At 38.5% G+C, this 144,179-nt stretch overlaps 1 protein-coding gene across 5 annotated transcripts; it reads left to right on the top strand.

The window, feature by feature from the left end:
- Window positions 1-19,256: 19,256 nt before the first annotated feature.
- HIPK3 (homeodomain interacting protein kinase 3) lies at window positions 19,257-111,782 on the top strand. 5 transcript variants are annotated; one of them, XM_030333092.2, is made up of 17 exons: window positions 19,257-19,767; window positions 49,393-50,491; window positions 86,904-87,027; window positions 94,213-94,332; window positions 94,962-95,048; window positions 95,550-95,734; window positions 97,418-97,577; window positions 97,967-98,090; window positions 102,325-102,446; window positions 102,700-102,827; window positions 102,919-103,080; window positions 103,237-103,299; window positions 103,585-103,881; window positions 104,169-104,309; window positions 106,038-106,273; window positions 106,822-106,949; window positions 107,802-111,782. In XM_030333092.2, exons 2-17 carry the CDS (start codon window positions 49,395-49,397, stop codon window positions 108,276-108,278), a joined length of 3,651 nt encoding a protein of 1,216 aa, XP_030188952.1. In that variant the 5' UTR covers window positions 19,257-19,767; window positions 49,393-49,394; the 3' UTR covers window positions 108,279-111,782. The 5 variants fall into 5 exon arrangements, with proteins under 5 accessions (XP_030188952.1, XP_030188953.1, XP_030188951.1 ...); XM_030333093.1 differs by lacking the exon at window positions 19,257-19,767 and adding an exon at window positions 20,254-20,537; XM_030333091.2 differs by lacking the exon at window positions 19,257-19,767 and adding an exon at window positions 20,255-20,537 and having other exon boundaries at window positions 102,703-102,827.
- Window positions 111,783-144,179: the final 32,397 nt, after the last annotated feature.

Genomic DNA, 144,179 nt, shown 5'->3' on the forward strand with positions numbered 1-144,179 from the left:
GGGGCAGAGAGAGAGGGAGACACAGAATCGGAAGCAGGCTCCAGGCTCTGAGCCATCAGCCCAGAGCCTGACGCGGGGCTCGAACTCACGGACCGCGAGATCGTAACCTGGCTGAAGTCGGACGCTTAACCGACTGCGCCACCCAGGCGCCCCAGATTTCTATTTTTAACATTCATCAAAATGACTTCGTTGTTCTTTTGATTGACTTGATAAAAGTAAATATAAATGAGAAGAACTTATAAAATAGATGTATGTCAAAATTAAATGTATTCTGCATACAATGGTGACTTAAAATGGATTTTACAATTTTTAAATTTGGAGAACCCCTCTTTTACACTATAGATTAAAGGAATTCATTTCTTGGGATGTGATAGAAGGTAGGAGCTTCTTTAGGAAATAAAAAATACTGAAAAATAAAATTCCGCAAATGTGAAATGTAAACTGACCGGTTTCTTGAAGACTTACCTGGTTATGTTCAAGCCGTCAGCTGCTGCCACACTCCATCTTTGTAACTCAGTGGAATTGGAATGTTCATGTGAGTGAGAACTGTGGTTGGCAGTCCCACAATCCTCAAATCAATGCCACCAAACCTTTGGGAAATCAAAGACATATCCTTCTTAGCAATTGCTTCAGAAGATGGAAAAGAATATACAGCGAAAAGTAGGTTTCCCTTCTTCCCCTAGTCCCTACTTACCCAGGTCGTTTCCTGGAGACAGCACAGTTATTAGTTGCTTGTTTATTCTTTCAGAGAGATTCTATGTATTTGCATATATGCATTTATCCATAAAGCTTTATGTGCCACACTAATGGGAGCATGTTTTCCACAGTGTTCTAGGCCTAGCTTTTATCACAATATAGCTTAGTGGTTGTTCCATATCAGCACATAGAAATCTGCTTCATTTTAATTTTTATTTATTTTTAAGTTTATTTGTTTTTGAGGGAGAGAGAGAGAGAGCACAAGCAGGGGAGGGGCAGGGAAGGAGAGGAAGAGAATCGCCAGCAGGCTCCTTGCTGTCATCACAGAGCCAGACACAGGGCTCTATCTCAGGAATCCTGAGATCATGACCTGAGCTGAAACCAAGAGTCAAGCTTAACTGACTGAGTGTCCCTGCTTCATTTTAATTTTAATAGCTGCACAGTATTCCATTGTATGGATATGCCATAATTTACCTAACTGGGTTCCTATTGATGAGCATTTGGATTGTTCCTAATCTTTTGCTACTATAAACAATGGTGCAAAGAATGTATTTATATATACAGCATTTCACAAATGTATGACCATATCTATAGGATAAATACCTTTGTCTTTTTTGTACCAAATTGGTCTTTTTCTTAATGATTTTTAAAGCTGTATATTCATATAAAGGGAAGTTAACCTTTGGCATATAAGTCCCTAATTTTTAAAATTTATGTTAAACGTGGGTTAGAATCTTTCTATATTAAGTTTTCAATTTCTTAGGAATGTACATAACACAAGGGACAGAGGGATCGTGGAGATCTCAGGTGAGGATTGTCCATCGAAGTTTCCTTATTTAATAGGATATTTTACTTTACACTAATGTAAATTATTATCTGTAAGGACACGTTAAATTTTTTATGGTAATTATCCTATGAAATAATTAGTCCATCACACCAGCAAACTTCTTTTCTACTTTGTCACTTTTGTCATTTTTTTTACTTTGTCATTTTTTCTGAATGCCAGTCTTAACAGCCTGTTACGGTATGAACTTGAAGACCTATCAAGAAAGTGAAACCTAAGCAAAGTTGGGCTTTTTGTAACATAATTCCTAGAGACAGATGCAAAGCTGTATTACAACCTAGTATTTCAGGAGTAAATAGAACTATTCTGTAACATTTGATAAGAAGTTAAGGCTTACTGTGCTGTAGATACTTTTGTTGGCATTCAGCGGTTATGATCTGCAAAATCTTACAGCCAACTTTTGTTGTGCCCAACTAGTTTTGTTGTATCAAACTAAATAACATCTAAGGAGTATATTTATTTTTAGTTTTAGTTTTTGAGTTCATTTATTTTTGATCTTGTGACTCAGGATTGAAAAAAAAATTAAACCCTTCTACACTCAGTGTTCACAAATGAATTTCTTTTACTTTTCAGAATATTTTTCATTTTGACAAGAAAGGAATGGCATATTAAATGGTCCTATCTTCCTATGATGCCAGTTTGGGAGAATTCTTTAAAGAACCTTTAGAAAGACGTGTATCTACTTGCAAGGAACATAACCCCCAAGAGATTTTCTGGACTCTTCCCTAATTTTGGGGATGTTTGTCAAATTGCCTGCTTATGCTCATGCACTCACACTTAATTAGACATAATTCTTCTTTAGAAGAGTTTCATTTTAAAGAGAATCACAACTGTGATATCTTTGGAACTTATAAATATCTAGTCAAGGATTTCCTTGAGCTTGTCATCTGTTTCCTTACTTCAAAAGTTAAAACAGTGTTAGGCTCCATTTTTAAAATGTTGGGTTTGTTTTGCCAATACAGGAAAAGCAACACTTCCTAATTTCCTTAGATTGGCGCCCACATAATTTGAAATTATATCAGCTCCAGATAAGTACTATTGTAATAAGAGGAATTAACAGGTTGAATGTGTGTGTATACACGTGGATGTCTATGTGTGTCTGTGGTGTGAATGTATATAAGGAATGTGATAGAAGATTTTAGGAATTCAGTAGGAAAATCAATAAATTTTTAAAAAGATTTTTAAATTATTTTTAGAAGTAATCTCTACATCCAACATGGGGCTCAAATATACAATATGCTTTACTGACTAAGCCAGCCAGGTGCCCCTGAATGTCAATTCATTTTTTAAACATGTGTGACCAACAGGAAGACTGAACTAAAGTGAACACCCCTGGTTCTACTAAGACATTTCCTCTCTTTCATTAATTATTTCTCTGCATAAGTATTTTTCTAACCTTTAAATCCTTGAGTTAGGATTCATTAGTAAGTATATTTTTTATAGGAGCATAGTATTTCCTAAAATGGTGGGTTTAAAAAAATGTTTTTTTGCTGTTTATTTATGTTTGAGAGAGAGAGACAGAGTGTGAGCAGGGGAGGGGCAAAGAGAGAGGGAGACAGAATCTGAAGCAGTCTCCTGGCTCTGAGCTGTCAGCACAGAGCCTGACGTGGGGCTTGAACTCATGGACCATGAGATCATGACCTGAGCTGAAGTCGGATACTTAACCAACTGAGACACCCAGGTGCCCCTCCTAAAGTGGTGTTTTAAGATGCGTTAGACATTAGTACAGTCTTTTAGATACTAATAGTTGCCTATCAACATTTATATAACTGTACTAAAAATAATTGTATAGATCTAGTTCAAAATTCTATTCTGTGTGGAAATTTCCCTTATAATATCTGTGATAAATGGTTAATCAGCTTTTTTTGTTGTTGTTTTTGGTTAAAAGGATGTATGGGAAGCATCTAGAATTGTTCCTGGTACAATTCACTTTTGTGCTTACAAACATTTTTTATTAATTTTTTCATTTTTATTTTTAATTTTATTTTTCTAATGTTTTATTTATTTTTGACAGAGAGAGAGACAGAGCATGAGTGGGGGAGGAACAGAGAGAGAGGGAGACAAAGAATCAGAAGCAGGCTCCAGGCTCTGAGCTGTCAGCACAGAGCCCCACATGGGGCTCGAACTCACAGACCGCGAGATCGTGATCTGAGCCAAAGTCAGATGTTCAACCGACTGAGCCACCCAGGTGCCCCACAAACATTTTTTAAATGGAGAAATTTTGCCAGTTGGTAATCATTAACTTCATTCAAAGATTTACCATAAGGTTCTTTTTCTCCTGGTTGTTTATATATTTTACTGATTATGTGAATAAAACATGTTCCTTTTTATGTATCCAAACAAAACAAAGTTAAAGTGAACTATAATCTTACCTCTCAGAAATAGACACTATTAACAGTTAGGTATGTGGGGGTGTATATATATTATAATTAAGTATATATGTATATTTGAGCATATATAAACATTAATATATTTTTATTCCACAGAAATACATCATGTAACTTACATTTTTAAACAATGTATCTTAGATATCTTTGTAAATAAAAATAGATTTGGGGTGAAATAGGTAAAGGGAATTAAGAATATACTTATTATGATGCACACTGAGTAATATACTTATCATGATGCACACTGAGAATTGTTGAATCACTGCATTGTGCTCCTGAAACTAAAGTAACACTGTATGTTAACTACACTCGAATTAAAAAAAAAATAGGTTTCAGGCTTTTTTTTTTTTTTTTTTAGATTGTATACTTTTTAATCCTGCAGTGTACGCCAATGTATGGCTGTACCCATGGTGACTTATCCAAACTCCCTGTGAGAGTTGTGAGAGTATGTCAAACTGTAATTTTGTTGCCAATGTGTTCAAGGAAAACACTCCTTTCATCCATTCAACAAAGTTTTATGAGAGCACTGCTTCAGTGGAGTTTACACTCTAATAGGAAGAGACAAAATAAACAAGCATGTAAACAAATGAACAAGATTTTTTTTAGGGGATGATAAATGCTAGCCAAAGGCCAGCGTAATTGATGGAAGTCAGGTATGCCTGCTGGTCCAGGCGAAGAATCATGAGTGTCGTTTACATTTCCATGATTGGCTTTGGGAGGGTTCAGGCTGGGAAAGCTTCAGGGTATCCCTGGTTTCTCATCTGCCTTCTCATCCCACTCTTTCCCTGGTCCCTCCTCCCTAGTCACACTGGACTTCTGACTCTTCCTGGAATATGCCAGGCTCTTTTCTGCTTTTGGGTCTTTACATTTCTTATTTGATCAGCCTAGAAAAACAACAACAACAACAACAACAACAACAACAACAACAACAAACCAAACTGCTATTCCTTCACATAATGAAGGAATTCATACCACTTAGGTCTCTGCTTAAAGCTATCTCCTTGTACATCCTATCTAATATTGCTTCACCCCCACCCCCACTCCCACCATGATGTCTCCATTCAAATCCCTGGGCACTCTCTACATCTTTCTCTTGCTTAATTTTTCTTTGGTGCATTTACTGCTACCTGACCTTAATTCTTTACTTGTTTAAATTCTGTCAGCTCTACTAAAATGTAAAAGCCACATAAGGGCATGGATTCTGTCTGCTCTGCATATCATTGTGTCCCCAGTGTCTGGAACATTGTCTGGCACATAGTGGGTGATATTATTAGTTATCTATTCTGTGGAACATATTACACAAAACTTAGTGGTTTAAAACAATAAGCAGTTATCTCACAGTTTCTATGGATCAGGAGCTGGGCTAAGCGGGGCGGTTGTGACTCAGGGTCTTAAGGGGTTGTGTCAGTGTTGGCCCAGGCTGTAGTCATCTAAAAGCTGACTGAGGCTGGAGGGTCTGCTTCTAAGGTCCTTCATATGGTTGTTGGCCAGAGGCCTCAGTTCCTTGGTTTTTCCATGGGGCTGCTCTCAACATAGCCAGTTAGAAAGTGACGACAGAGAGAGAGAGAAAGAGCGTGCAATTGATCAAGGTGAAAGCCACAGTCCATTATTATGACCTAGTGTCTGAAGTTGTACACTATCCTTTCATTCTATTTGCTAAAACCAAGTCCCTAAGCAGCCCACACTCAAAGGGAGGGGAACTAAAGCCCATTTCTTAATGAAATGACTATTACGGAATTTGTGGACATATTTTAAAAACTATCACAGGGATGTGTAAGTTGGGTTATATCTTTAAACAATCACGTTGGCTGCTATGTGGAGAAAGGCTTACGGGTGGAGGGGGGTGCAAAACAGAAACAATGAGACTGACGAGGAAGAGGATGATGGCAGCCAACACATTTATTAATTCATTTTCTGTGCCAGGAACTGGTCAACGCACTTGACGGCTATTAACTCACTTAATCCTCAAAACAACCTTATGAAGTATGCATCATTTTACTGTCTGCATTTTGTAGACAAGGAAATTGAGGCACAGAGACATTAAAAAACCAGGAGTATAGGTGAAAGATGATCTGATACAACTCCAACCGGGAATATTTCAAATGCCTTTATGTTCTTTAATTTATAATCCCAATTCATCAAACCCCTTAGCACAAAGTATTACAGGAATCTCTAAATTAATTGAAGATAATACTAAAACTATGCAAGATAATATACTCATAAATATGTACCATAGATTTTAAATTTCTGCCAGTGATTCCAGGGTAGTCCATGGTCTCTTTTTTTCAGTAATAGAAGTACATAGTTAAAGATAAAACTGTGGGGTTTAAAATTTTTATTTTATATGTTTCTGGGGCAATAAATAACAAATTTACAAACACAATGACGGTCATGAGTTTATTTATCCTTTTGCAGATTTTATAAAACAAATTTATTTTGTGTTTTCAAATATTTGAATAAGTATATCTTCAGCCTCAGAACTTAATCTGTAATTGTCACACAACAGAATTGTTTTTTCTGAATCTAGATGGTGTACATAAGAAATACTATTATATCAATTATATAATACCCACATTAATATACCATTATTTTAGTTCATTGTATAATTTATATTTTATTTTATTTTATTTTTTTTAATTTTTTTTTCAACGTTTGTTTATTTTTGGGACAGAGAGAGACAGAGCATGAACGGGGGAGGGGCAGAGAGAGAGGGAGACACAGAATCGGAAACGGGCTCCAGGCTCTGAGCCATCAGCCCAGAGCCTGACGTGGGGCTCCAACTCACGGACCGCGAGATCGTGACCTGGCTGAAGTCGGACGCTTAACCGACTGCGCCACCCAGGCGCCCCTATATTTTAAATAAAATAAGTGGGGCGCCTGGGTCGCTCAGTCTGGTAAGTGTCCAACTTTGGCTCAGGTCACGATCTCACAGTTTGTGGGTTCAAGCCCTGTGTTGGGCTCTGTGCTGACAGCTCAGTGCCTGGAGCCTGCTTCAGATTCAGTGTCTCCCTCTCTCTCTCTCTGTCCCTCCCCCACTTCTGCTCCCTCTCTCTCAAAAATAAATAAACATAAAAAAAATTACAAAAACTATATATAAACAAATTAGATTTACCTTACACAGTTTTTAAATATTCTATTGCTTGTCATGCAGAGAATGAATGGTCTTCCTCATTTTAAATGAAATTCTGTAGTCTGCAGATCAGACATGACCTTTACATTGCAATCCTCAGTGTGTTGATTAAAGAAAATGTTTAGATTTTGTCGCACATTTCGGGGCATCATGTATCTTAGTCGGTTAAGCGACTTCTGCTCAGGCCATGATGTATGGTTCGTGAGTTCAAGTATCACATGGGCTCTGTGCTGGTGGTGTGGAGCCTGCTTGGGATTCTCTTTCTCTCCCTCTCTCTGCCCCTTCCCCAGGTGTGCTTTCTCTCTCTCAAAATAAATAAATCAACTTAAAGAAAAAAGATTTTGTTGCACATTTCATTTAAAAAATTTTTTTAAATCTTTTTAATTATTTTTGAGAGAAAGAGAGAGCATGAGTGGAGGAGGGACAGAGAGAGAGGGAGACACACAGTCCAAAGCAGGCTCCGAGCACAGAACCCGATGCGGGGCTCGAACCCACGAATTGTGAGATAGGACCTAAGTTGAAGTGCGACGCTTATCTGACTAAGCCACCCAGCAGACCTTGCACGTTTCATTTTATTTTACTGCAATGTGAACTAATTATACTGTACACAGGAAAATATGTCACTTTTATTTTTGCTTTCATATTTGATTACTTCTCCCATAATCTCATAGGCTCTTTAATGATACCCCTTCATCCTTTTTTTCCTTTGCATTTTTTCCTGAAAATATGCTTTTTCCCTACTAGAAAAGAAAATGTATTGCTGCATTAATCCCAATAGCAATTTGATGAATAATGTTTCCCCTGTTATTTCAAAGGTGTGAGCAGGTTTCCATGCTCTCCAAGAAATAAACTGTGAAGACTGACAATGCTTGAACAGGGTTCAGTGTTTTAAGAAACAAACAAGATGCACCACAGCATTAATCTCACGCATAGCTAATAACATACATAATTATCATGCTCCATAGTAATTTAGATGTATGGGTAACAAGCAGGTGACTCAGATAGCTATACTTCTATTTATTGAAGGCAAATCAGGCATTTTGGGGGGTCAGTTGGGGATAGGGGAAATAGTCTGAGAAGAAATTTCAGTAGATAATTGGTTATTAACTGACAGGACTCCAGACAGTTGGGACTCTAAATTTTCTGGTTGGGGCATAGCCACAGGATAGACATTGGAATTTATGGCAGGACGATTAATTCTCTTCTCTCGAGGGAAATTGCCCCTTTCAAAGTGCACCAAAAGCTAAAAAGGTGGTCCAGACACAAAGCTGAATGTAGTAAAGGTAAGAAGAGAGGTTTAAGCTTGAGAGTGACTGATTCTTCCTTTAAGGGGAAGAGAAGAGAAGGAAGAACAGAGAAGGGAAATCCTGAGGAAAGTCAAATGTTTCCTTTTGTAGCTTAAACTTTCTTCTCTCTCTGACTTCTGAGGCTGATCTCAAAAGGGACATGGACTCCTCAAAGGGGTGACCCTGAATATCTTCTCCAATAAGCCTGAAATTTTACTAATTAGACTTATTAAACATTTCGATTCAGTTAACCTTTACAGTGAGCCTACATATATCAGGTTGGCATAAGTGGTCTCACTTAATCCTCAGCTTCTTTGCAAGATAGGCATTCAAGGAATTCAAAGATAAGAAAAACGACTAAGGAAGGTATGAAATGTGCTCGAAGTCACACATTGAAGAGTCTCCTGATTCTTCTTTGTCCAGTCTCCTTCCACCACTTCCTGGCAGGGTCAAAGGACAAAAAAGGAAGTTTGTATCAGCAGGGCTGTTGTGATGCGCGGGGGATGGGAGGGTGAGATTCACACTGCAGACATCACAGTTTTGTGTTTTTATTATGACACTTTTCGGACATATGGCAGAAAAGTGTGTTGCCTTCACAAAATTGATACATTAGGACAATTCTATGACAGATGGAAGCAAAACATCATGAAAAATGCCTTTTCCAATCCCAACGAAGTGTTTGGGCTATTGGCTGCTTTGGCTATTCTTAAACATAAAATTTTTAAAGTATGTTTTAAATAGCACACAATAGTCCTCCCTTATCCGCAAGGCTACATTCCAAGACTCCCGGTGGATGCCTGAAATGGCAGATAGTACTGAACCCCATATACATTATGTTTTTTCTTTTTTTTAAAAAAAATTGTTTTTAACGTTTATTTATTTTTGAGAGACAGAGCACAAGCAAAGGAGGGGCAGAGAGAGACACAGAATTTGAAGCAGGCTCCAGGCTCTGAGCTGTCAGCACAGACCCTGATGCGGGGCTTGAACCCACGAACTGAGAGATCATGACTTGAGCCGAAGTCGGCCACTTAACCAACTGAGCCACCTGAGTGCCTCCATTATGTTTTTTTCCTATATACACACACCCCTTGATCAAGTTTAATTTATAAGTTAAGCACAGTAAAAAGATTAATGACAATAACTATTAATAAAGTAAAAGATTATAACAACACACTATAATAAAAAGTTATATGAATATGGCCTCTCAAAATATTTTAGTGCACTGTACTCACCCTTCTTCTTCCTGTGATGATGTGAGATGGTAAAAATACTTACCTGAAGGGATGAAGTGAGATGAGTGATGTAAGCATGATGTAAGTGTGATGTGGCACCGGGCTACCCCTGACCTTCTGAGAATACCTCAGAAGGAAGACCATCTCCTTCCAGATCACAGTTGACTGGGTAACAGAAACCATGGAAAGCAAGATGGTGGATGAGGGGGGATTACTGCACCGTTCCTAATATTAAAGTTGAATTTACTTGAGGAATCGTATTTTGATCAAAGAAAGAAGTAATTTTGGTGCTAAGGATATCTGGATGCAAGGTGGGGATAGGAGTGTCGCGGGGGGGGGGTGCACTTTGGGCTTCCAGAACATAATCTGAAGCAGTTGGAAGAGAGTGTCTTTGATCAGAGGAGGGAGAAAACCATGTATGTAGGGGGAATGTAATACAAGGAGCATCAGAAGCAAATAGGACAAAAGCACCAGGAAAGAGAAAGGAGATTACCAATCTAAATCTCACAACTTTACCTAGGCCCACTCATTGTGTGTTCCGAAAGTCTTAAAGACATACTTAGCCTCAGGTTGTTCCCCCGCCTCACCCACACTAGCAAATCTGGGAGCAGCTCCCTATGTCCTGTCCTCCAGAAGAACAGGTGTGACACAGATGCAGAGTAGGTTGTGGTGATATGAGGACAGGCCCTCATATTACAGAGAATTTCTCCTTAAATGCCTGATGTTTCACTAACCCAGGGGACTGTATTAGTAGGCAGAATTTTTGTTGTAGTTATAACTTGTCATAGTTCTTGCAATGCATGGCTGAACACCCCACTTTTGTTAGGCGGGCACAGTTTTTTCTGGATGATCCTTGCATACTTCCTCATATATTCCACTATTGGTACATGACCTCAGAAAAGAGGGAAGGGCAATATATTGCCTGGAGTCAAGCAGTCAATGTTGAACATGGAAGGGACTGGCTGTTTCCCTAGTTCAGGTACAAAGTGAGGGAGGAAGGAATTTGGGGACAAATCAGGGAGTTCCAATTTTGGGACATTCTGATGAATCAGGTGGGATGACTGAGGCAGGAGGACTGGGTGTGTATGGTCTTGGGTAAAGAATGAGACCTGCCTGAGTCTCTGTTCTCACTTACTGGAATTTCTGATTCCTCATCTGTAAAAGGGAAAGGTGGGACCAGACGAGCTTGGTTGACTTTTCTCCATGTACCATTTTAGACGACTGTAAACATCTACTTTCCTTTTAGAGCCTAATGTTTGTTATATCCATGATTTTGTGCTAAGAACGGTCAGGGACACGATCTTTTTTTTTTTTTTTTTTTTTTTTTTTTTTTTTTTTTTAAGTAGGCTCCCTGCACAACATGAGGCTTGAACTCAAGACCCCAAGATCAAGAGTCACATGGTCTACTGACTGAGCCAGCCAGGAGCTATAGGAACACATTCTTTTTTTTTTTTTTAATGTTTATTTATTTTGAGAGAGAAAAGAGAGACTACGAATGCATGTGAGTAGGTGAGGGGTAGAGAGAGGGAAGGAGAGAATCCCAAGCAGGCTCTGAGCTTTCAGCATGGAGCCTGACTCAGGGCTCTATCTCACAAATCATGAGATCATGACCTGAGCGGAAACCAAGTCTGACGCTTAACCAGCTGAGCTACCCGGGTGCCCCAGGAATACATTCTTTAATTTAAACTCTTCCCAAGGGGAATTATAATCTCTTTTATGACTACATGTTTTACAAAAACATTTTAAAGGATGCTTTTAGTGAATATCTTTGATTTGGGGTAGATGCTTAAGGCCACACAACTTGGGCACAAATCCAGCTCCATCATTTACTACGTAACCTTGGACAAGTTTCTTAATCTCTGTGCTTCAATTCCCTCATCTATAAAATGAAAATAGTAATAGATACCCTTGAGTTACTAAACAAAAACTTTCATAACGGTGCCTGGCATATGGTAGGACCTACAAAGTATTTGTGCGATGCAAGAATATCACTTAGGAGTGGTCTGCTCACTCAAAGCTTTTCAGAGGAGGGACGCCTGGGTGGCTTGGTAGGTTAAGCGTCTGACTTCCACTCAGGTCATGATCTCACGGTCCGTGAGTTCGAGCCCTGCGTCGGGCTCTGTGCTGAAGTGCAGAGCCTGGAGCCTGTTTCAGATTCTGTGTCTCCCTCTCTCTCTGACCCTCCCCCATTCATGCTCTGTCTCTCTCTGTCTCAAAAATAAATAAATGTTAAAAAAATTAAAAAAAAAAAGCTTTTTAGAGGAGTGAACATTTGACTTGACTTTGAAGGACAGGTGGGATTTCAACGACAGAGGGCAATATTGATGACAGAAATGTCATGTGCATGGAGAAATAAAAAGTGTCATTGGGAAGAGAGAAAAGCAAACTTCTGTGCAGTCATAGAGCCTATAGAAAAATGGCTATAAAGGTTTCATAGAGTCCAACTGTAATGTGCCTCAATAGCCAAACTAAGAAATATGAACATTTTTAGTAGCTGAAACAGTATGAATGTTTGTGAGCAGGGAAATGTAAAGATCAAAACAACATGGATGGACTAAGACACCAGGATACAATGTGTAGCACAGGGAATATAGTTAATAATGGAGTAACAACTTTATATGGTGACAGATGGTAGCTAGATTTATCACTTAGCAATGTCTATAAATGTTGAATCATTACATGTTACACCTGACACTAATATAATACTGTATATCAACTACACTTCAATTTAAAAAAAGTTAAGGAAAAGAGAAGAGAAAAACAAGGTGTATGATTTATTTTATTTGCCCATTTTCAATTTCCTTGGTTGTAACATTTTTTTTTCTAATATAGAACCTATACTAGTCTATTATATTGCATTATAAGTACGTTTAACTTCCAAGAATGAAAGTCCAGAAGCTCTGGAGAGAGAGAACAAGGTAAACAGTGTGGTGTGGGCAGACCTTTTCACTCCATGAGCTGGTGTCTGTTAGACAATGGATTCAATCAGTCCTGAAAAAAAGTCTTACATTTGGGTAAACCCTATAGAAACAATGTGCCAAGAATTATAAGGATTCTCCAACCATGGAGACATCATTTAGGTTGCAGACGAGTGGGTGTGTTAGTGTTTTCACTCTTGGAGAAAGAAATTAAAGATTCAACTGAAGGCTTTAGAAAAACTCTACTAAAGGGAGTGATTGGTAGATTCTATTTTTTTTTAATGTTTATATTTTTATTTTTGAGGGAGAGAAAGAATACAAGTGCGGAAGGGGCAGAGAGAGAGAGAGTGAGAAAGAGAATCCAAAGCAGGGTTTGTGCTGTCAGCAGAGAACCTGACTCAGGGCTTGAACCACGAACTGTGAGATTATGACCTGAGCCAAAGTCAGACACTTAACTGACTGAGCCACCCAGGCACCCCTATAGATTCTATCTTAAGACGAGGTTGAAGCTCGAAAAGCCAACAAGTTACAATCTTCATAAAATTTTTGAAGTGCTCTAAGAAGTGGAACATGTGGAAAATAGACTTTGTAACTAATTACAAGTAGCAGACCATTTAGAGGTACATAATATTTGTACAAGGTTATGTACACAAAACAATGTATACTGCACTTTATGGGCAATTTGGATACTTTACAAGGATGAATTTTACTATATGAGATTTTTACTTTCTGCTGACTGTAACATGGAACCCTCAGATTCAGATAAGATTTGTGAGCTTCCAGATTAAGATGAGATTTCTTTCTTTCTTTCTTTCTTTCTTTCTTTCTTTCTTTCTTTCTTTCTTTCTTCTTTCTTTCTTTCTTTCTTTCTTTCTCTTTCTCTCTTTCTCTCTTTCTTTCTTTCTTTCTTTCTTTCTTTCTTTCTTTCTTTCTCTCTTCTTCTTCTTTTTCTTCTTCTTCTTCTTCTTCTTCTTAGAGAAACAGGTCTTTGGGCTGCAAAGAGTTACTTGTGTGGGCCAGTCAGCTATGCAAATGTAGGTAGGAGTGAGACACTCCTGAACGTTTTTTCCATTCCAGCTGCCCCTCCCTGAGGCCCAGGTATATACAAAACTGATCTCTAGCAGGAGGTAAATTATTTGCATAAGGAGGCCAGGACCTTTGGGAGAGAGGAAACCCTAGAAGCCCCCTGCTGAAACTCTCCTGCCTCAGACCTGTAGTTAGGGAGCTCTTTTTGGTTGACTAGGTCCTCCTCACAGCCTTCCAAACCCCCAGTGGCAGGAAAGGATACCTAGGGTCTGGAGAAAAACAAACAAACCAATAAACCCCTAACTTCCTGAGGAAGGAGAGTGCATGTGGATGACCCAGGCTCTGTGACAAATCCCAAGATTTTTCTTTGCAGAAGTATCCCCATCCTCTGCTTAGGCTGTGGAAAGGCCATTTCTCTATAGTGACATCTACATGTGGTACAGTGAGGAACAAGGGCAGTGATGAACACAAGGTAAGTGGAAGGAGGACTGGTCTTCTTTGGAAGGAGTAATTGTTGGGTTTGGGGGTTGGGGAAAGACCTGAAAGAGAGAGAAAGAGGTCTTAGCTTTCATGTCTGGATGATCTCACGCGATTGTGACTGCACTATGAGTTTGCAGAGTTTCATACTGCTTACACAGAAAATTTGTTCTTTTATTTTACAAATACAAGTTGATCCTTGAAGAATATGGGTTTCAACTGCACAAGTCTATTTATATGTAGATTTTTTCCCCAGTAAATACAGTGCAATACTGTAAATGTGTTTCTCTTGTTTGGATTTTCTATTTATTTATTTTAAAATTTTTAAAAAATTCTATTTATTTAAAGTAATCTCTACACCCAATGTGGGGTTTGAACTCATGACCCTGAGATCAAGAGTCACATGCTTTACTGATTGAGCCGGTCAAGCACCCCTGTGATTTTCTTTTGTTCTTTTTTTTAATTAAAAAAAATTTTTTTTAATATTTATTTTTGAGAGAGAGAAAGAGACAGAATGTGAGCAGGGGAGGGGCAGAGAGAGAGAGGGAGACACAGAATCTGAAACAGGCTCCAGGCTCTGAGCTGTCAGCACAGAGCCCGACATGGGGCTCCAACCCATTGACTGGGAAGTCATGACCTGAACTGAAGTCAGACACTTAACCGACTGAGCTACCCAGGCACCCGAAGCACCCCTGTGATTTTCTTAACAGCATTTTCTTTTTTTTTTTTTTTAATGTTTTTATTTATTTTTGAGACAGAGCACTAGCGGGGGAGGGGCAGAGAGAGAGGGAGACACAGAATCTGAAGGCTCCAGGCTCCAGGCTCCAAGCTGTCAGCACAGAGCCCGACATGGGGCTCCAACTCATGGAGTGTGAGATCATGACCTGAGCTGAAGTCGGCCGCTCAACCTACTGAGCCACCCAGGCGCCCCATCTTAATAGCATTTTCTTTTCTCTAGCTTACTTTATTGTAGGAACATACTATGCAATATGTATAACATACAAAATATGTGTTAATTGAGGGTGTTATCAGTAAGGCTTCTGGTCAACAGTAGGCTGTTAGTAATTAAGTTTTGGGTGAGTCAAAAATTATATGCAGATTTTTGATTGCACGGATTGGGGGTTCAGCACCCCTAACCTCTGAGTTGTTCAAGGTATTTATTGAGTTCCTTTGTACACCAGGCAATGAGTGATCCACCCTCTGGGTATGGAGCAGCCAACAAAATAGACCAAAAATTCTGCTGCCAGGGAGCTTACCTTTGAGGAAGAAATGGTGAGAAGGGGACAGAAAAATCTACACCATGGATGGTGGTAAGTCCTAAGGATAAAAATAAAAACAGGGAGTTTGGGGCACCTGGCTGGTTCAGTCAGAAGAGCATGTGACTCTTGATCTCAGGGTTGTGAGTTTGAGCCTCACATTGGGTGTAGAGATTACTAAAAAAACAAATTAAAAAACTTAAAGAAACAAAGTAACCCAGGGAGTTTGTATATGTATAGGTGGTTATCACCAAGGAAGTCTTCGCTGACAAGGTAACATTTGAGTAAGGTCCTGAGGAAGAAAAATGACTGGAGTCTTTGAAGAAGAATGTACAGTAAGGACACAAAAAGTAGAAGGCCTTTTGTGGACCAGGTCTACCTAGGGTCTTAGAGACCATTTTAGGTCTGTTGTCAGGTTTTTAGCTTTTACTCTGAATGAAACTGGAAGTTACTAGAAGGAAAAATTTAAAAATACAGAAAAGTGCAAAGAAGAAAAATAGATGGTTCCCACACCTGAAGCCAATAGCTGTTTTTTCGGTTTGTTTGTTTGTTTTTTGTATCATGTTGTGGCCCTCCTTAGAATAAGGTCCTCTTATTCTTTTTATTCTTATTTTTTATTTGTATTCTTATTTATTCCTTTTATTCTTATTCATTGCAGGTAGAATAGGTTTCTTTCTTCCTCTACCCTCATCTGCTTGGATTTATCCTCTCACTCTCACTAAAAACGGTTTCTCAAAATTTCCACTCTCTATTGCCTTTTTCTATATGACTTTTGCATATGTCTTTTCTCTGGTCTTAAGTGTGTCCTGGGCTACTTTCACCACATCCGTCAGATCTCTACTTTCATTCACTCATTCATCTCGAGTAGTTGCACACAGCCCAGTGTTTCAGGGGTCTCCACGATGGGTTCAATGCTCTGCTCTTACCATCTTGAAATCCTTCATGATTTTGAACAAGGTGCCCCAGCTTTTCCTTTTGCAGCCCTGAATCTAGCTGGTCCTGTGGACCATCTGCTGTGCACCACTGTGTTGGAGCTGGGAAAAAATGGTGTACAAAAAATGGGCTTTCTACTTTTGCAGAGCTTTCAGATTGGCGGAAGAGGTAGACATCAATCAAACAAACAGAAAATAAACATAAAATGGCAACTGAGAAAAATGCTACACTTGAAGGATGTATCAGGATTTGGCTTAGAGAGAGGAGATTCTTCCTCAGGAAGTAAGTGTTTAGTAGGAGAAAGAGAAACGAATGAAGTTTTTTTTTATGGCTTCCCTACCCTCTCAGGTGTCTAGAGGCACCTGGGTGGCTCAGTGGGTTAAGCGTCTGACTTTGGCTCAGGTCATGATCTCACAGTTTGTGAGTTCAAGCCCCAAGTCGAGCTCTGTGCTGATGCTCAGAGCCTGGAGCCTGTTTCGGATTCTGTGTCTCCCTCTCTCTCTGCCCCTCCCTTGCCCATGCTCTGTCTCTCTCTCTCTCAAAAATAAACATTAAAAAAAAATTGATTAGGGTCTATCCTCTCATTGCAGGATGTATACTTTTTTTTAAATAATGCTTATTAATATTAAATTAGTTATTTGTATAATAGCCAACTTTCTAGAGAGAGTATAAACTCACAGGGTGTCTACCTTTTCATTGTATCCTCAGATGATAGCACAGTGCCCAGTACATAGTATTCAAGTAGTATTTCTGAATGCAAATATTATTGAATTATTTGGTACCATCTTTTTACACACAATTAAGTTTTTCACATGTAATTTAGTAGTCTGCGTTTTTTTAAAAAGTATATTTATTTTGAGAGAGAGAGAGAGCACAAGCTAGGCAGGGGAAGAGAGAGAGAGAGAGTGAGAGAGACAATCCAAGAAGGCTCTCCATTGTCAGTGCAGAGCCCAATGTGGGGTGGGGCTCAAACCCACGAACTATGAGATCATGACCTGAACAAAGTCAGACCACTTCCCACTGAACTACCCAGGTGCCCCAGTAGTCTTCATTTTTGAAAAGAACACTGGAAATTTTCCATTTTTTTCTTACAAACTTCATAAAGTGGCTAAGTCAGGGGCTTTGAAAAATTATCTAGATGGTGTTCAGAATGGATTGGAGAGGGAAGAGATTGCAAGTAAAGAGATTAAGTTAGGAGACAATAGGTATAAAGCGGAGGAGTACTTGAATGAACAGTGTTCATTGACTTATTTAGCAGCCTAAAGACAACTATAAATCAGGCATTGTAAGTACTGGCAATGCAATTGTTAAAAAAGAAAAAATAGAATTCTCTCCTGGAACTTGCAGTGTGGTGAATACCAATGTCAGGGAGAGAAAGGGGAAAAAAAGCCCAAACAAAATCCTCCTTTTTTCCCCGCTTGTCCATAAATGTAGTAATGCCACAAGTAGGGAGAATTGAAACCTCCTATTAGAAGTGATCCAGAGAAATGTTTTGCAAAAATTCTGGAAATTTGAAGTTCTAGTGGAATAGTTCCCTTCTTTCACTGAGATTTTTATGATTGTAACTTTCTCCTGAGAGCAGTGTTTTTATCCTTTTTTGGTTCTTTTAACTATTGCTTTTTTTTTTTAAAAGTCAAAAGTAACTAAATACTAAGTAAAAAGGAATGGCTAATATGTTGCTATCTCTCTGAGAGACAGTCATTGTTTTGTTTTTCTGTTTTGGAAGCCTCACTGGTTATCCTCCCTAACTTGAAGAAAACAACCCTCATTTGAAAATAACTTCCAACTGCCTCAGGCATACTATCCTTTTCTCTTTTTAAAAGGAATCCTCAAAAATACTCCTCTCCCAGTTTGAAAAGCAGCAGGGGATAAATGTGTAGTATTAAATATGCAGCAATTTGCCACTCCCTTTGCCCTGTCCCAGTTACTGCAATAGAAAATGTCTGGGTAAAAATACATGCACGGTAGAGTCAAACCTCCTAGTGAGGGACTTACGAAAGGAACAAAGGACACTTTCTTGGAGAAAGGTGTTCAGTTTCCAAAAAAATAAAAAATTAAGAACAAAAGGAAAGAAGTATTAAGCAGAATTAACTCTGAATGATAGGTACTAGAAAGTCAGTTGTTCCTTCGCGAAAAGAAGGGGAGACACGGCGCGCAGACCGAGGCTCTGCTGCATAACCTTGGGCAGGTCTCTTCAGCTTCTTTGAAGCCCTGTCCTAGCTTAAGCTGAGTTTGGACCAAGGATCTCTAAGTTCCTTTCATCTCTAAAATTCTATGATTACGTTGCTTGAGATGGGCCATTCTGTTGATTTCCTAGTCTCCAGGAGGGAGGTAACTAGTCTCTGGGAGAGGAACTAACTTGATGGAGTTATCAACACAGAGGTGGGTATACTTCACAATGACAGCGGTTGGGGCCTTAGAGATGCTCTTGGAACATTTGCAGGAAGGCCTTTACTTCAATCCGACTTTACAATTCTCTTGACTCTTTGGGATGGGGGAGACGGAGGGACCTGTTTTAGATTGGGACTGTTCACTCGATCAAGGATTTCCCCTTTTCTTATTTTTGGAACCCTTAAGAACAAACAAACAAACAAACAAACAAACAAAAAACAAGCCACCAAGAAACAGATCCTAAAGCGGTGGAAGGGGAAACTGTGATTACGGCATCTCGAAAGGCCTGTAAAATCCTGCTTCCTCATTTTAATCCTTTCTTCGGGTGGGTGGGTGGGGGTTAGGCTCTTTTTTTAACTGTGTATTTTTGTCAAAGCGGGCCTAGTGCGAGGCTCTCAGAACGGCAGAGGGGGCGCTGACGGATGCTGCTGCGGCGGCGGGCGGGCCGGCGGGAGGGAGCTCCGGGTCCGGTCCACGCCGGCCGCCAGGCGGGCTCGGAGCTACAAGGGCGCGGCTGCGGGCGGGCCCCGGGGAGGGGCTTCGCGGAGGCGCCGCGGCCGGAGGCTAGCGGGGCCGCCCGGGCTCGGCGCGCAGCGCGGCCCGGCGGGCGGTGGCGCTGCGGAGGCGGCGGCCGAGGCCGGCGGGCGCGGAGGAGGGGCCCGAGACTGGGGCGGCCAGCGGCAGCTGCCTCCGTGACGACTGTCGGCAGCGCGGCGGCCTGAGGAGACCGCGCCGCGGGCCCCGGCGTCGCCGCGTCTCCTGGCTGTCTCCTTCTCCTCCTCTCGCGGCAGGGGCGTCAGGAATGGGCCCGAGCCGCCGCGGGCCCCGCACCCCGCGCCGCCCGTAGGCCCCAGCAGTCGGAGGCCGGCCGGCCGGCCTCTCGCCACCCCTCGCCCCAGCCCTGCCGTCCCCACCCCAAATCCCCGGGAAGGAAGATGAGGGAGACGCGCCCGGCGCTGAGCAGTCAGAGCAGCAGTAGCAGCAGCAGCGGTCGGGGGAGGGTGTTTCGCCGTTTCCTCTCAGCCGCCAGGACAAGATGGCAGCGGCCGCGGAGAGGGGCTGAGCCCGGGCTGGGTGGTGCCGCCTGCTGAAGCGCCTGGCTCCCTGTCCCCGGCACGGCCCCGCACCCCACCCCGGACATGCTCAGGGCTGCGGCCGCCCGAAGAGGGGAGAGCGCAGGCCTCTAGGAAGGTAAGGGAATAGGGCGAGGGGCGCCCCCACCCCAGGGTGGGGGGAGTAGCTCCTCTCGCGGGGCCTCCGGCCGGGCCCTACACCGCTGGAGAGGCCCGCAGCCGTCGCGCGTCCTGCATCCCCGACCGCCTCCCCTGCGCTCCGGCGCTCTGCGTTCCCGCCCCGGCCCCCGCCGAGCGGCGAGTCCGGGGGCCGCCTGGGGCTCGAGGCCGCCGGACGCGGGGGCCGCGCGTGCCTGGTGCGCGCGGTGGCGCAGCCTCCGGGAAGCCGCGCTGGGGCCGGGCTGGGCGGCCCCGGCCTTTCCTCTGCCAGGGTTGCGCAACCGCTCTTCCCAGCAACCGAAGTTTTGTTTAGTCCCACAGGGGGCCTCTTTCCCCACCGCAACCCTAGGCCGTAACTACGGAGACCTCTTGTCTTTCATTAAGGGGAACAAACACAAACACGCGCACGCACGCACGCAACTTGAGCGCCCCAGCCGATGGCTGCGTCCCTGGCTTTGTGGCCCAGTCACCAGCGTCGCCGAGCGGCCGGTTTAGAGGGTGTCAACTCAGGAGACGTGAGTGCGTGTGATTGTTGGGGAGGAGAAATGTGACCCGCCGCTCCGCGTCCCCTGCCGCGGCCGGAGGAAGGCGTGGCGGCCGCGCGACGGGGCTGTTGCCGGCTTCTCTCGTTACGGTGGCGGCCGCCCGCTTCCCTTCGCGAACTCGCGGAAAGACTTCGGATGGGAATGTCTGTTTTCCTGTCGGAAGAGAGACGGCTGTTTTAAAATGGTATGTGGCTCTCAGCTAAGCCTGTTGCCCAATCTTATCTCGGCTTGAGGAATTGCGCGAAAGGGTGTGTGCGTAAATTACCTTGGACCTGTTACAGAGTAGTCATGACACGTTCAGTCCTTGAACTGTGTTTTCACAACCTCTTGCTGCCCTGTTAGAATTGATTTTTCCACCTGTCAGGTCGCTGCTTCGAATTATAAGGAGCTTCTATTAGCAACAGTGAAGTTTTTCAGATTATCGGTCCAGTTTACAGGGAAAACTCATGGTCGGTTCTATTGTCGACTTTGTTAGATTGTCTCCCTGGTACTGGGCCGGGAAAGTTAGCTGGTGCACCAGCCTGGGGTTGCTTGTGCTTCTGTGTACCTTCTAGTAGTTTGGAGATCGGTTGATTCTCCCCCGCCTCCCCCGTCCCTCCCGTTTTAGGTATTTGCTTGGAAGTACTTCTGTGGCGTGGAATTACTTAATGTTCACATCATTTCACTTTATTTCAAAGTTTTAATTTCTTGGTGCCTTAATTTTTAAGAGGTACCCCTTTTGATAAAATTTTTGATGAAAACTTTTGAGCTGGATCGGTGGGCTTTGTTACCCAACTAAAACATTTTAATCCTACATTCTCATTTAATTTTTCAGAAGCTGGGCAGGCCTCACCATATGTTTGATAAGTCTAGATTCTGCTTATGTTTGCAAGTGCAGTGCTAATTTTATACAGTGAGCCATGATAAGGTTTTGATAGGTCATGATTAAACTTAGTATTTAAGTAAACAAAATAAGACTGACCTTTAAAAAGTAGTTTTTATAGTTTTATTGGTTACATGCCACTGAACAGTAATTGAAGTGTAACCAACCAAATAAAGTACTTTTTGAAATAAGGTTTTCTTGGTATATTTATGGGCCCATTCATAAAGTGTAGACAACTCTTATTTACAAAATATAATGCTCAACCTGTTTGAGGTTTATTTTTCTTTTATTTTTGAGACGACTTGCTTTTAATTTGTGTTGAGGTGGAGGGGTGCTGAAATATTTTAGAATTTGGACATTTCATTGCGGGTTTTTTTTGCACTTATCATAAAATTAAATAATTTAATTTGGACCTGAATTTTTTTTTTTCTACTTTAGGGAATATATTTTCTAAAAAAGACTTTTTTTTTTTTTTTTGTGGAGAGCCTTAGATTAAAACTATGTTTTAAAAAGGTAAGATGAGCTTGAAATCTAGAACAGAACCAGTCATTAAATGTTTCAAATTTATATTTGGACATTGCTGACTACAGTAGCTAAACACATATTAGGCAAGCAGATCATAACATGGTGAGCCAATCTTAGTTTATTGTCATAATACCTTTTCCATTGAACTAGTCATTATCTTGCTTATAAACCAGTCATTGGCTTCTGGGCATGGAGTTTTAGAGTCACATAAAAGTGGACAGTTTTTATGAGATAATTCTTCTTGTAAACATGCTTGAAAAGAAGCTTCAGATCATACTGTTTTAATTTTTTGGATGTCCTGTCATGGAGCACCATAAAATAAGGTGCAAATTACAGAGGTTGGGCTGCTGTAGCCAGTATGGCAGGGCACTTAAGTATTTGTTTATTGCAAAATTTTGAAAGCCTTTTTTTCCCCCCTTGCAACTTAAGATAGCAACAGCTGTCAAATGAGCTTTTTGATTGAGCTTTTGTTTTAAATATTTGATAAATGAACACTGAAGTTATGTATAGGTAGGGGAAAAATATAAATTTCAGAATGCTGAAAAACTGTTTCCTAAACCTGTTTCACGTGCATTGAGAATGGAATACTGGGGCGCCTGGGTGGCGCAGTCGGTTAAGCGTCCGACTTCAGCCAGGTCACGATCTCGCGGTCCGTGAGTTCGAGCCCCGCGTCGGGCTCTGGGCTGATAGCTCAGAGCCTGGAGCCTGTTTCCGATTCTGTGTCTCCCTCTCTCTCTGCCCCTCCCCCGTTCATGCTCTGTCTCTCTCTGTCCCAAAAATAAATAAACGTTGAAAAAAAAAATTTAAAAAAAAAAAAAAAAAAAAAAAAAAGAGAATGGAATACTGGGTTGCATGTTATTTTCCATTTGAGTGTTAGAATGACTTATTTTGGTAACTTGAAGTTAGATTTCTATGTTCTCTGCGGCAGTTCGCCGAAGGTGGTCGTATGGTACGTTAGAATTGTGTCATTGGTAGTTAAAAGGCATGAATAATGTAGTTTCCATTGCATTCCATTTATGTTTGAGTTTAGAGATAAAGGTGTCTTGGCAATATTTGGATTCAAGTGTGTTCTAAGGAACTTTAAAGTTTTCGGTATTTAAAATATCCCTCCAGAGTTATTCTTGTCTCCCAACTATTAGAGGACACAGAGTAACTTGCTATATGATTATATTGTTGCTGCCAAAAGAAATGTTCATGTAAAAATTTCTGGGTTTGCTGCTGTCCTAATTTTCTAATGTCTGAAGTTGAGACTTAAAGTGTGGTATATTTAACTTGGAAGTTATTTGTGAGACAAACTACTAGAATTTCGTTAACGTGGAGGAGTCTGTCAGTATGTTTTATTACTTTTTAAAGGTGTCCCTGACCCACACCCCGCTCAGACAACTTGCTGAAAACTTTGTTTAGGTAGTCCTTTCTATATAATACAAATGTAAGTCTAAAGGAATTATTTTAAATGTCGTTACTAGTCTGGGTCCAGCTGCTTAAAAAACAACTTGATTAGTATCTTCAAGCACTTAACAGAAGTTGAATAGTGATACATGTTTGGAGTGGAAGTTTTGAATCCGTGTCGATTTTCAGGGTAGCCAGAGGATTTATGTGGCTGACCTAAGGAAATACAGCCTACTTTTTTTGGTTGAATTAAGAGTGATTTGGGGAAGGAAAAAAAAAGTGATTTAGAGAGAAACAATATTAGTATGCTGCTTGTGTAGCTTTGTCATAACTGTTTTTTTGGATCTTATCTTAATCACTGTTAGGACCAAGCTAGAATAGATATTTGGAAGGTATATGTTACAAATTTTACCTAAATGTTTGTCATATTAGACCTTGACCTATTTGGCAGATCAGGCTGCTCTCCTCTGTCGATACTTGGGCCATATGTCATTACACAAAAGGCAACATATTGTCTGGATTCTGAGCACACATTGTTATGCTGGGGACCTGGAGGCTCTTAGGACTTGGGTTTGTGTGGAAATTAAAAAAAAACAACAACTGGTCGAGTATTGGAAATACTGTATTTTTAGGGTGGTATTTGTGGTTTGATGACAGTTAAGTCAGTAAACTGATTTATTTTTTGTATTTTGTATTGAATGCCAAGTTTGTACTTTAGAAAGCTATCTTTTTCCAACAGAAAATCTTTGAACTGAAACAAGCCAAGGACACTGTTTTTTACCTTCAGTGTATTTTGTTACTTTGACCCAAACAATATCTTCAGTTTTCTAAGACAGAATCTTTCCTTGCTGGGGAAGAGTGAATGGGAGGGAAGGTAGTGGGCAGGTAAGGTAGGGGAAGCTGGGCCCTAGTTGGAGGAAGAGGCTCATTTAATTAAATTTTGGAAACTTAGAAATCTGTTTTGACTTAAATGTTCAAGTTGCTAGAGATCAGAGTTCCCTTAGTTATGAAATCAGTGAAATATGGGGTAGCTTGGGGGAAAGATTTGGAATATGCGGTGGCACCTGTTAAAAGATCGGATTTATGAAATAATACCTGTTTATCATCCTTGACCGGTTTTTAAAACCCACTCCCTGCCCTTACCTTCCTTTCTTTTTGTTTTTTGTCTTTTCAATCCAAAGGACTTTGCTTAATGTAGAATTTAGGAAAGATAAACGTTCCGTACAGTTACAAAAATTTTACATTATATGCCTAATTTGAAACCAGAAGTGTGAAGAGCATAGAACATATTAATTGCTATTAAAATGAGTTTGATTTATAGGAATAACCTTTTTTTTTTTTTTTTTTAGTTTTTAGAGATACTTGAAAATAAAACTAAGGTGCATATAATAAATGAATGGAGGTTTCTCAAGTTGAATTAAAACCCGACTTCTCTGCTGTCACTCAGTCCATGTTTACTTTCTGAGATTAACATCTCTTCTTTTAAAGATTAGATTTCCAGATGTACTTTTCATTTTTTTTTTTTTGTTGCAGTGTCTTTTTTTTCCCTTAAAAAGATCGTACCTAAAAGAAACGGAGATTTAGAGAAGAATAATGAAGAGAAATACAGTAGTTTGTACCTTTGAGCTGTACTTTAGGTAAGGATCGAAATTGTGAAAGGCTAATTCTTGGTCACATTGTAAATAAAGGATTGTCAGAGGTAGTCATAATTTTTTTATTTTTTTTATTTTACGTAATCGTTCATGCTGGACGATTTGAAAAATTGTTTAGATTTGATAGATTTTTGAAGTAATTAGATGAACAGAATGAGTCATTACCTCCACCTTTAGAATTGTGTAGTTTTTATAAATTACATTTGATTGCATATGGCTTACCAAGAACGTTGCCTTTAAAATTTGATAGAAACTATAAAACTTGGCTGCAAATGACTAGCCAGTTACTGTTTACCATGGTTTGACTTATGATTTCTTGACTTTACTATGGTGTAAACACATGTGTATACACATTTGTGTACTTGGAATTTTGAATTTTGATCTTTTTCCAAGCTAGCAACATGGGGTCTGATACTCTTTCTGTAATGCTGGGCAGAGGCAGTCGCAGCTCCCAGACAGCTGACGATCATGAGGGTCAACAGTGATATACTTAAAACCATTCTGTACCACGACAACTATTCTGTTTTTCACTTTCACTATTCAGTACATTACTTGAGATATTCACCACTTTATTATAAAATAGGCTTTGTGTTAGATGATTTTGCCCAAGTGTAGGCTAATGTGTTTGAGCATGTTTAAGGTGGACGAGGCTAAGCTGTGATGTTTGGTAGGTTAGGTGTATTAAATGCATTTTCTACTTGGTATTTTCAGTTTATGATGGGTTTATCGGGATGTGATCCCGTTTTAAGTTGGAGATCTGTATTCCATTTTAGAAATTGAAAAATAAAAGCATATGACTTACTAAAAATGTTTATGTTAATGTCAGTTCTTTAGCTTCCCTCTACTTTGTTGTGTATCATTCATAAATACAGTATCTTAGCATTTTTTAAAAATATGAAATAGTAAGCTTTGAAACATTTGCAGAAAAAACTTGGTTAGAAAATGTTTCATACCCTGTAAAGTGGTTATTTAAAGGGCTTAAAGATATCATTTGCGGATATTTTGACTGAGTGCTCTCTGTTTAATAATACAACAAGAGCCTTGTAGGTTTGGTAAACTATACGACTTTAGATATATAATGTACAGTTTTAAATAGTTAATAAGTTAGATAGAGTGATAACATATTGAAAATTGAACCTGACTTTCTAGAGACATTTCTTCTAAGGTATGATTTAAATTAATACTTTGGAGGGCTTTAAATATGTAATTTGTGATAACTTATATTAAGATTAAATAGCATAAAGTGGCAAAATCATAATGAAAACTGCTGGTTATGTGCTATGTAGTTTATAGCTGTGATGTTACATTTCACTACCTTCTCAAATCCATGTTTTGGACCAATTCGTAATCAGTTTCAGTGGAGGCAGTACAAGTATCTCTGCAGTATATTAATTGCAGTTTTGTGTTTTAAGTTAGATAAGAATAGTATTGGGTTCAAAAATATTAGGTTTTAATCTGGTTACTATGCTTAAAATGTTTTTTTGTAGCTGGACCACAGATACCACAAATAAATGAAATTTTATTGTGTCAGGTAAAACAATGATAAAATATGTGAGTGAAAACTGTTTTATCTGGTATATATTTGGGTGTCCACTAAGTGCAGGATACTGTGCTATGAATGAAGAGAGGAAGACATGGTTCCTGCTTTGAGCAAATAGTAGGTGAAATTAGCCTACTACTGTACATGTTCTTTTATATTTGTGCGTATGTATGTGAGCTGGAGAACACTGCCTGAGAAAAATGATACACGTATAGCATGTTCAAGTTTTTGTTTTTTTTTAAGACTGTTTATTTAATAAATAAATGATATTTAAAATTATCAGGAATGGTTTAGCTTCTGAAAGTTGTATATTAATACTTGCCATCCTTGTGGTGTTGAAAGCTGAAAAAGTCACTTGAACATATGAAAAAGATTCTATGAATTTAATTTTTGTTACAAGCTTTTCTGTCAAGTCTAACAAGTTTAGTAGTCTCACGGTTTTATAGAAATAGGTTGTATGTTAATTTAAATCAAGTGGAAATTCATATTTCTTAGATATGGTTAATCCAGTTCTCTTATTCTCATGGTTTTTCCTTTTGGACATGCACAGTTCTTGCATTGCTTCAGAAAATTCTAATAGGTTTGCTTTGCTAACTGTATTATTACCTTCTAAATTTGGAATGCAGAGCTCTCCAAACCTCATTCCTATGCCAATTGGAAAGAAAATAGAAGGTGAAAACCAGGGTATAGATAGAATTCCATTTTAAGGTACTTTTAAGAATATTGAAATTGCTAGTTGTAACTTATTTGAAGTCACTATGCAGAAGGGCTATTGCTTGTTCTTAATTTATGTAAATCAAAAGTATATATAACTTGGGGTCCTTGAAGCCAAGTCATGCAAAAAGGATAAGTATTTTATTACATTGCCCCATTATAATTGTATATGATATAGTCTTAATGAAATTTGACAGTTTTGTGCGATCTTGATATTTTATACCTGTGAATTTAAAATTGAACTCTGTGTGGAAACTCACTTAGGTTGTTAGGGACTATAACATAATTGGTTTGCCAATACTTTTGAGTAGAAAACAGTTGGAATGTTTGCCTTGTGAGTTGCCCTAAGCCCAGTGTGGCATTTCTGAAAGTATATCCAGTTGCTACTCTGTTACTTGTGAAATCTCTCTTAAGTTTCTCACATCTGAGGGTATATCTAGCTTGAAATTGTTTCTCATAATCTGCCTGGAAGAAAATGCCTCAATTTATAACTTAGGAGGTAACCTAATACATTACATCTTGGGAAATTTTTACATTTCAAAATGTGAAATAGTATCTGAACTGTTTCTTCAGGTCAGAGACCATGTCTTAAAAGTTTTTATATCCCTTAAACTGCATAATAGACATTGGGGAATCAAACATATAATTATTATAAAAGTAATCAAATACAGGCATGTGCTGCTTTACCTATATCCTTTAATCAAGGTAGCATCTTTACTGAACAGCTTTACAGGTACCTGCCCACACACTTTGCTTCTTAAAACCCTACTCTACCCCTCACTTCTTTTTTTTTTTTTTTTAATTTTAAAAAATATTTATTTTTGAGACACACACACACACACACACACACACACACACACACAGAGTGAGCAGGGGAGGGGCAGAGAGAGAGGGAGACACAGAATCTGAAGCCAGCTCCAGGCTCCGAGCTGACGGCACAGAGCCTGACATGGGGCTCCAACCCACAAACCTCCAAATCATGACCTGAGCTGAAGTTGGATGCTTAACTGACTGAGCCACCCAGGTGCCCCAACCCCTCACTTCTTTAATTCTAGCAGATGAGTCTATTTCCTGCATAGAGGTCAATAGGTATGAACTTCCTCCAGATTTCCAACTTCTACTAGTACACCCTGTATATTTTCACCACTCTCTGAAGGACTGAAACATCTGCTTCCCTCCAAGATTCCTGCCTGTTGTCTATTGTGGATTTCATCTGGAAATGTTTTTTTTCAGCATCTTGAGCCTGTCCAATAACTTCAAGCCTCCCCTTCCCCCCTTTCTTGGGCCTTTTTTCTTCAGCCTTTAAAAATGTTCAGATATCTGAGATCTTTTTTTTTTAATGTTTATTTATTTATTTTGGGGAGGGGGGCAGAGAAAGAGGGAGAGAGAGAATCCCAAGCAGCCTCTGAGCTGTCAATGCAGAGCCCGACGTGAGGGCTTGATTTCATGAACTGGGAGATCAAGACCTGAGCTGATATTAAGAGCTGGATGCTCAGCCGACTGGGCCACCCAGGCATCTCTCAGATACCTGAGATCTAAAGCAGCCATCTTTTATTTTGCACTTTTTTTTTTTAAGTTTACTTTTATTTATTTTGAAAGAAAGAACGGGTGGGAGAGTGGCATAGAGAGAGGGAGGACAGAGGATCAGAAGCGGTTTCTGCACTGACAGCAGATAGCCCGATGAGGGGCTCAAACTCATGAACTGCAAGATCACGACTTGACCCCAAGTCAGACACTTAACCAACTGAGCCACCCAGGTGCCCCATAAAGCAGCCATCTTTCAATTGTGCCTCCTCAGATGTGGACCTGGCTTCCTTTTTATTTCTTCCAAACTTCTTTTTTTTTTTTTTTTTTAACGTTTATTTATTTTTGAGACAGAGAGAGACAGAGCATGAACGGGGGAGGGTCAGAGAGAGGGAGACACAGAATCAGAAACAGGCTCCAGGCTCTGAGCTGTCAGCACAGAGCCCGACGCGGGGCTCGAACTCATGAACTGTGAGATCGTGACCTGAGCCGAAGTCGGATGCTTAACCGACTGAGCCACCCAGGCGCCCCTCTTCCAAACTTCTTAAATGTGTACTTTACCCTCTGTTTGCTTTTGTATTCACTTCTTAGCCCTGGGCAGTATAGTTCTGTCCATGCCACTCTAGTGAAATTACTTCTGCTAAGCTCTCCACTAGTTTCTTTTATTCACAATCTATGTATTCCTCCAGGTGATTGCATCCATAGTATACCCTACTTAATTCCGAGCTTTCAGCTCATCTTTAGAACTAGTGAGGTCCATATTTCCCCCCACAGCTAGCTCAGATTGAATTATCTTATTTCAAAATTTGTTTCTTTTTCTGTATTTCCTCTTTGTTATCTTCACTCATTTCTGTTGCAGTTTATGTTGAAACTTTAAATCTTAAAATATTTATTTCTGGTGGATACATTAAAAAAACCCAACAAAATCTGCACGTTGTAAAACAAAATTTAGTAGTAGTTATCAAGTTTCCTTTTTGGAAATCCATACTAAGAAAATTGGGAATGTAAAAAAACTATTTATATGAAAATATTCATCACAACTTTATATAATATAGTGAACAAATTGGGAGGAAAAGCAGTTCAACAAATTATAGCATGCACACATGGTAGAATATTATGCTGCTATTCAAAATATCCTAGATAGAACAAATTGGCATACCAAGTTATACATGTACCATGATTGGAAACATATGATAAAACATACCCTGGAATGACTAGAAGGAAATAGGTTCGTTTTACTGAATATTTTGTAATTTGTAGTGACTGAATAATTTAAAAATGATTTTTATACAGAAATTTCACCTCTTCCTGGAGTGAACAGTGTGTATGCTTTCATGAGTTTAAGGCAAAATATGTTAAATTTCATGTATTAGTCTTGTCTACCCATATTCTAGCAGTCTCATTCCAGGTAATGGTAATGGTAATGGTGTAGTGATCATTTTTACCCTTTCAATTTGCAGGGTCTCTATGAACAAATAACATTTTTTAGATGTTTTTTTGTTTACTTTGAGAGAGAGAGAGAGCGCTTGCACAGGTGTGTGCATACATGGGCTGGGGAGGGGCAGAGAGAGGGAGAGAGAGAACCCCAAGCAAGCTCAGCGCTATCAGCACAGAAAGGCAGAGCCTGACGTGGGGCTCCATTTCATGGCTGTGAGATCATGACCTGAGCCAAATCAAGAGTCGGTCGCTTAACCGACGGAGCCACTCTTGGCACCCCTTAAGTTTTAACATTGTTATAAAATAACTGTTGTGGCAGATTCATCATGTATAGTTGATATGTGATCATTACCTTTATGTTTGAGATTCTATCTAACTTCTTATTGCAAAAGCCTGAAAAATGATACAAAGTCACTTTTGGCCAGTAAGAGATTTATAGTTATTATCTAAAAATAAATTTCTCATCGTAAACTGTTAACTGTTTTGTGGCCATTTTCAGTCATGATTTAACATACTTTTTCTTTATTTTATCCCATGATATCAATAGTTGGCCTTAATTTTGAACGTAAAATGTGTTAGCTGCCACTTACTTAGGCATCTTCAAATGGAATTAAAGTTTTGTAATCACCTTTTTTATCTTTCTAATATGTTGATGGCATTTAAAAAGTTTCTTAAGCTAGATCTGAATATATTTTTCTTACATTTGTAATTCTGATACATAAACTTTATAGTATCATGTATGGTAGTGTGGCTTTTTACACTAATGTGAAAATTTTTTTTTTCAGTGTTTATGTGGGGCTTGTAGTAGACAAATATTTTTGTCACCCTTGTTAATTCCATATAAATCTACAGTTTTAGTGCAAGGCTTATTACAAGCAACCTGATAATGTGTCATTTTATTTATTTTTAGTTTATTTTTAACTTTTTAAATGTTTTTATTTATTTTTGAGAGAGAGAAAGAGAGAGACAGAGTAAGTGTGGGGGAGGGGCAGAGAGAGAGGGAGACACAGAATCCCAAGCAGGCTCCAGGCTCTGAGCTGTCAGCACAGAGCCTGACGTAGGGCTCGAACCCATGAACTATGAGATCATGACCTGAGCTGAAGTCGGATGCTTAACCGAGCCACCCAGGTGCCCCTATTTTTTATTTTTTTTGATTGCGCACGTGTTCGAGCAGAGAGTGGGGAGGAAGAGAGAGAGGGGAGAGAGGATCCCAAGCAGGCTCTGTAGTATCAGCAGAGTCTGATGTGGGGCTTGAAACTGTGAACCATGAGATCATGACCTTAGCTGGAGTTGGATACTTACCCAACTGAGCTCCCTAGCCCGTACCCCCCACCCCCTGCCAATTTTATTTTTAGGAATCTCTGTGCTCAATATAGGGCTCGAACTTACAACCCTGAGATCAGGAGTCACATGTTTTACCAACTGAGACAGCCACGTGCCCCAGCAGTGTGTGTGTCATTTAAAAAAGTTAATGATTAGAGTTAGAACCAAACATAAGCAGTTCTAAAAGATTTCTAAGAATTCAGTGTCCTTTCTTTGAGAGTACTCTTTTGAGCAGCATGTTGTTTTCTTTCCTCCTTAGGTCTTTATGAATTTACATTGTTCTTTAGTTTCTTTCTGAGGTTCTTGGGGAGACTTGTTATAAATCTCTGCCTTGTCCCCTTCCTCACATTTGTCATGAGAATGAAGAGGTATTTATTTTTCTTAACATATTTTCATTTCTGTTCCTTCTATTGTTTCTGATGAGATACCATAGTTTCCTGAAGCACAGGATTTCCTGAAGCCATTGTGAGACACCCCAGTTCACGAGATATATATGACAGTTAAAATTTGAAACTTAAAAAATAGTGTTTCCATATTAGAAAGGTTTTGAAGGTACTTCACAAAATTTCTAAAAAAGGACATATAAAGTGGCATATTGGGCCACTAAAATATGAGTATGGAGGGAACATAATTGTAGGGAAAAAAACCTAACAATTTTGAATTTAGGAGTGTAGGTCACCTTAGGGCCATGTAGGATCTTAAAGGAATATGGAAAGAATAAGTAGTTGACTTTTTTGTTCCAGTTTATTGTTTCAAGCCCTAAAACGTTCATAAATATTTTTCAAAACTAAAAGTACTATAATCAAGCTTATGCTGCTGTAAATATTTGTCTTTTCAGCTTTTACAAATACAAAACTGTTATTTGTGTGGGTGGCGGGGGGAGCAGCTACAATTCTCACTTCACGGATGTTTAGATTTTAATTCTTGTGATGTATGTTACTCTGGAGTGATAGTTCTCTTTCAGTTATGAGTACAAAATGAAAATGTCAAAGTTGTTTATTTAGGATAGCCTGTAATTTTGAGAAGTTTTGTAGAACAGGTCCTCTGATTCTATAAATGTTCATTTAGAACTTTGAATCATCATTTCTTACAAAAATTTTATCACCTGAATTTTTCCTTTATGATGCTTTGTCAGCAATGGACATTTGATCAAATTATTAATCTAGGATTCAGCTTCCTCTGTTGATTTGAGTTGTTTTAGAGATACATTAGGTTAGGAGGTATTCTGGTAAGGATCATTGGACTTTTGGTTTTTTTGGTCTTTAATATTTCATACTCCTCTTTGCCTAAAAGTTAGTTACATAGATTTTTTTCTTTTTTATACAAAACATAAAATTTTGTGGTAGTTATTTTGGACAGGTTTCCTATAAAATATAAAGGGGGCACTTGGGTGGTTCAGTCAGTTAAGCATCTGACTTCAGCTCAGGTCTCATGGTCTCATGGTTCGTGGGTTCAAGCCCTGTGTCGGGTGCTGTGCTGACAGCCGGGAGCCTTGAGCCTGCTTCAGATTCTGTGTCTCCCTCTTTGTCTGTCCCTCCCCCGCTCGTGTTCTATCTCTCTTTCTCAAAATGAATAAACATTAAAAAAAATAATTCATTTGGCTTTCTATTGAGGGAATTGTTCATAACCCAAAGTTATAGAGCTGTTTACTTTTTCTAGCAATCCATCATGCAGGTATTGATACATATTGAATGACCAATTTGAATAAAAGTTTTCAGGGTGCCTGGGTGGCTCAGTTGATTGAGTGTCAGCCTTTGGCTCAGGTCAGGGTCTCCCAGTTCGTGGGTTTGAGCCCTGCATCAGGGTGTGTGCTGACAGTGCAGAGCCTGCTTTGGATTCTCTCCCTCTCTTTCTGCCCCTCCTCTGTTCACATCCTCTCAGTTAAAGAAAAAAAAAAAAAAAAAAAAGAAAGAAATATTAAAATAAAAATTTTCTTTGTACTAAAGTTTTATAAACTAGATTTGCATTGTTAGTCTTAAAGTTTTCTTCAAGGAAGGGAGTGCTTCAGGTGAACTTTTTATCTTTGGTCAATTTTTCTTTCTTTTTTTTTTTTTTTGAAAAAAATTTTAAATGTTTATTTATTATTGAGAGACAGAGACAGAGCATGAGCATGGGAGGCACAGAGAGAGAGGAGGAGACACAGAATCCGAAGCAGGATCTAGGCTCTGAGCTGTCAGCACAGAGCCCGACACGGGGCTTGAACTCATAAACCGTGAGATCATGACCTGAGCCAAAGTCCGACGCTTAACCGACTGAGCCACACAGGCGCCCCACTTTGGTCCATTTTACTGTCAGTATTTCATTTCTGTGTTTTTATGTTGTTTTATTTCTTAAAATTTAACTTAAAAAGTTTTTTTAAAGTAAGTTTTATACCTAACGTGGGGCTTGAACTCAAGACCGTGAGATCAAGAGTCCCGTGCTCTGCTGACTGAACCAGCCAAGCACCCCCAGGGTCTGATTTTAGATAGCTTAAAAAAATCTAGAGAATTATATGCTTTAGTAAGCATAGTCCTTAAGTATTCTTTTAATTAACTCTTTTTCAGCTTTTCTAAAGTAAAGGTTGGGGGGGTGGGCGTGTATTGCAGGGTGATTTCTAGCAGCTTTGAAATGTCCAACAGGTCATTTTCTGTTCCAAAAGTTGGAATGTTTTGCTAAGTCAGATGAAGCTTGTTATTTAACATGCTGATTTGTGTTATAGTCAACACATTCTCTAGATGCTTTGTTCACAATACTGCTGGAAAATACCCAAGACTTTAGTGTTTTCAGATAAATGTTTTGTAGGCACCTCAGATAGCAAGTTTATTTTATGAAGCTTTACATTAGGGGAAGTTCATTTATGTGAACATGTTTCTTATGTGAAATGTTTTAGCGTAAGTAATTTCCTGGGCAGAATACTGGTAAAATAACCTGTTAATGATACAGGTATTTAAAATACTGATATTTAAATGACCAATGAAGAGAGTTAAACTCATTCACTATTCACATTGAACACTTAATTTCTGGTGTATTTATCTATTGTTTTCTAATTGGACATGTTATTTTGTCTTTTATAAATACACTCTTTAAACAGTAATTGAGAAATGAAACCGTGTGACTAGAAACTACTTTTTATTGTCTGAATATTGCTAGTTAATGTGGTTCTATTTTCTAATTCCTATTGTAGAGCCTTGTATAGACTAGTACTAGGATTCTCTGTCTTTTCAAGAATAAGAAGCCCTTTTTGTCAAATTAATTGGAGCACATAGTGAAATTCTACTTTTAGTCTCCATTGAAGAAATTACATAATGACCAAGAGCTCCAGAAACTACTGTGAATTAAGTAATACTTTTAAATGAAAAGATTTCTTCTCATTGCTTATGAATACTTTTTTTTTTTTTTTTAATGTTGGCAGATGATCCCGGGGACTCATTGTGTATCTGAGGATTCTAGATTTTAGGTGATCTGGGTCATGTCTAAAATACTCAAAAGTACATTCCCAAATGAGTAACCCTTGAAGAGCAGCCTTGTGCAAGAAAAACATTTATTTTATGCCTGTCATTCATATTCTTTTTTTTCTGTTTAACTTACCACTTAACAAAAATTCAGACCTACAAAAAAATTACGATAGTACAAAGAATTCTTATGTATCTTTCACCTAGATTCTTCAGATATTAATATTTTATTCCATTTGTATTTACCTTTTTTCTCTCTATATGTTATCTGTATTTTTTCCTGAACTTTGTGAGTTGTAGTCATGATATCTCGTTACCCCTAATATATGTATATTTTTCGCCCCTAATGTTTTTCCTAAAAGCAAAGACTATTCATTTTTTTTTTTAATGTTTATTTATTTTTTCAGAGAGTAGGGGAGGGACAAAGAGAGAGGGGGACATAGAATCCAAAGCTGGCTCCAGGTTCTGAGCTGTCAGCACAGAACCGGAAGCAGGGCTCAAACTCACAAGCTGTGAGATCATGACCTAAGCCAAAGTCAACCAACTGAGCCACCCAGGTGCCCCGACTATTCAGTTTTTATGTCTCTGAAAAGTTTCTTAGTCTTCATGTTATTTTCCGACATCGACATTTTTGTAGAATGCTGCCATTTTGAAGAATGGCCCTGTTTGGATTTGTTTTCTTGTGCTTAGAAATATCATAGTAAAATGTATTCCTCTTAGAACATTCATATCAGGAGGAACATGATAGGTGCCATTACTACAGATTTTAACATTGATCACTTAATTGAGGTGGCACCTACTGATTTCTTTCCTTTGATTAGTATGTATGCCATCGAAGCTTTCCTTTGATTATTAGTATGCCATGGAAGCTGGCAGAAGATAGACTGTTTGGTCAGAGATAAAGGACCTTCTTACTCATAGCAGTAGCAATAGTCACTGTGTCAGTATTTGCCCTGCTTCCTCAACTGAATTCTCTACAGGGTGATGTGAACAGGGCAGCCAGGTAACTCCTGCACAAAAGCAGTTGCATTACAGGAGAGGAACTCTGGGCTTAGGAAACTTGAATCTTTCATAAGGGGCAGGAAGTCTGCCTGACGTTTGACCAAGAGGGTGTCATTATCTTTATTATACTGAACATTAAGCAACCTGCCCTTTGCCCTGGAGGAAGACACTATACTATCTCTACCTTCCAGGGATGTTCAGGGATATAGAAATATCCTTTGAAAAGATACTCTGGAACATAGGCAGTGATGTTGCTTGCAAGACCAGGAGAAACATGAGAGACCACAGTGAATTGTCTCCCAACAGTAATATTCTGTTATCTTTAAAGCCTTCTCCCACTAGTTTTTGCGTCTGTTGCATCTGTTGTTTCAATCAGTAATTATGATTGTTGCCAAATGGTGAATTTTATGAATTACTTTCCTCTCTTCCCTGACTTATTCCTGGGTTCTTCACTCCTGCCTCCTGGGGTGGGAACTTCCCAAGTAAACTACCTACTTGCAGGCCTTTCTTTAAGAATATACATTTAGGGGAATTGGGCTACATCACAAGGCACCCCAAAATCATCATGTCTAAAATCCAACTTTTTCTCTCAATTTTCTTGGGTTTTTTTTTTTTAATATTTTCTGTTATCACTTGGCTATCTTTTTTTTTTTTTTAAATAAGTTTGTTTTATTTATTTGAGAGAGACAGAGACAGTGTGCGTGGGGGAGGGGCAGAGAGAGGGAGAGAGAAAATCCCAAGCAGGCTCTGTGCTGCTGGTGGAGGCTGATGGGGGTCTCGAACTCATGAAACCATGAGATCATGACCTGAGCCCAAATCAAGAGTGGGATGCTTAACCGTCTGAGCCAACCAGGCACCCCGGCTATCAGTTTTTCAAGCCAGAAACATGGTTGTGTTTCTCCCCACTCCTCACTGAGCTTTGTGGTTCTTCCTCCTGGCTACCTATTGGTAATCCATACTCCGTTTCATTCCTTGGTACTGTCTTTGCTGGGACTCTGATCAGCTGTTATCTGGACTAACTATTAAGTAGTCTTTCAACTGTTGTTTCCGTTGTTTGTTTCTGTCCACTTCATCCTTTAGAACTTTGCCTGAGTGATCTTTCTAAAATACAAATGTGATTATGTCGGTTTTCTATTTAAAACCCTTGAGAGGCATCCCATCCCCTATAGCTCCTTAACAAGGAACACAAGGTTCTTCATGATCGGTGCTCTTTTTTTTTACAGTTGTCTTTCTTCTCAAGGATCATTGTTTTCTCCAGCAGCCTACTCCCCTGGCAAGTTATGTTCTAGTGTGGAGGTTAGTGAACTTTTTTATAGGGCTAGATGGCAAATAGTTTAGTTTTGCAAGCCGTGTATGGTCTCTGTTACAAATTTTTTTTTTTTTTTCAAACAACCTTTAAAAAGTAAAAACCATTCTTACTACGTGGACCATACAAAACAGGCTGGGTTGGATTTGGCCAACCATAATTTGTGGTCCTTTTCTCTAGCCAAGCAAAGCTAATATGTCATATTTTCATTAGTCTCTGACTTGGTATATGCTATTGATTTCTATCTCATGGAATATTCTTTTCTACATAGGAGACTTCTTCCCATGATACTTCAAATTTTAGCTAATGCGGGAGTGGGGGGCGCCTGGGTGGCTCAGTTGATTAAGCATCCAACTCTTGATTTCTGCTCAGGTCATGAGATCACGGTTTGTGAGATCTGAGATTGAGCCCTGTGTCTGGCTCAGTGCTTACAGCCAGGAGCCTGCTTGGGATTCTTTCCCCCCAGCCCCCCACCTCTGTTCCTCCCCTGTTCTTGCTCTCACAATGTGTTTTCTCTTTCTCTCAAAATAAATAAATAAACTTAAAAAAATTAGTTCATAGGTTAATTTAGTGAATCCTTTTGTGCTCTTTCAGGGCATTCTTCAATCATTTCTATTTTCTTTGCTACCTGCATATCTTGTACATCTTAGGTCACTGCCCTTGTTAGTGACGTAGTTATGTGGATACATGTGTTTCCCTTTTGCTAGAAGAAGCTCATCAATGAGAAAACATATTTCATTGCTATGTCTTTCTGCTCCTAAATGGCTTTACTTGATTTGAATTGAAAGAAAATTTGAAAAAAAAAAAAAAAAAAAAAAAAAAAAAAGGACTGAAATAGGATATGGCTATTGAATATGCTAATACAATATATCTAAAATGGTTATTTATATTTTTTCTTTAAAAAATACATTCAGTTGAAGAGATTATTCTATTCTCTGGTAGATTTTTTTCCCTCTTCATTTAAACATTAATGTAAATTTAGGCTGTGAAAGTATAGGGAGTAATATAATCAACTCTATACAGTTGCCATCCTGGGTGCAAAATAAAAGTCACATAGTTGAAGTCTGTCGTTTTTCCTTTCTTCCTGGCACGTTTATCATTTCCGTGGGTGTTTTTATACTTTGACCACATAATTAATATATCTAAAGATTTATTTATTTTTGAGAGAGAGTGTCAGTGGGGAAGGGGCAGAGAGAGAGAGGGAGACAAAAGATCTGAAGCAGGCTCTGTGCTGACAGCAGCGAGCTTGATGCAGGGCTTGAACTCATGAGCCGTGAGATCATGACCTGAGCCGAAATCACTCAACCGACTAAGCCACCCAAGTGTCCCACGAAATTAATATATCTAAATACAGTATAGATTTGTCTGTTATTAGTTTTTTCACATATGATAGTGTACTTCTGCAACTTGTTTTTTGTTGAGATTTATCCATGTTCATATATGTATTTTCAGTGAATTCATTTTGCTGCACATCATTAATTCTAACATACACGATTTCTCCCATATTTTAACATCTTCGAAATTGTGATACATCTTAAAATCAGTGATGTCACATCCTTATAATTGTTGTTTTCTCTTTATTTGTGGTATATAAATATATGATTATTGTGGTATAGGCCACCATTATATTGTGTGCATTTTATGAAAAAGCCACACTTTATTCTTTTCTGACAATCGGGTTTTTTCAAAATTTTGCTATAAATATACAGAACAGCAGTGAACATTGATTTACCTGTGGGTTTTTAAAAATCTTTTAAATTTTAAATTTTTAATTTTTTTGTACCTATGTGAATTTCTGTAGGCAGGATGTATATCTGGAAGAATTGCTAGATTATGGACTATGTTCATTTTCAGCTTTGCTCCCTAAAGTGATTGTACTTCTTTACCTTCTGTGGACCTACAACTTTTTAACATTGGGTATTGTCCTCCTTTTTGTCAGTCTGATGGGTATAAAATGGCATCTTACTGTAGTTTTATTTTATTTTATTTTATTTTATTTAAAAAAAATTTTTTTTAACGTTTATTTATTTTTGAGACAGAGAGAGACAGAGCATGAATGGGGGAGGGTCAGAGAGAGGGAGACACAGAATCCGAAATAGGCTCCAGGCTCTGAGCTGTCAGCACAGAGCCCGACGCGGGGCTCGAACTCACGGACTGCGAGATCGTGACCTGAGCCAAAGTCGGCCGCTTAACCGACTGAGCCACCCAGGCGCCCCTCTTACTGTAGTTTTAATGAGTGTTTTCCTTATTACTAATGGGGCTGACGATTTTTTTTAATAAGTCATTTGTCATGCATTTCCTTACCTGTGAATTGCTTGTATATATTTTTTTATCCACTTTTCTACTGAATTTTGCCAAACACAATATGATTTCTTCAGATCTTTTGTTAGTTATATGTGTTGCCAGTATCTTCGTTTCTATGGCTTATCTTTGTTTGTGTTATCATTGAATAAATACATACAAATTTTAAATTTTAGTAAAGTCAGCTTTTCCCATCTTTTCCTCGTTGTGCCTTTTCTTTGTTTTAAAAAAAAAATCTTTTCAGAGGTTTGTGATTTGTTAAAAACATAACATTAATTTTAAACTGAAAGGTATAAAAATACAAACCTCTAGGCTGACCCTGGTGTATTTTGTGTTGTAAGACATTTATAGATGCAGAGGTTTGTTTTTTTTTTCTTCCCCCTTTAATGTTCTTTAGAATTGAAAGGTAGAAATATCTATAGTTGGTGAAGGTTTTCCCCCTCTTTACATTTATCCTCTTGAAAATTCTAGCACTTCAGTTGGAGAATAGTTAGAGCATGTGGGTGTGAAACTGTTTAAATGTAATGAGGGACAAACACAGCAATGTAAAATTCTCATAATAAGTTCACAGGGGTCATTATATGTTAAAAACTTGGAAAATAACTAACTGGAGGGTTTTTTGTTTTTTAAATAATAAAGCATTTTTTTTTTTTTTAAATAATAAAGTTTTTGGATGGGGTAGGGTGAGGTGGGTAGCCATTCCAAAATGAAGCATATGGGTTACCTATTCAGTCCATACAAAATATAAAAGAGTTTATAAACTCTTTTACCTTTGAAGTTTGTACATATTAAAGAAAAAAAGGCCGGAGTGTGGGGCGCCTGGCTTGCTCAGTCAGTGGAGTATGTGGCTCTTGATCTTGGGTTTGTGAGTTCAAGCCCTACTTTGGGTGTAGAGACATTACTTAAAGAAAAAAATCTTTAAAAAAGGCAAGAGTGATTAAATTCAGGGAAATTAACTTAATTAAAAAAAATAGCACCCAAAATTTGAACTTACAAGTGCAAATAATTTATAAAAGAGTTTTCTGTTGGATTAAATTAGTAGTTTTTTTCTTTTTCTTCCACAAAATATGATGTATTTCTTTGAAGTTGTCCTAAAAAACACTGATAGATTCATCTATATTTTATTGTCACAAACTAAAGTTTAGGTACTAATGAAGGAAGCTAAACTTTTTTTCTTTTGCTTCAAGTAATTGAATCTTTAAACTTCAAACTTGTAACTGAGAATAGGCTAATTGTAGTAAGATATAAGTATGGTAAAGGTAGAATTAAAATAATATTAAAACATCATTTGATAGTATTCACAGTGGGTTTAGTTGTAAGATGTTTAAAAAGTGAATTTGATACAACTTTCATAGATTACTAACTCATTTATCATTTGAAAAATAAGTTGAAATTAGGCCAATTAGTAGAAATTTAAACTTCAGCTCAAATTGTACAGCTTTTATGTAAAGGTTTTCATTCGTGGTATCACCATAAGTATTTCATGGGCTGTTACATGATTTTTTGAGAGGACATACAACAAATTCATGTTAATATAATAAAATATTGTGGTTATGAGAGGTTTCAAAATTGGTCAAAATACCATTGCAGTAACAAATTGTTTAATTCCTGGCTTTAATCAATCACTGTGTCATTAAAATAGTGTAATACTTGTTTTTAGTATTCTTCTCTGTATTTAATACCTTATCTTTCAGTTTTAAAGCTCTTAAGAAAAATGTCCCTTAATCCCCTCTATGAAATGTTGACAGATTTTCAGTTGAAGCATATTTTCTAGGTATACCTATTTTCTAGGTATATTCATGAAAGCAAAATTTTTCTGGGTAAATCAAGTTGGAATAATCTATTATTTACATGAAACTAGATTATAGACAATATTGCTACTTGAAGACTTCATTCTATCTCCTTTGATCTCTTTGTCAGACTTTGTGAACTCAAGGCACGGACATTTGTACAAAACTTTGAGTTATAATACAACTTATGTTTGCTGTATCTTAGAAAAAAGTAAGTTTGAAAAGATGTGTGGCGCTAACACAGCTTTAGGTTTTATTCATTTAACTCTTTTCTAGACTTTGTGAGGAATGCAAAAGTCGTTTACGAACAGCGTAATTCCTCTTTGGCCCACTAGCTGAGTGAATTAGGTTGACCCTGTTATTTTCAAAAAGACATTCTGCAGGGTTGAAAGTCATTATATTGATGCACAAAGCTCCTTTCTTGGAATGGCTTACTTTCTGATTTGCATATAAAAATGTTTCGGTAAAGACCACCTTCCCTAAAGTGCTTTTACTTCTCTGAAAAAGTTTTGCTTTTGAATACTACCTCCTCTAAAGTGTTTCACTTCTTCTAACTTCATCATACCTGAAGTGTGTCAGGAAAAGGATTGAGAGCCACTATTCAGATTTAGAATTTTGGATTCTTTTACTGCTAAGCATCTTTAAAAATGCCTTTTGTGTTACATAAGAGAAGTGTTAATTTTGAATGTATTGCACTAGAAGGAGAGGAACTAGAATTTAGCAGAGGATATTGGGAATTTGTGTGGTGGGAGATAGATAATCAGAAAGAGATGGTAGGTCAGAGGAAGAGATCGGTAATATTTTGAGGACAGAATGTGAAGTGCTGTTTTGACGTACCCAGGTCAGATCTTGAGGTTTAATTGAGATGAGAGAAAGAGGGCTAGAAGAAACGTTTGGATCCCAGTAAAGACCAGAATAGGCTGGCGATCTGGTGTAGTAGGGACTGCTTGTGTGGGGTGGGGGGATGGTGGTAGTGGTGGTGTTTTCTTTGGTTTTTAGCATGCGCAATGATTTTTACATAGCGCTTTTCAGTCTTTTTGCCTCTGGTGCTGATCATAGCTGCTGGAAGGCAGTTATAATCTGTAATGTATGTTTGGTAATTTGACTGAAGACATCATTCTCTTAGTGAACTAGGTACTACTCTAACAGTGTAGAACATACCATTACTGTTTTCACGTAGGATAATCCTCCCGACTCTGTTAGCTTTGATGCCATTAGGTTAAAGGTGCTTTGGTACATTTTACTGACAAAACAGTCTTAACTGTATTTTTCATTTCCTGTTCCATTTGTCTCCTTTTAAAGAGTTTGGTAATAAGTTCATTTTTGAAAGTGAACTTCACTTGTATCTACCTTATTTTAATACATATCCTGGAAACAGTTGATAGGTATGTGCAGAAAAGAACTCCGAAAGCAGGGTTTTTATGTAAACAGAATCAAAGGTTTACTTTGATCTAGTGTAGCTATTTGCTTATTTCTAGTTCAGTGAAAATATTCCCTAAGGTAACTTGCATTGAGGTGACTTCTTTTTTGTTGGTTGTTGTATTTTTTTTTTTTTTTTTGATTGTGGAATAGTAGCTACAAATTTAATGCTTTGGTCTCTTATCCCTGTTTATTATGAGATAATTTTTTAGTGCCCTGAGCTTCTCTTTAAGTAAAAAAAAAAAAAAAAAAACTTCTTAAAAGACTTTCATTTTATTTGTTATTTTCATTTATTGTTGTTCATCTTTAGAAATACTGTTCTTTTTCATATTTATGTTTTAAATTGAAACCTGATGCTTTTAGTAATGTAATAATTTCTGTACTTTCCACTGATGGTCTGAAAGACCTGGGGATTATTCAGTAGTCATTTGGGAATGCCCAGCTAATAATGTGGGTTTCTATAGAGTTTTAAGTGTAATGTTTAATATTTGTCAAGAACTCAAATGAAAAAATAGAAAGCTCATTTGTTATAGCTATGGATGACATCAAGCTCTAGGTGTTAGTACAGCTAGGCCTGATGAATTAGATTTAAAAATAGAGATTTGAAAACCACAATGAAATACCACTTCACACCCATTAAGATGGCTATTATAAAAAAGAAGAAAAAAAATAGGTGTTGTTGAGGATATAGAGAAGTTGGAACCTTTGTGCACTACTGGTTGGAGTTTGAATGGTACAGCTGCTCTGGAAAATATAGTGATTCCTCAAATTAAAAATAGAATTATTATATAATCAGGAATTCCACTTGTGGGTATATACACAAAAGATTTGAAAGTACAGTCTTGAAATTTGTACATCCGTGTTCATAGTAGCATTATTCATGATAGTCAAAAGGCGGAAGCAACCCAAATATCTTTTTTTTTTTAAGATTTTATTTTTAAGTAATCTCTACACCCAATGTGGGACTTGAACTCACAACCCCAAGATCAAGTGTTGCATGCTCCACTGGCTGAGCCAGGCAGGCACCCACCCCCCAATATCTTTCGATGGCTGAATGAATAAACAAAATATGACATATACATACAATGGAATATTACTTAGTCTTAAAAAGGAGGGGAATTCTGACACTGCTATGTGGATGAACCTTGAATACATTATGCTAAGTGAAGTAAGTCAATCGTAAGAGCAAATACTGTACAATTTCATATATGTGGTACCTAGAGTAGTTAAATTCATACAGAGCATAGAATGGTGGTTGCCAGGGGCTGGGGCAGGGGACATTGGACAGTTGTTTAATGGGTAGAGTTTCAGTTTTGGAAGAGGAGAAAAGTTCTGGAGATGGATGCTAATGATTGTTGCACAACAGTGTGAATATATTTGATACCATTGAACTGCACACTTAAAAATGATAAATTTTGTGTTTTGCATATTTTATCATAATTTTTTTAAAAAGTACATTTAAAAATTGAGATTTGCACAAGTAAGAGAAAGTTGAGTGAAGAGAATGCAAAGGCATCATTGCGTTTACTCAAATCTATTTGTGCTGTCACGTACATTTTGAAGAAGAACCCAGTTACCTATGGGCTTGTATAAGTTTGGCAGAATTGTTCAGAATTTTAATATTGGCTAATAAATTGAATGTAAGATAGTAAAGTATTTCTGTTTTTGCTTCCTCCCTTTTCAGAAAGCCTGAAAAGGGAAAAAAGTAGAAAACCTGGTTAGTGGTGGTCAGACAGACTCAGGTTTGTGGGTGTCAATGTTGGTTACATTGCTGTTTTGGTAATTGTAAAAGGATGTGAAAAATTTGGATACAATTCAGATGGGTCTTAAAGTCTTTTAGAGGGTTGGAAAAATAAGGCCCTATTAAAGTACCTGAGATTATTAAGCTTGAGGAATGGAAGCTTAATGGTTGCTCTCACAGGAGTCTTCACCGTCCTCTGAGTGATATATTATAGGCAGCCCCAGCTCACAAAGGGGTAGTGTTTCAAAACTTCATTTCTTAGTCAGTTGATAAGAACAAATGACAAAGTCATAAATAATAAAGCTACAGAGGTATAATGTAATTTGAATTGCAGTGAAAATAATAGGTGATAATAGTATTGTACTGAGTCTGTGTTTTAGACTCCATGGACTTAAGCAGCTCCTGTACTCTCCTTACTTACTGTACTGTATAAAATCCATTAACTTCAAGTATAAGATACTCTTATCAGACCATGAGTTTTATCTGATGGAGGATTGGGAGAAGAAAAGACTTAATACCTGGATATGGCAGGGAGTCACAGTGGCCAAGTTAGTTAGTAATTTAGAGTTCTTTGCTTGTGGTCCTTTATGATAGCTGTCTCCAGCACCACCCTCACCCTTTCTTATGTGTTATGTATATGATGGGACATTCCTATCTGTGTTTATTTTCTAAAGTCTCCTTTGAGATTGGCTCTGCCCAGCACAGTGCTTGGTGAGGGGTAATTTTCTGAGTTTCCTTTAGTTAACCTTGGTTGGGGCTCTTGGCTTGTTTGCCTTCTAGCTCGGCATGTTGGGGAAGAAAAGGTAGGAACAGCAGAGTTCAGAAAAAAAATTTCTTTTAATATATTTTGTTTAACATTTATTTATTTTTGAGAAACAGAGAGTGAATGGGGGAGGGGCAGAGAGAGAGGGAGACGGAAATCCCAAGCAGGCTCCAGGCTCTGAGTGGTCAGCACAGAGCCTGACGTGGGGCTTGAACCCACGGACTGCAAGATCAAGACCTGAGCCGAAGTCAGAAGTTCAACCGACTGAGCCACCCAGGCGCCCCCAGAGTTCAGAAATTGTAGTAGTTTCTTAAATATCAGTATGTCAGTTACCTGGATCTCAGCTGTTGTTCATATAACACCTCGCTTTCAAATGGCATGGGATTGGCATAGGGTGCCTGAGTGGCTCAGTTGGTTAAGCGTCTGACTTCAGCTCAGGTCATGATATCACGCTTCGTGAGTTTGGGCCCTGCCTTGGGCCCTGTGCTGACAGCTCCCTCTCTCTGTGCCCCTCCCCCACTCATGCTCTGTCTCTCAAAGATGAATAAATGTTAAAAAAAATTTTTTTAATGGCATGGATTGGCCAAGAGTGGTATGCATTCTATTCCCTAGGATTTCATCCTCGTCTTTTGAGACTTGAGCACCTTGAATAGGTAGGGCTTAAATTTGCTACTGTTTTTGTATAAACTAGATCATTTTTTCTCAGATGTTAGTGTGAATCTAAATGGCCTTGGGAGCTTGTACACATGCAGATGCCTGGACCTCACTACAGACCTACTGAATCAGGATCTTTCTGGGTGGAGTTTTAAATATTTTCACTTAACTCTTTATTAAGGAAAAGTGTAAACATTCAAAAGTAGAAACGCTTTTTACTTGATCATCAAGATCCTATGAAGTATAGTATATGGCTAATTTCATTTTATTCATATCCTCATCTGTTTTCTCTATTATTTTGAAGCAAATCCCAGTATATTATTTCATCTCTAAATATGAAATCTATATATTTTATAATTTTTTTTTAATGTTTATTTTTTTTTTCCACATTTTTTATTTATTTTTGGGACAGAGAGAGACAGAGCATGAACGGGGTAGGGGCACAGAGAGAGGGAGACACAGAATCGGAAACAGGCTTCAGGCTCTGAGCCATCAGCCCAGAGCCTGATGCGGGGCTCGAACTCACGGACCGCGAGATCGTGACCTGGCTGAAGTCGGACGCTTAACCGACTGCGCCACCCAGGCGCCCTTTAATGTTTATTTTTGAAGGCGAGAGAGCATGAGCAGGAAGGGGCAGAGAGAGAGAGAGGGAGACACAGAATCCGAAGCAGGCTCCAGGCTCCGAGCTGTCAGCACAGAGCCTGACACGGGGCTCGAACTCACAAGTCATGAGATCATAACCTAAGCTGAAGTCAGATGCCCAACTGACTGAGCAATATACATACATAGTGAAAATTAAAGTGGTAAAAAGGATATACAATGAAAAGTAAATCTTTGTCATTTGCCTCCAGAATTCTTGTTACTCTCCTCTGAGGCAAAGAAACCCACACTTTATATGTATACAGATATTCAGTGTATATGCAAATATATACATATGTAATTCTTTTTTTTTTTTAAGTGTATTGATTTTGAGAGACAGAGAGAGTGAGTAGGGGAGGAGCAGAGAAAGAGGGGGGCAGAGGATCCAAAGTGGCTTCCATGCTGACAGCAGAGAGGCCGATGCCGGGCTTGAACTCCTGAGCTGTGAGATCATGACCTAAGCTGAAGTTGGACATTGAACCAACTGAGCCACTCAGGCACCCTAATAATTCTATTGTAAAGTACACATTTTTCTGAATCTTGCTTTTTTCATACAACAATATGGGAATCAGTCCATAACAGGGTAGATTATTTTCATTCTTTTTTTTTTTTAACTTTATTTTTTATTTTTTAAAATTTGCAGCCAAATTAGCCCATAGTGAAGCAATGATTTCAGGAGTAGATTCCTTAATGCCACTTACCCATTTAGCCCATCCCCCTCCCACAACCCCTCCAGCAACCCTCAGTTTGTTCTCCGTATTAATGAGTCTCTTCTGTTTTGTCCCATTCCCTGTTTTTATATTATTTTTGTTTCTCTTCCCTTATGAGTGAAGTCATGATTTTTGTCTTTCTCTGACTGACTAATTTCATTTAGCATAATACCCTCCAGTTCCATCCACGTAGTTGCAAATGGCAAGATTGTAGTTGGTCTTGTATTTACCCAGTGTTTTTTGAATGAGTGTTTAGGTTATACTGCATGAATATTCTTTTACTATATCTGAGGTGCCTGATTCTATGTCAGTTTTGTTAGATATTGTCAAATTACTTTTCCTTTGTATGATAATACATGGTTTTCTAGGCTCACCGGTTCCCTTTTAAAGATGCTTTTCATGTCTCTCCTATTTATGTTCATGCATTTCTTTAAATCCACAAGTATATTTATAATAGATGTTTTAGAAATTTTTTTGTGTCAGTTTCATCATCTGTTTCTCTCAGTCTATTTCTGTGGGTGTCGATCACAGAAGTGGTTTGAAATGGGAATCACGGTAATGCTAAATTGTTGAAGATAAGGTTGGCGGCCCTCACAAACATTAAGTGAATTAGATGATGGGTTCAATATGTTTAGAAGGAGTTTTCCCTGTGGCTTCACCTCATTAAAAGGAGAAAAATTGGTGGAATTTTGAAACTTCTTCTGATGCTGGATGAAATGGTTTGGAACCCAGAATTTCAATTTACAATTTTTTCTTACACATTGAACATCAAATCTTAATTTGTCTAATAAGGTTTTATTGCTCATTTCTTACTAGATCCAGGTCAGTTTAGGAATGTGGTAGGTAGTTATTAAGAAGTGTTTATTTATTTTGAGAGAGAGCAGGAGCAGGGGAGGGGCAGAGAGAGAGGAAGAGAAAATCCCAAGCAGGCTCTGCACTGTCAGTGCAGACCCCAGTGTGGGGCTCAAACAGTCGAACCAGGAGATCATGACCTGAGCTGAAACCAAGAGTTGGATGCTTAACCAACTGAGCCACCCAGGTGCCCCAGAAATAAAATCTTAAAAAAAAAAAAAAAATTTAGGAAGTTGAAGGAGGCATAAATTTATGCCCCAAGAGGGCAATGTATTTTCCTGTTCTTTTACTACACCCTAGCTATGTGACCTTGGCCAATTACCTAATTCCTCTTGAGTTTTAGTTTTCTTAACAGCAAATTGGGAAGATATTAATATGGTTAAATAAAATATTGCAAATAAAGCATTTATTAAACTTCTGCATAGTAATTCCTTCCATAGGTGGTAACTCTTAATATTTTAAATATTTTACATATATTACATACTGTGATGGCAATCTGTTGTTTTTGAATTAAGGAATTGATGTTTGATTTGTTAAAACAGTATGAGACGGCCTGGTTAATACAATATAGATTTTTAAATTGTGGGGAGTGGAAATATTTTAAAATTAATTTGACCAACTCATATTTATTGAGCACCAACTCTATATCCTGGGCACCTTGTTTCAGATCTAGTGTGAAAGACTGATGGATACACTCACAATTGGAGTGTAATGTAATATCATGTCATGAATGCTAATTAGAAGAACATAGAAGCTTTTATTGAGCACTGAATGCCCAACTGTGGCCTAGAGAGTGAGTGGCGAGTGTGTGTTCCAAGTAAATCTTCAGCAAGAAGGTATTGCATCACTTTGATCTGAATGTAAAGAAGTCCACTTAAGTGTACAAGGGTGGATGTGGAAAAAGATGTTAAGTAAGGAGAACATCATGCAAAAGACCTATGTCTTATTTACAATTTTTACAATTGATTATTTTTTCTGGGGCATTTCTTGAACTTTAGCTATAAGGAATGTGACTCTCTTTATGCAGTGTATGTTTTCTTTCCTTGTCATTGGTTCATAAATGATAATTTGGTGATAGAATGCTTTACCTTTGCCAAATGTGTATAGTTAAGGGATCTGTATTTTTCCCTTTTGGGAGAAAAATGGTTGGCATAGTTGCTAGGGTATATCTTGGCCATTACAGCTGCTTGGTAGATATTTTTTGGTTAACTAAATGCACTCAGTTTTTTATTCCCAGGCTTATATGCAATACTCAAAATAGCTGAAGGTTTAATTAGCTAAGATGGAGATACTAAAATGCTTATCTTCTCTAAGGGAAAAAAATCTTAATGGAGTTTAATTATTTTTATAAATTATGGACTTGACCCTTGAAAGTTTTCTTTGAGATTTAAAATTAAAAACAATTTTTTTTTTGTAGTTAATAATGTCTTTTTCTTTCCTCCCTCTCCCCCCCGCCCCCCACCAGGTATGGCCTCACAAGTCTTGGTCTACCCACCGTATGTTTATCAAACTCAGTCAAGTGCCTTTTGTAGTGTGAAGAAACTCAAAGTAGAGCCAAGCAGTTGTGTATTCCAGGAAAGAAACTATCCACGGACCTATGTGAATGGTAAAAATATTGGAAATTCTCATCCTCCCACGAAGGGTAGTGTTTTTCAGACAAAGATACCATTTAACAGACCTCGAGGACACAACTTTTCGTTGCAGACAAGTGCTGTTGTTTTAAAAAACACTGCGGGTGCTACAAAGGTCATAGCAGCTCAGGCACAGCAAGCTCAAGTGGAGGCACCTCAGATTGGGGCGTGGCGACACAGGTTCAATTTCCTAGAAGGCCCCCAGCGATGTGGATTGAAGCGCAAGAGTGAGGAGTTGGATAATCATAGCAGCGCAATGCAGATTGTTGATGAATTGTCCATACTTCCTGCAATGTTGCAAACCAACATGGGAAATCCAGTGACAGTTGTGACAACTACCACAGGAACAAAACAGAATTGTACCACTGGAGAAGGTGACTATCAGTTAGTACAGCATGAAGTCTTATGCTCCATGAAAAATACTTATGAAGTCCTTGATTTTCTTGGTCGAGGCACTTTTGGCCAGGTAGTCAAATGCTGGAAAAGAGGGACAAATGAAATTGTAGCAATCAAAATTTTGAAGAATCACCCTTCTTATGCACGTCAAGGTCAAATAGAAGTGAGCATATTAGCAAGACTCAGTACTGAAAATGCTGATGAATATAACTTTGTACGAGCTTATGAATGCTTTCAGCACCGTAACCATACTTGTTTAGTTTTTGAGATGCTGGAACAAAACTTGTATGACTTTTTGAAACAAAATAAGTTCAGCCCCCTGCCACTAAAAGTAATTCGACCCATTCTTCAACAAGTGGCCACTGCACTGAAAAAATTGAAAAGTCTTGGTTTAATTCATGCTGACCTCAAACCAGAAAATATTATGCTGGTGGATCCTGTTCGGCAGCCATACAGGGTTAAGGTGATAGACTTCGGGTCGGCCAGTCATGTATCAAAGACTGTTTGTTCAACATATCTACAATCTCGGTACTACAGGTAGGTGACAACTACCTTTTGGCTCTTTAATAAATGTTGAATTTTGGCTAAATGAAATAATTTTGTGTGTGTACATGGTAAAAAAGATGGCTTGGGTAAATAAATAAATCCAGACAAGATTGGTTTAGGTTTGAGGTGTTAAGAAGATTTTTAAGATTTAGGCATAAAATCTGCCTAAACAGAGTAGAAATCTCCCCAGCAGCTCCATGCCAAAGTTCCATGACCTGAAGGAATGATAGGTTATTAATGATGATCAAACAGAAGTCTTCAAATGTTGGGAAAGGGTTCATAGTAATTTTTGTATATATCTTTGAGTATTTTGGCACTTAAGAGAACTAGTTTATTAAAGGTAATTAGATGTGACTGAATACTTAGATACGAATTCAGAAAGTTATTTTGATTAGTGATACTGAATTTCAGACACACTTCATGGCTGCCTTGAATGTTTAGGCGACTTTTCCATAACAGGTTTGATTATGCTTCCATCTATGTGTTATGGGTAATGTTATTTTGGTGTTGGTGCTGTGGGTGGAATTTAAAAAAGAAAATAATTTCCATGTAAATACTGATAAAGTGCTATAGTGTCATGATTAATACAATGCTAGCTTGGAGTGTCAATATGTAGTCTTACGGGCTAATGATTACCAGGATTCAAAATATCTTCTTGAGTATGTAAAATGGTTTTGGATTCATGGTTCTATAATTTTGAGATACTGTTTTCATTTCAGCTAGAATGAAATATACTCTAGAGCCCCAAAACAGTGGGCAAATACAGGAGCTTGCCAATATTGGCCGTTTTGTGAGTTAGTGAATAGACAGATACATGCAGTTTGTTGTTTAAGATTGTTAGAACATGAGGATTATAAATTTAGGCCCAGCAAGGGTTGTTTATTTTTCTGGTTTTGTATCTACCTTTTTACTATACCTCTCATTCTGATTAGTGTCTTACAAATACATACTTTAGTACCCAGGACACTATATAGGATAAGTTAATTAGCTACTACAAAAAATGAACTCCAGATATATGCCCTACCATCAGTAGGTTATTAGAAGGAGTCCCATATATATCACTTAGTGACAGTTTATTAAAATATATATTAGAAATTAGGAATATAGTCTAATTATTCTTTAGTATATTCCTGGTTGTAAGATTTTTGGTATTAGAGTGCTAGATACTATTCTTAAAACCTTTTACATGATTTAAAAGCTTTGTAGTTGTATTACAGTATTAAGTCTTATTTAATATATAATTACATTTATTTGATCCTCTGTATTTCTGACAGATTTTTTTTTAATGTAATGGAATACAGGATTAGTTTTTAGTTCATTTTTTTTGCTGGAATAAGTATTTTAAAATCTTATTTAACAGCATGAGAAGAGTAGTGTTTTTTTTCCCTTCCCTTTGTACTCTATGGGTTCTGTCTTAAGAGCTTTTAGTTGTCAGCTAGCATATTATATAAACTCTAGGCTCCAGCTGCTTGGGCTCTATATTTAGTTCACTTGTTAGTAAATGACTTCATTTTATTTGGGTCCTGCATTATACTGCATATCAGATTTAGCTCCGTGTGATACCTATACTCCTTTTCTTTATTGAAATCTTTTGGATGAGAGTAAAAAAAAAAAAAAAAAAAAAAAAAAAGCTTTATTTTTTACACTTGAGACATTTATTAAACATTTATTAAATATTTCAAGGGAGTAAAAGAAATCCTTTAAAAAGCAATCTGAAATGCTAAATATTTTATGATGTTGATTTCTAGCATTGGGCCTTTGCACAAATATTAGCTTCTGTTGAGAATGAGAAAAAAAAAAGCTATGAATAATTGCTAAGTACAATTACTAAGTTTTGAATTTGTTTTTATATATAAATTTCAAGTAGATAATTTACCTGAGTTTTAGAAGGTATACATACAGTTGCTAAATTGCAGATTCTTTGTTTAGAGTTAAAAAAAAAAATGAGGTTCTAATTTGTAAACAAGGACTCTGCTAGTAGCATTTTGATTTATGTTGCTTGGACAAAAACCTTTTAAAAGGACTTTATGCTAATTAGATCCAAGAGTTAGAAGAGTTAATACTAAGGTAGACTGGTGAAAGTGTCACATAGTCCTTAATCATGTGCTGTTTTAATATCTAGTGTAATTTTGCATGAAAATAGCAGGTAAACCATTAATCTTTTTCAATATTTGTTCACCAATTTTGGCTTAGTTTTTTACCAAGTTTACTTATAAATTTGAGTAGACAGTAAGCAAAAGTGTCTTATACTTGATTTTTAACTTTTTGTTAAAAATATGTTGTATTTAAAAAATGAAAGCAGGAAGTGGAAACTTACCAAATTAAATATTTTTGAGCTAATCACACTATGAACACACATACCCCAAGTTCCAAGGTAAACGATTTGTGTTTAAACATAGGTTCATGTCTTATTCTGTTTCTTTGAACTGGGCAACACAGAAATGTGTTGGGATATCTTAAAATAGCCAGGGGACAGTGGCCAGAAATTGTTGACTACTATAGATGGTGAGGCTGTCTACCTCTTGCAGTGATATAAGCCAGAAGTACATGCTAAGGGCATTGATTTGCTCAAGGTCAGCATGTTCTAAATTCAGCTGCATGAGTATGGTTTCTGTCAAGAACACACAGGGCTCTTGAACGCATAAAAGGTTTTAGCAGCAGAAGGTGCTGTGTTTCTGAGGTGCGGTGGCAGCATTCGGGTCATGAATCTTTTTCTCTTAAATATAGAATTCTAGCCTGTGGTTTGAGTCACTTCAGAACATACAGACCGGAAAGTGTGCTTGCTGTAAAGTAACCTGAAAAGCAGTTGTATACTGAGTTGTATACAACTCAGTTGTAGTTTACTGAGTAATTTAGCATTCATTCATTGTTGTTGTGGTACAGAATGCTTTCTGTTTTGCCTGTAATAGTTGACAGAATGGTATGTAATGAATGAGAAACAATTAATTTAGGCTTATCAGTTTTTGTTTAGGGTATCCCCATCCCCTTATGCCTTTTTAGACCCAGAAGTATCAAAGACAAAGTTCCTATAACAAAATTAAGTACAGAGAATGACTAATACTTGATGTAGGTTGCTCCTATGATAATAGAAGACTGTGTATGTATACTACATTTTTTTCAGGTGCTTTTATTTGTATTTCCTAGTTTGTTTCTTATGTCTCATCCCTATGAGTTAGGTAAGACAACTGGTAGAATTCCTATTTGAATAGGTAAAAACTGAGGCTCATAGAAGTCAAACAGGTCCAAATTCACACTCCAAGTTTAACTCAATTTTTGTTGAGTCCTTTTTATGTGCTGGCACTGTGCTAGGAATACAGATGTGATTAAACATGATTTCATAATTTGATAGAGGAGAAAAATAGTTTGTCTCAAGAAGTCCTAAGGTACAGGGGTGTACAGGGAGCTGTGGGAGTACAGAGGAGAGCACTTAACCTAATTTGAGCATTCAAAGAGGCTTCCAGGGAGAAATGACCCCTGTGTGAGCTTTGAGAGTAGAGAAGGAGTTAGGTTGACTAGCATTAAAGTGTTCTCTTTCACTAAACCACCCTTACCTAAAAAAACTCAGTATTGGCTAAAATTCCTGGCAATTTCTTCTCTGTATCATGAAACAGTTATTTTTATTTAGAAATCTGAATAAAAGGTTGTCAGTGGGTTTTCATTTTAACAGAAGTTTTAATTGAAATTTCCAAAAGTCTATAATGAAGTAGTTTTCAGTGCCATACATGGTGGTCATAGACATAAATTTCTCTCTCTTTCTCTCTCTCTCTCTCTCTCTCTCTCTCTCTCTCTCTCTCCAAATAAAAATTTTGGTAGGGCTCTTTTTTTTTTTTTTAATGTTTATTTATTCTGAGAGAGAAAACATAAGGGGAGGGGCAGAGAGAGAAGGAGAGAGAGAATCTGAAGCAAGCTCCACACTGTTAGCGCAGAGCCCAACATGGAGCTTGATCCCGTGAGTCATGGGATCATGACCTGAACTGAAATCAAGAGTCAGGCACTTAACCGACTGAGCCATCCAGGCGCCCCAGAAATTTTGGTAGGACTCTTAAAGTTGTTTTTCTTTAAACAACTTTATTGAGATATATTTCATGTACCATGAACTTTACCCATTTGAAGTGTACAATTCAGTGGTTTTTAGTATATTTGTGGTTGTGCATCATCATAATCAATTTTAGAATATTGTCTTTACCCCCAGCAGAACTCCCTTTCCCATACCCCCTAGCCATCTTTCCCCAATCTCCCTATTCTCTAAGCCCTAGGTAACAAAAAAATCTACTTTTTAAAAAAATTTATTTTGAGAGACAGAGCGTGCATGTGCAGGGTAGGGGCAGAGAGAAGGAGAGAGAGAATCCTAAGTAGGCTCCACGCTGTCAGCACAGATCCCTATGCAGGGCTGGATCTCAACGAACTGAGAGATCATGATCTGAGTTGAAATCAAGAGTTGAATGCTTAACTGACTGAGCCATCCAGGTGCCCCAAATCTACTTTCTGTCTCTGTAGATCTGGACATTCTTAGCATTTTATATGAATGTATTTATGTGGTCCTTTTTGACTTTTTTTTTTCACTTAGCATAACATTTTCAAGGTTCATCCATGCTGTGGCATGTTATTAGTAATTCATTTCTTTTTGTTGTTACATAATATTCCATTGTATAGATACACTACATTTTTTTTAATGTTTATTTTTGAGAGAGAAAGAGAGAGAGAGAGAGAGAGAGAGAGAGAGAATGAGCAGGGGAGGGGCAGAGAGAGAGGGAGACACAGAATGGGAAGCAGGCTCCAGGCTCCGAGCTGTAACACGGGGCTTGAACTCACAGACTGCGAGATCATGACCTGAGCTGAAGTCAGACGCCCAACTGACTGAGCCACCCAGGTGCCCCAAGATACCCTACGTTTTATGTCCATCATTTGATTGAGACCTCTTAAAATGTTATCAGCAGAAAGATTCATGAGTAGAAAACTGTAAAATGGCACACAGTTAAGTCTTTAATCCAAGATAATTAGGGCATATGATGTGTAAATTATTGTGCTCGGTGCTGGTTATTCATTTAGGAGCAGAAATGTAGACCTAACCATTATGGTGCATATAATCTAATGGGTAGAGAACCAAAAAGGTAAAGTAGTACTCTCTTATGGAAAGGAACAGGGACAGAGAATACCAGGATGGAGTTACTTTTTTTGTTTTTGTTTTTTAACTTTTTGCTTGGAAATAATTTTAGACATATAAAAAAGTTGCAAAAATAATACAAAGTATTCCTGTATACCTTTCACTTGGATTCTCTAAGTGTTTCAAATTTAAAAATTTTACCACTGTAGTTTTATCACTCATTCTTGGTTCTATGTACACACACATGTTTTTTTCTTGCATTGTTTTTGAGAGTAAGTTTCAGACAATGGGCCCCTTTACCTCTAAATACTTCCATGTGTGTTTCCTAAACATAAGGATATTCTCTTACATAACCCCAGTATGATGATTAAAATCATCATCAGTTAACATCAATTCAGTATTCTTGATTTGATGAACTATTTGAACCACTCAAAATACTATTTGATTTGAGGAAATTAAAATCCATTTAATACTAGTATAGCTTAGTTATAGACTTTATTCAGGTTTTACCAATTTTCTCACTTACGACCTTTTTCCTGCCCAGAATTCAATACAAGATCACACAATGCATCATTTGCCATGTATGCCCCTTTAATGTTCTCTCATCTGGAGTAGTTCCTTCGTTTTTTCTTTGCCTTTCATAACCCTGACACTTAAAAAAAATTTTTTTTAATGTTTATTTAAAAAAATTCTTTTTAAATTTAATTTAGTTTTTCCCCCTTAATCTAATTTATTGTCAAATTGGTGTCCATATAACGTCCAGTGCTCATCCCAACAAGTGCCCTCTTTCCTGCCTTTTATTTTATTTTTGAGAGAGACAGAGTATGAGTTGGGGAGGGGCAGAAGGAGAGGGAGACAGAATCTGAAGCAGGCTTCAGGCTACCAGCTGTTAGCACAAAGCCTGATGCAGGGCTCGAACTCAGAAACCGCGAGATCATGACCTGAGCCGAAGTCGGACATTTAACCAGCTGAGCCACCCAGTCGCCCTATAACCCTGAGCACTGGATAGTTATTTTGTAGAATGCTCCTTAATTTTGGTTTGTCTGATGTTTTCAATTTATGCATTTTTAGACTACACAGAAGTGATGTTGTGATCTCACATATTGGGAGGCATATGATGTCATTTTGTCTCAACTGGTTAACTATGATTACTTTGTTGAGGTGGTGACTGCCAGATTTTTCCACTATAAGGTGTTTTTTCTTTGTAATTAATAAGTATCTTGGGGAGAGATACTTTAAAACTATACTGTTTTCTCATCTAATTTTCACGAACCAGTTTTAGCATCCATCCATTGGTGAATTTGGCCTTAAATATTTTTAAGTATGGGGCTGTGAGATGATGATTTTCTAATTCTGTCCTTCCTTTGTAAGGAATTCTTTTATAAGGAAGAGCTTTACTTGTTTTTAAATTTGTTTCTGCATGGATTCATGGATTCATATTCAAAGGGTTATAATCTGTTACTTATTGTTATTTTTTTAGTGAATAATTGTCCTAAACTGTCCAGCAGGGGCCACTTTAAGTTTGCTTCTGTGTCTCTTTGCCATGGCCCCATTTGAGTGCTTGCTTTCCGGTACCACAAGATGATCCATACTGACTTTGTATCTTTCCTTCCCCAACCCTGGTATTGGCCATTTCTCTAAGGAGCTTTGGTTATTGGAGAATGGTGTTTAAAAACCAAAATCTGGATGCTAGTGTCAGATGTGTTCATTAGTGCTAATAAGGTGTTCTTGCTTTTAGACCCTTTGAGTGGCGAAGCTAGAAAATGTGTGTGTGTGTGTGTGTGTGTTAGTGTAATTGTGTGTCTGTCTATATATTAAAACCATGAATTCATACTGATATGTCCAGTTCTAATACCTCCAGAGTTCATTCTATCCTTCTTCCTTTATTTATAATCCCTTTTATAATTCCAGGAAATTTGGATCTCATTATCCACAATATGTTACTTATTAGTTCAGTTCTAGAATACACTTAACATAGTTTTGGTATTGCTACCCCTACCATTGCTAATTTACTAACCAGAGTACAACATTTATTTACAGTTCTTTTATTCTTTAGCCACAGACTTGGAGCATGTAGTCAAAATAGTGTGTTTTAAGTTACTTAGGTTCTTCTTCAAACCTCTGCTTTCAGTGTGTGATTATTGTTTACTTGAAATATATTTAAGTTCATTTCTTTGTATTTCATTTTGGATCCACCCATGTCCTTTTTTGTTTATTTGACTATGTGAAACATTAATTAATGTTCTAAAACTCAGAACCATGCTAAAACCATCAGAAGTGTCACTCCGTCTTTTCTGTCCTTCCCACCTCATTCCTACCTAACCCCTTTTGGTAACCATTATCATTAGTTTTCAATTTATTCTTTGCATGTGGGTTTGTGTGTTTGTGTTTGGCAGGGGGTTATGTGAGCAGATAAATGTCTATTTTTTTGTTTCCTTTGTTACAGGAAAGGTAACATACTATAGCTACCTGTTTGCACTTGGTTGTTTTCCCTTAACAGTATTTCCTGGAAATCACTTCATGTCAGTTCATAGAGATCTTTCTATTTTATTGTGGATTACCATAGTTTATTCAGACACTTTCCTAGTTATTGACATAGTGTTTCCCAATTACAATTACAAAGAATAGCTTTGTGCATATATAATTTTGTATTGTTCAAGTTGTATCTTCAAGGTAAATTTTCAGAAGTGGGATTATTTAATCAAAAGGTAAATGCATATATAGTTTTGTTAAATATTGCCAAATTTCTGTCAGTAAGAACTGTACCAGTTTGCATTCCCATCAGCAATATATGATAGTAGTGCCTGTTTCTCTACAGCATTGCCAGCAGAATATGCTATTTAACAATTTTGCGAATCTAATGGTAGATCTATGTAGTTTTAATTTTCATTTCTCATTATGAGTGAGACATAATGAGTGTTTAAGGGTCATTTTAAAATTGTGTGAGTGTGGATTTTCTGTTCATGTCTATTGCCCATTTTTGTATTAAGAGTTGACCATGGCCCTTTGTCTACCAGTTTTAAAGATCTCTTACATATATGGAATATTAGTCCTTTATTTGTCATATATGTTGCATTTTTTTTTTATTTTGACTTTTTGATGTCTTTTTGTTTATTTGTTTGCCTTGTAAAATTTTTTTGTGTGTGGTCAATTTTATCTTCCCTTTTATTGCTTGTGGATTTTAAGTCGTGGTTAGAAAACCTTTTCCCATGCTAATTCAGGGAGGCATTTACCGGGGTGCCTGGGTGGCTCAGTTAGTTAAGCGTCTGACTTCAGCTCAGGTCATGATGTCATGGTTTGTGGGTTTGAGCCCTTAGTCAGGCTCTGTGCTGACAGCTCAGAGCCTGGAGCCTGCTTCAGGTTCCGTGTGTGTGTGTGTGTGTGTGTGTGTGTGTGTGTGTGTGTGTGTCTGTCTACCCTTCCCCCACTCATGCTCTGTCTGTCTGTCTCTCTCTCTCTCTCTGTCTCTCTCTCTCTCAAAATTAAATAAACATTAAAAAAAAACCAGACATTTGCCCTATTCTAGTACTTACTGAATTACATTTTAAGTATTTAGATCTCTAATCTATTATAAGTTTATTCTTATAATTTGTTGAGGTATAGATCTAATGTTTTTTGTTTTTTGTTTCAGACAGCTAGTTAGTTGTAAGGACTTTAAATTGGGTGGACAGGGTAAATTTCTAAGGACATGGTATATTCAACTGAGGCCTGAAGGGAGACCACCAACCAGAGTGAGTGGAATTGAGAGCCTTGGGCAAAGAAAGAGCTGTGTGAAGCTCTTGAGATTGGTAAGAGTTTGATAAAGTAGAGAATCTGAAAGCTTGCCAGTGAGACTTAAGTGTAGTAGAGTGGATAAAGTAGGGGTGATTTGAAGATGTAGGGTAGCCACTATGGTTTATGTTTTAATCACTTTAATTGCTATTTGGAGGAGGAGGATGAGGACCAGAATGAGAGTAGGAGTAGGAAAACCATTAGGAAAGAGGCATTAAAGTAATCCATAGAGAGGATGTGGTGGCAGTGCAAAGAAATGGATAGATTTAAGATACCTTTTGGTATTAGTGTGGTTATTTTGGCTTTAGTAGGATACTCCCCATACCTACCGGGGGAAAAATGCTTTGGTATGGTTGATGATATTTGTTGACTGAACTTGTGTGTGAATTTAGACATGCACCTGACTCCTGTGGATTTCTATATATATAAGTGTATATTTAACACCATGTGTTAAACCTCGTCATTAAAAACGAGTAAAAACAAATAAGGAAAACAAAGTAACCTGGAAAACTCTCCATTAGCAGTATTTTAGACATGACTACCTGAATCTCAGGAAGTGAAATACAATGTTTGAAATTTTTTTTTTTTTTTTTTTTTTTTTTTTTCAACGTTTATTTATTTTTGGGACAGAGAGAGACAGAGCATGAACGGGGGAGGGGCAGAGAGAGAGGGAGACACAGAACCGGAAACAGGCTCCAGGCTCTGAGCCATCAGCCCAGAGCCCGACGCGGGGCTCGAACTCACGGACCGCAAGATCGTGACCTGGCTGAAGTCGGACGCTTAACCGACTGCGCCACCCAGGCGCCCCAAGTTTGAAATTTTCTTAAGCTAAATCACATTTTGTTTTTAAAGTTGAATGATTTCAGGGATGCCTCGGTGGCTCAGTCAGTTAAGTGTCCAACTCTTCATTTTGACTTAGGCCATGATCCCAGGGTTGTGGGATTGAGCCCCACGTCAGGCTCTGTGCTAAGTGTGGAGATTGTGATTCTTTCTCCCCTGCTTGTGCATGTGTGCTCTCTCTTTAAAAAAAAAAAAAAAAAAAAAAGTGGTTTATTTCAGGCTGATTTGTTTTATAATAACCCCAAATCATGGCTAGTATGACTACTAAAATGACTACATTTTGTTATCATGTATTAAGATAAACATTTTTATAAAAATAGACTTGCAGATTACATTGTTTTGCAGTTTGCTTTTGTTTAACTTAATACTTTGGTCCCCCCCCCCCCCCCAGTGTATGTTTCCCTAGATTATTCTATGAAACTGTTAAATAGAATCTTCATGTGTGAACTCATTTAGATATTAATTGAACAGATTAACTGTGAAAGAGACAGTTATAAGGCAATAGAGAAAATTTGGATGTCAGATGATATAGGAAATTACTGATTTTTTTTATGTGTGATAATAGCATTGTGGTTATTATTTTTAAGTATCCCTTAGAGTTATATGTTGAAGTATTTATAAGTGAAATTATATATCTAGGGTTTGCTTACTACCACCTAGTGGATAACCATTAATTATAATTTTAGACAGTCTTTGTTGATGCATTGGTAATTTTTGAAGCTAGGTTATTGGTAGATGGTGGTTCACACATCAGCTGTATTTGATGTTTTCTGTAGTAAAAGTAAATAAATACAGTTAAGTCTTAAATACTTTAAAACTAGATGCCAAAGGGTGGGTGGGAGGGGGATGGGTGGAATATGTGAAAAAGATTAAGAGTACTTACTGTGATGAGTGCTGACAAAAACAAACAAAAAAACACTAAATGCCCAAAATAGTTATAGTTCTTAATATTTTACGAATCAGAAAATCCAAGGAATATGCTGGTAGTTTTCTAGAGTGCTTTTATCAAAAGCAGGAGGTTTTTGGTGTGTAACTCTCAAAGTGTAAGATTCAAAATATTTAAGTAAGTAGAATTGAAATTTTATCTTGTATGTACTAAGCTTTCATGAAGCCTTTTGATACTAATATATCTACTTGCAGCCGTGACTAACTTCCTTTAGTTTCATGGATTGAGTGGTATAAGTCACTCAAATACTTTCAGATCAAGGTGTCTAGCTTAAAGGCTTTCCAAATTTTAATTAACTCCTCTTTTGTTTTTTACTTAGTTTTAGGGAATCTTTTATTTCTGATAGGTGAAAAATGGAAATCCTGATAATGAGAATCAAGAAAAATATTTTGTTTTGAAAGTATTTCATCAAATTATAATTTTAGATATGTTACTATTTTGTTAATATTTAGAAAGGAATATTGCCTTTCTAAAAATTGCTGTATAATATTAGAATGTTTTTATACTTAGGTAATCCCTTCCTTTACATATTTCACTCTGAAACATTTGTCCATATAGCTCCCTATATTAAAAAAAACAAATTTAACTAATTTGTAAACTGTACTGTCATCTTGGCCTAACAGTTTGGTGGCCAAAATTATTTTTAAAATGGAAATTTTTTCATTTTTTTATTGTGAAAAACACATAAAGTAATATTTGTCATCTTAAGCATTTTTTTCATCTTGAACATTTTTAAGCAGGTAGTTCATTAATATTAAGTATGTTCACATTGTTGTAAAACAGAGCTCTAGAACTTCATCTTGTACATTTTGAAGATCTATACCCACTAAATACCTCCCTTTTTCCCCCCTCTCCTCAGCCCCTGGTCACCACCATTCTACTTTTTGTTTTTATGAATTTGACTACTTTTAATTATCTCCTAGAAGGAGAATCATATAGTCCTTGCCTTTTTGTGACTAGTATATCTCACTTAGCGTAATGTCCTCAGTGTTCATCCATGTGGTAGCATGTGTCAGGATTTCCTTTCTTTCTAAGGCTGAAAAATTCTATTGTATGTATATTCCACATTTTGTTCATCCATTCTTTTATCACTGGACATTTGGGTTGCTTCCACCTCTTGGCTATCTTGAAAAGAGCTGCTATCAACACGAGTGTACAAATAGCTCTTCAAGACCCAACTTTCAGTTCTTTTCTCTATGGACCCAGGGGTGGGGTGGCTGCATCATGTGGTAGTTATATTTTTGTGATTTTTTTTTTTTTATGTTGAAAAGCCTTTAATTTCAGAGGTTATCAGCTCCCCCCCACCTTGTGCTGTATAGCTTTGTGTTAAAGGTACACATTGTCTGTCTGATGAATGTACTGTAATAGAGTGTAATGTAATGGTATCAGTCCCAACCTCACACACACCTCAGGATGTGTGTGCTTGTTTGTTTCGGAGTCTTCAGCATTTTCCTGTGAATGGAATTCATCACCGTGGATATTATTAACAGAGTACCTGCTGCCACAGAAGAGTACAAGTTTAGTGGCCAGTGAATAATTTAGGTATCAGCTGGTGTGGTGAGATTGTATTACTTAGGAGAGAGATCTAATGAGTTAAACTTTGACATTAAAAAGAACAAACGTTTCTTTTGTGAGAAAACACTGAATTATAAAAAATTTTGAATATACTGATCTAAAAGCCAGTGTACTAAATTAAAAATTATTTGATTTAATTTTTAATTACAAAGTAATTGATGCTTACTATCGGAAAAAAATTCCATAATCGAGAAGGCTGTGAAGCAAAGCAGGAGCATTCCCCCCCCTTAGTGTTGTGTTTCTGTATTATAATTTTTATAATGTATTGTATCCTTCAAGCAGTTCTCTCTGATGTCATTTTGTTTTCTGATAGTGCCACAGGGATCTTTCTTGTATGTCCTGGGACACTTGTTAGGTACATTTCCACAACATTTCTAGAAGATTTGTTGGGTCAAAAAGGTTATGTTACATTTTACTGGTGGGCGCTGCCATAGTTTCTTCCAGAAACATACTACTTGAGTTTATAATCTCACCCAGTAGTGTGTGAAAAATGCCCCACCCCCCTTTTTTCAAATTCTTGTCATTATAAGGATATTTCTGGTCTTTCAAATTGTTGGCTTAAATAGGCAAAACCAAAATCAAGTTTTAATTTTTTTATCACCTGCACTACATGAAAAAAAAAAGTTTTCTGTCTTAATATTACACTGGTAGACACTCTTTTCTATGGGCAATGAAAATGTAAAGATAAACAGGTTTCGTATAATAATAACCACATTTATTGGCTGCTTAGTACCAGCCACTGTGCTAGAAACTTTTCTTAACTACCCCTTACCCATACAACAACCATGACAAATGGTAATACTTACATTTTACAAAGAGGGAATTTGAGATTCAGATATGGTAAGCAACTTGCTTAACACAGCTAATGAGTGGCAGAGCTGTGATTTGAACTCAGTCCTGCCTCTCCACTTTTCCATGCTCTTTCTCCAGGGATTTTCCCTCATATTCCTGAAACTCCTCTCTTGAAGGACACTGGTGACTTATTTGTTAATCACCAAATTTGATTTTTTTTTTTTTTTAAGTCCACATCTGGCTGGACCTCTGTCATTCAGTGCTGTTAGTCCTTTTTTTTACTGAAACTTTCTTTGTTGGTTCCTAAACACTGTACCCTCAGATTGTTCTTTCACTTCTCTGACAAACTATCTTGTTCTTTTCTTTTTTTTTTTTTTTTAACCTCTTAATACATTCTATTGGGTTCAGTCCTGTACTCTCTTCTCATTCAATATATTCCCCTCTTGGAGATCTTAACTCTCCTCCATGACTTCAGTTTGTTTAATATGGTAAGCATTCAGATACCTTCCTGAAGGTAGGAGGTAGATACCTACCTTTCAGGTCAGTTAGGTACCTGGCCCCCCTTTGAACACCTAATTTCTGTTTTTAGTTATTTCCTTGGACAGTCTCTGGATGTTTCTAACTCATGTTCAAAGATTCATCTTTCTCCCAGAGTCTTCTCATCTTCTCATATTACCATAACAAGATTATTAAAGAATCATTTTCCCTGCTCCTCATTGTTGGACACTTTGGGTTTTTTGGTTTGTTTTGGTTTCCTGCTCAATGTCTAGTCACTGTGTGACCAAATCCTATTGATTTTACTTTTGAAATGTCCTCACATGTCAATTTGCCACACTTCATGTGCCTTGTTCTGGTCTGGACTTCTGTGCTAGATTAGAAAGTAATTTTTTGACCTATAGTCTCTGCCTTTTGCGGTTTATCCTGCATTGTTGGACATGTGTTACAGGTTGGTTTAAGAGATGACAGAAGTGCACACAGATGTGTACTTGGAAGATTTTTTTTTTTTTTTTTTTTTTACTACTTTGCTCTTTCTTACCCCCTAGTTCCTAATATGAGGGTGTACTTACCAGCAAATGTCACAAACTAACGACCTCTTGGAAACCTAATGGCAGTGGTATCGAGATTATGGTGTGCCTTTGGCCTTGAAATAGCCCTGTACAACTGGAAAAAGCTGACAGAGTAATCAAAAAAGTGACCCAAATACTTTAAAAATGTATGCTTAGGAAGCATTTGGTAACTTTTCAGTAGATTTTCTAGTACGCACCTTGATAACACAAGCCCTGTATCTCTTTTCCTGTATCAGGAGTCTCTGTCCACTCTCTTCTGTGGTGTGGAGCCATTTCATATTGTAGCAGAATGCTCCCCGGCATTGTAAATGTGTATTTTTTCCCTCTTTCCTTCCTAAAGACTAAACTAATGATCAACAGTTCTAAAAATAAAATAGTTGTATTAAAGTTATTGTGATGTGGAAGCAAATAATTTTATTAAGAAAATTTTTTTTAATGTTTATTATTAAGAGACAGAGATGGAGCATGAGCATGGGAGGGGCAGAGAGAGGAGGAGACACAGAATCCAAAGCAGGCTCCAGGCTTTGAGCTGTTAGCACAGAGCCCAACATGGGGCTCGCACTCACAGACTTCGAGATCATGACCTGAGCCCAAGTCGGACGCTTAACCAACTGAGCCACCCAGGTGCCCCAGAAGCAAATAATTTTAGAGCTGGAAACATTTACATAGACATTTAGTCTAACTTATTATAGAAGAGGCAACTGAAATCCAGTATACCTAAATGAGAATTGGTATATCAGCGTTTATAAGTAACTCTTAATTTTTACATGTATTAATATGGGTATATTTGATTTTTAGTAATAGCAAAGTAATAATAAAATTATTCTTTGGAGTGCTTGGGTGGTTTAGTTAGTTGAGTGACCAGCTCTTAGTTTGGGCTCAGGTCATGATCCCAGGGTCATGGGATCAAGCCACATATTGGGCTCCGCACTGAGTGTGGAGCCTGTTTGAAATTCCTTCCCCCTCTCCCCTGCTCGCTTCTTTAAATCTAAGGATATAGCTTCTTTATAAGTGATAAAATGTAATTGTAGAATTTGGCATTTGGTCGGTGAAATCAGTCAATTGGTGAAAGTCATCTGAAAACAGGAAAACCTTTTAAAAACAAAATACTTATAGAAGTGTTTAGAAGGAATAAACTCATTGAGAGAATTTATATTTGCGTAGTTTGGTGGGGAACTGTGTAACATGAAAGAAGTATGTGTGTGAATCTTTTGAAGGTTTTGTTTGCTCTGAATTGCTTCTCATTAACATGTAACTCTTAGGAGAATGTCGTTGAATTAGTAACAGGCCTTTACGCACTATATAGTATTTTTGATATGATGGTGTTCCTTTTTAGGGATTACAGGAAAACCTGAGACTTTTCAGTAGTTCATATGAGGCATTGAATATAAAGTATTTTCTTTAAAAAAAATTTTTTTTTAATGTTTATTTTTGAGAGAGAGAGACAGAGAGACAGAGAGACAGAGAGCGAGTGGGGGAGGAACAGTTAGACACAGAATCCGAAGCAGGCTCCAGGCTCCGAGCCGTTAACACGGAGCCTGATGTGGGGCTCGAACTCACAGACCACGGGATCATGACCTGAGCTGAAGACAGACACTCAACCGGCTGAGCCACCCTGGCACCCCTGAAGTATTTTCAAAGAAGGGTAGAATTTAAAAAAATAAACAGTATACTTCATGTTTGGTGCTAAATAATGCCAAGTAAAAAATTATGCGACCGTATTTATTCACAGGTTCATAATTCCTGTTCTGCCACTTAATATGTCAACTAGAGCAAATTGTTTAACCTTTCTGAGCCTCAGTTTACTCATCTGTAAAATAATGATGCTAATAGCTACCTCAAAGGTTCTTGTGAAGGTTAAACTCCACAGTGCATGTGAAGCACTCAATATAGTCTTGGGAGATTGTATACACCCTATAAGTAGAAGCTATTAAAAATAAAAGAGTGTATGGTTTAAAGGAAAATTATGCAATGGTAACAAGATGGTAGGGAGTCTCCCAGTTGTTCCATGATGGCTTACATTGTGTGTTTGTCCTGCTGTTACCCCGCAGAGCAGAACCTTTGAAAGCTTATGTGAAGTAATTGACTTTGTGTTAATAATGGCTAATCTGTCATTTTTTGTAAACTTTTATTAAAGTAGAAGATAGTATAAAGTGTATAAATTTAAAATTTACAGTTTCATAATTGCAATGTGAACTAACCCTTATAACCACTACCCAAGTCAAGGTTATTGACTATTTGGATGTTCTATTTTGTGAAGTTTCTTTTGTCTGATTTTCTATTTGCTTGACTGTCTCATTCTTCTTCTTCTTCTTTTTTAATGTTTATTTATTTTGGGACAGAGAGTGGGGGAGGAGCAGAGAGAGAGGAAGAAAGAGAATCCCAAGAAGGTTCTGTGTAGAGCCCAACGCAGTGCTTGATCCTAAGAACTGTGAGATCATGACCTGAGCTGAAGTCAAGAGTTGTTGGCTTAACCAGCTGAGCCACCCAAGCACCCCTCATTTGTGGTTTTTAAAGTGTTTATTCTCAATATGAAATCTTTTGGAGAAATGTCTTCTTCCATTCTGTGGCTTTCTTTTTCACTTTCTTAGAGCTGACTTAGGTGAATACATGGACCAATTTAATACATGATCTTATTTTAATATATAGTTGGCCCTTGAACAACATGGGTTTGAACTGCATGAGTCCACTTTTGCGGATTTTTTTTGATGAACATGGTACAGTACTGTAAATGTATTTTCTCTTCCTTATGATTTTTTAAAAATATTTTATTTTTAAGTCATCTCTACACCCAGTGTAGGGCTCGAACTTACAACCCTGAGATCAAGAGTTGCATGCTCTACCAATTGAGCCAGGCAGGCACCCCATCTTCCTTATGATTTTCTTAATAACATTTTATTTTTCTGTAGTTTACTTTATTAGGAGAATATATTGTGTGTGTGTGTGTGTGTGTGTGTGTGTATAACACAAAATATCTATTTATGAACTATATTATCGTAAAAGCTTTATTAGTTGTTATTATTAGTTGTTAAGTTCTTGGGAAGTCAAAAGTTATTTTGACTGCATGGGTGTTGGTACCCCAAACTCCTCTGTATTGCTTTATTTTTCAAAATTCTCCTTCAGATTAGTAGAATTTTTGTCCTATTTAAGAAATTCTCAGCATGAGTGGGGGAGAGGCAGAGAGAGAGAGGGAGACACAGAGTCTGAAGCAGGCTCCAGGCCCCAGATCTGTCAGCACAGAGCCCATGCAGGGCTCAAACTTGAACTTGTGAACCGAGAGATCATGACCTGAGCCGGAGTTGTATGCTTAACCGACTGAGCCACTCAGGCACCCCTCCTATATTTTCTTTTAAAAGATTTACTATTTTTTTTAATTTTAATTTTAATTTTTTATTTTTGAGAGAGAGAAAGAGACCAAGTGCGAGCAGGGGACAGGCAGAAAGAGAGGGAGACAGAATCTGAAGCAGGTTCCAGGCTCTGAGCTGTCAGCACAGAGCACGACATGGGGTTTGAACTCACGGACTGCGAGATCATGACCTAAGCCGAAGTCGGGTGCCCAACCCATTGAGCCATCCAGGTGCCTCAAAAGCTTTATTGGTTTACCATCACATTTAGTTAGATCTGCCATCCATCTGGAATTGATTTTTGTGTATCGTATGAGGTAACGATTAAGGTACATTTTCCCCCACGTGGATATCCCTTAAACGGAGCACCATTTATTATTCTACTGCGTAGCAGTGACAACTTCGTCATAAACCAGCTGTGGGTTTATATGTGTGGGTGTTTTTGGACTCTCCATGATGACCTGTCCTTATTTTGTCTCTTTTTGCACCAGTACCACAGTGTCATTACCATAACTGATAGTCCTCCTGCTTGTTCTTCAAAGCCTTGTTTCTGCTCCTTTGCATTTCTAGATGAATTTTAGAATATGTGAGTTATGCAAAAAATATTTTAATTTCTGAAGTATATTTTCCCCAGGTATGTTTGGGTGTTATTTTCTTAAAGCACTTTAAAGATGTTATCCTGTTATATTTTGGCTTTCCATGATTTCCATAGCAAATTGGCTCTTTTGTGGATGACAAGTCCTTTTTTCCCTCTGTGGCTACATTTAAGGTTTGTTTGTTTTTGTTTTTGTTTTTTGTTTTTTTGTTTTTGGTTTAAGCAGTTGACTCTGAGGTATGTGTGTTGAATTGTGCTTGGCCTATGTTGAAATCCTGCCCTTAATATTTTAATGTGAAACTTTTCAAACTTACAAATAGGTTAAAAGGATTATATAGTGAACATGCATATACCTGACCACCTAGATTCTACAATTAACATTTTGCTACATTGTCTTTATCATAGGTATTTTTCTACTCATTATTCCACCTTTATTTAATAAGGTAATTCAAAGTAAGTTGTAGACATTAGCACATTGTACCACTGAACACTGAAGCATGTCAATCATAAAATAGCTTGAGGCACACCTGGGTGGTTCAATCAGTTGAGCATCCGACTTCGGCTCAGGTCATGATCTCAGTTTGTGAGTTTGAGCCCTGTGTTGGGCTTTGTGCTGACAGCTCAGAGCCTGGAGCCTGCTTCAGATTCTGTGTCTCTCTCTCTCTCTGCCTTTCCCCTGCTCTCTCTCTGTCTCTCTGTCAAAATAAACATTAAAAAGTTAAAAAAAATTAAAATAGCTCAATATTTATGGTTCTTTTTTTTTTAAGTTTATTTATTTAGAGAGAGAGAGAGTGAGCATGAGTCGGGGAGGGGCAGAGAGAGAGAGAGTCCCAAGCAGGCTCCATGTGGTCAGTGCAGAGCCTGACGTGGGGCTCAATCCCATGAACTGTGAGGTCATGACCTGAGCTGAAATCAAGAGTCAGATGCTTAACCAACTGATCCACCCAGGCACCCCTATGATTCTTTTTTTTGAAGTAAGTTTTATATATAGGGAACTGCACAAATCTTAAGTATATCATTTAGTGAGTTTTGACAAATGCATACATACACCTGTGTAACCCAAATTCCTATCAAAATAATAGAATACTACCATCACCCCCAAATTTCCCTCATGTCCCTTCCCATTTGGTCTTGTCTCTCACTCTTGCCCCTTCCATATGTAACTACTGATCTGAGTTTTTTCACTATAGATTACTTTTTTCCGTTCTAGAACTTAATAAAAATGAAACAATACAGCATGTACTCCTTTTTATCTAAGGTTATATTTCAGTATAATGATTTTGTGATTTGTTGATATTTTATATTAGTAGATAATTTCTTTTGTTGCTGAGTGATTTTCTGGCACCAGAAGATTTCCATGCCCACCTTATACTTTCCCCACCTTTAATCAGTCATTTCTCTTGGGAGACTTAGTTCTTTTTAGTGGGGGAATTGTATTTAGAAATCAAGAATTTGCTATTTTAAAAAGTAAATTCCAGTTTTATGGTGAAATTTTCTTGAACATTTCTATTGTTATTTTAAAGTCCCTGTAATAATTTCACTGGCTATAAGGGGTGCCTGGGTGGCTCAGTTGGTTAAGTGACCAACTATGGCTCAGGTCATAATTTCACGGCTCTTGAGTTCAAGTCCCATGTCAGGCTCTATACTGTCAGCTCAGAGCCGGGGAGCCTGCTTCAGATTCTGTGTCTCCTTCTGTCTCTGCCCCAGCCCCGCTTGCATTGTCTCTGTCTCTCAAAAATGAAAAAATATTAAAAAAAAATTAAAAATATAATTTCATTGGCTATATAACTATAAGGCTTCTATTGAATTTTTTCTCCTTTTCTTTCTTTACATCTGATTTTATTTCCTATTTGGCTGGTAACATTTTTTGTTTGTTTCTTTAGTACTTGATCTTGGGTATGAAAAATTCTTGAGCTGTGCTGTTCCTTATGGTAGCTCTAATCACTCATGGCTGTTTAGGCTTAAATTTAAATTAATTAATATTAAATAAACTTAAAAATTCTTTTCCTCAGTCACATTAGCCACACCTCAAGGGCGCAGTAACTACGTGTGACTACTACAGAGAACGGTCCTGTCATTGTGGAAAGTTCTGTTGGACAGTGTTATGTTAGTAACTCTGGATGATAAGATCTTCCTCCAGATATAGTTCTTTTTTATTCTGGAAACCAGGTAGAGTAGGTAGCTCATGTTATTCCAAATGAGGCTTGTCTATTTCAGTTTGTCCTTGTTCCTAGGATATAGCCCTTTATGGTTTCATTTGAAAAGCCTGGAGTATCCACCATGGCCCCTCTTCCTTGGCTGGTTCTGAATTCCAGATTTTGTTTTCCCAGCTCAGTGGAATAGCTGTAGGCTAAATTTAGGCCACTCTTTTCTGTTCAGCCTCTATGTTTGACTGTCAGTTGGTGACTACCTTAAGGAAATGTAAGGCCAACTTTAATAATCAGTTTCTCTTTGCTCTGGGATTTTTGTTCCCTCAAGTCCTAGCTGTTTTGTTTGCTCTCTGATGACTTCACACAATTTTTTTTTAACAGTAGACTTTATTTCTTATAACTGTTTTACGTTCACAGCAAAATTGAGCAGAAGATACCCATTAATACAACCTCTCCTGCTCTGACTCCCCTGCCCCCTCAGCCATATCAGTACATTTGTTACAATTTTGTTGTAATTTCTTTTTAAAGTTTGTTTGTTTGTTTGTTTGTTTATTTATTTATTTATTGAGAGAGCACACGTGCAAGCATAAGCTGGGAGGGGCAGAGAGAGAAAGAGTGAGAATCCCCAAGCAGGCAGCCTCCACAGTGCTTGATTCCATGAACCATGAGATCATGACCTGAGCTGAAATCAGGAGTCAGAGGCTTAACCAACTGAGCCACCTCGGCACCCCAAATTTGTTACAGTTGATGAACCTAAAGTGACATATCACTGTCACCCAAAAGCCACTGACACAGTTGTTGTGTGTGTGTGTTTGATCCAGTTTTTGTAGTTGGTCTTGCTGAGGGTATTAATCTGATAGCAGCTAATTAGTACCCTTCCATTTTCTTTTATTAGGTGGAATATAATTCAGTATATTTGAAGGCTTCTTACTGAGTTCTGGCATCCTTTGGGATGGTTATTTGTTGGGATATATGGTTCTGGTAGGAAAGTATGTAGAGGAAAATATGTGTATGTGGGTGTTTCATATTTTCACATTCACTTAAATTCTGTTGTTCTAGGTACAGAAGTTGCTGAACGTAGTTGGACATTTTGTAGGTTATCAAATACCAGAGAATTTAATTTAAAATGTATATTAAAATGGCATGTATTTGGGGGCATGGTGTCTAATGGAGTATTTTGTGTTCATTGCATACATCTTTAAGAAGTGACTTCTGTTTATAAAATACTCTGTCTGCCAGGGGCTATATAAAGTATCAAACCCAGTGAGAGGCAGCTCCTGATAATTAAGAACCTTATATTCTTCTTAATAGAGAGGATAAGACACATGCATAAATATTAACACTACTGCTTGTAGAAGGCACATTTTATTTCTTACGAGATTTATTGGTTAAACCCAAGTTCTGTTTTGGCATCACCATTCATTGACCCTGTGACCTTGGGAAGATCACTCAAGCAGTCAACTTCAGATGTTTTTTGGGGGAAGGGTTATTAATTATGTGCCAAGTACTTGATTTTATTGTTACAGTAATCTGAAAAGGCAAGTGTATCCCTCATTTGCAAATGCATGAGTTGAGGTGGCAATGACATTTATAACATGCCTAAGGCCTAGAGTTTTGTAAGTAACTACCAGAGCTGGGATTTGAAATCTCTTCTGTTACTCCAAAGTTTATAGTCACTTGATTATACCAGCACATAACAATCTATCTGAGAAGTATCAATAAATATTCCTTGAGAAAACTGATGGTAGTAATATGTTTTTTAATATATGCCCCCCCCCCCCCCCCCCCCCCCCAAATATGCTTTTAAGTGTAAGATAGCATCATCCCTGTGGTATTCCTGCTGAAAATAGATAACCTAAACCTTGTGAGGAAACATGAAATGAACACAAATTGAGGTCCATTCTAGAAAATAACTGGTCCGTATTCTTCAAAGATGACAGTATCAGGAAAACCACAAAGATGTTGAGGAGCTATTTCAGATAAATGAAACTAAAGAGACATGGGTTTGGGGTTTACTTAGTTTTAAAAATTTTGTTTGATATAAAGGAAGGCATTTCTTGGGAATATTGGCAAAATCTGAGTAATAGTATTGTATTAATATTAATTTTCTGATTTTGACAAATACACTGTGGCTGTGTAAGAGATTGTCCTTGTTTTTATGAAGTACACACTAAATCAAGTATTTAGGGGTAAAGGGTTACAGTGTCTGCAACTTTCAGATGATTCAGAAAAATTATATTTGTGTATGTACATAAAAGAGGATAATACAAATGTGGCAAAATGTTAACATTTGGGGAATCTGGTTGAAGAATTCTTTGTATTATTTTGCAGCTTTTCTATGGGTCTAACAGTATGTCAACATACAAGGAAAAAAAGTATGAGAAAATAGTAATATTCAGTAGTCCACCCCTTATCCAGGATTTTGCTTTTCACAGTTTCTGTGGTCCAGAAGGGAATGATCCTCCTGATTTCTGTCAGAGGATCAATATATCACAATGCCTGCTGCCTCATTCCCCTCATTTTATCTTATCACATAGGCATTTTGTCATCTCATATCATCACAAGAAGGGTGGGTATAGTGTAGTAAGATATTTAGAGAAAGAGAGTACACTGACATGTTTTTATTACAGTATATTGTTATAATTATCCTGTTTTATTATTTGTTATTATTGTTAATCTCTTATTGTGTCCAGTTTATAAATTAACCTTTATCATAGGTATGTATGTATAGGAAAAACTCTGTGTGTGTGTGTGTGTGTGTGTGTGTGTGTGTGTGTGTGTGTGTGTGTATGGGTTTGGTACTATCCGTAGTTTCAGGCATCCACTGAGGGTCTTAGAACATAACCCCCCTGGGTAAGGGAGGAACTACTCTATTTCCCTGTTAAGAACATTGACCTATAAGAAATGGTATACTCCAGAGTGCCACCAGATTATGTAAGATTACTTGATCAATCAATGCCTAATCTTCTACTAGCTTATTAATGCAAAGGTATATGGTCCTATGATTAAATAATGCATTTGTAATAGTTCATAACATAAAGATGATTTATCTGCATGGTGTTGAGCTTGGACTGTCAACTCAGACTGCATAGGTTGTTTACAAGCTCTGCCATCCACAGAGACCTTGAAAAGTTGCTTCTGTGCTTCAGTTTCTTCATGTCTAGAATGGGATAATATAGTACCTTCCCCAGAGGATTTTGATAAGATTTAATGAGATAATGTGTGTAAAACATTTGGCACAGAATTTGACTCTTAAGAGTTCATAAACATTTTTTGTTATTTTCAGTAATTATTATGAAGTTATAAAATTGAATCATTTATTGCAATTAAATATTTTTTGTTGTCTGATTTAGTTTAAATGCAATTTATAGATTATGAGCTTCTGTTGGCAGCTACTGGTGATGCATTATAATTGTAAATATATCTCATAGTTAAATTTAGGAAATCCTGGATTGTTTTGTTCTTTCCTCCTAATCACCTGTAGAATAGGGATAACAACATTTATCTTATTACCTCATAGAATAAAATATTTGAACAGATTGTAAAATACAAATGCAATGCAAATGTAAGATACTAGTAATATAGTTTGTATATGTTAGCTACACGTTGATTTTTTTTTAACATCCAGTAGTATATGACCAAACAAAATAAAAAGCAGACACATTCAACTCAGATATGTTTTTCCTTTATTATTTATGGATACTTTCATATTCCCCTACCAATGCACCCCATTTGCCTCTCTCTCTTGATGTATTACTAACAATTTTCTCAGTCTTCTCTCTCATGTCATGAGAATTCTTGGTGATCTTCCAACTGTTCTTGGTAGATAAAACATGAAAGAAGTAATGCTGTCTATAAATGGGATATGTTTCTGACCCCTCTCTCTACAAAATACTAGCTGTTGATCCTAGATGTTCAAATAATTGATGTATCCATCCTTTTGGACACTGGGCTCTAAGCCATACATTTGGCATGTTGGTGATGAATATCAAATCTTTGCCAACTCCTATTTTTCTACCTCACAGGTTTAACATTTAATAGGTTTTGGAATTATTTATCATTACTGCTGTTCTTTGTACTTGGTGCTTTGATCTGTATCATTGTCCTGCATACTTAAAAGATTAAGTGGCCTTGGAATAAGGATATTTTTAATTGTGATATTTTTAGCTTGCGACTTAAGCTGCATTTGAATGAGTGTCTATTCTAAGAGTGTGTGCACTTTGATTGCATTTCAACATGTTATTGAATAGCTGCGATTACAGTCATAAAAACAGTCTATGTGAATATCCAGTATTCTGTAGGGATGTTGTTGCCTCTGGTAACGCATTTCTTACCATATTAAAAATGTTTATAATTTAGAAAAATATTTCTAGAAGTGGTTGATTGTCTCTTTTGAAATTTATTTGCTTTTCTCAGAATGTTGAGGTTGTGTTGGTTATTTTTAAAAAGCTCCATACTGGGGCGCCTGGGTGGCTCAGTTGGTTAAGCGTCTGGCTCTCAATTTCAGCTCAGGTCATGATCTCATAGTTGTGAGATCGAGCCCTGTGTCAGGCTCTGTACTGAGGGCATGGAGCCTGCTTGGGGTTCTCTCTTTTTCCCTCTTTCTGTCTTTGCCCCACTCACTTGTACATGTGCACATGTGCACTATCTCTCTCAAAATAAATACACTTTTTTTTTTAAAGCTCCAAACTGTAGAATATTGACAAGGGTGTGATCAAACTGGAAATTAACTCACTAGTATATTTTAACAGTCATCCTTCTGTAAAAGTTACCGTTGTAGAAATGTTCTTTGATATTTTCAGAGGTTTTAGTAGCATTTTGATTTGGAAGGATTGTTAGAGGTCTTCCAGTGTTAGTTCCCTGTTGTGCTTAGAAGAGTCTCCTTCACAGTCTTCCTGCAGTGAGAGAGGCTCTACGATGCACATTCAATGTCCTTTCTCGCCAGAGGCAGTGTATTCTTACCTCAAAAACTCTCGCGGGAAGATTATTCCTTACAGCAAAGGAAACAAAATTCACCTAACACTGATTATGTGGTCTAATTTGATGGTAGTAATATTAGAAGAAAACATGAAATTTCTATAAAGTCCAAGTGACTGACAATTTTTTTTAACATTATTTTTTTTTTTTGTATCTTATTAGATACTTGTTTTAGAAACAAATATTGTGGAAATGTATACTTTCCCCTCCTTGCCAGGTTGATTCCGCAGAGTTAATTACCTATAAAACTTGAGTGTGTATCCTTTCTTAGATTGGCTGTCCTTGTACAAATGTACGTTTCCTGGTGCCTGCCTTTTATAATCACTTTAGGTCTTTGCTGTCTTTTGCTAGGTACAGGGCTTTGACATGTAAGAATTTATTGAGTGTGTGATGTTAAATTGGTACTTATGAGTATAGATGGTCAAATCCACTGCTGAGCTCATTTCCTAATTGTTTCTGTAAAAGGATATTACAGTCATCTTTGGGAACACGGTATCTGCCAAAGTAAGAGCCTTATTTTAACTAAGATGTATCTAGCAGATGACTGTGTATTTAATGTGAAAGATTATTTATGGTTAAGATGAGTAAATGCTTAAAGATCAGAGAAAGGAGTAAAATGTCAACTAAGTTCTTTTACATAAGTGTATTTATATTTCACATTTCCTTGTTAGTCCTAAAATCAAAGATGATATGTTTAAAGAGAAAAGAACACTTTTAATGATAAGTATAGCATCCAAGTGGGAGAACTTCCAGTAAGACAAAAGTGTGATAGTTTCAGTAATCCTAGGAATTATTTATTTTAAAATGTAAGAGTTAAAGGTATGGATTTTGAAGTCATAAAACCTGGCTTTCAATCCAGCTGTACCTTGTACTAACTGTGTGACCCGTAGGCAAGATACTTATCCTTGTATCTGTTTCTTCACCTATTAAAAGGATTAGCATAGCTATCAAATTGGTTAATACTTAAAAAGCACTTAGAGCATTGCCTGTTTCATAAGCCATTATGTAACTGATGTTATTGCTGTTATTATATATTTCCTAAAGGATTTATACAGAATGAAAAGTTGGTTTAAAAAATGACAGGCAAATCTTTAAAACAAACAAAAATTATCCTAGGAACACCTGATGGCTCAGTCGGTTAAGCGTCCTGACTTCAGCTCAGGTCATGATCTCATGGTTTGTGGGTTCAGGCCCCACCGTCAGTGCAGAGCCTGCTTGAGATTCTCTCTCTCCCTCTCTGTCTGCCTCTTCCCCCGCTGATGCTCATGCATTCTCTCTCTCTCTCTCTCAAATAAACTTAAAAAAAAAAAAATTGTCCTAGGGGCGCCCGGCTGACTCAGCCAGTAGAGCATGTGACTCTTAATCTTGGGGTTGTGAGTTTGAACTCCACATTGGGTATAGAGCTTACTTAAAAAAGATTAAAAAAATAAAAAAATTATCCTAGAAAACTAAGGACCAGTTAATCAGAAAAGGCACATAACAGATGTTTTCTCATGTTATGGAACTGTTAGAGAACGTAGATAAGTTAGTATTTTTCTATTCTGTGGAAAATAAAACGGGAGCATAATTTTAATTGCATTGCTAAAATTACCTTGGTGTTAATTTCCAGGTCTTCTTTTTGACTTTCTTGTGTTTCTTTCAGTCATAAGATATAATAATTTGAGATTGTGTATGGTTTAGAGAAAGTCTTTTTGAATCAGGCATTTGAAATCTTTAGTTCCATCACTTTCTGGGTAACTTGGGGTATTGTATCAGTTATCTGTTGTTGTGTAGCAACTGCAAACTTAGTTGCTTCAAAAACAATGATATATTATTTCTCATGATTCTGTGGGCTGGCTGTACTCAACTGAGGACTTCTTCTGTTTTACGTGGAACATTTTGTTTACCAGCATTTTTTATCTTGGAGCAGAACAGTGCAGAAATCTGTCTTTTTAGAACACTTCTTTAAATGAGGTAATGCATTAAAAGTTATTTCCATGATGCTTGACCCATTGTTAAAGCTCAGTAAATGGTATTTTGTTGTAGTTGTTGTTTTTGTTTTTTATATAGTCAAAACATTTAGCTTTCCCAAATGCAAAGTGTATGGCATGTAAAAGTCTCTTGGTTGTTACCCGTTTGGCTTAAGTATTTGATTTAACAGAAATATTCTTAGCATTTTCGATTTAGTGAATGTATGCTTATAGAGCTCCCTTTGATAGATCAGTTCATGATCAAATGATGACTGAGTACCTACTATGTGCCACACAGTTTTCTCACTGCTGGGAATATAGCATTGAGAGAATTAAAGTTCCTGCCCTTGGGACACTTGCCTAGCTGAGATGGTAGGGGATGTGACTCTTGATCTCAGGGTCGTGAGTTTGGGCCCCATGTTGGGTATAGGGATTACTTTAAAAGAAAAAAATGTTCCTGTCCTCATGGAACTTATATACTAGTGGGGGAGGGAAAAATAGGTAATAAACATATTTCGTTGGTTGGAAGTGCTATAGAGAACTATAAAGCAGGATAAAGGAGGAAAGGTAAGTTTATGTGTTGGCAGGGGCTTACCCTTCTATATTTAAAGTGGTCAGGGAGGGGCTTTCTAATAAGTGATATTTGAGCAGAAACACAAAGTAAGGGTAAAGAGATTATGTCCTGCTATTCCCTCTGCCTGGAACAGATTTTGAAACAGGAACTCTGATTAGAAACAGTAAGGAGGCCAGTGTGGGTGGATCAGAGCAAGTAAGTGGTATAGTGATGGGAAATATTAGATGTAGTTAAGGGCTGAATCATGTGTGACCTTGTAGGCCATTGTAAGGGATTGACTTTACTCTGAGATGGGAAGCTGTTGGGGGTTTTGAAGAGAAGAATAGTGTGGTCTGACTTGTGTTTTAAATGGAGCTGCTAACTTGAGAATAGGTGGTAGAGGACAGGGGCAGAAGCAAGAAGAACAGTTAGGAAGCTTTTGCAGTAATCCAGATGAGAGATGATGGTGGCTTGGATTAGGGTGATGGTAGTAAAGGTGGAGAAAAATGGTCAAATTCTGGATCTTTTTTGAAGTTGGAGTCAATGGGATCTGATGATAGATGTGGAAAGTGAGAGAAGGAGAAGGGTCAAATTTGATTCTCCCAGATTATGAATCTGAGAAACTAGGATAGTGTTGTCATTTCCTGAGATGGAGAAGGTTGGGGAAGGAGAGGTTTGGGGGAAATTGGGAGTTCTTTTTGAATGTGTTTAGTTTGAGATCTCTAATAGATACTCAAGAATAGATGTTGAGTGGACAGTTGGATACATAGGTCTGGAGGTAAAGAGAGAGGTCTGGGTTGGAGAGAGACATTTGAGAGTGTTAAGAATAGAGGTGGTGTTTTAAAACTCTGTGATTGGATGAGATCACTTAAGGGGAGTGAATGTTGATAGAGAAGTTGGACATCCAAGGACTGAGCCTTCGATACTCCAGAATTTAAAGCTTGTGGACATGAGATGGAACCAGAAAGGAATCTGAGAAGGGAATGCTAGTGAGATAAGGGGGAGAACAAAGAGTGGTGTTCTAGAAGACCAAATGCAGACAGTGTTTAAAGCAGGAGAGCATAATATAATCATCAAGTCCAGTAAGTCAAGGATATGGCAGTGCAGTGGCTGATAGTGACCTTGACAAGAGAGCTATTTTGGTGGAATGGTGGGGAAATGAAAGCCTGATGAGAGTAAGTTCAATACGGGGGCAGAATTGGAGGCAGCTTTTCTAAATAGTGCTTTTAAAAAGGACTTGTATAAAGGGGAAAAAAAGAAAGGAGTGATGGCTGATGGAGAGTGTATAAAGAAGATGGTTTGGGGGGGGGGAGAGAGAGAGAGACGAGGAGAGGGATGGGTGAAGAAATTGGTGGAGTGATATGCTTCAGTAAGTGAGCCTGGATGCCTTAGATAGAAGCACTGACAGATGCAAGTGGGCTAGTAGATGTGATGATGAGAAGGTGGAACTTTCTTTCAAATTCTATTTTTTTTTTTTTTTTCAGTAAAGTAGGATGCAAGGACAACAGTCCGGAATGAGGATGGGGAGGAGGTGGTGGCTTGAGAAGAGAGGAGGTGTGAATTTGGACAGTGGGAGTATGAATAAATTATGGGAATGTATATACTGTTTAACATTTTACACACATTCTTTTATAGGTAAAAGCATAAGATTAGTCCTTTAGATAATCTTCAGAGAATGTAGGGTCCGAAGAACTGCGTCTTTAAAAATGAAAATATGAAGGCTCTGGTAAATTACTTGCCAGTGGAGGGAGAGCTAAGTGCTTACTCTTGAGCATTTGAAATACAGCTCTCTTTAGATGGTTTTCATTGTTTGAAGTTAGTGGCTCCTTACCAGACTCCAAAATTTGTCTTCCTAGAGCTTTTGCGCATTGATTCTCAATTTTTTAGTACCACCATAGCATAAAGTTCTTATGAAACTTACTGAAGGGAATTGCACCATGATCCACATTCTTTTAAAATGGATTGCCAGTATATGGGCAAGAGGTTCTTTTAGTTCCCTAGAGGTTTGACAAAGGGGTAGCACAAGATTAACTCGATCATGAAGACTGCTGCATCAAATTAAAACAGAAAAATTGATAGTTCCTTCAACACTCTTTTCCCTTTTGGATTTCTATTCCATCAAAGGCATTTTCTTCCTGTCCTGGCTAGTTCTGTCTGAGGCATCACTTGTCTTTGGTGCATAGCCTTTATGCTCTGACCTTCTTCAGCCCTGGAGTATTCTTGCTCCGCAGCATTGGGAGCTGATATATGGCCTCTCTTGGTTAACTTATTTTTCATACTAGCCAAAAAAGGTAGAAAAAAATTCAAATGTCCATCACTTGATGAGTGGATAAGTAAGTCTGGTATATCCACACAATGGAATACTATTCAGCAATAAAAGTTAGTGAAGTACTGACACATGCTAGGACCTTGAAAACATGCCAGTGAAAGAAGCCACAAAAGATTACGTTAGATGATTCCAGAATAGGCAGATCTAAAGAGACCGAAAGATTTACTTTCGTGGTGGCCTCGGGATAGAGGAGTTTGGGAGGAATAGGGAGTAAATGCTAATGGATGGAGGATTTCTTTTTGGGATGATGAAAATGTTCTAAAGTTGATTGTGGTGATGGTTACACAATTCTGTGAATATATAAAAACCATTGAATCATACCATACCTTAATGAAAGTGTTATCTTAAAAAATGCCTCCTGCATCTTCTACCTTAGGAAAACTGTTCTCATTTTAGTATTTTCATCCTTACTGAGTTTACCATTTATTTACCTTTTCCAAGTTGGTGTTGCATTTCTCTAGTATCTTTTTAGCATGTAGATAAATACTTGTGTAAAAGTATCATTATGAGGAGCCTGGATGACTGTACCTTTCAGTCTCACTGAGGGATGTTACTTACCGTCAGCTTCTGGCCCTTAGCTTGTCATTTCAGAAATTATTTGATTAGTGTTCTGGACTTGACCAGAACAGGGTGGTTCTGTCACTAGACTCACCAGAATCTGAAGTATATCAGCATTATGCTAATTTATTAATTTTAATGAGAAGTGAAGCTCTTAGGCAGACTAGATATTTACACTTGCCTAACCATTATATTCTCTATATGTAGAAAAGAAAACTTACTCTCTGTGAGTTAGGAATATGATAAACATTTGCAGGATGGCCATGAAATCATCATGTGAGTTCATAGTTTAGTGGTGTTTGCAGTGATGACCCAAGATATCTGTCTCTGTTACAAGAATGTAATTGTTCTTTGAGCTAGGTATCCTGAGCTCCTGAACTGAGATACCCTTTTTCCTAACAGGGCTGGTTTTTTGGGCTAGTAAGTGAATTTTCAACTTACAAAAGTAAATAAAGATGAAGTAAAGCAAATAAAATGTTCCATTAATAGTCATCTTCTTTTCTGAATGACAGGACTTCACTGTGTTCTTATTTGAAGCATCTGCTGCCAACATTCTCCTCTACTCTGGCAATAGTCCCCAGAGTTCAGTTTACATAGTTAAAAATTTTCTGTTTTCAGCTTCTCCACTTTACCCTATATTTTATATTAGTGTTTCAAGGTTTTAGAAAAGTAGAAAGAATTTATTCTTTAAAAAAATTTTTTTTAATGTTTTTATTTTTGAGAGCAAGCGAGTGAGAGAGACAGAGCATGAGTGGGGGAGGGGCAGAGAGAGAGTCACACATAGAATCCAAAGCAGGCTCCAGCAGCACAGAGCCCGACATGGGGCTTGAACCCACGAACCTCGAGATCATGAACTGAGCCGAAGTCAGACGCTCAACGGACTGAGCCACCCAGGTGCCCCGAAAGAATTTATTCTTAATGTTGATAAATTGGATTAAAAACACATGACAAGAAAAAAAATAATAATGAAGAAACATGGCATTTTAGGTATATATTGCCTTTGTTACCATATGACCTAAATTTTTTAGTTTGTGGGTTCGACATTTCTAATTGTGAGTTATTATTTATAGAGTGGTAGACAAGAGGTTTAGTTATACTTTCCATTCAGTTAGACATGTTTAATATGTGCTTTGCTTGGTCTCCAGAAGTACAAATGATGTGTATTCCCTGTTATATCCTTAGCACTGCCACATTATAGCTGCTCAGAAGGGAGTTAGGGTAGATGAAAAAAGGAGTGGGAGAATTTCCTTTAGGAGGAGAACAGAAAATTTAAGACTGGTCCACATATTAGAATCCCTGTTGTGATCATTTTTATACAAAAGTATAGTTAGCCCAGAGGAAGGATTTGAGAGCCAGTTAAGAAATAACCAGAAAACTAAGCTTTATTCATTACTGACAGATGGATATATTGTTCTTTCATTCATAATTAAAAATTTAAAAAAATATATATTTATTTATTTATTTTTGAGAGGCAGGGGAGGGGCAGAGCAAGAGGGAGACACAGAATCTGATGCAGGCTCCTCCACCAGGCTCCAAGCTGTCAGCGCAGAGCCTGACACGGGGCTCAAACTCACTAACTGAGAGATCATGACCTGAGCCGATTGACGGAGCCCTCCCCCTACCCCCCCCAAGGAACCCTGCATAATTTACTTTTTAAAGTTTAATGTATTATAAGACTGAGTGGTGGAACTCTGACATCTCTGGCCGTTTCATCTAGATTGTAAATGCTTTTAAGGTATTGCCTCCCAGCCTTTTACGTTGATCCACATAGAAAATGGTAATATTTTATGTCATGCTAGGGTAGACTGGAGAGAATTTGGGCACATTTGAATGGGACTTGGTGAGGAAATTTGTTGCATTTTCTTTATGATATATATGTATTTGAAAATAAAATAGCAAAAGTTTTGGGGAATCTTGTGGCAACCATGGAATTGTGTCTCTCAGATTCTGCTTTCAGAGAACCTCTTAGGGGGGAGCACAGTTGACTGAGAGTCTCCAGCTGTTGCACTTCAGGTTTGCATCTGGGTTGTTCCTACCTAGCCAGGGACCAAACATAGTAGGGGCATTAGAGTTGGACTATTCTTGCTTGGTGGGGAGCTCTTCTCACAGGTAATTTTTTGCTTAGAGACTCTGCATCGGCCCAGCCAAGACTTTCTTAATAGCACTGCAGTGGTGGGTTCTCTCTGTCCGACTCTCCCTTTGCCTCTCTCCTTTCACAGGTGTCAGAACTGCTCAAGGTCTGAGGGCTGTCTTCTCCTACTCCTGCCTCCTCTCCCTGCCTTCCCCCCAAGAAATTTCTTGTACATCTAACCTGCTTTCAGAAGACCGCAAATACACAATTTGTGTAAAACTTGCAGTTAAAATTCTAATTTTTTATTTTTATTTTTTAGAGAGGGAGAGGGAGAAGGAGAGAGAGAGAGAGAGAGAGAGAGAGAGAGAGAGAGAAAGAGAAAATCCCAAGCAGACTCCGTGGTCAGCATAGAGCCCAGCATGGGGCTCTATCCCACGACCCTGGGATTACGACCTGAGCCGAAACCAAGAGTCAGGTGCTCAACCTATTGAGCCACCCATGCACCTCTCTTTCTTATTTTAAAATGAGAAATTTAAGTTTGCTTCTATGAGTGTAACTTTTGTATCTCAAGTTTTATTCTTAAAGTGGCTTTATGCAGTTCCTGGTCAAGAGTTTGAAAAGATAGCTCCACATTCTTGTCACCATCAATTACAAATTTGGCTCATTTGTTAAGTGGTAGCAAACAGCAGAAGGAATTCATTGCTCTTTGTCTGATTGACAGAAACTGCTTTCTTATTGTTAACCAGGTATCAAATAATTTCAGTCTCTTTAAGTTGTATATCCAAGGCACTATCATTCTGTTAACTTTTCTTTCATTGCCAAATGTGATGTTGGAGTTTCCAGTAGCCAATTTCAAATCCCATTACGTTTTCATAGTAAATATTTCAAAATAATCATAAAACTCCTTAAAAAAATTTTTTTTAATGTTTATTTATTTTTGACAGAGAGAGAGAGAGAGACCGAGCATGAGCGGGGGAGGGGCAGAGAGAGAGGGAGACACAGAATCCAAAGCAGGCTCCAGGCTCTGAGCTGTCCGCACAGAGCCTGAAGCAGGGCTCGAACCCACGAACTGTGAGATCATGGCCTAGCCGAAGTGGATGCTTAACTGACTGAGCTACCCAGGCGTCCCTACTCTTTATTAACTCTTGTGGCCATTTCTCTTTCTTTCTGCCTAGGCTTCTATTCCTCAAGGTCAGTTCAAACTCATTTCAGTCTGATCCTTTTTTTGTGTGTGACCCAACCTTTATAGGAATGACTTATTTGAGGAATGTTTACTGAGTGTATATTCTCTGCTAGGTTCTGTGTATATCATAATGAACAAAAAAAGGGTAAGATCTTCTCTGTCTTTTGTACAATATTGTGAATATGTAAGATTGATAACTTAGTGTAACTTGTTTTTTCCCCTCTTTCTACACAATTTAGCATTTGGTTATATCTGAATATAATTCACATGTATGCATCTACACAAATCCTTACCGACTAAGCATTTTGTCAAAAGAATGAAAGTATTTTATAACTATGTTCTAAAGATCTTTTATGGCGTGGTTTTTAATAAATGCTTGTGGATTAAGAGTCTGTTGAACCTTAAGTATTAATTACAGCAGAGATGTCCAGGAGCAGAAGAGTCACTGGACAGATTCTAAATCAATGGAGAAAACAGCTTGCTTATCCCTAGAACTTACTGTGATCAGAAGAGCTGTAGGGAGAAGATGGAACGGTCTTCCCATTGGTCTAACTACTTGAGCCTGGGGCTTTGGTTCTCAACTTTGGCCATGTATTGGAATCACCTGGGAGCTTTAAAAAAATACTGATTCCTAAGTCTCTCCCACTCCCCACCCCTCCCCTCCTCAAGTTTCTGATTTAATTGGTATGGAGTGTGGCCAGGACCAAGTGATTATAATGTACAGCCAAGATGGAAAACCACTGGCTTAGGAGATAATGACAGCAGTATCAGTTAAAGAAATTAGCAGAAGCCTTATTTTGCTTAACTGTATATTTTGTCTAACTTATCTTGTCTAACTGTATATAATATGTATACTGAGAGGACCTGGGAACAGTGCCATCCTGGCACTAATGAGGACCCATAGCTCATTGACAGAGTTCTGACTGGTTAAGTCTGGGAAATTTAGAGTATCAAAATAGATAACTACAGTAATGGATTATAACACACTGGATAAAATAGGGTTCCATTAATTTAGGCTCACATAGGCAAATAAATGAGTAAATTGAAAATTTGATAAGAAAAGGATTATATATACAGTCCCAAACTGAAATCCTGCAAAATATTTAATTACAAAGGGAAAAGGAGGAACAAAGTGAACATTATTAGTACTAGAACAAATCAAAATTGTATGTCACCTGATGGCACATGAGAAAAAAAACATCACTTCTCTAATACTCTTCCCAAAGATGTATAACCTGGATCTAATTATGAGGAAACACCAGGCAAACCTGCACTGAGAGACATTCTACAAATAACTGACCTGTAATATCTTATGCCAAGGTCATACAAATGAAGGAAAGACCCAAATTATTCTAAAAAAGAGACACTACAACTAAATGCAGTGCATGGTTTGGAATTGGATCCTTTTGCCATAAAGGACATTTGTTATTAGTATAATTGACCAAACTTGGGGTATGGGGCTTAGATCGTAGAGATGTACCGGTGTGCATTTCCTGATTTTGATGATTGTATTGTGGTTATGTGGGAGAATATCCTTGTTTGTAGGAAATACAAAGTATAGAGTTATTTAGCAAATTACTCTCAAGTGGTTCAGGAAAAAAACCCACTCATTGTATTGTTCTTATAACTTCTCTGTAAGTTTGAGACTGTTCAGGGTAACCATGATTGTGTGGCTTACTTGGGAATTACATAGCTGTATGTGAAGCCTCTCAGAATGTTAATTTTATCATGGCAGGGCATGTGAAGTAGCACATATTTATCTGGGCATGATATTTTTCATGGAATACATTTTCCAAGTTATCAGAGCTTGTCAACTGATAAAATACTTTCTACCTGTTTCGATGTCCTTTATTTTCTGCCTCTTAAAATTGTACTTGGTCTTGTCCCATTTGGATGACTAATGGTCCTGGTTTTGTGAATATTTATTATTGTGTTCTGAAGTAATATCTAGGACTAGATCCACTTTTAGCCTTTGGGGTTGTTTTGTTTTGCTCTTATCTTTCAGTGTCTGGTTTTCAATTCTGTTGATGTCACAATGTATGTATTTCATAATTTTCCAGTTCTCTTTCTAGTGTATTATTTCTAATTTGTTACAGTTGCAAAGTCAAGATCTGTGCTTTTTCCCCCTTTTTAATATGTTAATAAAATTCTCTATGAGATTAAGTATAGAGATTTTTATCCTAGCAATGGTTGTATTCATTGCACCCTTTTAAGCTTAATGGCTAGGCTTCAAAGAGTTCTGAAAAGTGAAGTTACTATAAATAGAAGGTGACTTCTCTGTCATTTATTAACTTTTCTTAGAATGTCAGATGAATTAAGATAATTTTAGAGGGAGGGGCGCCTGGGTGGCGCAGTCCGACTTCAGCCAGGTCACGATCTCACGGTCCGTGAGTTCGAGCCCCGCGTCAGGCTCTGGGCTGATGGCTCGGAGCCTGGAGCCTGTTTCCGATTCTGTGTCTCCCTCTCTCTCTGCCCCTCCCCCGTTCATGCTCTGTCTCTCTCTGTCCCAAAAAATAAATAAACGTTGAAAAAAAAAAAATTAAAAAAAAAAAAAGATAATTTTAGAGGGAAATCACTCTTTTTTTTCTTTCGATTTCAGAGCTCCAGAGATTATATTGGGGTTGCCATTTTGTGAAGCCATAGACATGTGGTCATTGGGATGCGTGATTGCAGAATTATTCCTTGGATGGCCACTCTACCCAGGAGCCTTGGAGTATGATCAGGTAACAAAACTTCATGATCATCGAGGTAGAATTTATAGAATGTAAAGAAAAATAGTAGACTTACATGAATGCATTTCCCAAGTATATAATACCTGTCAAAATCTTTTTAAAATAAAATAACAAAATCTGAGACCTTAGGGAATTTAAATTCAAGATCTCAAAACTGTATTTGGTTGTTTAAAAACTTTTATAACAATTGAAGTAAGCTTTCATAAACAAAGTTACAATCCACAGGTCCCAAAACAGTTCTGCAAAAAACACTTGGGAGAATTTTTTTGTATCATTTTTATGCTACAGACCTATAAAGGGCTGGACTGTATCCATTTAAATAATAGAGCTATGCTTGGGTGACAACTTTGATGGTGGATGAAATGTCAGCCACTTCCAAGGAATAAAAGGCCTCATAACTATTGGTCTTAAATCAACAACCATTATTGGACTTAAGTACTTCAGTCACTTGAACCCTCTTTAGTATTTTAAGTTGTTTTTGAACGGTGCTGAAAATCTGTTTAACATTATTTAAATGATTCTCCATCAGGCTCTGTGCTGGCATCTCAGAGCCTGGAGCCTGCTTCTGATTCTGTGTCTCCCTCTCTTTCTGCCCCTCCCCTGCTTGCTCTCTGTCTCTTTCTCAAATAATAAACATTAAAAAATAAATTAAAAAAAATAAATAAATGATTCTCAGTAGAATCCAGCAAATTATTTCATGAAACACTTTTCATGATAGTTTCAGTTATGTTCATTAGCCTCTCTAAGCTATTAGATCATATTGTTTGCTGTTTTATTTTTTTGTTTTTGTTTTTAATACCAAGGTTATTTTTGGAGTAATTATAATCTTAATCAGTATTTTTTGAAAAAGTTTCATAGCATCCCCCTTGTTAGATAGATATATATACTCAGATCATATTTTAGTGGAAAACATTAGTCAAAACTAACAAAGTGATTATATCAGTTTTGTCTTCAATTGGTTTGTAATGGATAAATATAATTTTTATTTAAACAATATAGTGTTTAACTTAATGAAAAAATAAAACATTTCAATGCACACATAATCTAATTGTAACAATGAAATGTGCCTTATTTCTGACTTTCAGGGCTTAGCTTTCTATATCAAAAAGGGTCTGAGAGGTTGTGAATTTGGTGACTTCAGTGTTGCTGGAGTGATTCTACAAGTCATTTAATAGTAATTATGAGATCAGATGTTACCATTAACTTTAATCTCTTCTTCCATAGACTTTCTACCCATAAGTCTCCTCTTTTAGGCTGGGCTTCCTATATTCTCTGCTTTTCTCCCTCTGTGTTCAGCATTCCTCTTAGAAGGTAGTTTCTGTAACCTTTTCCATACATACATCTTGGCTTCCTTCAGCTTTTTACCCAGCCACTAACTTTGATGCAGATGGCTAGACTGTGGCTAGTTTTGAACGAGTTGGTGATCGAGTTGCAGAATCCAATAATCTCTTAGCTGTTGAAGGACCAAGGGTACCAGTCACATGCTAGAAGTATACTTCTGGTTTTGTGGGTTACAAGTTGTGACATGTATGGTATTATGGAGCAGGACACCATCTTGTGGCAACTTCAGATAGATTTGCTGCTGTACTTTGGATTGGGATTTTTACAGTTCTAGTCTTGGACACCTGTTGTTAGTTCTGAGAAGGACCCTACAGATTTTCTAGTTATACTTTTTCCTGTTTTTTAAAGAAGATAATTGAGGTCCAGAAAAATGAAATGACTTGTTAAAATTCACAGTGGTACTTTAAGACAAAGCCTTGATCAAACCTCAGTTTTTCTTTTTTTTAATTTAAAAAAAAATTTTTTTTTCAACGTTTTTTATTTATTTTTGGGACAGAGAGAGACAGAGCATGAACGGGGGAGGGGCAGAGAGAGAGGGAGACACAGAATCAGAAACAGGCTCCAGGCTCTGAGCCATCAGCCATCAGCCCAGAGCCTGACGCAGGGCTCGAACTCACGGACCGCGAGATCGTGACCTGGCTGAAGTCGGACGCTTAACCGACTGCGCCACCCAGGTGCCCCAAACCTCAGTTTTTCTAAATTTCATAATAGATATCTGTTAAAACAGAGAACAGGTGTTAATCTGATTCAGATTAGCAGTACTTTCAGGATGTATATTACTTTAATTCCAAAAGGGTATAATAATTTAAAAAATAATTAGCATATAGCATCAGTAGTTGCATATTATCAATTTGATGTTTTAAAAGTTATTTTCCAATAACTTTTCCAATAACTCAGATTATTTTCCAATAACGCAAGGGAATAGGATTGATGATGTGAGCATTCTTGTTTGGTTTCAGTCTTAGACTTTACACATATTTCCAAATATGATGTATGCTGTATAGGTTTTGATAAAGGTCAGATGTCAAATAGAGCTCCCTCTATTCCCAATTTTCTAAGTTTTTTCTTTTATCCTAAATTGGTTTGGACTTTCAATGCCTATTCTATTCTGTGCTGTGCTATGCTATGCTATGCTATGCTATGCTATGCTATGCTATGCTATGCTATGCTATACTATGTTATGCTATGCTATTTTTATTCATTCATTCATAGTGCAAGCGGGGGACAGGGGCAGAGGGAGAAAGAGAATCTTAAGCAAGCTCAGCGCTCAGCATGGAGCCCGACATGGGGCTTAATCCCATGACCCTGGGATCATGACTTGAGCCGAAATTCAGAGTTGGACGCTCAACTGACTGAGCCACGCAGGTGCCCCTCAAATGCTTTTATGCATCTATTAAAATGTTCACCTAAGTATTTCTAGGGGTTGTATTTTACTTTAGTCTACTTATTAATGCGGTTTGATTTCATAGATTTTCCCCAGCTTCCTAGATTAAGATCATCAATTAGGATGTGAAGAGGCCATCAGTAGGGTATGCCTTTGTCTGTTACCTGTTCCTTGTTCCAGTCATCTGCTGCCCTCATGTACTTGGGCACATAATTGGGGTGTTATTGTTATTTTATTTTTTAACTCATTTTTTTTGCCTACAGTGGCAGTGCAGTGGGTAATAGTAATATTACTAATTAATACTTACTGAGCTCTTTTATATGCCAGAAACTGTTCTTAGACTTTCATTAACTCACTTAATGCTCACAATAACCCTGTGAGGTACATTCTACTATTGCCTCTGTTTTACAGATGAAGAAACCAAGGTGTGGGGAAGTTAAATAACTTGCCCAAGAATCCAGCACAGGCAATCAGAATCCAGAATCTTTCCTGTTAGCAGTGGACCACGTCTACACTACCTTGTGGATAATGATACTTTCCATAAGTATCATTACAGTAGGGGAGAGAGTTAAAAGGACCCAACCAAACCCTGCACCAGTCTGTGCTCAATCCCTGGCACCAGCCCTCTTCCAGACTTTCCACTTCCAGACGTCCACTTTCACCTTCCCAGCTGTCTCTCTGCTGTCACTTGAAGAGGATTTTCATGGTCTTTATGTTAGTTTCTCAAATCCATCAACCTCCACTGGCATTCTGTCTCCAGACTGAGTTTTAGTGATGGAGCCAGGAGCTTAGTTTATCATTTTGTTCTACGACGACATTTTGTATAAATGTTTATCTCTCAGAATGTATGAGAGTACAAGATACTCTTTTTAGTGTTTGCTTTTATTAATAGCATTGCTTTTAATACCAGAAGTGTTCTTCTATTACAAATCTATCAGTATTACTTATAAAGAAGGGATATTAGCCAGTGAATTTGGAAAATTCAATTCAGCACGAACATAGAGCAGTTGTATATTTTATACATCTAGTAATAACTTTAATCTAAAATCGACAAAACCAAAAAAGAAAATAGATAAACCCACAGTCATAATTAGAAATTTTTAGCACATTTCTTTTAGTAACTGGTAGAGCAAAAGTAGAAAAAAAATAGTATACAGAGGATTTGAGCCCATGAATAAGTTGATTTAATGACACAGGCATGTAGTACTACATCCAAAACTACACACAAATTGTAGAATACATACTTTTCAAGTACACATGGAACATTTACAAAAATAAAGACTTTCTATGAAATATAACTTATCTCTTAGGTCTTGTCTTAATGTCTAACCTTTATTTAATCTTCTAATGCAATAACAGTTTTGTTTTTTTCCCAAAGGAAGTGAAAAAGAATTAACAGTAGACCTATAATTATTATATACTTAAAAGCCACATTTGGGTCACCAGGAAAAAATTCATAGATTATTTTAATTCTGCATTATGGGGTTTGTGTTCTAGCTCTTTAATCATCTTTATCATCTATTTCTTAAAGCTTTTCCAAGGCAATTTCCTCTTTGAATTTTGGACTCTACAGCTAGGCATTGACCATGTCGAGAATTCCTCACGTCATATTTTCTCATCTCTGCATTTCATTCCCATTTGTACACCAGCGTTTTGGTGTATGTGTTTAGAGAAGGCTGTCCTGTGAATTAGTGCTTGAATCCCTTCCTGTCTTAATTATAATACGACAGTATACTGTCTTATTACTGTTCTGTGTATTGGTTTTAACCTATATTTACGAGGAAAATATAAAAAACATTCCAGGGAATTAAATAAATTTTATGGATGGCTAGACAGTATTAACTTGGTAAATGTTGATTGTTCTTGCAAAATGTTTGTTGGAGTTTAGGTAGAATCTCATCCAGAACAGCTAAAAGTCTGAATTTATATTCGAATTATCTTACTTGGTAATTTCAAGTCATATCCTGTGTAAGAAAAATAAAGTTCTCTATTTCAACTCCTGAGTGTTTAGGGGGAGTAGGAATCTTTGAAGAATTCTATTTTATTCGGCTATTTGGGTTGCGTAGAGACCTTCTCAAGTAGCTGGCTCTCTATGTGTAGACTATCACAAAAATCCAAGAATGGAGCTATAATATGACTGGACTTTGTGAAGTCTAGAGTTGGAGGTGCTTTTGGATTCAAAGAGACATTTAATGGAATTAATAGGCTTCAGTAGAACTTCGCTCTGGGGCCGGATAAGTGTGAATTAGGTGCTCTTTAAGTATTTTTATTGATTCTGATTTTAATTTGCTACTCTGAGTTTCTGCTTACAGTTAACTTTGGTCATGTTAACATGGCCATTAGACTCCAGGTGCCTTCAGCTCATTCCTCAACAGTGATTGATACTTCTTAGTTCACATTCCTGACATTGTAAGTCTAACTTGCTTATTAGCTTATTTCTAGTTGAGTTCACAACATGAATTTATGAATGAATCACTTCTGAGTCAGGTTTTCACCCTTCATTCACTGGGGACAGAGGAGGCAAAGGCTGAGTCTTTTAATGTATTAGGAGTTATAGATGGAACAGGGTTTTTTTTCTCCCCCCAGAAGACAGAGCAGGCATTATGACCAAAAATAAACTCACAAGATCGCTTGCCATTTTTTTTTTTCAGGCCATTTCAATTGCCCTATTCTGTGTTCTTTTAACACTTTATTTTCTTCTTCATAATGGCACTTCCTAGCTTAATTGCAGATTACGTGCTTAAATATTTATCTGTTTTACTGAACTATATGCTTTTGAAGGTTGGCACCATGTTTTACTCATCTGCATATCTTTAGCATTTGACACATAGTAAATGCTCTGTGTATGTTTGTTGAATTGTGGAACGCCTTTCCCTCCATCTGAAAGACTCTGATGTAACATCTAGGTACTGGACCCTTAGTACTTTTCATTTTCGGTTTTCATAAAACAAGGAACTCAGCCACTCGGGGGATGTGGGGTGAGAGAAGGCACCACACTTTAAATGAAATGAAACGGATTTGTAAGGTGGATATTTTAGTTGTCATTTCAGGTAAAATTGAGGATACAAATATGGATAACTATCTCTGTTGTCTAGAGACTTGACAGCCTAATAGGGAAAACAGACGTGTAAAAAAATAATTGTATTACAGTATTATAAATGTATTAAAGTGGTTCTATTTTAGGTTGATGGGAACACAGAGGAAAGGAATTATCTTTGTTTGAGAAGGTTAGGTAAAGCTGTATAGAGGAGAAATTCTTGAACTGGGTCTTGAAGAAGGAACGGTACTAAAGTTTGTTGTTGTGGGACTTGGTGAAGTTGGGTGGGGAGGGGCACAGGGACATTGTTAAGTAGGAGTTAGCAGTTTAGGAAGGAGAAACAGCCCATGCAAAATTTAGTGTGGTGCTAGATGGGCTGCTGCTTTAAAGGACCATGTAAAGAGCAGGGAAGAGATAAAGCTCAAAGCCTGAATGCTATGATTGGAGGTTTGGAATTGATCCTGTAGGTGGTAAAGTAATTTTATACAAGGGGGTAACAGTCAGATTTGTGTTTTACCAAAAATGGCTGTTAGCAGTGTGAATACTGAATTGGGGGTGAATGGATGGCATCATTAGGGAGGCAGATAAACTACTTAGGAGGCTTGTGAAATTGTGTAACTCAGAATTGAAGAAGACTTGAAACGGAGATGGAGAGAAGGGACAGTTATGTGGGACCGTGATGATGGAGAGGTATGTGTCTGGTATAAATTTCAGATTTCTGATTTGGGTGTTTGGTGTTGCTGGGAAATACATGAGGATTAACAGGAAAATGAGTTGAGGATATGTTCATTTTGAGGTGCTTAAAGTCCAACCAGATGGAGAGTTTCCATAAGCAGTTGGATCTACAGCTCCAGAGCTAGAGATAAATATTTAGATACAGATTTAGAGATAAAATTGTGGGCACTTGGGGCTTATAGAGGGAAAGAGGACAGATAAAACTTCTACCCTTCTGGTAAAGCCCTCAGCCTGCTAGTTCACTTTCACCCCTTGTCATTTTCTACTTAGTGAATCTCTGCACTTCAGTATCTGAGTATGTGGTATTTACTCCTGATTGTCCATATTTATTCATATTATACCCTTAGCATAAATCATAATAAGGTTTCGTAAAGAACTCTTACTTGTCCTTTAAGACTCAACTTGAGCATCACCTCTTTTGGAACTTTATGTGACTTCGGTTATTTTAGGTGTCCCTTCTCTGTCTTTCCATAAGCATGTATTTACTATGGTACTTACAACTCTGTATTATAATTGTTTACTTGTATGCTCCCCACTAGACTGCATTTCTTGAGGGCATAGACTACGTCATTGAATTCTTGACCTAACATCTAGTTTAGTGTCTGATACAGAATACATGTTCAATTAATATCTATTACATGAAAGAATAAACTCTTCTGTTTTGTATATTATTTTTCAGATTCGATATATTTCTCAGACTCAAGGTTTACCAGGAGAACAGCTGTTAAATGTGGGCACGAAATCCACAAGATTTTTTTGCAGAGAAACAGATATTTCTCATTCTGGTTGGAGATTAAAGGTAATTCATTAAAAAAGAAAAAATGTGGAAAAAAATTTTTCTAAGGTGCTTCATGTAGATAATACCCTCCATGCCTATTTTTATTTTACTGCATTTCTGCCTCCTTCTGAATTTTCATTTTTGACCCTCCCTTTTTAATGGGGGGGGGGGAAAAAGCCCTCCCTGAGTAACTTAGCTCATTCTTTAACCTGACAACATAATTATTAACTCATCTTAAATGGTTTTTTAAGTTTTGTGTATGTAATTACTTTTGTGTTGTGTGTTTCATCTTCTCTACTCAGTTTCCCATTATTAAGCTTTATAGGACAGGGACTGAATTTCAACATTTACTCCATAACCCAAGTACCTAATTTATTCTTAGGCTTTTTGGGGGCTTAGTAAATCCCCAGTGATTAACTTTATAGCCAGTTACTTTTTCATATGTATATATTTTTTTTTAACTGAACCAAGCTCTTCTCATTTTTCTTTTGGTACTTTTAAAAAGCACATTTTTGATAATTACTCTTTTAAAATTCCTTGCCTTAGAATATTCAGTGTTTTAGACTAAATGTGCCAGAACTAAAGAAATGAAGAATTTCCAAATGGTGGATAATAATATATTATTTCCCCTCTTTGATATATCCAATAAGACACTAGAAGAGCATGAGGCAGAGACAGGAATGAAGTCTAAAGAAGCCAGAAAGTACATATTCAACAGTCTGGATGATATAGTGCATGTGAGTACCACAGTCATGTTTGTTAGTCTTCTGTGCTTATGATGATAGACCTGAATGCCAAGGATACCACATGTTCATCATCTTCTAAATGACTATGGAGTGCTGTTGGTTTTAAGCTTTTCAAACAAAACTGATTCTAAGGTTTCAGCCCTTTAGGAACTAAACTGCATTTGTCTTTATCAAATATTATTAATTCTATCCTGTTCTTTAGTAGAAAGTATTTTCTTCAAAAGGGGAAATCCTAGCTCTACAAATTTCTTTTCTTTGCATTTGTTAGAAATGGATATTTGTTAAAATATTCATTAATTTTTTTTACTTTGAATCCTATTTAGTACTTTGAAACATTTTCTGAATTTATGAAACTCAATTATTTGTTCTTGTTTCAAAACAGTTGTAGTTCTCTGTTCCTTCCTGTGTTGTGTTTTTTTAAACTGAAACTTTAACATCTATTACCTTTTATGGCTTATTTGTATTTGATGACTTGAAATTTTGATATTGTAGGTGAACACAGTGATGGATTTGGAAGGAAGTGATCTTTTGGCTGAGAAAGCTGATAGAAGAGAATTTGTTAGTCTGTTGAAGAAAATGTTGCTAATTGATGCAGATTTAAGAATTACTCCAGCTGAGACTTTGAACCATTCTTTTGTTAATATGAAACATCTTCTAGATTTCCCTCATAGCAACCAGTATGTTATTTTAAAATCTTCATTATTTTTTTGAAAGAGTACATTTATTTATTTATTTATTTGTTTATTTATTTATTTGTTGAGCATGAGTAGGGGAGGCACAGAGAGAGAGGGGGAGAGAGAGAATCTCAAGCAGACTCCGTGCTGTTAGCATGGAGCCCACAGTGGGGCTTGATCCCACCGTGAGATCATGACCTGAGCCAAAATCAAGAGACGCTTAACCGACTGAGCCACCCAGGTGCCCCATTTAAAGTCTGTTAAAATGGCATGGAGAAATAATACTAAGTCTTAGAAAATTAGTGTTTTAGAGAAATGATTCAATATATCTATTAAATGTAAATTAAGCTAACTCGACCAAATTCACATAGACTAGTAAGTGGCAGCACAGTACTGGAATATGAATCTGAGTTGCATTCCAATGTTCTTTTTCCAAAGTACCATACTGAAAATGACTGAGTGATTTTTTTACATGACATTCTTAATAGCCAGGCATATGTAATAAAAGGAAGTATTAACAGTTTTCCTCCCTCTTTTGAGTCCTACAGACTCCATCTTTAATTTCCTTTCACATCGTTTGCTTTCCTTGCCCACACCTTCTCCTCTGTGTTGTGGAAGGAAAGGAGGGTTTAAAAAAAAATTTTTTTTTTTTTTAACATTTATTTCTGAGAGACAGAGCCTGAGTGGGAGAGGAGCAGAGAGAGAGAGAGAGAGAGAGAGAGAGAGAGAGAGAGGGAGGGAGACACAGAATCCAAAGCAGCCTCCAAGCTGTCAGCACAGAGCCCAATGGGGGGGCTCGAACTCACAAACCGTGAGATCATGACCTGAGCCAAAGTCAGATGCTTAACCGACTGAACCACCTGGGTGCCCCAGGAAAGAAGGGTTTTTATGGGTTAATGGAAAAGAATATACGTATGCTCACATTGAGAAGGTCTTATCAGAGTTACCTTAGGTAAAGCTTATGCATTCTTTGAACCCCACACCTCTTCTTTGTAAGGCTGCAGGGGGTAATGTAAATTAAGTAGTAAATGTTTACTACTTAAAACAACTTTTTATATTTTAAAATGACTGAGAGTGTCTGGGTGGCTTGGTTTTAGTTAAGTGCCCAAGTTAGGCTGAGGTCATGATCTCACAGCTTGTGAGTTTGAACCCCTCATTGGGCACTCTGCTGTTAGTGAGGCGCTTGCACTCTCTCTCAAAAATAAATAAAGATTAAAAAAATGACTGAATGAAGAAGTTTATAGGGTTGAACCAGTATCCGTTATTGTGGATTCCCCTTAATTGTTATTTTTCTCCCCAACAGTTGAAGTATCTAATGATTTCCATATATAAGCACTTTGAAAATAACATAACTATATGTTTTGTATTGATAGTTTAGGGATGTGGAGATCTAGAAATTTTGGAAAAATTATTTAGAGCAAGGGTCATGAAATTATAGTTGTGCTAGTCAAAAAATGCTTACTGTTGCTTTGATGTCTTAGAAAATATTGCAGATATAAGATACATTTCCACTAGCTTTAAAATTCAATCTTTTGTGGGTTTTTCTGGTAGAAATAGTATTGAAAATAAGCAGATTAAGTGCAAGTCAGATAATTTTTTCTTTTAGAAATAATTTATAAATTTTAAACTACCCTTAACATTTAAAATATTACAGTTCCCCCCCCCCCCCCCTGTTTTTTTTTGCAGTGTAAAGTCCTGTTTTCATATTATGGATATTTGTAAGTCCCACCCAAATTCATGTGACACAAATAATCACAATAAAACTTCACTTTTAAGACCAGTTGCTTCAGGCAGTACTGCTAACCTGACAGCAAATTTTACTAAAATTGGCACATTAAGAAATCAGGTAAGAACTTATAATATTTAACAATTTGAACTCCTTTTTTAATGATTGCTCATTTTGCTTTTGAAGTATATAGAAGTCTCATGTCAGCAATTAGAAGTCACAGTGCCGGGGAGGTTCTCGCTATGGTTATTCTGTAAAATCTCTACCATTTCAGGGCAATGATTAGAACATGTCTACCTAAACTCTTTTATTTCCTTTCACCTTTCACTCTCTTAATATCCCCTACCTACCTTTCTGTGCAGCAGCTCCATGAAAAGTAGAGTTGAGTAAAATCAGTTTCTGGGCCCATTTTTATCAGAGTTACGACTTTAAGAAGTGCATTCAAATTGTATTGGTAAAGCGTGCATGTAGACTACTCAGTACAATGCCGCCTGTGCTGATCCTTTCAGGCGTTAACCACGTCCGCTCACTCCGTTGGGCACCATGGAGTTCCTCTGCAGGCCGGAACTGCTCATTTCGGTTGTGGTGACGCTTTTCAGCAGACGCTGATTATCTGTCCCCCAGCTATTCAAGGTACTCCGATTTAAATTACACTTTGAATTTAGGCGTATGTTATTTTTAAACAAATTTAATTATATTTTAATAAAATATATTGCATAGTTTTTGCCACATTTGCCACATTGCTACATTTGAATTTAATTTAGGCTGGTCAGTAGCCTTTAGACCAGTGACACTTCTTTCGTGACTGGAGCTCCACTGTAATCATCACTGACAGAATGGGTCATCTGATAATTATATTTCCTGTAGAGTTGCATGATAAAATACCTTAGTAGAAATTAGTGGGCTTGGAAAGCTATGGGTTGTCCTTTACTGGTTATCACAGCTCCAGATATTTAGGTAAGTACCTTTTATCTGTCTCTTATTACTAGACATTAAAGTAACTGAGAGCTCAGTTCATTAAATTTTGGTCAAAAGAATTCTATCCAAGAATGTTATAGTCTTGTTCTTTATCCATACCTTAGGTTTTTAAAAGAGAGAGATTGTTTTTTGCTCAGTTAGATTATGCTCCTTAGATAAAAAGCAGAATAAAACCTCAGGTGAGATGAGTGGCAGAATACCTTTGAAGAGGCCATAAATTCTCACACGGGGGAATTTGTTAGTGGTTCTTAGAGGGCAACAGCAGCAAATGTTACAGCTGGAATAACCAGAATAAAATGTGACTTTCTAGGTCCTTTCATAGCACTTTGTCCTTGCTAGGCATCTAGTTCTGTCTTAACGCAAGAGGTTAATTACAAATGAGGCCCTAAATGATTCTTTGAAGCGTGATGGTAGGACTGTATAGCATCTGTGAAAGCAGTTGGTACTCAGTCAGGACACCTGGGCTAGAGTCCTGTTCTGTTTGCTGTCATTCTAGATGAGTCTGTTTAACCTGTTTTCAGCCTTAGTCAAAGGAAAAGACTGAGTAGATACTGTCCTGGTCACTTCTAGCTCTAATATTTCTGGATTCTGAAGGTTATTTAAATTTTTTATTTGATTCAAGGACTTAAACAATGTTTCTGAAGTTTTAATATCTCCTACAGTGCCTAATAAAGCACCAAGATATGTTTGTTGACTGGACTGACTGGTAATAAGAGATGTGAAAACATCTCAACTCTTTAGCCATTTTTGTTCTACCAGGGGAACTTTATTTTCATCTTTTATGTATATTGGGTTTTCGTATAAGGTTTCATCGAGAGAAAGATTTGTAGCACTACAGATAAAAAACAACTACTTAGATGGTTGATTTTTAAGGTGAAATTGTGGACCAACATGGTCTGTAAGTATCTGTGACAGTGACCCGTGGCTGGGGATAGTAAAATACCCATATCATCATGTCAGTGCTCTTAAAGACACTGTTGTGTTTATTTCTTTGTTTTTCCTCGATTGTTAATTATAAAAATTTCTAACCTAAAGAAAAAGTCAAAGAATAATACAGTGTCTTCTACCCTAGATTCAACAAGTGTTGACGTTTTGCCATATTTGCCATCAGTCTATCTCAACATACATATACTACCATTTGATAGTAAGTGGTAGGTAGACATCTTCCTTCTAAATACTTGAGCATGGAAGATTGACGCTTTTTTGTTTTTTAATTAGTTGTCATGTAAGTGACATTTGTGTCACATTGTGTCTCCACAAATGCATTTTCACTTAGATGAGTTTTAGTCTATACTAACAAATAGATTTTTAAGTCTTAATAATTTCCCCCCATGTACCAAAATCATATTTCATCAAGATTTAGAATAGCAGCTTTTTTTTTTTTTTTTTCAGAGCCTACCTTCTGTTTGTAGCAAAAATTTAGGAGGCTTGTGAGGCATATTTCTAAACACAGTTAAGGGCCATTTTTAAAACATTCAATGAGGTCCGATAAATCTTTTCTCTTTGTGCCTTATGATTGATGAAAGACTAGTGACCTTTCTACACATATGCTAACAGCTGTATGAGTGGTTCATAAGAAGGATAACAAAGAAAAGGAGACACTCTCAGACTCATAAACCCTTTAAATGTCAAGCACAATATTTTTGAATTAGAATTACCAGTAAGACAGAGCAAAATAACTTGTTAGCTTATGTAACAGGTGCAGTTGTAGCAGGACAGGCAGGCTCTATAAATATGTTGTTTCATTGTTTTTTGTCTTAGTGTAGTGTCTGCTTAGCAATGAAAGCTTCCTTGTCTAATCCACTTTAGTATCTCTGTAGAAAATCCCAGTATTGGTCTTTTTACCACTTTCCCTCATAATGTGCCACCAATCCATTTTGAAGAAACATTTTAAATGGTTATTGGGCAGCTGTTGGGGAGTAGTTCTGGCACCATTATAGTTTGTATTTTTAAATAGATTTTATGTCTTTTCTATTTCACTTTACATTTTTTACTTTGAGGCTGTGGTGTCTAGGTTCATCATGCATTTCATATATTCTCCATGTTATAGGTATAATATGTAGGTATAGATATAGAAGTACTATATCCATAATATTATTACTTTTTTCAAGTTAACAAAGACTTAGCCAAGCTTCTGTTTAACAAATTTGAGTATGTATTCGACAAGCATTTAACATTATTTGGCAATCTGAAAAACTAGTTTTTCATCCCCTTTGGATGAAAACTGCTATTTTAGAATGAAATGCATTCCAACAAAATTCTCCTGTTGTACTAGAACAATCTTGTAAACTTTCATGCCTTGCTGTGCAGATATGAAAGCAAATCTAATCAAGCAAAGATAAAATTTTAGCTAGCCTGAGAACTGTGTAGAAAATTGAGATCTTAATCACTGTTGAATTTGATAAAAATAAGTTAGACCTCATGAGGAGAGAAGATAATAGAATTCTTCTCATCATAAGGCATTAATTATGAGGAGAATTTAAGGGCAACATGACTTTTGTTGGGATTTGAGAATTCACTCTGTCCTTTACCCCTTGTCAAAGTGAATTCTGCTTTTTTCTCTGATGAGACTGTCTTGCTGCCATACATCTACACTGCCTGGGTGCGCTTAGATTCCATTTCTTGGAGAATTTGCCGATCAAGACATGCTTTTTGGAAGGGCTAAGAAGGTCAGTTAAAAAAAAAAAAATCTGTAGATCTTTGTTAAACTTCATCCCTACCTAGCCTTTTCAGTGGATTTCAGGAGATAGAACACCCTGGGAGGAGGGTAAAAGCCTCTGTGAAGAAAAATAAGCACAACAAAATTAACAGGATTAACACTTACAGTATATTTGCACGATAAAATTATGGGGTTATTTTTCAATAGTAAAAGAAAACAATTGTAGTATTTTTCTCTTACCTAAGATGGCTGCTTTTTCCGCCAGCCTATACTGAAAGTAACTGCTGCAAGAGGCTGGAATTAATCAAGCACTGAATTTATTCTCGTAACTGAGCTTTCTGAGCTTGGGGGATGTCCCTAAAATCTTGTTAGTCAAAGTTCTCAGTTGGGGTGATACTACTTCACTGTCTCAAAGTTTAATATAAGACAGTATCTATCTGCATGGTCCTTTTGCAATATATGACACAGAAACATTAACATTAACAGGATTAACGTGGCTGGTGATCTCCCTTTCTACTTGTCCTAGTGGGTAAGCAAAGTGGAAGATGTTTGTCCTGGAGTTCCAGCAGCTACTAGTAGATGAAGCCATATTGGTCAAAGCTTAGCAGTATCATCGTATTAGGTCTGAAAGGTTATTTTTGCTTTTCCTTTGGACCTTGGAATGAGTGTGTCTTCCTTGAATTTTCTTGAATCGTGTAAACCATCATGGCCTTTGAAGTGTGAAGTTGTGATACATTCCCTCTTTGGTGCTAAAAGTGTGAGATCCTATTACAGGTTTTAAAGAAGAGAATACTTGGCAGAGCTAAGTCTGTATGAAAAGATGAATGTTTACCTGCTAGAGGATCAGGATGTTGAGTTCGATTCACCTTTCCATGTCCTTTATCATAGTGGCAGAACTATTTGAAAAGGAAATAAAGCTATAATAAGCAAACTTTAAAAGGAATGGGAAGTTTCAAGAAAAGTAAATGATGCAACTTGGTGGTATGCATTTTAAAGCAGTAGAAGGAGTAGCTTTATATCAGTTTCTGGAATGATGTACCACAACGTAGATAGAAAGTACCTCACTTTCCTAAAAGATGGTTTTGTTAGTGTTATGAATATTTTATGTAGGGGATGATTTTATAAACCTAATCAGAATTTTAGTAAGTCTTTGAATTTCAAAGAGTTTTGTAAGTTAAGAGAAATCGTTTTTGATTTGAGAACTGTTTTTTTTTTCTTCCTATTTCACAGGTATTCCTGCAACGCATGGTAAACCCACGAGTTATTCAATAAGAGTAGACAATACAGTTCCACTTGTAACTCAGGCCCCAGCTGTACAGCCACTACAGATCCGACCAGGAGTTCTTTCTCAGGTCGGTAATAATTTATTATTTTTACATGTGTGCTGTCCTCCTTATACTCAAGAAGGGCAGTGATCCGCTTGTAACATATCAGCCTGTGCTGTTGAGAAACAGAAAAGATGATCCAGATGGGAATTTGATCTTTTTTAGTTACTGGCTTTTACATAATTATTAATAACTGTTGCCTTAATATATTTTTGATTCTAAGATGTAGTAATGACGAATCACTTGTAACTTACTAGCTTTTCTTTTGTTCGTGGCGCAGCAGACGTGGTCTGGTAGAACACAGCAGATGCTGGTACCTGCCTGGCAGCAGGTAACACCCATGGCTCCGGCTACTACCGCGTTAACTTCTGAGGGTGTGGCTGGCTCACAGAGGCTTGGAGACTGGGGGTAAGTTAAAAACAAAAATACTTTTTGTGTGAAGTTTGTAAAATAGATCTGGCTATAGGAGGGATTCAATTTTTCTAAACTTTCTCCCTAGGAAAATGATTTCACACAGTAATCATTATAACTCAGTGATGCCACAACCTCTTCTAACCAATCAGATAACTTTATCGGCCCCGCAGCCAATTAGTGTGGGCATTGCACATGTTGTCTGGCCTCAGCCTGCCACTGTAAAGAAAAATAAACTGTGCCAGAACAGGTTGGTATTGATATTTTAACTTTCCTCTGCATTTTGCAAATTAATCTTTAAAGTAAATTTTGCATGTTCACTAAAGGGTCACTCTGTTTTATTCAAAATGACCTCTTTGATAGCTTTGTTACAAACACTAAGCCAGCTCCCTTCTCAATTTCTCAGAGGTATTTTGGTAAAACTAATGGAATGGGAGCCAGGAAGAGAGGAAATAAATGCTTTCAGTTGGTAAGATTGTCTTTATTGCCCTTTTGATTTATTATCTACATATAATTTTAGACAATTTTAGACACTCAGATATCACATTTACCAAAAAATGACCATTTTAATGTATGTAAATGCAATCTACACTGGTATTTCTAGAGATAATACTTTGTATTTACAAAACAGTCTATATATGTTATTATGTTATATACGTGATCTTGAACATTGTTCATTTTAACAAGATATCCTAGAAAAATGTCATGTACATATTTTGATTATAGAAATGACACATTATTTCTTTGATTGCAGGAGTAATTCATTGCAGAATACGAATGTCCCACATTCAACATTTATTTCTCCAAAGATAGTAAATGGGAAAGACATTGAAGAAGTACGTTGTATAGAAACACAGGACAATCATAACTCAGAAGGAGAAGCAAGAGATTGTTGTGACACCTCTGTCAGGCAGGAGTCTGATTCATCGGTTTCTGACAAGCAGCGGCAAACCATCATCATTGCTGACTCCCCAAGTCCTGCAGTGAGTGTGATTACTATTAGCAGTGACACTGATGAGGAGGAGACATCGCAGAGACACTCACTCAGAGAGTAAGTGCCAAAAGCGGTTTGTGTTTATACTGCATCCTTAAGTAGCGGTGGCGCCCTCTGGTGTGGTGAAAAAGAAACTTTCTGGGACTTAACCCTTGTCTGTCAATGTCCTTGGGAGTGTACATCCTGAATAGTAACTAACATGATTATTATAGCATTTCTCCCATATTCATAGCTTTAGATTTTTGTCATTGTAGGTCACATTTAACTGCTTTATATCCTTAATTCATGTAAATTTTGGCTACTTCTCATTTTTGACCCATGTCTTTCCCGTCCCTCTTCGCTAGATGTAAAGATAGTCTAGATTGTGAAGCTTGCCAGAGCACTTTGAATATCGATCGGATGTGTTCGCTAAGCAGTCCTGATAGTACTCTGAGCACCAGCTCCTCGGGGCAGTCCAGCCCATCCCCGTGCAAGAGACCGAACAGGTAAAGGAATTTTAGGGGGCGTATACCATAGATACTGGGACTGCCAAAAAAGCCTGTGATTTCTTTTGTTGTTTATGTTAATACATACCTATTGATTTACCACAGTGGCTTCTTTCTTGGACGTAATTTTTTAACCAGATCACTTGGGTTTTAAGTGATAATTTTCTTTTATTGTTGTAGAACACATCTAAATGAAAAACTGAGGTTCTAATAAGTGATTTTTTTAAATGTTTTTTTTTAATTTATTTTTGAGACAGAGACAAAGCATGACCAGGGGAGGGGCAGAGAGAGAGGGAGACACAGAATCTGAAGCAGGCTCCGGGCTCTGAGCTGTCAGCACAGAGCCTGACGCGGGGCTCGAACTCACAGACTGTGAGATCATGACCTGGGCTGAAGTTGAACACTCAACCAACTGAGCCACCCAGGTGCCCCACTAACAAGTGATTTTTAAAGAATCATTTGTTTCTGAAAGGGCAGAAAGCCATGTCCTCAACTTCAGCTCCATAGGTGACAGTTACTACTTCAATTTGGAATAATAACATAGCAAAATAAACATTTTAGCATTTTAGCAAAGAGTAGCATTTTAGCAAAGTAAACAAGGAATTTTTTGTGTAATAAAGTAATAACCCACTGTCAGTAGAGTATCCAGGAGGATTTTTTTTTTTTTTTTTTTTTCTCATTGGTGATCAATCTGTGTGGCTTTATCCACATTTCCTTTCCTACTCTTTTTTTGGCCAGGGACATGTACTGCCACTAAAGTAGTGAGCTTTTCCTAGCCAGCGTGATGTACTAACACGTTAAGAGAGAAGCCATAAACATCTCTGTGAAATACATTTGATTTCAACTTTTAGAAATTCTTTTTTTTAGTGGAAACAAAATATGAAAAATCTTTAAGTCTTAATTTTATACATTTGTTTTCTCTTTTTTCCTTTGTCAGGAAATATGATAGTGTATACTTTAGAAGACGTAAAGACGGTTTAACACATCTTCTTATGGATTGCTTATAATATGGTTTGGCAGTTGATATATACATACATATCTGTAAATATATACATCCATATAAAAATTATATAAGTGTACAAATAACTATAAATATACATAAATATATATAAAAAGATGCTTCAAATTGCTAAGTATGAAATGAATGACTAAAATAGACCATAAATGCTGTAGGAATTCCAAAGGGAGAGAGATTGTCACGGCCCGATGGGGCCAGGAAGAGAAATATGGGACTCTGGCTAGGCCTTTGGAAAGGTGGGGAAGACCTCTCAGATATGCGGTTAAAAGGACCCAAATTACCACTAAAGGCATGAATCCTAACATTAGCATTTAATCTGAACTATCCAGGTCACATGAATATATGTTTTTACATTTCATTTAAATTATCCAGAACATTGCTTCTTTCGTAGTGTTTTGATGAGATTTCCTGGAGTTTATAAAGTGGAATTTTTTGAACTACTACTAAGAATCAAGTGGGAAGGGAAAGGAGAGAAAATAAAGTGCCAAAATGATGTACCTAAACAGGATAGAATTAGGGTTAACAGTCTGAGTAGAGAATTAATGTGAGAGTCTAGAAAATCTATGAAAAAAATAGTATTGGACAAGGAAGAAGTTGTAATTAGATATGAAATAACTGAATAAGATTCTCAACTTCCTGGAGCCTGGATAGTATTTAACTTAAGATTTAATGTTGAAAAACATATTATTCATAAAAAGACTTTCTTGTAGTATGTCAGATGAAGAACAGGAAAGTGGTTGTGATACTGTGGATGGCTCTCCAACATCAGACTCTTCGGGACATGACAGTCCATTTGCAGAGAGGAACTTTGTGGAGGACGCTCGTCAGAACCCGGAACTGGTAACCTCTGCCAACACGGAAACCAAACCAGCTGTTTGTACTGTTGTGGTGCCACCGATGGGACTAGAGAATGGATTAAATGCTGATGAGCATATGGCAAACACAGGTAAACTGAATCTCCCCTTCTCCCCGATTATCCCTTTAAAAAGTCTTAATTTGGGAACGTCAGAGAACAACATTGCCAAAAAATCATCTCTGAATTTCCAACTTGATCCTGCCAAACCTGTTGTACAAAGGAAATCTTTCCTCATATCATTCAGTACTGGAAATCCTGAGACCACGTCTCTCTCTTTTTTTTTTTTTTTTTAATTTTTTTTTTTCAACGTTTATTTATTTTTGGGACACAGAGAGACAGAGCATGAACGGGGGAGGGTCAGAGAGAGAGGGAGACACAGAATCGGAAACAGGCTCCAGGCTCTGAGCCATCAGCCCAGAGCCTGACGCGGGGCTCGAACTCATGGACCACGAGATCGTGACCTGGCTGAAGTCGGACGCTTAACCGACTGCGCCACCCAGGCGCCCCCCCCACGTCTCTCTTTAATTTTAAGGTTGTCGGACCTTAAAATCACTACTGCGTAAAATACCTAAAGACCTTCCTCATTTTTATGTGAGCAGGAAAAAGCATCAGCTGTCTAATATTTTGTTCATTGCCAGATTCTACCTGCCAGCCATTAGTAAAAGGACGATCAGCTCCTGGAAGATTAAACCAGCCTTCCACAGCAGGTAATCGCCAGCAGAAATTGACATCCGCATTCCAGCAACAGCATTTGAATTTCAGTCAGGTATGTTTGTGAATTTGTAAGAGTCTTTGGGATTCAAATTCAGCAGTTTTTCATTTGGAAGGAAAAAAGATTCTGAAACCATATGCAGTCTTGAAAAATGTTTCCCTTTTCATTATCCCAAGTGACTAAGGAGTAATTGGCCTACTAATAGGGTATTGAACCAGATTATCCATAAGCGTGAATTTTTCAGAAAGATTAGGCTTTTAGATTCTCTTAAATAATTTTTTAGTGTGTTTGTTGTCTTAGACCTTTCAACTGAAATGTGCACTGATGGATTGATGGCCGCATTTGTTGTGTTAGTCGTTGGGAATAGTGATGCCTTACTGAGTACTTCACATCTGTTCGGTACTGTGCTCAGCAGTAGTGTTTCATTTTGGGAAAGAACAGATAACAGGTATTGGAGTCAGACCTGCATTCAAATCCTGACTTTGCCAAATACTGCATAGATCTTGGCCAGGTCTCTTCAACAAATCTGGCCCACAGTTAATGGGCATAATAGCTATATTTGTAGGGTTGTTTTGGAATGAAATAATGTCTCATGTAAGGTGTTAGCCTTGCATAAAATAAGTGCTCCACAGACGGTAGCTATTAGTAGCGATGTTGGGGGGGGGGGAGATAGTGATACTAGTAGCAATATAATGTTATCATAATACATAGTAATAAATATTAAAGTGTTTAATATTAATGTGTATAACATTGATACTTTACTTTTCTCTATGCTTAGTAGAAGTGGAGATCTGAGGGATCCTCTATGGATTATCAGTTACAGACTATATTGTAATTTCCCTTTATTCCTTTCTTTTTAACTTATAGAATATGTACTCAGTATTTTTTGTCTGTGTTTTTGAATAGGTTCAGCACTTTGGATCTGGGCATCAGGAGTGGAATGGAAACTTTGGACATCGAAGACAGCAAGCTTATATCCCCACTAGCGTTACCAGTAATCCATTCACTCTTTCTCATGGAAGTCCCAATCACACAGCCGTGCATGCCCATCTGGCTGGAAATGCACATCTTGGAGGACAGCCTACTCTACTTCCATACCCATCATCAGCTACCCTCAGTAGTGCTGCACCGGTGGCCCACCTCCTAGCCTCTCCATGTACCTCAAGACCTATGTTACAGCATCCAACTTACAGTATCTCTCATCCCAGTGGCATAGTTCACCAAGTCCCAGTGGGCATAAATCCCCGCCTGTTACCATCCCCAACCATTCATCAGACTCAGTACAAACCAATCTTCCCACCACATTCTTACATTGCAGCATCACCTGCATATACTGGATTTCCATTGAGTCCAACAAAACTCAGCCAGTATCCATATATGTGAAAACTCCAAAAGAGTATATTGAGGAAGCTCAATGACATAAACATTTGATTAAAAATAAAAACATGGTATTTAATAAATATTAGCCATGGCACAAGAAAATTATTTTTGAATCATGTAGACTTGGGTGCAATTTAAACAACTTTGAGCTTTAAAAAAAAAAAAAAAACAAAACTCACTTTTAATGTGTTTTGCACATTTGGTATAACTTGTCTTTGGTCATGTTATCTTCTTATGTAGTAACTCTAGACAGGTGACTTATGGGAGCAGAAGTCCAGTTTTGCTCCTGCTATTTTTTATAAAATTGCCTTCTAACTAGTGCAAGACACATCCACATTTGGGAAGCCATTCTGTGTACAGACTTAGAGCAACAGATGCACATATGTCAGAATTACAGCATACAAGTGAATTGTATTATCTGTGTCTTAGTGTATAAATGTTGGGTCACTTACCTAAGAAATTGAGCTATTGTTCTTTACATTTGCATGTGTCTTTGCATGGGCAAAATGTTGCCTAGACTTTGCTCTTAAATGTTGTTCTAATAATCTCAGCTGCATTGTAAACCGTTTCCACACATAGTGCCTTAAATATTTGAGGTTGTTGATGTTATTACCTATATATAAATGTTGAGGACTGCAGCACTTAAATTCAGATCTACTCTTTAGTTTCCTTTTGATAGAGTAATGTTCATTTTTGGTTTTGTGTGGTATGATTTCAGGTCGTAGCTGTTTTTTCCTTACTAAGAGGGCAGCATGTTTGCTATAGCTGAATTCTGCTGTCTGATTTTTCAGAATGATCTAGCTTCAAGAAAAGCAAGCAGTTAGTAGTGCTTAAGAAAAATTGATTCAGTATCTAATGGATAGTTGATATCTGTCACAACACAGCATTTTATATACTGTTAAGTGAAACTGCAATACAATCTAAGTTTATTTTGGGAGTGTTTGCTGTATAATTGGATTTAATGAAATGTTTAGAGGTGCAGTAGGCATGACTTTGAGTAGATAATGAAAGAAAATACAAAATGCTTATTGATTCATGATGTGGTTTCATCTTAGCTTGGGCAAACCATGCAGTATTTAATAAATAGTAGCAGAATATTTACTATTGAAGCTTGAAAAGATGTGAGTTCTTTGTGTGCAATCTTTCATTTATGCATGTGAGAGGGTTTTTTGTTTTTGTTTTTTTTTTAATATTTTTACATTGTAGTACTTGTTTTGCTTGTTGGTGGTGTTTGCTTATTTAATACATTCCGTCAGGGACAGAAATTACATGCTTTTTTTTCCCCTAGGAAGTGTGTCTTGGGTTTTTCCCTTATTCTTTTCTTTTCTTTTTTCTTCTTTTTTGGTGGTGGTGGTGGTTATGTTTAAATGAAGTTGCTTTTACAGCACCAAAGACTTAATCATCCATTTCCTATATAAAAGGTAGCTACTTTTTTGCATAGACCTCAAGTATATTGTAGTATAGAGGTGGACTTTAAGGAAAGGTATTAAACAGGCTGTGTTTTAGCTTATGGGCAAGTAATAAATTGTATCATTTATCTTGAATGTATCATAGATAAGCTGCTATATAACGATTGCCACTTCAGATAGCTGTGAAATTAGGTGATTAACTAGTTGTTACTTAGCCTTCTAATTTCTGTATAAGTCTAATTACATGAAATAGAAGTTGGGGTTTTGATTTTTTACTTTGCTTTTCTGTTTGGAGTGTCATTGTAACTACTGTATTGTAAATGATGGAAAATAATTGCATATGTTATTTTGGGGTGTGTTATTTGCATCAGTATTTTATCTCTATTAATGTTTGTGCTCATCACTGCATATAAAAAACTTGGATGTATCAATGTAACTTAATTTTTTATTTTCATACTGGCATTGTAGACACTTGAGAAAGCTGTATCTTGCAGGCTTGACTTAACTTTTTTTCCTTAAAAATCTGGAATATAATCTTACAGCATTTACTGGAATAAACAGTACAAAGCATTTGAGTGTAAAAACTCTCCAAATGTTTTGGATTTACAGCATTTCTTTGATGAATGAATTGCATACCACTAGTACAGCTCTAATACAGCGTTGACAATAAGCTAATAATGGATAAACTTTTCTTTACTCCATTAACACAAGCAGTGTTTTATTTAATAATCATCAATGAAATAAATGTGCCTGAAATTGATTTTAAAAATTACAGTATTAGATCATAAAATAAAAACCAGCAGTACATTTTTAGTCACACTGAAAATGAAGGACTTAATTTTCCCCACAAGTTTCAGTGTTTTTAGTAATCAATTCTATGCATTTTATATAAATAGAAATATATATACATATATATATTACGCATAAAAAAGAGGAGTAGCCTAAGATTAATTTAAAAGATTATTTACAGATGGCAAATTTATGGAGTCACTATTTAAGTAAACTTGCTGCCCTCCACAGCTTATTAATTTTATTTATACGGTCCAGCAGGTCACTGGTATCTGCTCACTTCTTGGAACAGAATCCACACTGGCAGCGCATGTTTCAGAAACCCCGAGTGCAAAGGATCGATTTATGTTTGTACAGTAGGTACAAAGCTGGCGCAGTTTTAGTTTCATTCAGGGCCACGTTTACTACCCTGAAATGTCAGATTTTCTGTATTCCAGTTCCAAGACTCTGACAGTCTTGTTAAATAAACAGTAAATGTTTTCGTAATGTAATAGTAAGGTGTGGTAATGGCGTACCCCCAGTTAAGTACTCTGCTCTTAACTGATTCTAATCATGGGTTTTTTTAATGTGTTTAAGAATTAAAAATGTCAAAATCCTGCCAACGTCTAAATTCAACAAACTGACAAGAATTTGGATGTACACCCTCTTTAAAACCATTTGACGAGTTTTCTTTGGTTTTACTGCTTTCTTAAATAAAACACTGCATGACTTCCAAGTTGCATATTTGCATACTATTTTAACTTGCAAATTTATTATTATTTGTTTTTTTTTTTACCCAATACCCTGATAATTTAGTTTTCTTTTCCTTCAGGGTGTTTAAATATGTTACTGTAGTAGCAAAGCCTTTTCACTTTTTACAATCTCTACTACTAATTTTAATCTTGGTTTGTGTTAAGTAAAAGTTAAATCATACACTGCAAGGTGTAGGAAGATTTGTTTTAATGAACCCAATGATACAGATTTGATTACTAAGTTTGAACTGTTAACTGTTTAACAATTTTAGACTTGTGGCTTTCTTTCTTTGGTTTTGTTTTTGCTTTTACTTCTATGCTACACTAGTTTGCCATGTAGCAATTGCACTGTGCAATATTACAATAAGGACTGGGAAAATTTTTATGGATGTAATGTCTATTACGGTTTGCGCTAGTATTTCTCTCTAGTTCTCAGTGATTTAAATGTGACCAAGCCTTCTGTACTTTGTCACAAAAAGCGGGTTTTCCAGGTGACTATTTTGGTGAGTGTCAAAATAAGAATTTATGGTGTATTACTGTCGATTCACTTTGAATTAAAATATATATATTGCAGCAAACAGCATGTTGACTTTTTGTCCACCCCAGTCCTGCTTTACGGGGGAGGGAAGGAAAAGGTTAGTGGCGCTCAGGATTTAACCTACATCATCGCATTTAATTCTCAGAACCACCGTGCGATAGGTACTATTGTCTTCACCATTATATAAATGAAGAAATAGGTTCAGAATATCTAGGGGAGTTGTCCAGGGCCCCACTGCTGAGTGGTGAAACTGAGACATGAGCCAGTCTGTCTAACTGTAACTAATCTACTTTCTGCCAGTTCTTTTTAAACTGACGTCTGAGACAGTGTGCCAGAAGTACCGCACCGACAGTATAACCACGACCCATTTCCCTTTAATCTTATTTCTTTGAATATTTTCTGAGGGAAATATTTCTGTTTAATATGTGTGGGTGAGGGGCACCTGGGTGGCTCAGTCGGTTGAGCGAACGACTTCGGCTCAGGTCATGATCTCGCGGTCCGTGGGTTCGAGCCCCGCGTCGGGCTCTGTGCTGACAGCTCAGAGCCTGGAGCCTGTTTCCGATTCTGTGTCTCCCTCTTTCTCTGACCCTCCCCCGTTCATGCTCTGTCTGTCTCTGTCTCAAAAATAAATAAACATTAAAAAAAAAATTAAAAATATGTCTGGGTGAAGAATAGGGAATTCACATGGATTTCTAAGATGTACAACATGAGACTTCAAAAGAATGTAGTTGTTGTAGGCCACTTTACATTATGTCCTCAAATACTGTCTTATACTGTAAGGATTAAATTTTGGGGGAGCATCAGTAGGAGAGGTTTGTGGGGAGCATTCTACCAGAGCACACTGAGAACTCATATTCTCAATCTTTCAACAAATCTTTAATTGACATATAACATATATGCATTTTGGTGTCTGGTTTTTTTTTTTGTCTTGACATTTAAAAAAATTTTTTTTCTTTTTTTGAAGTGTGTTTATTTTGAGAGAAAAAGCAAGCAGGGGAGGGGCAAAGAGAGAGGGAGAGAGAGAGAATCCCAAGCTGACCTTGTGGAGCCTGACGCAGGGCTCAAACTCACGGACTGAGAGATCATGACCTGACCCGAAACCAAGAGTCAGATACATCCATATCGTGGATAGCAGTGGCTCCTTTATTCCCATTGCTGTATAGTATTCTTTTGTGTGCTTATATAGCAATTTGATGATGTTTTTGTTCATATCTTTTGGAAAACACATGTATGCATTTCCTTTGGGTATATATGTGGGTTTGGCGCTGAGTCATAGGGTGTACATATGTTCCACATTATCAGATACTGCAAACAATATTCCAAAGTGGTTAAGTTCAATTTACATTCAATAGCAGTAATATGAGAGTTCCAGTTACTTCGTGCCCTCACACATTATATATATTTTTTCTTTCATTTTAGTCATTCTTGGGGGTGTGAGTTGTTCAAAGTAATGTAAAGATTTCCATTTAGCCCAAAGCACTCATCCTACAAAGAGATGAGATCCAGAGTTTGCAATTTATGTGAAAGTAGAGTTATGGGCTTCTTGAGAACACAAGTTTCCCCACTGAAAGTAGAGCATTTCATAAGCCAAAATGGTGTAAAGAAGCAATTGCCATTAATTTTTATGGAAAAAGATCTGAGCTTTCCCAGATCCAAAAACCAACCTCTTTAGGTTTTTTTCTGATACCCCAGGACACACATAGACGAAGTAAGTAGAGCTAAAGCATGAATGTTTCCAGACCGAGTCCAAAGCTATGGCTACTTGATGCTGAGATGTGCTGAGTGTAGTTCCGCAGGAAGGAGCTTGGTGGGGCCACTCTCACTGCTGGGGACGCACTGCCTGCCCTCTATAACGAACCGTTCACCGCAACACAAACCGTGCTGAATGCCGTTTTTGCTTTTTGCCTCTTTGTGAAAATTGAAATCCTCTTCACGTTTCTTTTGGTTAGCCTGAAAGATGCAGTGGTGTAATGCAAACATTTAAAAAATGGGGGATACCTGTACTAAAAGTACTCAGCCATTTAAAATGGATCAAAAGATATTTAAAAAAAAATGTTTTCTGAAGAGATGAAGAAAGGTCTTTGAGCAATATGAGTAAAACATTGTCAGTGCTTAGCACAGTGCCTCACATGTAGTAGATAAGAGTCATTCAACAATATTTATGAAGCATCTACCATGTTTCAAGTAGTATGTACTAGGCATGTATCAGTGGACAAGACAGAAGCTTCTCTCTCTCTCGTCCCTTTTGTGGGAGGGAAAGATTTAAAAGTTCCAATCGGGTAAGTGGGATAAAGAAAACAGAGTATACTGTGACTAGAGGGGGGGATGTCGGAATGCCTCAGTGAGAAAATGGCATTTGGGTTGTGACAAGGAGGATGCTAGTCAGCTATGCAGGGAAGGGGTATCTGGTGGAGGCAGCAGCAAGTGCAAAGGTCCTCAATCAGAAATGAGCTTTTAATTTTTTTTTTTCAACGTTTATTTATTTTTGGGACAGCGAGAGACAGAGCATGAACGGGGGAGGGGCAGAGAGAGAGGGAGACACAGAATCGGAAACAGGCTCCAGGCTCTGAGCCATCAGCCCAGAGCCTGACGCGGGGCTCGAACTCACGGACCGCGAGATCGTGACCTGGCTGAAGTCGGACGCTTAACCGACTGTGCCACCCAGGCGCCCCAGAAATGAGCTTTTAACATGGGCAAACCAAAACATGCCCGTGAGGCTAGAGAGTAAGTGTGCAGTTGTGAACAGAAGCTAGAAGATTGAACTAGAGGGTGGGCATGGAGGCCTTTGCCAAACGAAGGAATCTAGATTTAATGTCCTGCATTATGAGATGCCTTGGGGGGGACTTTAAGCAGGTAGCCGTGCAGAGCGGAAGCTGGAAGACCAGAGAGGAGGCTGTTGAAATAGTTCAGATGAGAGATAATAGATACCAGTCCTTTGTCAAGACATTTGTATTACAAATGTTTTCTCCCAGGTTGTGACTTGTCCTTTCATTTTCTTCACAGGATGTTTGCAAGAGCAAAGGTTTTGAATTTTGATAAAGTCCCATTTATCAGTATATTCTTTTATGGTTTGTGCTTTTGTGTCTTAAGTTTTTACCTGTCCTAAAGTTGCAAAGACTTTTCTTCTTTGTTGCTGGCAGAAGGTTTATGGTTTTAAGTTTTGTCAGGTCTGTGATTCATTTCATGTTAATTTTTGTGTCAACTTTTTATTTTAATGGCATTATTTTATCCTCTTGAGACTATGTATTTCTCTAATTAGAAGGATGGTCATTTGATTTTTTTTATCTTTATTTTTGAGAGAGAGACAGAGCGTGAGCAGAGGAGGAGCAGAGAGAAAGGGAGACACACAATCTGCAGCAGGCTCCAGGCTCTGAGCTGTGAGCACAGAGCCTGACGTGGGGCTCGAACCCACGAACTGCGAGATCATGACCTGAGCTGAAGTTGGACACTCAGCCGGCTGAGCCACCCAGGCGCCCCAGAAGTATGGTCATTTGAAATAGAAAAAATAAGACGTTAATGTTTCATATTTTCCATCACAAGAATAACTAATATATTATTATACTTGGGAAATGCAGAAAAAGCAGATTTTTAAAAATTCTTTGAAATGTAAGTGTTCAGATAGTTAGAATAATGTAAGCAATTTTAGATTTTTCTACTTCAACTTGTAATATGAGCACCTTGCATGTTTTACAGTTTCAGAAATATTTCAAATGCCAAAACATGAAATTTAGAGGTGATCAACTGTGTTCTAATCATTGCTTGTTTCCTCAGTGACTAAGGAGAATCCAAAGAATTCACTTTTTTTTTCTTAGCACGTCAAAGTTTCATACTATTTTCGGCAAGTTTTTTAATTTAAGAAAATATAAACAGGAAAAAAAAAAAGAATAGTAGTGCAAGGAACACACATATAACCTTAACCTGGATTCATCAGTTGTTAACATTTACCATGTTAGCTTCATCTCTACTTACATGTAATTTTATTTTTTTTTCTTTATTATTATTTTTTTTAATATATGAAATTTATTGTCAAATTGGTTTCCATACAACACCCAGTACTCATCCCAACAGGTGCCCTCCTCAATACCCATCACCCACCCTCCCCTCCCTCCCACCCCCCATCAGCCCTCAGTTTGTTCTCAGTTTTTAAGAGTCTCTTATGCTTTGACTCTCTCCCACTCTAACCTCTTTTTTTTTTTTTTTTCCTTCCCTTCCCCCATGGGTTCCTGTTAAGTTTCTCAGGATCCACATAAGAGTGAACACATACGGTATCTGTCTTTCTCCGTATGGCTTATTTCACTTAGCATCACACTCTCCAGTTCCATCCACGTTGCTACAAAGGGCCATATTTCATTCCTTCTCATTGCTACGTAGTACTCATATAAACCACAATTTCTTTATCCATTCATCAGTGGATGGACATTTAGGCTCTTTCCATAATTTGGCTATTGTTGAGAGTGCTGCTATAAACATTGGGGTACAAGTGCCCCTATGCATCAGAACTCCTGTATCCCTTGGGTAAATTCCTAGCAGTGCTACTGCTGGGTCAGAGGGTAGGTCTATTTTTAATTTTTTGAGGAACCTCCACACTGTTTTCCAGAGTGGCTGCACCAGTTTGCATTCCCACCAAGAGTGTAAGAGAGTTCCTGTTTCTCCACATCCTCTCCAGCATCTATAGTCTCTTGTTTACATGTAATTTTAAAATTGAACCTTTTGTGGACAATCATGACCCCTAAAAACTTAAGCATGCATCTGTAATGTTACTGTTTCATATTTTTCCATCATAAGAATAATTAATACATTATTATAGTATACTTGGGAAATGCAGAAAAACAGATTTTCAACTAACCACAAAGCTTTATGACATCCAGCAAAATTAACAATTTTATAGCATCTAATTTTTATTCCATATTCAGATTTGCACAATTGTTTCAAGAATGTCTTTTATAGCTATTCCCCTCTCCCCCCAACTCCAGAAACCAATCGAGATTCACCCATTGCATTTGGTTATGACATGTGTCTTTGACTACTTTTAATTCAGAACAGTCCGTTACCTTTTTTTAATGACATCTTTGAAGAATTTAGCCTAGAATGTCCTATATTCTGAATTTGTCTGTTTCTTCATGATAACTGGCTCCTCTCTCTATATTTTTCATAAAGTACAAGTTGAGTCTAATGGCTTGATTAGTTTTAATGTTTGTTCATTTGCAAGAACTATAGGAGATGTGTCCTTATTGCATCTTGTCAGGAAGCATGTAATTTCAGGTTGTCCATTATCAATAATGGCACTGGGATAAAGAGGTTGGTAGCACACCTCTCCATTTTTATCTGTGGGTTGGTACTATGGCAGTATCAGTAACATGTGACTCAGTGGCTTTAGCGTCCATTGATGTTTGTTGTCTGAATCAGTTATTACATTGGGGGTTTCAATTCTGTCATTCCTCCTACATTCATTACCTGGCATCATTCATCATTCTGTAAAGAAAGGCTTTCTGGCTTTCTCCATTAGCTTGTTTGCATCCCCCTGCCCCCCTCCCATCATTATGGATTCATGGATTTTGCTTTATTCAGTAAATTAATTTGCTGAATCCCTTTGACATCACTGCACCAGTCTCCATGTTTCCTTGTTCTCTGGCCCAATAAGGTGGGCTCACCTTGTATTTTTCCTGCCTTGGATCTGGAATTGGCCATTTCTTCAAAGAGCCCAGGTTTCAAACAACCCAGTCTGAATAATGTTTATGTCCTACACATAGGTAATTCCTTTCTTTTTTGGAGTGCTGTTCATATATGGTGCCATGGGTGTTGCTGACCAAGATCAGTTCCTACTCGTAGTTTAGCTTTCATCCTGTATCTCCATCACTCAAGCTCAAATCTGAGTCTTCTTTCTGAGGAGAGATGCCCACCTCCTTTAGCTATCTTGTGACTATTCCTGATTGTGACTCCCTCCTGGCCTTGTGCATTGATTGCAGATGGTAATTCAAAGCCAGCATAAATGAGGAGAAGAATGAGTGACAATTTTAGAGGGCATGCGTGAAAGAAAATTCATCTAATAAATGCTGTGTTTATAGCTGTTTCCCCAATAGTTAGCACCTGTGACAATGAATGTGGAATAAATGTGGACCCTAGGGTTTGAGGGCATTATTTAGTAAATCTTAGTAATATTTGCATTGTGTTCACCATGCTGACTTGACTTGAACCAGGAGATAAAGTGAGAGCAGGAATTGTGCTGCCTCATCACCAAAGTCTCTTATGCTTGCTTTTGTCATCATATTTCTTATGATTTCTTGTCTGCTTTTCCCACTAACTAAACTCAACGCATTTTTATCTTGTATACTCTGTATCTTTGGTACTTATGATGTGTGTGCTTGGCCATAGTAAGCACTAAAACATTTGCAAAATAAATGAATGAAATCAACAAATATTTGTTGAATAGAATTTAGGAGGCTCAAATTTTATCATCTGCCTTGGTGCTAATTAGGTGGTAAGAATTTGAACAAGTTTGGGCTTCAGTTTATTCACTGGCAAATTGCGAGAGTTGAGGGGTGCAAACTAAAACAGCGAGGGTTGGGCAGATGACCTAAGTATATGAATTAGACAGAGAGGAGACTGTGGCACAGTGGAGAGTCAAGCCCTGTCCACAGGGAGTGGGAAATGCATGCACGATGGCAGACCCAATGAGTACCAACTTTATTGTTTTGAGAAAACAGATGAATGTTGATGAAATACTGGCAACTAATTAAAAGTTAAAAATTTTTTTCATTTTAAATACCAGTGGTCTGCAGGCCAGAGTTTGTGTGTAACCAGTCTGCTGGAATATTCTTTGAGTTTCCTTTCTGTTTTGACGTTGAGTAATTCTCTTCATTACAAAGTTGCTATATTGTGGTATGGCCAGCAGGGGGAGAAAGCATTCCCTAATGTTTCTCTCAAGTTTGGTCCTATAACTATAATGAAAATAACAAAGCAGAAATAGGGGCAGTGTTGGCTCTGTCCTATGAACATTGATAATACAATGTGAGAAGTTTCTAACTTTTATAGATAGATTTTGAAAAAGAGAGGATTCCAAGTCCTAGTGAATCCTTAAATTACTCAAACTAGTTGGTTTATCATGGAATCAAAGGAAGACATGCGTTCATCCATACGTTCCTCTGCTGCCATTTGGACCTGCCATGTAGCCCAAAAATGTGTGGATCTTTTCATCTCCAGCGAAGGAAATCAAATTTAAGAGAATTTGACCACTGGAAGGGGAGGGAAATGGCATCCTCCTCACAATAAGCCCTTTCTGCGCCAAAATTATTTTTAGACTTTTTTATTTTGTGGAAGAAAGAAAAGGCTTAGTGAGCCTTAATAATTTGCTTCAGATAACACAGAAAGAAACAGTGCTGAAATGTAAGGTCCCATTTGACTCCAAAGATTGTAGAAATTCTACCTGACCACATTCTCTAAACCCAGTGCTGGTGAATGACAACTAGCTGAGGCAGGAGGCAGGAAATGAGTGTTGCGTGCATATGTACCCACCTAAGTTTGTAAGTTGGTTATAAACCTCATTAATATAAAGAATGTAGCACACAAATGATAATAAAATATACTTTTATGAATGAATATTCCACATAGCTAATCAATTCTCACAGGATGCATTCGTTGACTTTTGCCAGATTTTTGTATCTATAGCCAACCTATGGTTCTAATTAAATCACAACTTGAGAAGATCAGGCTATGAATAAATACTTGATTACTGTGTCATTTGGCAAAGAAGTTGCTTATATATTGATGAACAAAGGTAGTTCTGAGCTAAATGTTCATTGTTATTTTCTGTTACATTTAAGACTAAGTGAAACAGCAAAGACAGACCTTGGAACTTGCTGCCAATGACATGAGTGAATTCTTTGCTTAATTTGATGACAATTTTCAAATATTGGAAAACGCCTCCTCTCAGTTTTTTGTGCCGTTTACAGCGGGCAGCTGCAGACATGATACACTTTTAACTTGCATTAACATTTTCTCCATCACTTAAGTCTAGAAAATCAAAGCAATAAACCAAAGTCTGGTTTGTAGTATTTCCAGTTTCCATGGTGTAAATGGTCCCATCATAGACAATTTCAGGCTACTTACATGATGTCACTGAACATAAAGTTGGGTAGGTTTGTGTGCCATTATGTAGTATTTCCACCATATAGATGTGACAGACAGAAATAACTTCAAGAGCATTATTTTAATAATAAAATGTATTAAAATAATTAGGAAGTGGTAAGCTTTGCAAACAAGCAGTCCTCACTTTGGACAGTAGTGTGGGACCGTAAAAATGACAATGAAAGCTGAAACCATGTTAAGTGGTCTTAATAATCAATGGGAAAATCTAGAATTGTTCTGTGACCTTCAATATTTTCTTCAATAATTGCTTCAATAGTATAAAAGTAAACTTTTGTACTATTGGTTATAAATGTATATGGGGAAATGAAAAAATAGTAAGGTTAATATTTATATGGCACACTAATTTAAGACATTAGAAACATTGAGAATTAAGGCTTAATGGTGCTTGTATTCTTCTCATTGTATAACTTATGATGCATCTTTTCTACACTGTGGTGAATTGTCCTGCTCCTTTCTAACTGTGGATCAGCTTTTCACATGTCATCCTTTGTGCTCTGAGTGTCGTGAAGACATATCCCTGAAAATTCTTCTAATGTGAATTTTTTCCCCCAATATCTCTTCTCTGATCTCTTCGTCCTTTTTGTCATGAACACTTTGCTCATTTATGTCAATGAGTTTGCCTTCACTAAGTGCCTCTGGCTTTATCTGTACAGTCTTTCAAACAACAGCCTGTCTGTATTCCCACAACCAGCCATTTCTTCCGAGTCCCTTCACCTTTGATTCAAATTTGACTTCCAGCATTATCAATTTTCATTTCTTTGCTGCACTAACATCTTTGTTGGGAAGTTCCCTTTCTTCACTATCCATGTTTGTAAAATGCCACATGGGTTAGTCACGAGAAGACAAGTAGATAACACAACTACATGCTTTGTTGGCTGCGTGAACTGATTAACAGATGAGCAGTGATCAATCACCAACAGTCTTTGAAAGACATGATGTGACCGGTCACTGATCATGAAACACATCCATTATTTACATGTTGATTTATGCACTGGAGAGCCAACAGCCAAGTGCAAATGCTATGCAGTCACTCATAGCAAATATACTGTGGTTACTAAAATCAGAATCATGTTGGTGGCACACTGGTGTTATTTAAACTGTAGTAACTGAAATTCATGCATATTGGAATCACGTAAAGTAAGGGCTACTTGTATTTATTACCTTTGTTTTTAATACAGTTTAATTGTAGCTATATGCAATTCAATTTAAAAAAAATTTTTTTTTCAACATTTTTTATTTATTTTTGGGACAGAGAGAGACAGAGCATGAACGGGGGAGGGGCAGAGAGAGAGGGAGACACAGAATCGGAAACATGCTCCAGGCTCCGAGCCATCAGCCCAGAGCCTGACGCGGGGCTCGAACTCACGGACCGCGATATCGTGACCTGGCTGAAGTCGGACGCTTAACCGACTGCGCCACCCAGGCGCCCCATGCAATTCAATTTTTAATAATTAGTGTATTTACTTATTTTTGAGAGAGATAGAGAGAGAGAGAGAGAGAGAGAGAGGAGGGATGCGAGCAGGGGAGAGGCAGAGAGAGAAGGAGACACAGAATCTGAAGCAGGCTCCAGGCTCGGAGCCGTCAGCCCAGAGCCCTACGCGGGGCTTGAACTCACAGACCGTGAGATCATGACCCGAGCCAAAGTCGGACGCCCAACCGACTGAGCCACCCAGGCGCCCCATTTAGGAGCTTTTTAGAAAAGCAGACTCAGGTGACCTCAGATTTCATCAGAATCTTCATTTTGACGAGGACTACAAATCCACCTACCTGTTACAATTTGTGAAGCTTGGGCCTCGTAGGTATCTCTACCCAGATGCCCTTTCTAGCTTTTGTTTGCCTTATCCCTCAAACTTTTCTCTATTCCCAGATCTTGAAGAATGGCATCCTCATTCACCCCAAGCCCCAAACTGAAAGTTGTCCTCAATTCTTCCTCCTCCTATCACGTCACCTCTGTCAGACCCACTTCAACGTCATTCCTGTCTCCTCCTCACCAGCCCCACTGTGCTATCTTGGTTCAGCTTAGGAACTTGTCTAAACTAATGCTCTGGCCTGACTTCCTTGCCTCCCATCCACCCCCACTCCCAACTCCAACCAACCTTCTTATTACTTGCCATATGGTCTTACCCGAATTCAATTCCAATTAAGATTGTAGCAGTGGAGGTGACGAGGGGATGCTTGGGACAAGTAAACACATAATCTAAATGAAAGTAGAGTTCTACCTAACAAATTCGGTTTCAAGACAAGTCTTTGATCAGTTTTCCGAAAGCTCCCCACGTGGAAATCCTGGAATTGCCCATGGACGCTTGCCTGCTTTAAAATCTTGACTATCACTTTCAGGATACGGTCCAAATCTCCCAGGAGGATGTTAAATTCTCTATATGTCTGTGGTCTGACTCACCAATAGAATCTCTCATCGCTTTTCTCCTCATACTAAACAGCCATATTGGCTACCATATCGGAAGGTACCTTTGATTTGTAATTCCACACTTTTGCATGGCTCAAATGCCCTCTCTCGCCCCATCTAATCTGCTTGTTCTGTCAAACCTCAAGTGTTACCTCCACTGTCAGCGTCCCCAGACTCAGAAAGAGATTTAATCTCTCCTTCCTTATGTAATTTTCACCCATGGCATAGGTAATTGTTTTATAGTTTTAGCTCTGGATGGCTGCATCCTGAGGCCCTTGAGGACATGGGTTTTGTCTTACTCATCTCCATAGCCCCAGTGAGCACAGCGTTGGGCACATAGTAGATGCTTAATAAAGGTTTATGATAATTGAAACAGTAAAGATTAAAATGGCTTCAATCGGACATTGTGAAGAAATGATAGATCGGACTGGGTTAATATACAAAAAAAAAAAAGTCTACTCTCAGGCATATAACAGGTACTTAAGAATGGAAGACACTTTTATCATGGTGCATGTTGCCTCTAAAGGAATGATGGTTTCATCTGGTCTAAAGATGCATTTGATCGGACTTCATAATAGAATAAAGTTGTTTTTTTCAAACAAAAAGGGGCATTGATTGGTTGGGAGGGTCGACATTTATTGCTAGTGGGCTAAATCTATGATAGCGTGCGTTGTTTATATTACGTTTCTTACAGACCTTTCAAAAACGATAGATCTTTATTTTTTAATTTTTTTTTTTTGAGGACAGCTTTTTTACTTTATTACAAAAAGAAGCTTTTATATGGTCAGAAAATACAGAATTGATCCTTTTTTTCTCTTCCTATGAAACGCTGCTGCTCCAAGAGCCAGAGTGAATTGTCTCCGCTCACTCCTCTACGTCCTGTCCTATTTACTTGGTGTGGATATCCTTGGCTCCTGAAAATCTGGCCCTTTAGTGCAAGGGCAACAAAGTCCTGTGACCAGCAGTGCCAGAAAGTCCCATTTCCATGTATTGCATCCATGCACACCTCCTAAAAGTGGGGTAGAGCAGGGCAACATTTTCCAAAATAGAGGTCATCTATATGATATATACCTACATACCTTTATTCATATCATGTCCAAATTTTTTTTTAAAAAAGAACACATTTATTATAAAATCATAACAAAGACTGGACAGTGTTTTGCCCATTCTGGAAAGATGAAACTCAGTAATAACACATCCCTGGAAACCGTCCAGAGATTGTGACAATAGCTCTCTGCTAAACAGTCAGATATTCTTGTGTTAAGCTTGGCGAAACTGCCTTTCAAAACCAGAAGGGGAAGAAGTAAAGCGAAGGAAGCACACTTTGCTCATCTTTCCAAATCAAATACGAGAAGGATCTTCCAATTAAGAGGCGCAAACATTTGTTCTTTTATTACCAATAGTACTACAACGAGCAATGCAAATTTTGTGGTCTAATTTTGTTGAGTCTTTGTGGGTTTTCTTTTTTACAAAAAGTGATAGGTATCTAAAATGAAATTTTAATGTTTTTATTTTTGAGGGAGAGAGAGAGAGAGAGAGAGAGAGAGAGAGAGAGAGAAAGACACAGAATCCGAAGCAGACTCCAGGCTCTGAACTGTCAGCATAGAGCCTGATGCGGGGCTCGAACTCGGGAACTGCAAGATAATGACCTGACCTGAAGTCAGATGCTTAACTGACTGACCCACGCAGGTGCCCCTAAACTGAAATTTTAAATATAAATATCCCTTACGTGCTTAAGAAAAACACTTTACATAACAATAACATCAAAGATTTATTGAGCACTTGGTGCCAGATTCAGTTTTTTTTAACACCTTTATTGAGAGATGATGTACATAACATAAAACTCACTAGTTTTAAGTACTCATTTAAGTGATGCTTAGTATATTTACAGAGTTATATATCCATAACCACAGTCTAACTTAGAACATTTTTATCAGCATAAAAAGAAACCTTGTGCCCCCTGTCAGTCCTCATTTTTACTCCCCCAGCCCTGGGCAACCACGATTCCACTTTCTGTCTCTTTGAGTTTGCCTTCTCTGGACATTTTGTATGAATGGAATCATATGATATGTGGCCTTTTGTGACTGGCTTCTTTCACTTAGCATAATACTCTCCAGGTTCATCTGTGTCTCAGCATGTGGCCGAACTTAGTTCCTGTTTATTGCTGAATACTATGCCAGTATTGCACATTTTGTTTATCCACCGACCAGCTGTTGGAAATTCGGGTTGTTTCCACATTTTGGCTCTTGTGAATAATGCTGATACAAATATTTATGTTCAAGTATTTGTGTGGGCATATGTTTTTATTTATCTTGGGTAGATAGCCTTGATATCTTGGGTAGATAGCTCCAGTTTTCTGAAGGAGGGAGACTGACTTTTACTTTTTTTCCCCTAAGGGTCACCGGTTATTAGGTGGTAGATGAGGACTGGAACCCAGGTTGTAAATCACTGAGATTTTCAATGGTCAGTCCTAGTTGCCACCCTACAGGGCCTGAGAAAAGGGCTTCACACAGTGAAGCTGGAGCTTGAAGGCAAAGAGATGCGGTAAAAATGAGCTAGTCCCATAGTGCCAGAGCCTGGACCATATCCCCGCTCTGCAATTAGATGAGCCCCAGGAGCACCAGAAATATTAACAAGACAAATTATCCCTTCACGGTTAAAAACTGCATTCTCCCACTGGAGGATATGGAGAATAATTAGCCAGAACCTGGGACATTGACTTGTCATCGACAGGAGACCGGTGCAAATGAAGCACTGAGTTTCGAGGCTACTCTAGGTCTGAGATCAGCCTCACCCACCTGGCCGCTCAGAGCTGGCCCTCGTGGGTGCGGGCACTGCCCTGCTGGGCCTGTCGTGCTGGCTCCTGGAGCGGGATGTGAAAGCCTCTTTCAGAAAAGCAGGTTGAGAGATGAGGGAAAGGGAAACAAGATGACCTACCATTCTGCAATGGCCTTTTAGTTGGCCTCCTCACACCCCTCTCGAATCCCTCTTCTAGTCTATTCTGTGAGGTGGAGAGTGATCTTCCCAAACACACATCTGATCGCTCACTCTGCTTGAAAATTCTCACAGCTCCCTACTGCCCTCAGCATTGTTAATTCAACCACATCTCCTTGCCCTCCAGGGCAGTTCTTGTCTGCAGGGACCCCCACCATGAGCATCTAGGACCAGACAGTGAGATGCAGGCGGAGGCTGGTAAATGCTCCATTTCATATAACCCTGTTATGTTTTCTCAAGGGTGCCGAAAGCAGGGAAAACCAGATACCATGTTTAGAATTGCATTTTAAATTTCTCCCCCCCCCCCCCCCGCCCTTAAAGTAATCTGAGATGTCTGAAATATATACCATGGCACTTTAGGCCCTCATGGTTTGTAAAGACACGTTTTAGTTCCTGAACATGGCAGGTGACCCATACTTCCCCTTGCCAGCAATGCTCCACTCAGAACTCTTCACCATGTCTGGCAGCACTTGCCACGTGTGGCATAAGTGTGTGTCTCCCTCCCTTGACTCTAAGCACAGTAACAGTGGGGCAGGGGCACTGCACCCTGTAGGAACCACAGGACCTTAGCATAGTCCTGGGCACACAAAAGAAAGACTTCAGTGTAGACTTGGGCTTTGTACAAGCAAGGACTGTCAGTAATAGAGATTAGGGCTAGAGCAGGGAGATCTGCTTATTGCAAAAAGAACGAAACAGAGGCCCAGGTATCTCCCCTGTAAGGCAATGTCTGGAAATTTCAGTTGAGAGCTAGAAACCACTGCCTGGAGATTGACCTTTGCCACTGGCCTAACAATTTCCTTTGTAAAAAGACACAGACTTTTTTTTTTTTTTTTTAAACTTGGTTACTGTTTAATTGGCAGCATTGTTTTCCTTCTTACTGGTACACAGAATAGTGGGGCAACTTGAAACCAATTGGTGCAGTGAAATATGGTCTATTTTCCTAAAAAGTTTTTTAAATGTTTATTTTTGAGAGAGAGAGAGAGAGTTCAAGTGGAGGAGTGGCAGAGAGAGAGGGAGACAGAATCTGAAGCAGGCTCCAGGCTTTGAGCTGTCAGCACAGAGCCCAATGTGGGGCTTGAACTCACAAACTGTGAGATCATGACTTGAGCTGGTCAGAGGATTAACCGACCAAGTCACCCAGGTGCCCCAAAAGAAACAGACTTCTAATGCTATGTAGCAATAATCACACATAGGGAAAATCCCAGAGCCTCAGTTTTAACAGACTAAAGTTAACAAAAGGGATTATGGTTCAGCAGGAATGCAATTATTATATAAGACTGAACGCTGTGTGTCAAGTATATTTTTAAATGCTTGATATGTATCAATTCAATCCTTAAAACAACCCAGTGAGGTAGGTTCTCATCATTTCCAGTGTTATAGACAAGTGTGATTTGTCCAAAGTTATACAGCTAGTATATGGCAGAACTTGAATTTAAATATCTAAGCAGTCAAGTTTCAGAGTCTGTGCACCGACTGATCATCAGTCGAGGACTGGGATCTCATCAAGCTTCCTGCACCAGCAGAAAACTTACCCACAGTTGTTCCTGCTGGATGAGGATAGGGTATGAACTCAACCTCTCCACATCTGTGCCAGTGTGGATCTCCTGCCTTAACGCCGGGTCTCCCCAAGTGCCCTCTGGGCGGCCCTCACCAGATACTTCACTCTTCCTCTGAAAACGTTGTACACGTGTTCCCACCTTTCCACCTTGCCATTTGCCGGGCCTGGCAAAACTGTAAATGTTGCCTTCTTTCACCTTCCCTCCTGATCCAGGCATAAATAGCCATCCCTCACCCACATTCCCGTGATGATGGGCAAGCTGCGCATGCCTCTGCCACCGGATACTCTCCACATCTCCCTAAAGTGAAGGTTCCCTAGAATGAAGGCTCCCTAAAGTGACCTCTGCCCCTCAGTAGACTACAGGCTTCCTCAGGGCAAGGATCCTTTCTGCTCTGGACACCAGCCTCATCTGGCAGAGAAATTCAACCAAACCCGTCTAACAATATCACGGAAAAGTGATTTATATCTTGTCTAAGGCTGGCAAGTAATAATTGAAGGGAAAATCCCAGTAGAGGATATGCTTTTGAGATACACATTTGCTATCTCTCGACCCCATGGAATTTGCCCCCCAAATCCTCCTGTCTCTCTCTGAATGCTCATAGAGAGCCCAGCTGTGGTTTGATCTTGTCTCTTGCCTCACAGCCTCTCCCCTTCTGGATCTTTTCTACCTCAGGCCAGCAATGCCCTGCCACCTCTCCCTGGTGTCACCACTTGCTGCTGGGACCATTATTTCCCCTGCCTTGTGATGTTGCTTGAATCATGGCCATGGACTGGCTTCCTCATTAGTGTCTCCAACTTGTTCTCTGAGTTGTTTTCTTGGGTCAACCAGACTGCAAGTTTCTTAAGAACAGCAGAACTCACTTAAATGAACAGCTATCTTAAGTAATAATGACCCGAAGAAGGTATTACTGTGTTTCAGCAAACCTTAGATGCAGTATGAAACACATCTGACTTCTGAGAAGTTAGTATGTGGGAAAATGTGTCTTAGATGAAATATGGTGTTATTTCTATCCTACTGATGCACAATAAGTGAGATATAACACTTTTCCACACCCACTAGCTGGCTTGCTGTGCTTTGAGCACACCAGGCACGCTCTGCTTCTGTGTTTTGGCTCTTGCTGTCCTTTTATCTGGAATGTTCTCCCTGTGAGGCTTATTCCCTCACCACCTTCACTCTTTGCTTAAATATCACTTTCTCAGTGAGGCCTTCCTTCACCCTATTTAACACTGCAATACTCCCTTCCTGTTTTTCATTCTTTTTTTTTTTTAAAGTTTATTTTTGAGAGACAGAGAGGGTGAGAGCACAAGCAGGGGGAGAGGCAGAGAGAGAGAGAGAGAGACACAGAATCCGGCGCAGACTCCAGGTTCTGAGCTGTCAGTGCAGAGCTGGTCCTGGGGCTTGAACCCACCATCCGTGAACCGTGAGATCATGACCTGAGCTGAAGTCGGATTATCAGACTGAGCCACCCAGGCGCCCCTGTTTTTCATTCTTTTATACTGATTTTTCTCCATAGCATCTATCACTTACTTGCTTATTGACAGTTACTTTCACTAGAATGTCATAGGAGGGCGGAGATTTTGTTTGTGGCTGTTGCCCTCAGTGTCTAGAACAGTGCCTGACACTTAACAGGCAGTCAGTAAGTATTGTCGAATGCATAGAGTTTGAGCTTCATGAGGTCAGGGACGTGTGTTTTTTGCTCACCACTTACATCCCCAGCGCCTAACACAGTAGCTGGCAGGCAGTGGCCTCTGAATAAATATTTATTGGCTGAGGGACGTATGAAGGACCGATGAACGAGGTAATTTGCTTAAGGTCATCTAGCTCGAGAAGGGGAAAAGCAAGGAGGCCAATTCAGCTGACTCGGACGCCTTTTGTTCCGCTGGCTATAGTGACTGCAGGAAGGCTTTTATGGGAAGACGTTCCGCTATGTGCACTGCTTTGCACGTAGTATGGCTGCAATAAATATTTATGCTATGTTTTAGTCCAGCGTGTTATTGCAACTAGGCCATGGTCGCTTCAGGTCCTCGGGGGTAAACGGGGCATGCAGGTGTCTGCCGCCCCCTCAGAGAACTAGTGAACAAACAGCACAAAGCGCGCCCACCTATCTGCAAAGGGCTTTCCAAATACAGGCTGAGGAGCTTACTGGCCTCTTCAGTACGTTGACCATGACCACCTACCCTCTTTTTGGGGCCAGACGACCCCTCCTGGCGATCTCCCCTCCTCTAGACGGGAGACTGGCAGGGAAAGGAGGGAGAAGAGAAGGAAGTCCTCCGCCGCCTCCACACCCACGTCTGGACCTCGGCGCGCGGGAACGGCCGCGAGGGGTCCCTCTTCGGGCCCGGGCCAGCGGGGTGCGCGGGAGCGGGGGGCGCGCGGTGGCTCCGCGCGGGGATGCGCGCGCGCGCCTGCCTCGCCTCCCTCGCCCGCTCCGGTAGCTACGTGCTTTCTTTGTCAATGAGGCGCCGCTCTGAGCTGCAGTAACACTCTCGGCCCGGGAGCCGGGGCCGGAGCTGGAACCCAAGCCGGAGCCAGCGCGGGGAGCGGGGCGGAGAGGCAGCAGCCGGCGGCGGGAGGGAGGGTCCCGAGCGCGCCCCGCGGCCGCCAGTGCCCGCTCCTCGCAGCCTCGCCCCCTCATCCCGCGGGAGCCGACCCCGGGGGTGGGGGCCCCGGGCGGCGCCCGTCCCACCCTCGCAACCCGGGCGCGCCGGCGCGGGGCGACAGGCACCGTGGGAACCCCGGCCGGCTCCCGCCGCGGCTCCATGAGGCCCCGGGCCCTGAGCGGGTGAAGCCGCGGCTCCGCGGAGCCCGCCCCGGGCGCGGCAGGACGAGCGAGCAAGTCGCGCCTCCCGGCGCCCCCGCCCTCCGGCGCCCGGGCCATGGCCGGAGATGCCCGGTGAGGACCGGGGCGCCGAAGGCTGGGCTCCCCGGCGCGGTGCGGAGCGAGGCAGCGGCCTGGATGTGTGAAGCGTCCCCATGGCTCGGCAGGAGGCGAAGCCCCAGGGCCGCAGGGAAGCTGGGCAGGCGGCGCGGAGGCGCAGGGGCCGGGCGGGCGGGGGAGCCGCCGGCGGCCGGGGCGTGAGGGGCTCCGGGCCGGCGCCCGGGCTCCGGGCCGCCGCGTCCCAGGATGCGCCGCCGCCGCCGTCGCCGCCGCCGCCGCTGCCGCCGCTGCTGCTGGGACTCCTGCTGCTGGCGGCCCTCCCCGAGCACTGCCTGGCCGACCCGGGTAAGCACTTGACGACTGCTTTGCCCCTATGGAGGTTTCTGGAGGAGCCGGGCCGCCCGTCCGGGCCGGCACCTGACGGGGTGGTGGTGGATGGAGAGGTCTTTGCAGCACCGGCGCTAGGATTTTCTCCGCCCTTTGCTGCTGCATCAGCGGGAGAACTGTCAGAAATCTGTCTCCGGGGAAGGCACCGTTGGGCGGGGAAGTAAAAAGAGGTGCATTCGCATCTTCTTTCTGGACAAGTTGCAGATCCTTCCTAGTGGTCCCACAGGCACGCTTCATTTAGATAAAGACATGGTGTGTTAAGACACCTTAAAAGGGATGTGTTTTAGTAGGACACATTTCAGGGTGGAGACATCCACTGTATTTTGGGCTCCCTGTTGTTGGGTGTCCACTTTGTTTTAACTGCATGAAATGGCCAGAGAGTTTTAGGCAATTCCCGTGTCGGCTTCCCAATAGCGTTTCCCCCTACATGTTGACAGGAGACCCGTTTTCTTTTGGGATAGAGGTACCTAAAATAATTGCTTGCATCTTGCAAAGGGATCCAGGCACTGATCAAGTATATTACCCACTGTTTGCAGGAGGATAGTTAAAAATAATCACGCTTGTCTCTTAGACTCCCAAGAACCCCCAAGAAATAGATCTCTGTAATTCCTTGGACGATTTCGAGAAATCTTTTGTAACTCTTTGCGGGGGGGGGGATTATTCTGCTAATGTGCTTCCAAACTTACTGTGCAGTCAGGAATTGTCTGTGAAATAAGAATGATTACTATGGCACTTGGAAAGGTCAAGCTTTTGTTTGCGATGAAATTCTGTGCTCTTGGTACATTTAATTTATCAAGGAATATAGCTCTCACTTCAGCTAATGTGGTCCTGTAGTTATGTCCTTTTTAGCAAGGACTAATGAAGACTGCTTTTTTCTCAGCATACTCCTTCCTCCAAATTAGATTAAATTTCCTAATTATGAAGGATTTTGAAGGATTTAGATAAGAGAGTTTCAGGTTTAAAATATTGCTTGTCTTCAGCTGCTTAATTCAAAGCCCCCCACTCCCCTTTTGATTCACTTAAAGGGTCCCTGACATGAAGCATCTATGTTTGCAAGATACTGTCCAGGAATTTTTGTGTTATGATTATAGTGGTGACAAAGTTTGGTAATCTTTGGATGTGTGCCTGAGACCCAAGAAAAGCCTTTGAAGAATTTTAGCCCCCAGATTTTATGCTTCTAGCAGTTTTCAGTGATATGTATTTGGTATAATGGTTAAAAGGTAAGTCCTGAGTTAGACACATGCAAATACCCTAGTATTCCTTGGATCAGAAACACACTTTGAGTTTTTGTTTAAAATAAATCAGATCTTTGGTAGTTTTGTAAACTGTTTATGAGATGTGAATTCCTGGATGTTGTTCATTTGAGTGCATATAGCAAAAACCGTTCAACCATCTGTAAGATGTGAAATTTGGATTTTAGGTATTGTTCTCGTTCAGCCTGATGTCACATGATTTCCTCTGATAGGTTTTGAATTTCTCTTCTCCCTTCCGACCTTTGTACATTGACCCTTCTGAACCTCTGTGGCTTTACTTGGCTCTTCTTTCAGACTGCCAGAGCCTGACTTAGAGAACTTTTGATCCATATCTTTTCATTTCAGCCCTGATGTCCTTTTTCTTTTCTCTTTTAGTGTGCTGATCATGGGGATAGTTAGGAAAGGTGCTTTGATTAAAATGATGGTAAAAATCATTAAAATTGATGTTCCCCAAAGCCCTCTGTCTTTCCCTCTCTCATTGGAGTGACTTGTTTCCTTTGTGCTTTTTGGGTGCCCTTTCTGCTGTCACCCTTGATGACTAATTTCCCGTGGTCCAGATCACCTGTGGATCCAGAGTCTACCACTGGGCTCCGTGGGTTCCTGTGGGTTTGCCACTGATTCAGTGCCATGACTTGTCTCTCTCTCAGTGGAAGACTTGAACACTGGCTCCCTGTCCTGCCTCTTATCTGCCTTCATTTGTTCTCTGGATTCCAGTTGAGGCAGCTTCACTGCACGGTGGGTGAGTGCTGGGACTAACTCCAGGCATCCCAAGGGGTTTATGTCAGGAAGCAGTGTTTGGAGGGAGGCGGGAGAATGGATGGCGCTTTTCTGGGACCTTTGATTTCCAACAACTCGGTTGGGGTACCTTCCAACAACAGGAGCGGTACCTGCTGCAGTTTGGTGCTGCTGCTCACTGCCAAATGTGTCTGATGCCGAGTTGCTTGAGAAGCCAGACCTATGACATTAAGAGCCTATTAAAAGTGCTAGTTTGCTACAGTCAAGGCATTGCTGTTCCTTGTTTTCTAGGCAAGGCTAAGGCAGACATTTACCCAGGCTGAAAAATGGGTAAATAGATTTGTTTCAGGAAAATGCTGTGGCAGTTGTTCAGAATCTTTGTGTTCTGGGGGCCCAGCAGTGTGTTTCCAGCCTGTCTCCACCCATTCCACCCAAGTGCTTTTGCTTTAAAATTCCTGAGGAATCAGGGCTCCCTCTCTTTGTCCTGTAAAAGGAAAGGCTGTTGCCCCCGGTGTCCTCCCTCAGACTTTCTCTCCTAACCTCCATCTCCATGGAGCCCTTGCTCCCAGGCCGTAACTTCTGTCTTGGATATGGAAGATGGATGTGGGAAAGAAGTTTCTTTAGAGCAGTGAGCGCTGGCACCCTCTATCCTCTTCTGCCCTCAGGGGCTCCAGGCAGGATGGTAAAGTTCAGACTTGACTTCCCGACCTTCTTAATTACCGATCCTGTGTGCCAATTGGGTGCAGGTGCAGTGCTCATTCCTTCATGGGACCTTGCCTCTCTGGGCCTCAGTTCTCTGATCTGTAAAATGGGGATAATAGCTCTAACCTCAGTGAGTTAATGAGGATCGAATGAGTTAATACATCTGAAGCATTTAAAACAGTACTTGGTATACATAGTAAATGCTCAGTGAATGCTAGGTGTTCTTCTAAAATGGCAGATATAAATTTGGAAGCCATTAGCATGGGATTGGATGAGAAACCTAGAGAGTAAGTATAGAGAAGAGGAGTGACCTGAGCAATGAGGCCTGGAAAACTGCAGCATTTGGGAGTACGGGAGAAGAGGGACCAGCAAAAGAGACTGAGAAAGGTTAGGTGAGGACTAGCAATGAATGTTGGTATTTGGAGATGTGGACGTGTTTGGTGCCCTCAGAGCAGAGGGGGTGAAGGTCTTACTGCAGTGGGTTCAAGAGAGAAAGGAAGAGGATAAATCAGAGATTGTAAGAAAGACAACTCTTAACAGCTCCCTGCCCTCTGTGGCTTCTCTCTCCCCAAGTTCACCTCTCCACGCCACAGACCTGCTGAGATCTGTGGTTCAGGTTGTGTAGATTGTTGTGTTAATCCTCAAATCAGTTTTCTAGGTGTGCAGGATGGTTTGGTGTTGATCTGGGTGCATTTCAGGGAGGAGAGATGCAAAGAAAACAAAACAAAACAAAACCCAAAAACAAAACTTCCATGCTGTTATGCCATCTTGGCCCCCTCCCCAAAAAGACAGCTCTTTTGAAGTTTTGTCTGTCAAGGAAAGCAGAGTAAGAGAGGAAGTGGGTCAAGAGAGGGTTAAGATGGGATATAATTGCATTATATTTGTACTTTTCATTAAAAAAATTTTTTTAAATGTTTATTTTTGAGAGAGAGACAGAGAGAGAGAGAGAGCGAGCATGAACAGGGGAGGAGCAGAGAGAGAGGGAGACACAGAATCTGAAGCAGGCTCCAGCCTCTGAGCTGTCAGCACAGAGCCCCACGTGGGGCTTGAACTCACAAACCGTGAGTCGGACGCTTAACCGACTGAGCCACCCAGGTGCCCCTGTACTTTTTCATTTTTTAACATTAAAAGGTGTATGGCAAGAGTTTGGTGTTTTTTCCCCCAGATACAGACAATCCAATAAAATATATTTGAGCTTTTTACTCTCAGTATTATTTATTAGTGCTTCAAAGATATTTGCAAGATGTCCTAAACCTCGCCCCCTTTTCTTTCCCCATCCCACATATAAGTAAAGAAGATTTGGGAAACAGTAATGCTCTACTTTTAATACTGACATCAAACAGAAGTCAGATATCCCTGCCCTGCCTCCACACCTGCTCTAAAACTGAACATCCTTATGAAAACTTGGGATTCTGGATTCTGATGACAACCAGAGAATCTCTCAGAAGTCTACTTCAGTCTTAAATTACTAGAATATGATCTGAGAATATTCAGCATGAATGTGCACACTTTCTTTTTCATTTTCATTACCCTTCAAGCCTGTATTGTAGTTTTCTTTCTTTCTTTCCTTTCCTTTCTTTCTTTCTTTTTTTTTTTTTTAAACAAACAACAACTCTACTCTTCTGCAGACAAAAATGAATAGCTGGAATGATCCTAAGTGATTTCTGTTGCTTGACAACATATTACAGAGGATTTGTAAACACACAGAGGGACACATTATTCTAGGTCACTAGATGTCTGCCTTGGATGGTGACTCTCTTTGGCGACTTCAGGACCAAAGGAACAGTTAGCATTCTGGGTATTGTAAGTATCAGTTATTGTAGCTGGAGGGAAGGTAGCAAGTGAGTCACATTGATGTGACAATGTTTATCAACCGCCTGACATATATGAGGCCAAAGTCTTCAGCACATAGTGGAAGTATAGTGCAGAACTGGCCAGGCCTGGCCCCTGCCCTCGAACAGCCTATAGCTAAGGATAAGAAAGCCTTACTCAGTGGGTGGGGTGGCAGGTCAATTAAATACTTCTGTGAATTGGTTCAGGTGGGGGGATGTGGCAAGACATAAAGTATCAGCTTTGTCCAAATAGTCTGTCTCTGCTCAGCTGCACCCTGTGAGGGAATGAGGCCCAGGGTGTCAAAGTTCTGACTTCTCAAGAAAAGCTGGATCATTATTCAAAATCTTGTTTTCAAATGTCACCAACTAATTCAGGTTTTTGAAATGTCATGCTGTACAAAGAAAACACACCCATGAGCCACCACTTTTTTTTTCTTTTTTAAGTCAAGTTTATTAAGGTATAATTTACATACAGTAGAATTCATCCTTTTTAGGTGTACTGCATGATTAGTTTTGACAGAAGTATATAATCATGGATCCACAGCCACAGTTTAGATATAGAACATTTCTGTCACCTCCAGAAATTCCCTCCTGCTCCTTTGTAGTCAGTCCTTTCCCCCCTACACATCCAGTCCCTGACAAGCACCAATCTATTCTCTGTCCCTATAATTTTGCTTTTAACTGAGGCTCGCATAAATGGAATCATACTGTATGTAACACTTTATGTCTGGCTTCTCTGATTTAGTGTAATGTTCTTGAGAATCACATATGTTACTGCATATATGTATCTCCATTTCTGTACTTTTTTATTGTGATGTACCACAGTTGGCTTATCCATTTACCAGTTGATAGACATTCGGGGTGTTTCCAATTTGGGGCACACAAGTTTCTGTGTGGGCAGCTTTCATTCTCTTGGGTAATTACCTAGGAGTGGGATTTCTGGGTCTTAACATTAGATACGTGTTTAAACTTATAAGAAACTGCCAAATTCTTTTCCAAAGTGGCTGTACAGTTTTGTATTCCCATTAGCAATGCGTGAGTGTTCTGGTTGCTTCTCTGTATCTTCACTGGCACTTGGTTTTGTCACCTTTCTTTTTTTAATTTAAATTCCAGCTATTCCAGTAGTTTCTAGTGGTGTCTTATGATAGTGTTAGTTTGCATTTCTCTAGTTACTAATGATGTTGTGTGTCTTTTCATTTTCTTACTTGCTATCTGTATCTACTTTGAAGTGTCTGTTGAGTCTTTTGCCCATGAAAAAAAATTGGATTATTTATTTTATTATTATTGAGTCTTGAACTTTTTTTTTATGTACTCTGGATACAAGTCGTTTGTCAGGTATGTTTTTTTGCAAATATCTTCTCCCAGTCTATGGCCTGTCTTTTCGTTTCATTGACAGTATTTTCCAAGAAGAGAAGTTTTAAATTTTGATTAATTCTAGTTTATCAACTTTTAAAGTTAAGATCTATGGTTGTTGGGGTGAAGTAGGTGCAAGGGATTAAGAGTTCACTTACCCTGATGAGCACTGAGTAGTGTATAGAACTGCTGCATTGCTATATCACACACCTGAAACTAACACAACACTGTGAGTTAACTATGCTGGAATTAAAATAAAATAGACGAAATTAAAGAGCCTTCATTAAAAAAAGAAAAGATTTGTGGTTTTTGTATCTGAGGACAGACATACTTGCCTACCGCAAACCATAAAAGACTCATAAATACAGAGAACAGACTTGAAGGTTGCTGGAGGGGTGGTGGGTGAGGAGATGGGCTAAATGGGTGATGGGCATTAAGGAGGGCACTCGCTGGGATGAGCACTGGGTGTTATATGTAAGTGATCAATCCCTGGGTTCTATTTCTGAAACCGGTACTACACGGTATGTAAACTAACTTGAATTTAAATCAATAAATTTTTTAACAAAGGAAAAAAAAATACTTGCCTAACTTAAGGTCACAAACAGCTATGATTTCTTCTAGAAGTTTTATAGTTTTATTTTGACCTTTAGATCTGTGGTCCATTTCATGTTAATTTTTGTATATGATGCAGGGAAAGAGTTGAGGTTAATGTTTTTTTGCATTGGGTGTTTAATTGTTCCAGCACCATTTATTAAAGAGATTATCTTTGCTCCATTGAATTACCTTGGTACTCTACATGTGCGGGTTTATTTCTGGAGTCTGGTTTGTTCTATTCATGTATACTTTTTTCCTTATGCCAATAAAACACTGTCTTGATTTATCTAGCTCAGGGTTTCTTTCTAGCTCAGCACTCCTGACATTTTAGGCTGGATAATTCTTTGTTGTGGGGGACTGTCCTGTGCCTTGTAGGATGTTTAGTGCCATCTCTGGCCTCAGTAGATGCCAGTAACTCCCTCTCCTTTCCCAGTTGTAACAACCAAAAAATGTCTTCGGACATTGCTAAGTGGCCCCTGGGGGTAAAATTGCCCCTAGATGAGAGTTCCAGTGCTGTATAGTAAGTCCTGAAATTAGATACTGTGAATCCTCTAAATCTTTTTTTCTTTTTCAAAATCTTTTTGGGTATTCTAGTTCTTCTGTTTTTCCATATAGATCTTAGTATCTTTTTGCCAATCTGTAAAAAAAAAGACTTGCTGGAATCTCTACTGGGATTTCATTGGAGAAGACTGGTATCTTAACAATATTGAATTTTTTGATTCATGAACATATCTCTCTCCATTTATTTAGGTAGTCTTCCTCTTCTTTCATCAATGTCTTATTGTTTTCAGCATATAAATTCTGTACATATGTTTTTCATTGGTTTGGGAAGCAGTACTTTAAAAATTCTTTGTTGATATACAGATATATGATTTTTAAAATATTAGCCTTGTATCATGTGACCTTTCTAAACTCACTTTAGTTTTAGTAGCTTTCTGTAGAATCTTGGGGATTTTTCTTTATTTCAGATATTTATGCTTTTCATTTTTTTCTCTTGCTTCATTGCACTGGTTAGAACTTCAAGTACACTGTTGGATAGGAATGGGGAGAGTGGACATCCTTGCCTTGATCTCATTCAGCCTTTCACTATTAAGTCTGATGTTGGCTGTAGTTTTGTTTTTGTTTTTGTTTTTTTGTAGAGGCCCTTTATCAGGTTTAGGAAGTTCCCTTTTGTACCCAGTTTGCTGTGAAAAAAATTTTTTTTAATCATAAATGGGTATTGAATTTTGTCAAATGCTTTTCTCTGTTGAAATCACCACAGGGTTTTTCTTTTTCAGTCTGTGAAAAGGCATTAGTTGATTTTAGAATGTTGGGCCAACCTTGTATTCCTGGGATAAACTCCAGCTTAGTCATGATGTATATTCCAGCTGGACCTGATTTTCTGATCTTTTTGTTGGGAATTTATAAAGTCTTATGTTCATGAAGGATATTGATTGGTTTGTAGCTTTGTTTTCCTGATATGTTTTGTCTGGTTTTGGAATAAGGGTAATACTGGTCTCTAAAATGGTTTGAAAGCAATCTCTCTTCTGTTTTATGAAAGTGTTTGGATAGAATTGGTATTATTTCTCCCCTAAGGCCTATGGTCTTATAGTTGAGATTGAAGATTGCTTAAGGATTTCTTTAGTAAAATAAAAAGTATCAGATACTTCTAGTACATTTCCTCATTCTTCAGGCTAACAGTGGACACTTTCTAGACATTAGGACATTGGTTTGGTTTAAGGTCTAGGGTGTAAGGCCTGGGTGAGGCGAAATCATGTCGGATGCACTCAGGAGACCGTTCGCTCCTAGCTGGCTGTTGGCTATTTATCAAGTCACTTCACTTCTCAGGGCTTTAGTTTTCTCATCAGTAAATAAGACCTCAAGATCCACCGTTTTCCCTCCATTCCCCTGGCTGCGTGTTTCTGAGCCCTCAGCAAATGTTTTGGTGGGTTAGACTATTTGTATTTCTTACCTCTTCGTTCATTGGTGGCAAGTCCAGTCAAGGACTCTCATTCTCAAAGGGAAGAGTTTTCCCATATTTTGTAGTCATGGTTCCAACGTGAAGCCTAGATACATATTGGCTTATCTTTAATTTTCGTTGACTTTTTAAAAATTGTAAAAGTAATATGTACTTTATTAAGTTCAAATAATGTGCAAGTTTATGCAGTAAAATGCAAAAGACCCTGTCGGCCCCATTGCTATTCCTAGAGTTGTGTGCTGTCAAGCAAACATGATCGATCCTTCCAGATCTTTTTTCAAAGGATATGTATACATATCCTAACTTAATTTTTTTGAAGAGATTAAGGGTATAATATTCAGAATATTTTTCACTTACCACTGTATCATGGCCCTTTTTATTGTCTTTTTAAAAAAATGTTTATTTATTTATTTTGAGAGAGTGCATGAGCATGAGCAGGGGAGGGGCAGAGAGAGAGAGAGAGTCGAAAGAGAGAAAGAGAGAGAGAGAGAGAGAGAGAGAGAGAGAGAGAGAGAATCCCAAGCAGGCTCTGTACTGTCAGTGCGGAGCCCATGTGGAGCTTGATTCCATAAGCTGTGAGATCCTGACCTGAACTGAAATCAAGAGTCAGATGCTCAACCAATGGAGCCACCCAGGCACCCCACATGGCCCTTTTTCCATTTTAAATTTGTCACAAGAGAATTTGAACTTCTCCCTGAAACATAGAAAAGCCCTTACTATAAAAGGAAACTTTTAAAAATCACAGATTGGATTCAAACCTACAGAGTTAAAACCTCTCCTTACACCATTTCTCCTATTTTGTCTATTCCTTGGCTTCCTTCCTTGGAAAAAACTTCCACAGATGTTAAGGAAAATCACAAACCCTCTTAAGCATCAAATAGAATAGGGACAAACACTGTGTTTACACCAACTAATGTAGATGTAAATAAGGCCAAGTAGCTGCCTCAAGTGTTTAGCCCAAGGACATCGCTGCACCTGCCATCTGTCCACTCAGGCAAGCCTCTGCCCTAATGCATCCTAACCACGAGAGGGGAATTTGATTTTGATTTTGATTTATATATGTTAAATCTACTCTTAGCTCGAAATAAAATCTCCTGACGTCAGAAACACAAAAATGGCTTTGTTATTTATGCAGTATCAGTAAATAGGAAGGTCTAGAATATTTCTAACTTTACTCTTGTGATGTGAAATACGGAATTAAGTGCCAGAATGATACCAGGACTCCCGGACCTACCCCTCTACCTCTGTTTCTGGTACTGAATGCTGCCTCTCTGTCACTTGTCTTTTTATTTGCCAAATGTCAACAACAAACCAAGGAAGGCTGGAGAAAAATGTGAAGTCTGAGAAGAAAATGTGTTGAAATTAACGTGCGGCTTGTAAGTCCTTGTCTAAAAGAGCTGAGCAAAAATATCTCTAAACCTACATACTTCATTATCAAATAATGAGTCTTTGTTTTGAAAAGAATAGAAGGATCTGGATTATGAGCATTATTTTGAATATAATTAAACTAGATTGAAGTGTATGAAAAAAATCAGTGCCATAGAGCCGTCTCTGGCGGTTTCCTGTTCTTATGTTACAAATACTGGAAGTGAACACACGAATCAACCTGGTAAATCCTACAGAAATGAAACCTTCTGTGTGTGTGTTGGCAGGGGGGGTGGGGGGGGGGGAGGGTTGGAGAATAATTTCTTGTCTTTAGTCCAGCAATAAAAACAGCATTTTAAACAAGTGTTTTTCCAATGGCTAATGTGATATATTTACTTTTCCCTACAGGGATAATAGTCCCCAGAGTTTGGCATAGCACCTCATAGTTGTTGAAGTTTTTATTTTTTTATTTGAATCTCATATCACTCCTAAGAGAGGGTTGAGGAAGTGATTTGCTAAAGGTCACCCAGTGGTCCAGGGATTTTTACATTGTTCTGTGATTCAGGAATTCTGTGTTATTCTCTGATTGTATGATTACACTATTCTATCATTACCTAGCTACTTAACTAAAACTACCTCAAATATGGGGCCTTTGGCCACAGGGGAATCTCATGTGACATATTCAGAATAGGAATGAAAATATAATTGGGCCGTGTGGACTATATAATTGATGGAAATAATAGCTAACATTTTTGAGCATTTGCTGTTTGTATCAGCTCATTTGATTTTCACAACAACCCTATGAAGTAGGTCATTAGAATCCCCATGTTTCAGATGAGGAGCCTGAGGCATAGAGTAACTTTACAGTTACTCATCCAGTATCACATGGGTAAGTGTCAGAGGCAGAATTGGAACCCAGGCAGTTTGATCCCTTAGCCCTCACTCAGCTTCATTATATTGCCTTCCTCCACAGTAAGAAGCTGGGTTTACTGGATTTGTGTCTCAGGGACCTAGTGGCCTCTGTCTCTCTCTTTTCCTGCAGGCTGGATCTGTCCTTCTGCCTCTTCCTGTAGACTGGCTTTCTCTGCTTATCCAAAGCTTCTTGATCCCCCTGTAACTAAATCTTCTGGGTGCTTTTGCTCGCTGTGGTGCTCACTGCAGCCAGGATTGGCAAGAATTTTCAGTTTAAGTGCCCACCATCCAGTCACTGTCCCATTTCTGTATTTCCCAGGAGGGCAAATCAGGCTGCTGTCATCTGGCCAATGGAGTCAGGAGTCTACCCCTCATCTGATCAGCAGAGGCCAGAGAAGAAGGGTCAGGTGGTACAAAAATGACTTCCTAGGCTGACCCCCTCTTTCAGCCATGCCTATGGTAGAGGGCAGTTTTAAATAAGGGGGTGTGGATAGGGCAAGCTTCCCCAAATCAGTCTCTTTCATAGCAGTGAAAAACCAGGTTCATGTGCTGGTAAGCTGGCTCTGTGAAAAACATTGAGGACAAGTGGCCTGATCTATAGTGTTGGCTGATTTCCATGGTATAAATACTCCCACCATGGCTGATTTCAAGCTCTCAGTGTGACAGTGGAGTTGGGAAGAGATGCACACAGTTGGCTCAGCGCCAAAGTGATCCTGTCCATCTGCAAGCTGCATACACTACCCATGCAGTATGCACAGTAAGTGCACGGTGTCTCCAAGAAGTTTAAAGTCTGGGCTTAACAGACTAACTAACTAGGTGGGTCTGTAGTTATGTAAAAGGAAATACTATTTCAAGGAAGAGAGGGTGGAAGTTAGATTGGGCATGCAGAGCCTAAAATAGCTTGAAGTATGTAGTCCTGAGTGTGCAATCTAGTAGGCACACAGAGATGCTTTCTAAAAAGTTACAATTCCCTTGCCTGTGATGTCTCACTTGTGACATAGAATTAACCGTTTTCATTGATTTTAAGATGTCAGGCCTCGTTTTCTTGGAGGTGCATGGGTTTTGTTGGCACCAAAAGTGTTATTTTTCCTTTCAGATGTCAGCAGTTCCTTCTCATTTGGTATTGTCATTAACGGGCTCCTTTCTTCGACCTTATAAACCTAGAGAGGTGAAGGCCATGTGGTGGCCTATGAGACACCTTCCAGCTGAATAAACACTGTTAGTCTTGATTGGAGGCTTTTCTTTATGATCTTAAGGCCATTTCTCAGTTCATGTAATTATGCTGAAAGTCAAGACAGTCTTGTGACAACCACCCTTGACAGCACGTCACATGCCGTCACAGATCTCAAGGCTCGTCTGGTTGGCTCTTTTCCCTTGCACATCTGCGAGGGGACTGGGAGTCCTGGCTTCTGTATGCTACTTATGGTTCTGCCGACGTTCCTGATCTTTCCTCGTGATGGGACTATGTCACTAACTCTGGCCAGCCCTAACAAAGGGTGGTGCTGGCCACTGGGAGATGGAATGAGGAAGTGTTGGCAACGTAGATCTCCTTCAGACATGGAGTCCCAAGTGTCCTACTGATGGAAGGTCAGTGTCTTTACCTATAAAAATAGCACAGTTAATTTATTCTTTTAATTTCCCAGGGGCTGTAAGCGAGAGAAAAATTTGACAAGATTCTTCTTTTATGTTTCACTGGAGATTTGTCCTAGTTTATGGTTATGTTGACTTCTGAATAGGACTAACATTTATGAAACGGCTACTGTTGTGTTAGTCACTGGATCAGAGTTCCATCTTATTTAACCCCCATGATGACACGGTGAGGTAATACTTGTCTACTTTGTTTGGAGGAAGCAAAGACTGAGAGAACATTTAAGAAATTGACTTGCCTGAGGGCACATTGTTTGTAAGTGGTGAAGATGGGATTTGAAACCAAATCTGACTACAATGTAAATACATTTTCTTCTACACGGTGCTGGCTTTCCCCCCTCAGCTTATTACATTTTCAAGCACACAGAAGAGTTGAAGGTACTGTATAGTGAATGGCTGTTACCTACCACCCGGATGATCCAATTAACATTTTGCTCTGTGTTTTTATCATATGTCTTGTCCGTACTTCTTTTTCTTTTTAATTGATTTTTAAAAATTTATTTCATTTTTGAGAGAGAGAGAGAGAGCAAGCAAGCATGAGCAGGGGAGGGGTAGAGAGAGAGGGAGAGAGAGAATCCCAAGCAGGCTCCGTGCTGACAGCATGGAGCTCTGCACTGGGCTCGATCTCATGAATCACAAGGTCATGAATTGGACGTCAAGAATAGGACGCTTAACTGACTGAGCCACCCAGGCGCCCCTATTGTCTGTACTTCTTTCCATCCATTAATTCCTCTTTTTTTGATATATTCAAAGTTATCGAAGTTGCAGACATCAGTACATATTGTCCCTAAACACTGCAGCACGCATGCCATTGATTAAACTTCAATATTTATTTTTTATTTTTTTAGGTAATTTTATGTACAGGGAAATATAGAAACCCTAAGTGTACGTTCCTACATTTTGACAAATGCATGCGTCTGTGTAACCCAAATTCTTGTTAGGACTTAGAACATGACCATCACCCTGGGAAATAAGTTCCCTCTTGCCCTCCTGTAGGCAGTCCCCTCCTTCAACACCTTTACCCACCCCAGGCATCACAGTTTGATTTTTTTCACCACGGCTTAGTTTTTTTTTTTTTTTTTAATATATGAAATTTATTGTCAAATTAGTTTCCATACACCACGGCTTAGTTTTAATACCAGGCAGTCTTAAATAATGATGCCTGTTGTTTCTAAATGGACTCTTCCTGATATGTATTAATTGAACCATTATTTATAGAGCAGCTGGTATGTGGCAAGTACTGTGCTGGGTGTGAGGGACATAGCTGGAAGGAAGCAGACATTGGCTCATGGGGGAGAGAGAGACATGGGTCAGCTCCTCATAGGAGTAAGTATACAATTACCTACAGAGGTGAATGCTGTGAAAGGGAAACCCTGGATGCCAGGGAGGCTTAGTGAGTAAGGAGGAGGATGATCAGGGAAGGCTTTCCTGGGGAAGTGAAACTTGAGCCAACATCAGAAGAATGAGTAGGAGATAGCCAGGCAGAGATTTAGAGCAAAGGGAAAGGTGGGCACTGTCTTCTGTGGTGGGAAGAAGTGTGGTTTATTCTGGAACCAGAGAGGAGGGTATGGCTATTGGGCAGGAATCATGAGGATAGTGACTGCTGGACTAGGCAGGAGAGGTGGCAGGGACACATCACACAGGAGACAGGCCATGAACTCTAGCTTTTATCTTAAGAGGGACGAGAAGCCATTGTGTGACCTTGACATTCAATGGCCCA

The sequence above is a fragment of the Lynx canadensis genome, chromosome D1, assembly GCF_007474595.2.
Source record: "Lynx canadensis isolate LIC74 chromosome D1, mLynCan4.pri.v2, whole genome shotgun sequence".
Classification (NCBI taxonomy): Eukaryota; Metazoa; Chordata; class Mammalia; order Carnivora; family Felidae; genus Lynx; species Lynx canadensis.

What these genes read in the sequence shown, in the direction of transcription:
- HIPK3 (XM_030333092.2), top strand. Translation starts at nt 49,395, where the DNA reads ATGGCCTCACAAGTCTTGGTCTACCCACCGTATGTTTATCAAACTCAG. An exon ending in CTACAATCTCGGTACTACAG is followed by an intron (nt 50,492 to 86,903) that starts GTAGGTGACAAC and finishes TTTCGATTTCAG; the next exon opens with AGCTCCAGAGATTATATTGG. An exon ending in CAGAGACACTCACTCAGAGA is followed by an intron (nt 103,882 to 104,168) that starts GTAAGTGCCAAA and finishes CCTCTTCGCTAG; the next exon opens with ATGTAAAGATAGTCTAGATT.